A 144,179-nucleotide genomic window follows, 5' to 3' on the forward strand; every position below is an offset into this window, starting at 1 on the left:
TAAACTTCAGTATGTTGCAATAAAATGAAAGTATGTCTTATTCAACAGGAATGTGATTGCAAAAATATCCCCCAATTCTGGGTTCACATTTTGTATTCTGATTTCTGGGATGGCTCTTCCCACATTAGTAGGAATGTTCCTTGAATACACTTGTCTGGTATCGCATGAGCAGAAAAGGAGAAAAATTATATACACACACATATACACATGTGTGTACATGCATAAATGATCTCTGGAAGGATACCCAAGGAACAAACTAAGAGTAAGTACTCATGGAGTGAGAAGCTGAGCTTGCTGGGCATCAGGAACTCAAGAAAGGCTTTTAACTACTTTATGATTTGTGAACCACGTGAATGGACTACCTATTCAAAACATTAAGAAAGGAATACACAGCACTGAACAACCAAGTCAGAGTTCACTGTGGGCAAAGGCAGAGATGACCAAGGAAGAAAGGGGCCAGGTGAACCTGGGCCTCAGGGAAAGCCCCTACAGCTCAGGAGGCTTTTTGGCTGAGGTTCTATTCCTATCATGACAGCAGAGGAGCCCATGTGACCCAGATAATGTTATGTGGCATCAGCAGCCCCCATGACACCAGGCCTGCTGCCCACCAGGCTCTGGGCACCAGCTAACCCTCACAAGAGGTGCCAGGGGTGTTATTACAATACCTGGGTGGTAGATAAGGAAAAAGAGACTCAGAGGCTAACCTGCAGAAAGGCCTGAGGCTAGTGAGTGGCAAGAGGCAATTCCATCACTCTCAGCACTGCCTAGAGCTCTGGGGATACCGCCCAGAATGGATTTCATAATTCCCAAAAAGCCTCTCAGAAAAATAATTCCTACTTGTTCAAAGTAGCTTAGAGCAGGATCAGGCCATGGAGATGACATGATTTTGAAGTGGGGTTGTGAAAAGGACAAGGCCCAAGGCTATTCCTCTGATGGATCCAAGGGGCTTGGCACTGGGGAAAAGGATCTTCTTGTCAAGAACAGGGTATCCGGTAATGGTGGGAGGTCCCCTGCCCCTATTTGGCCATTTCTGTCCTGCCTTCCCTGGCTAGGCAAGCACAGGCTCCAAGGACCTTATCTGCCAGGGACAGTCCTAACCAAATCACAAGTGGCAAAGAAAAGCAGATGTCAACTTCCTAGTGTCTGATACCGACCCAACCAGGAATCAAGTCAGGCTGGTTTTGTTCCGTTTCTGAAGCCAGCTGAATTCAAATGTCTCCCAAGCAACTACTACTGATTCAGCCACCCATGGAGTCCAGTTGGGGCTGAGTTATGCTCCACTAACCCACAGCAGACCAGCAACATTCTATCTTTGAGCTGCTTAAGAAACACACAAAGGATACCAGCCAGTGGTCCAAGAGCAGACCAGAATCCCCACGCATCTACGCAGTAAGTAACAAGTCCCAGCAACTCCTGAAGATAGATGTGGAAAGGGTGACTTTACCATGGGGTTCGAGTGTTTAGCTAAGAGAGTATAAAGGGGTCCCTAACTCATTCTTTAAAAAAAAAAAAAAAAAGGATTGTCTTTCAAACAAAAAACCCTGCGATTTTAATCAGAATTAAAGGAGGATGTAAATTAAAAGGCCTTCTATTTGCATGTACAGCAATGCAGATGCACAGGCCCGCCCTGGTGGAGGACCCAGATGCAGGGAGCAAATATTCAGGTTATGTGGCTAAGAGTCGCAGCAACTACTGTTAGTGATACTAGGCTTGCTGCAGGAGGATGTCACGCTGAGAAAGGGAGGTGACTACGAGCAGAAAAAGTACTCTCACTGTTCCAGCTTCCAGCCCAGTCCCAGCAGAATGAATGCATTTTGAAATCACTCCACATTCACATGTGCTGAGAAGGTTGTTAGTGGTCCCTCATCCAGGCAAAGCAGACCCAAGATGGTGCCGAGTGCAGACTGCAGACATTCTTGTGCTTTCCTCTCACGGCTGGAACTATCTGGGCTTTGCGCCCTGGTCCAGTGCTACGTGTCAGCCCCCTCAACATGCCTGTGGCTCTGACACAGGGGGCTGAATTAACTTGCCTCTGTTCAAATACACGGACTTGCTGAGGCTGTCTTTTGTTAGTACTGATGCACAGGGACAGAAAAAGGCTGCAACTGAAAGACTAGAATCCTGCAAAAGCTGTGAGCAGCAATAATTTGCAGTACTGATCATAGGAAATTCCTCCTTTGGGGGAAAAAAATTCTCTTTCCTATTAGAGCAACATAACGGAGAAGTGACATCTGTCCCAAGGCCATTCCATGGAAAATGGTAGCTGCTGGTAATTAGTGAGGCTAGTCCAGAAGCAAGCCTCCTTCTGACATTGGTCACTGAAAACAGCTCACTATAAACGGGGTGTCTTGCAGCATTCAATTCTATCGTGCTACAAATAGAGAATGCAAAAATACGGTGAAAGTAGGAGTGCATACATAGTTCTTTTCATGGGTGCCAGACAGGCTAAGGCTTTCATATAAAAATATTCCTCACTTTCCTTGTCCTGTTTAGGAAGCAGTCCAGTTGGCATACCACGAATAGGTCACACATAGGAAATGGCCTATTTTGACCAACTGGATTTGTAATTTTCCAAACTGGATTCTGTCCAGCACTTTTCTAGACTAATGGAAATTTTCCTCCTCATCTGACCCCAGCCATCTGAGCCAAAGACAGGTTCCCTCTCCTAAGAGGACACAGGTTGGATTCCAGAAAAAAATCCTGGAGTCATGCCAAGAGCAGAGTAGCGAAGCTCCCTCCATCCATTCTCCATGTCACGCAGACTGTATTCCTAATGAAAAACTTCCCCTACTCACATCTATGGGATGGAGTGGAACAAAGCAGTTGATGAGGAATTGAGGCAGGCGCTCCTAAGATGGAGGGAGGTGGAGAGCAGGGCTGTGGAAAAGAATTTTCCATCTGACCTGCTGCTTTCCATAGCTAATTTATACAATATTCACAAATCCTAATGGACTCTGAGTCAGTTCTAGAAAAGTTGGACAGAAAGAGCTAAAGAGCAGCATGCGTTTCTCTCCTATAAAGACACTTTCACTTTCGCAAGTCCAAATACTGAGGCACACACCAACGGTGGACAGCCTGCAGGAGCTTCCTGAAATTATTTACAATTCCAAATGGATCACCAGCTGCAGAATTACACAGGGACCTTATTTGGGATAAAGTGTTAAAAAGTGAATGACAAGCATTTTTTTTTTTTTTTTTCCTGAAGTAGAAAGAGACAGAGGGCAAGAGACGGAAGAGATGGAAGGAGGAGTGGGAGAGGCCAAAGGGGTCGGCATCCCCTTCATCCAGCTTGGCCAGTAGTATGGGCCATTCTCAAAAAGCCACTGCTCTTTGGAGCCACTCAAGGGGTTCACAGTGGCTCCCTCCTGAGGCGGTGGCAGTGGGCCCACAGCAGCTACACTGGAACCACAGCGCACATGTGGGGATGTGGGCAGCCTCCTGGATCACTCAGGGACAGTGTGGACTCAGGGCCCACCCCCTGCTGGGGCTCTGGATGGGCCTCACTGGTGCATAGGAGAGGGAAATGATAAGAGGAAATGGCTTCTGACTAGGCCTTTCCAAGTGCATCTAATGTTTTCAGCTTAGATGATTTGATAGCAGGTGTTGTAATCCTGAGGGGGAAATGGGTGGTGAGGGACACTGCTACTCAAAGCCCTTGGGTTCCAAGATGGCCTTATCAAAGGAATATAATATGAGCCTTGTGGGCACTGCCTCACCGACCACTGGCGGCTGGTTGTGCTGGTTTTACTTGGCTCAAGGGCTGCTGGAAGGATTTGCTGCTACAAAGGCCTGCATGGCCCATATAGAAACCCATCCATCCGCAGGTGGGGGTGTGGCTTTAAAGACCTGCTCTTAGTTCCCTTCTTTACCCTCCTGCTTGACATGGAGATGAGACTCCAGGAGAGAGAGTGTAATGGAGTTAGTAAGAGACCCTCATGAAGTTTCTTGAGGCAAACCCGCAGGCTCATCCACTCCTCTTCTCTCGGCAGGGGGTAGTGTCAAAGTGCTTTGGTTGTCACAAGACCCAGACACCCAGGTTCCCAGCTTGGCTGGCCCAAGAGTTCTTCATGAGGCAAAAGAAGTGGCAGCTGGTGTCCTAGGTAGAGAGCAGCCAATACAGACACCGCTTGTGTTCCTCCTGGCTCCACACGGATGTCGTGTCCAGCAACAGTCTGATCCTTGTGGTAAGCTATACAATGTTCTCTGCCCCAGGAAGGGGCCCCTGAGGGGGTCCACGGTCCTGCTTACTATGCAATTGGGCCAGCTGTAGAACTGGCATGTTGCACAAGGGACATACTTTACGAACCTCCAGCCACTTAATAAGGCACCTGCAGAAGGAGACACCACAGGGGAAGACATCAGTCCTATGCTCATGGCACGGCTGTTTTGCTGAACATCTCCATATCTGTCACCCAGACAATGTCTACTGTATGGTCCAAGGAGCTCCCCTACTAGGTGGTGAATGGATGTCACCCCCTGGAGAGGGAGAAGAGACAGAGGGAAGGAGAGGGGAGAGGCCAAGGGGTCAGCAATCCCCTCCTCCTTCTAGAGCCTCCCATCTTCCACGTGTGAAGCCACAGATAGTATGTGATACCCTCAGTTGCCCATGACTCCTTACAAGAACAAAGTACACTGAGGAGGGACATAAGAAGTAGGAAAATAAAATTTTCTAACAGAAATACAAAACAAAAAGTTGTAAGAGAATGAGAAATATTAATATGTCTGCAGAAAGTGGGAGGAGAGGGCCCCACACTACCATTTATATCCAGACTTCATTTATTTTGATTTTAAATAACTATGGTTTTGATTTAAATAAGTTTTTAGGAGATGGAGGCTCTCACTGGAAAGTTCCAGCTAAATAGCTGTTTATTGCTTGGGCTCCAACTGTAGACCCATTTGGCTCTCTGCCCATAGTTCTGACGTGGTGGTCACGTTCCACCACTCTGCTGTCTCCTAATGTCACGCACACACACACACATTCCGCCTGTAGGGTGCTGTCAGCTTTCTGCATTACAGACCAATCATGAAGCCATCAAGCTTGTCTGGCACTGCCCTAAAACCCAAAAGAAGTTGGTCGATGTGCCTCAAACTCGGGTCCCATTAAACAATTCCATACCAATACTCACTTTCTGTGGAAGGCGTGCTTACATGGGCAAATCCCCAACTCATCTCGAGGCTTGAAGTCTTCTAGGCACACTGCACAGAGCTGAAAGACAAATGCACAAATGAAGCCAAGTGTCTGTTAAGTACCCTCCCAGGTACAAAGTAGAGTGCAGGCTCCTAAGACTCAACCATTTGAAGGGACTCATGAGACTCTTATCTTAAAAAAAAAAAAAAAAAAAAAAAGGAATGAATAAATGAATGAAAAGAAACAGGCCCAAATAGATGAGTCTCCTGCTCTTCCTGTCCCACATCTTCAAGGAGGTGGGCAGATGGGAGAAGACAGAAAGCAAGAGGCAGCTGCCTTTACTTCAGTGCATCAGAAGTGTGGGACTGAGGGAGGGTTACTCTCACATCTGCCAGCTTAACCTGCTGTCCCTTTCCTGGTGTGCCAAAGGACTGAGGCTCCCTGGGTTCTCCACCTTGTCAGCAGCACAGCCTGGCTCCCAAGCACTCACTGAAAGGGACTGCTCAAGGCCTGGCAATCTTTTCTCCTGTTTTTGTGGTACAGCTTGCAGTAACACGCTATTTATAGTTCCTGGGGCCTCCCACTTTGGCACTGTCCCTCTGTCAGTGTCTTTGTCATATAAAAAGTTACTGAAGACTCAGTTAACTCTTGAACATGTGCAGATGGGACCAGGACTGCTCTCAGGCGATGATTAGTCTCCATGGCTTGGAGAGAGGCCTTTGCCTTCGTACCCAGGGGCTGGGTTCCAACACTGTTTCCTGGGCATTCACCAGGGCCCGTGGATACCACGTGTCACCACACTGACCCATTTTACAGATGAGTAAACAGAAGCTCAGGAAAATAATGTTGCTTGAGGCCATTTAGTTGGAGAGTGGCCAGGCCTGGCTGGGGACCCAGCTCTGTTGCACTAATGTGCTACTGTGCCATTTCTTTCTCCTGCCCAGTGGTTGAACTCCTTCCTCCCTACTTGCTTCCCTGTCCATTCCCAAGGATCCCGGTTCAGGCCATCACCATTTCTAGCCTGGACTGTTGATGGCTTTGCTGTCACTAGTTTCTTAACCTATAACACGTAACCCAGTCTTCTTAGGTTATATAACATCATCTAGGCAGGACATGTGGCTCTTGGTGCCCAGTGAACAGTGCCATGTTGGTTTTTAAACATCCTTGCTGAGGTAGCTTTCAGGGCCTTGTGTGTACGACAGACAGGATCTTCACAGGAGGAGGAGAATGGATAACTGTGCTCTGTTGGACTCAGCATCCCTACCAAGATGGCAGGGGAGCAGGGAGGAGAGCAGGATAGGTGGCTGGCCTTGGCTCAGACACACTAGCTGTGTGGCCTCTGCCCTCAAGATTCCTCACAGAGCTCTGTTCCTTCATTTGTACAATAAGGACATGACCTGCCCCACCCCACACAGGGCTGTCATCAGCTCAGCTTGGAGGGCAGGGCTAAGGATACATACAGTAAGGCGGTCTACCAATGCCAGTTGTTTTTACTGATGTCTACATTTTATAATGGAAGTACTGTTTTCAAGCCCATTTTTGTTTTCTGAAGGGAGGTTGAGAATAAGCTGTGCTTTGGTAAAGGTAAGAATCCAGCAGTTTCAGCCTAGTGGTATCTTTTTGGGCCTCAGCTTCCCACCTGTAAAGAGGGAATGATGCTCCCATCTCCTAGACTGTGTGATTGGCCCTCTGGCCTTCAACAGCCAGTTTTCCTCTCAGCCCCACCTTCCGAAACAGGGTCAGGACTGTCCTCTGGAGATTTAGCACTGATCCTATTGACGCACAGGTTGGATGAGTTGCTTATTTTTATTCACTTATTTTTCCAGGACCCAAAATTAGATTAGTAGTCTTTCCAAAATGGAGTTTGTTTCTTTTTTTTTTTTTTCTTTTGGAAACGGAGTCTTGCTCTGTCGCCAGGCTGGAGTGCAGTGGTGTGATCTCAGCTCACTGCAACCTCCGCCTCCTGAGTTCAAGTGATTCTTCTGCCTCAGACTCCTGAGTAGCTGGGACTACAGGCGCACGCCAACCATACACAGCTAATTTTTTATATTTTTAGTAGAGACGGGGTTTCACCATGTTGGTCAGGATGGTCTTGATCTCTTGACCTTGTGATCTGCCTGCCTCAGCCTCCCAAAGTGCTGGGATTACCGTCATGAGCCACCGTGCCCAGCCCTAAAATGGAGTTACTATTAATGGTATAATGTGCTATTATGTTCTGAATAAACAAATCCTAAAACTATAGCCACCTGAGAAAAAACAAGATAAACTCCGACACGTTAAATGCTAAAGGTGGCCAAAGTCAATGGCAATCACAAAAAGAGAAAAGCCTCAGATGACTTCCTAGAAGTTCCCTGAGAGCCAAACTCATTTTACAACTTTCCTTTACAGATATTTTGCAAATAAACTTTCATTTCCAGTATTCAATGAGATTGTTTCTCCAGTGTGACTTCCCATCACCATTAAAAAATTGAGATACAATTAATGTACTATAATATTCACTCCTTTAAGTAATATTACAATTCGCAGGTTTTAGGTATAGATTTGTGCAGCCATCTTTACAATCTAATTCCAGAACATTTGCATCAAATGCCACCCCCACCCCCAAAAAAAGCCCATATTCATAGGCAGTCACTCCCCATTCTCCCCTTTCTCCAATCTCTGGCAACCAACCGCTAATCTACTTTCTTTATTGATGGATTTGTCTACTCTGGACATTTCATATAAATGGAACCATACAATATGTAATCTTTCGTGTCTGGCTTCTTTCCCTTAGCATAATGTCTTCAAGGTTCATCTACATTGTAACATATATCAGTACTTCATTGATTTTCGTGGCTGAATAATATTCCATTGTATGTATGTAATGCATTTTGTTTACCCATTTATTGGGTAAACAATAAAAAAAAAGTGTTGATTGCCACTTGGGTTGTTTCTACCTTTTGGCTATTGTGGACAATGCTGCTATAAACACTGGTGTATAACTATCTGGCTGAGTACTTGTTTACATTCTTTTGGGTATGTATCAAGAAGTGGAATTTGCTGGGTCATATAGTAACTCTATGTTTACCTTTTTGAGGAGCTACAAAACTGATTTCCAAAGTAGCTGTACCATTTCATTCCTATCAGCAGTACGTGTGGGTTGTAATTTCTCCATATCATCACCAATACTTATTCTTGTCTTTTTTTATTATAGTTATCTTAATGGGTGTAAATGGGTCATTTCCTTAATGACTAATGATGCCATGCTTATTGACCACCACATATCTTCGATGGAGAAATGCCTATTAAGTCCTTTGTCAATTTATTAGTTGGCTTATTTTTCTTTTTATTATTAAGTGGTAAGAGTTCTTTATATATTTTAGACTGAACTCCCGTATCAGAGAGCCAACTAATTTTGACAAAGGTGCAAAAAGCATTTCAATGGCAGAAAGAAAGCCTTTTCAACAAATGATGTTAGAGCACTGCACATTCATAGACATTAAAAACATAGGCAACCTAAGCAGAAACACAACCAAAGCACAACCTAAGCAAAGCAATCAAAGGAAAAAATGGATAAACTGGACTTGATCAAATTAAAAAACTTTCTTTCTGCAAAGGACCCGTTAGGATGAAAAGACTGGGAGAAAATATTTGCAGACCTTTTTATTTTGCAGGCTTATTACTGAGTTCTAAGAGTTCTTTATACATTTTAAATACCAGACCCTTATCAGATATAAGACTTGTGAATAGTTTCTCCCTGTGGGTTGCCTTCACTTTCAGGATAATGTCCTTTGAAGCACAAAAGTTTTTAATTTTTTTTTTTTGAGACAGTCTTGCTCTGTCACCCAGGCTGGAGTGCAGTGGTGCCATCATAGCTCACTGCAGCCTCAATCTCCTCATCTCAAGCAATCCTCCAGCTCCTCAAGCCTCAACCTCCCAAATAGCTGGGACTACAGGCACACACCACCACACCCAGATAATTTTTTTTTTTTTTTAAGTACAGACAAGGTCTCCTCACTATGTTGCCCAGGCTGGTCTCGAACTCCTGCACTCAAGCAATCTTCTCGTCTTGGCCTCCCAACATGTTGGGATTATAGGAGTGAGCCATGGCTGGCCTGATGAAGTTTAACTATTTTTTCTTAGCTTGCTTGTGCTTTAGATGTCATATCTAAGAACCACTGCCCAATCCACAGCTATGAAGATTTATACATCTATGTTTATTTCTTCTTTTTGTTTTTTAGAGACAGAGTCTTGCTATGTTGCCCAGGCTGGTCTCAAATTCCTGGACTCAAGGGAGCTTCCCCCTCAGCTGGGATTACAGGCATGTGCCATGACACTGGGCTCACCTATGTTTATGTCTGAGTGTTTTATAATATTAGCTGATACATTTAGTTCTTTAACTTTTGAGCAATCTTTGTATATAGTATAAAGTAGATGTCTAAATTTATTCTTTTGCATGTAGATATCCAGTTGTCCCAGCACCACTGATTGAAAAGACTATTTTTTTCCCACTGAATTGTCTTGGCACCCTTGTTGAAAATCAACTGACCATAAATGTTTGAATTTATTTTTGGACTTGCAGTTCTATTCCACTGATCTATATAGCTATCAATATACCTATGTCACGCTGTATTAAATACTGTAGCTTTGTATAGTAAGTTTTGAAATTGGGAGGTGTGAGTTCTCTAACTCTGTTCTTCTTTTTCAAGATTCTTTTGGCTATTCTGGATCTTTTACATTTCCATGTGAATTTTAGAATTCATATGCTTGTCAATTTGTGCTTAAAAAGGGCAGATGGGATTTTGAAAAAGATGATATTTGGTAAATACTTTGGATACTACTGCCAGCTTACCAATATTAAATTTTCTAACCAATGAACATGGGATGTCATCCCATTTATTTAGGTTTTATTGTGTTTTCAATGTTTTATAGTTTTCAGCATATAAATCTGGGCTTCTGTTGTTAAATTTATTCCTAGGTATCTTATTATTTTTGATGCTATTGCAAATGAATTTTTTTTTTTTTTGAGATGGAGTTTTGCTCGTTGCCCATGCTGGAGTGCAATGGTGTGATCCCAGCTCACCGCAACCTCTGCCTCCTGGGTTCAAGCGATTCTCCTGCCTCAGCCTCCTGAGTAGCTGGGATTACAGGCATGTACCACAATGCTGAGCTAATTTTGTATTTTTAGTAGAGACAGGGTTTCTCCATGTTGGTCAGGTTGGTCTCGAACTCCGGACCTCAGGTGATCCGCTCTCCTCGGCCTCCCAAAGTGCTGGGATTATAAGTGTGAGCCACCATGCCTGGCCATAAATGAAATTTTCTTAATTGCTAGTGTGTAGGTTTAACTAGTTTTTGTATATTGATCTTATATCTAGGAAACCTATTGAACTCATTATTAGCTCTCACAGTTTTTTTTTTGTTCTTTTCTTTTTTTTTTTTTTTTGAGACAGAGTCTCACTCAGTCACCCAGGCTGGAGTGCAATGGCATGATCTCTGCTCACTACAACCGCTGCCTCCTGGGTTCAAGCGATTCTCCCATCTCAGCCTCCTGAGTAGCTGGGATTACAGGCACCCACCATCATGCCTGGCTAATTTTTGTATTTTAGTAAAGTCGGGGTTTCACCACGTTGGCCAGGCTAGTCTTGAACTCTTGACCTCAGGTGATCTGCCCGCCTTGGCCTCCCAAAGTGCTGGGATTACAGGCATGAGCCACCGCACTCAGCCTCTCAGTTTTTTTTTTTTTATTTAGTATTCTATAATATTTATAAAGTCATGTCATCTGCAAATAGACAGTTTTACTTCTTTCCCATCTGAATGCCTTTTATTATTTTTTCTTAACTGCCCTGGCTAGACCCTTGAGTAACAAGTTGATAAAATTGATAAGAGCAGGAGTCCTGTCTTCTTCCTTGTCTAAGAAGGAAAACTTTGTCTTCAACCATTAAGTATAATATTAGCTGTGGGCTTTTTACAGATGCCCTTTATCAGGCTGAGGAAGTTCCCTCTATTTTTAGGTTTATTGAATTATTGAATGCTTTTATCGTGAAAGAAAGCTGGGTTTTGTCAAAGGCTTATACTGTATCTACTGAGATGACCATGTCTTTTCTTCCCCCATTTATTCTATTAATAAGGTGTATCACATTGACTGATCTACTTATGTTGAACCAACCTTGCATTCCTGGGATAAGTTCCATTTGATTATGGTATATAATCTTTTTTTATATACTGTAGGATTTGCTTTGCTAATATTCTGTTGAGGATTTTTACACTTATATTCATAAGAGATATTGGTTTGGCATTTTCTTTCTTTGTAATATCTTTGTCTGGGTTTGTTATCAGGGTAATACTAACCTCTTAAAAATGAGTTGGGAAGTGTTCCCCAACACTCTTGTCTTTTTTTTTTTTTTTTTTTTTTAAATAATCTCACTCTGTTGCCAAGGCTGGAGTACAGTGGTGCAATCATGGCTCACTGCAGCCATGACCTCCTCAGGCTCAGGTGATCCTCCCAGTTCAGCCTCCTGAATAGCTGGGATGACAGGCACTGCCATTCCTGGTTAATTTTTGTATTTTTTGTAGAGATGGGGTTTCACCATGTTACCAAGGCTGGTCTTGAACTCCTGGGCTCAGGCAATCTGCCCACTTTTGGCCTTCCAAAGTGCTGGGATTACAGGTGTGAGCCACTGTGCCCAGCCTATCTTGTCTTTTTTTTTTTTTTTTAAGTGAAAGAATGAGTCCTATGATAATGTCAGGCCTGTTGGAAGCTAGGCTAAGAACAGACATTTACTGATTGGTCAGTTTATAGATACTTGAGTTTGTTTTACATATTGAAAGTCAGAAAGGTACTTAATGGGATCTCCAGAAGGCAGAAGAAAGCTGGGTCAAGTCACTCAAAAGTAATTTTTTGCAACTTGGAGAACAGTAGAAGCTTCACATCTGTGGGGGCAGTAGAGGTATCCTGATGTAATGGTTCCAGATGCAAACATCCCCATTCTACACACAGAAGCTAGATGACTTGCCCATTCTATTCAACTTCTCTTTTTTTCTCTAAGTTTTTTTTTTTTTTTTTTTTTTTGAGACAGGTCTTGCTATGTTGCCGGGCTGGACTCCAGGGTGCAAGTGATCCTCCTGCTTCAGCCTACTGAATAACTAGGACTATAGGCACAAACCACTGTGCCTGGCTAGTAAACTTTCTTAAACCTCAATATCTGCAAATGCAAAATAGGGAATAATACTTACCTTGTCTAAATTTGTCAAAGTGTTAGTTCCCTTGCTCCTAATTATATGAAGAAGCAGACATCTTGATAATCTTGTCACCTTTTGTACATGATTCCATGTATATCACACTATTATACCCATAAATAAAACAAGTCCTAGGTAAAAATGACTTTAACTACAGCATGTGTGTTGGAAACAGGCACAATTTTCTAGTACTCACAGAGTGTATGATCTCTAAAATGCCCAAGTAGGAAGGATTTAATAACTTCCAAGTGGTTGACATAGTCTATAAATTTACCTCAGATACAGACTAAGAAGTGGAGAGTCAGGGTGAGAGGAAGACAGTGTCACACAATGAAAATGATCTATAGCTCAGGTGATTCAGCCAAAATGGTTCTTTTCCTTTTCTTTTTTTTCCCCTATTCATTCATTCATTCATTTATTGAGATGGAGTCTTGCTCTGTTGCCAGGCTGGAGTGCAGTGGCGCAATCTTGGCTCACTGAAACCTCTGCCTCCCAGGTTCAACCGATTCTCCTGCCTCAGCCTCCTGAGTAGCTGGGACTACAGGTACCCACCACCAAGCCCAGCTAATTTTTTGTATTTTTAGTAGAGACGGGGTTTCCCCATGTTGGCCAGGATGGTCTCAATCTCTTGACCTCGTGATCCGCCCACCTCAGCCTCCCAAAGTGCTGGGATTGTAGGTATGAGCCACCACACCCGGCCTTTTTTCATCCATCCATCCCATCTATCTATCTATCTATCTATCTATCTATCTATCTATCTATCTATCTTAGAGACAGGTTCTTATCTATCTATCTATCTATCTATCTATCTATCTATCTATCTATCTATCTATCTATCTATCTATCTATCTTAGAGACAGCCTCTCACACTGTTGCCCAGGCTGGAGTGCAGTGGCATGATCATGGCTCACTGAAACCTTGACCTCTGAGCTCAAGCGATCCTCCTGCCTCAGCCTCCTGAGTAGTTGGGACTACAGGCATGCACCACCACACCTGGCTAATTTTTAAAATTTTTTGTAGAGAAGAGGTCTCACTATGTTGCAGTCTGGTCTTGAACTCCTGGGCTCAAACGATCCTCCTGTCTGAGCCTCCTAAAGTGCTGGGATTACAGCTGTGAGGCCACTGCACACGTCCAGTTTTCTTTTTAGATAATCATTCTGTGACAGTGGTGGTGGGCATTCATTATTATACCTTTCCTTGAATACTTATAAGGATATCACATCGTCTGCAGAGGCAGCAATTCTGGTTCAGAGATGTCATTTAAGGCTAGAATCCTTGAGAGCTAGTATAGCAACTTAAAGATGGTTTTGCCACTCAGGATAAATTTGGCTTTCTTGTTCCAAACTGAAGTACAGCAGGCAGCTTCAGTGGCCCTTCTGTGCTCACGTGCTTGCCCCATTACTGACTGTACTTGTCTCACTGACTAATGACTTTCTCTCCTGTGGTATCTGTGCTCCTGGAGGGAAGGGAGGGACTATACTCTGACAAATCAATCTTGAGGGTCTGGCACACTGTTGGCTCCCTATAAATGCTTTGGATTTTTAAAAGATGTTTTAACAATTTTAATCTGTGACCAACTTCAGCTGAACTCCAGGTATTTGTATACTGATTCAAAAATAAATTTAGGAGCCAGGCATGGTGGTTCATGCCTATAATCCCAGCACTTTGGAAGGCTGAGGTGGGTGGATCGCCTGAGGTCAGGAGTTCGTGACCAGCCTGGCTAACATGGTGAAACCCTGTCTCCATTAAAAATATAAAAAATGAGCCAAGCATGGTGGTATATGCTTGTAATCCCAGCTACTTGGGAGGTTGAGGCAGGAGAATCGTTTGAACCCCGGAGGCGGAGGTTGCAGTAAGCCGAGATTGTGCCACTGCACTACAGCCTGGGTGACAGAGTAAGACCCTTGTCTCAAAATAAATAAATAAATGTAGGAATGTGATTTATAAGAAGACTGATCAATAATCCTAGAAAGACCAAGCGGATTGAATCTCCTATATAAGAAAGGGACAAAACAGAACTCACATAGCCAGAGCCACTTTCTCACTGCAGCAAAAGGAAGGGGATGAGCCTATGAGGAGGTGAGGAGAAAGAAGAATAAGGAAGCAATGTCTTTAATGCCACTCCACACAAGGGGCACTCCAATAGAGTTACTTTGTGTAGTCTTTTTCTACAGAAAGCAGGGCAGAGCAGGGCCACAGGGTGTTGCCACATGAATCATCTCCAATAATGAGATGACACATATGTCAGAATTATACAACAAAGGTCTTTTGTTTAAGGTCTTTATAACAATGCTCAAATGAGCAATCATGAATGCTCTTGAAATAAATGCTAAAACAGATATTATTAGCAAAGGTATAGAGGATATAAGGACAAAGTGAATGAAAATTTTATTTTATATGTATTTTTGAGACAGAGTCTTGCTCTGTCACCCTGGCTAGACTGCAGTGGCACAATCTTGGCTCATTACACCCTCGACTTCCCAGGCTCAAATGATCCTCCCATCTCATGAGTAGCTGAGACTACATGCGCACACCACCACACCTGGCTAATTTTTGTATTTTCTTTTGTAGAGATGGGGTTTCGCCATGTTGCCCAGGCTGGTCTTGAACTCCTGAGCTCATGCAATCCTTCCGCCTTGGTCTCCCAAAGTGTTAAGATTACAGCCGAGAGCCATCATGTGCAGCTAAATGAAAATTTTAGAACTAAAACAGAATAATCACAATAAAAAAACTTAAAGGATGGGCTCAACAGCAGAATGGAGGGGATAGAGGAAAGAATCAGTGAACTAGAAGACAGAACATTGGAAATTAGTCTAAACAACAGAGAAAAATTACTGAAAAGAAATTCTCAAGGACTTGTGTAACAACAACAAAGGGTCTAACATTTGTGTCACTGGAGTTCTGGGAGAGAGAAAGAGTGAAATGCAGAAAAAACATTTAAAGAAATAATAGCTGAAAACTTCCCATGCTTGGCAAAAGTCAAACCTATATATTCATGAAGCTGAGTAAACTGCAAATAGGATAAATCCAAATAAATCCATGCCCAGACATATCATAAATTGCTGAAAACTAAAGAAAAAGAAAAAAGTCTTAAAAGCAGCCAGAGAAAGTGATACATTACTGATAAGGGATGAATGATTCAAGTGACCTGATTTCTCATCAGAAATCATGGAGGGCCAGAAGGAAGAGGCATAAGAACTGTCAACCTGGAGTTCATATACAAGAATATTCTTCAGGAATGAAGGTGAAATAAAAACATTCTCAGATGAAGGCAAACTAACAAAATTCATAGCCAGAAGACCTGCTTTAAGAAAATTACTAAAGGAGGCCAGGCACGGTGGCTCATGCCTATAATCCCAGCATTTTGGGAGGTCAAGGCGGGTGGATCACAAGGTCAGGAATTCAAGACCAGCCTGGCCAATAAGGTGAAACCCCGTCTCTACTAAAAATACAAAAATTAGCTGGGCGTGGTGGTGGGTGCCTGTAATCCCAGCTACTCAGGAGGCTGAGGCAGGAGAACTGCTTGAACCCAGGAGGTGGAGGTTGCAGTGAGCCAAGATTGTACCACTGCACTCCAGCCTGGGCAGCAGAGTGAGACTCCATCTCAAAAAAGAAAAGAAAAAGGTGGAAATACACATACCATGCAAACAATCAAAAGGAAGCTGGAGTGGCTATATTAACATCAGAAAAATATTTCCGTTTTTTTTTTTTTTTTTTTTTTTTTTGAGGTAGGGTCTTGCTCTGTCACCCAGGCTGGAGTACAGTGGCACAATCTTGGCTCACTGCAGCCTAAACCTCTTGGGCTCAAGCAATCCTCCCACCTCAGCCTCCCAAGTAGCTGGGACTATACATGTGTGCCACCAGGCCCAGTTAATTTTTTTTTTTTCATAGAGATGAGATCTCACTGTGTTGCCCAGGCTGATACTGGACTCCTGGGCTCAAGCAATCCTCCCACCTCAGCCTCCCAAAGAGTTGGGATTACAAGTGTGAACCACCGTGTCCAGCCTGGACATATATATATATATGTGTGTGTGTGTGTGTATATATATATATATATATATATATATATTTGTTGTTGTTGTTGTTGTTTTTGAGACAGAGTCTTGCTCTGTTCCCCAGGCTGGAATGCAGTGGCGTGATGTTGGCTCACTGCAAGCTCCGCTTCCCGGGTTCACGCCATTCTCCTGCCTCAGCCTCCCGAGTAGCTGGGACTACAGGTGCCTGCCGCCACACCCGGCTAATTTTTTGTATTTTTAGTAGAGACGGGGTTTCACCATGTTAGCCAGGATGGTCTCGATCTCCTGACCTCATGATCTGCCTGCCTCGGCCTCCCAAAGTGCTGGGATTACAGGCGTGAGCCACTGCGCCTGGCCAATATATTTTTCGAGACAGAGTCTCACTCACTCTGTTGCCCAGGCTGGAGTGGAGTGACGCAATCTCAGCTCACTGCAAGCTCTGCCTCCCAGGTTCATGCCATTCTCCTGCCTCAGCCTCCCTAGCTGGGACTACAGGTGCCCGCCACCTTGCCTGGCTAATTTTTTTGTATTTTTAGTAGAGATGGGGTTTCACCATGTTAGCCAGGATGGTCTTGATCTCTTGACCTTGTGATCCACCTGCCTCGGCCTCCCAAAGTGCTGCGATTACAGGTGTGAGCCACCACGCCTGGCCTGGATAAATATTTCAAAGCAAAGGAATTTACCTGGGATGGAGATTTTTTTTTTTTTTCTTTTTTTTTTGAGCTGGAGTCTCACTCTGTCGCCCAGGCTGGAGTGCAGTGGTGTGATCTCAGCTCACTGCAAGCTCCACCTCCCAGGTTCACTCCATTCTTCTGCCTCAGCCTCCCGAGTAGCTGGGACTACAGGCACCCGCCACTATGCCTGGCTAATTTTTTTGTATTTTTTTTTAGTAGAGACAGGGTTTCACCATTTTAGCCAGGATGGTCTCAATCTCCTGACCTCGTGATCTGCCCGCCTCGGCCTCCCAAAGTGCTGGGATTACAGGCGTGAGCCACCGCGCCCAGCCGATCTTTTTTTTTTTTTTTTGAGACGGAGTTTTGTTCTTGTTGCCCAGGCTGGTGTGCAATGGCATGATCACAGCTCACTGCAACTTTCACCTCCAGGTTCAAGCGATTCTCCTACGTTAGCCTCCCGAGTAGCTGGGATTACAGATGTCTGTCACCATGCCTGGCTCATTTTTGTATTTTTGGTAGAGATGGGGTTTCACCATGTTGGACAGGCTGGTCTTGAATTCCTGACCATAGGTGATCCGTCTGCCTTGGCCTCCCAAAGTGCTGGGATTACAGGCATGAGCCACCCTGCCCAGCGAGAGACTTTGACAAAAGGGTCAGTTCACCAAGAAGATATTTAATGTGTATACACCTAACAACAGAGCTTCAAATGAATAAATAAATAAATAAATAGACATAATATATTCACAGGTCAAAATACTCACCATGGTAAAGGTCAGCTCTCTCCAAACACATTTATAGATTTAATGTAATATAAATCCCAGCAGGATTTTTTTTTTTTTTTTAAAGATACAGATGAGCTGATGCTACAATTTACATGGAAGGGTAAAGGAACCAGACTAGCTAAAACAATTTTGGAAAAGAATGAAGTTGGAAGAATCACACTACCTGATTTTAAGATTTACTATAAAGCTATTAATAATCAAGACAGTGTGGTACTGATGAAGAAACAGACACACACAAATCCAGAGAATATAATGGAGAATCCAGAAATACAGTCACAAAAAATATGGCTATTTGATTTTTGAAAAAGGTGCAAAAGAATTTCAATGGAGAAAGCAACTCACCATAACCAAAGCTGGGGATACTATGGTGAAAAAAATCCAAGACTATATACAAATGACCAGCAAAACAGGAATTGGTGGGTGTAGTTGGTTACTAACTCTGATACATACTGATGCAACACACAATGTACGTATTCAGGACAAAGTTTCTAAACTAATAGGTCAAACAAACAAGGAAGACTTGTTCTGGATTAACCTGTTAAAAATTTAATCTTTTCATTTATGGTCATCAAAAAGACTCCAAATGAGAAACAGACCACCTTCTATTACTTCATGTTAATTTTGGCCATGTGTCAAAATTAACTTCTGGGAAAAGTAAAAAATCAAACAGTGGCCAGGCCCCGAGGCTCACGCCTGTAATCCCAGCACTTTGGGAGGCCGAGGCGGTGGATTACTTGAAGTCAGGAGTTCAAGACCAGCCTGGCCAACATGGTGAAACCCCATCCCAACTAAAAATACAAAATTTAACTGGGTGCGGTGGCGCATGTCTATAATCCCAGCTACTCGGGAGGCTGAGGCAGGAGAACTGCTTGAGCCCAGGAGGTGGAGTTTGCAGTGAGCCAAGATTACGCCATTGCACTCCAGCCTGGACAACAGAGTGAGACCCTGTCTCAAAAAAAAAAAAAAAAAAAATCGAACAGTAATTAATGCTTCAGTTTAATCCAAAGTTAGGTCTAAAATGCTATTAAACAGAAATATATAAACTCTTTGATGAAAAATATGCAGAAAGAGCAAAGGACCAATAAATGATTTCAAATATTTAACAATAATATGATTATTTTTATTATTATTCAAATAACCTAACAAATTAACTTTCTTTGAAGAGACTGGCAATTTAGCTTCACCACAGTTAGGCTATATATGACACAGCTGTTGCAACGCACAGCTTTTCAAGTCCTTGCTTTAAATACCAATTAGAAAACCCAGAAAGGGAGAAGGAAAGGGTGACAAAAAATAAAAATTCTGAATATTTGTAGTCAGAGGCAATACAAGAAATAGAATTAAAAAGAATTCTTACAGGCTATGTATCTTAATGTATACAGCAGGATATACACACCCAAGTTTGTACTTAAGTTACAAAGCACCTATGACCCAACCATGCAACTGAATAGCTAAACAATCCCGAGAATTCGTATCTCTACATATGTGTTCTTCCCCTATTCCGTATGTCTTACCTTCTTAAATCCCTACCCCCATGAGATAATTGCTCCCTTTTTTTGTACCACTGGTAATAAAGAAATATTGGGAACATTTTCAGTGGGGAAATTAGTATATACTCATCTTGAGTAGAAAAACTAACATATCTGTTTCCTATTCATACAGCATGGCAGCAAGCAGCATCCCTACTGCTATGAAACTTTATAATGGTGTCATCACTATTAAAAGTATCAGTTATACTACTCTCGTAAAGCCTTCACACAATTGATTTTTATGTGACCTCATCCTGAAATATTCTATTACCCCAATCAAAATAAGCCTATTTTTTTCAACTACTGAAAATAAAAGTGTTTAAACATACCACAGCATACCACTGCTACTAGAAAATGGAACAAGATTTACTTATCATCAACTTACCTCATGTAAATTCAATTCTTTTACTTTCTCTTTTAATATAACCTGTAAGACAAAAAAGTATGTTCTTATGCCCATTTAAATCTGTAATTTTAAATAGTTTTCATATGCACACATATTTTTATTTTGTATATATGGCTCATTTCCCTCATACTCAATATTGGAGAGAATTTCTTTTACAGTTTGAGACAGATCATTTTAGCCCCATTTTTTTAACCTGAGCAATGATGCAATATTCTCCTAAAAAAGGAATTTTGGCCGAGCACAGTGGCTCACACCTGTAATCCTAGCACTTTGGGAGGCCGAGGCAGATAGATGGCCTGAGGTCAGGAGTTTGAGACCAGCCTGGTCAACATAGTGAAACCCTGTCTCTACTAAAAATACAAAAATTAGCTGGACGTGGTGGCGCCTGGCTGTAATCCCAGCTACTCGGCAGGCTAACGCAGGAGATTCACCTGAACCCGGGAGGCGGAAGTTGCAGTGAGCCAAGATTGCTCCATTGCACTTCAGCCTGGGCAACAAGAGTCAAACTCCGTCTCAAAAAAAAAAAAAAAAAAAAAAAAAAAAAAGTAAGTCAATCTTAATTTTGAAAGTTTTGACTCCATGGTGACCAGACAGTAGTTAAAATGAATGCCAAGTGATAAGAAGGAAGTTTGCTATTTAAGAAAAAACTCTGAGACTAAATATAGCTTATTAGAGTATATTTCATCTTAAAGTGAAGAAAATAGGCAAGTAAAATTTGAGGGGAAAACTTCTAAATGTTGGTGTCTTACATTCCTGAACTAAAAATGGATTTGAGGGTAAATCCTGTTTTCAGAAATCACACTAGAAGCTACTATCAGGTCTCATAGGGATATACTAAATTTCCTATCCAGTATATTTTAAAGATCAAATTTACTGTATGTCTTGTGACTTGACTAGTTTTATCAGTCAGTTTCACTTAAGTGACTGCAAAGGCCAATTTTACTTTCTAGTTAGCCTACATACAAATATCTTGTAAGTTGTCAAGATCATAATAGGTGGCCAGGCACAGTAGCTCACACCTGTAATCCCAGCACTTGGGGAGGATGAGGCGGGCGGATTGCTCGAGCCCAGGACTTTAAGACCAGTCTAGGCAACACAGCGAAACCCTGTCTCTACAAAAAATACAAAAATTAGCGAGGTGTGGTGGTGCACGCCTGTAATCCCTGCTACTTGGGAGGCTCACTTGAGCCCAGGAGGCAGAGGTTGCAGTGAGCTGAGATTACACCACTGCACTCCAGCCTGTGTGACAGAAGTGAGACCCTATCTCAAAACAAAACAAAACAAAACAGATTATGATAGAAGCCTGAGAAACATGGTGAGACCCCATCTCTACAAAAAGTACAAAAATTAGCCGGGGGTGGTGGTGTGCGCCTGTAGCCCCAACTATGCATGCCACCACACTCAGCTAAGGTGGGAGAATCACCTGAGCCCAGGGAGGTCAAGGCTGCAGTGGGCTGTGATCATGTCACTGCAGTCCAGTCTGGGTGACAGAGACCCTGTCTTAAAAAAAAGAAAAAAAAAAAAAAAAGATTATGATAGGACTGAGGCGAAAATATTCATTCATTTAGAAAACTAAAATACTCAACTCTGATTATGGATCCCACATGAGACCTATGAGAGTGTGGGGTTACCTAAGGACATCAGTATGTCCATCTAGGGAAGGTGCCAATGAGCTCAGATTTCAAAGATACAAGGACAAAAGATGAACAGAAAGATAAGCAGTCCTGGCTGGGCATGGTGGCTCACACCTGTAATCCCAGCACTTTGGGAGGCCAAGGCAGGCAGATCATGAGGTCAAGAGATCAAGACCATCCTGGCCAACATAGTGACATGGTGTCTCTACCAAAAATATAAAAATTAGCCGGGCGTGGTGGCAGGTGCCTGTCGTCCCAGCTACTTGGGAGGCTGAGGCAGGAGATCACTTGAACCCGGGAGGTGGGGGATGCATTGAGCTGGGATCTCGCCATTGCACTCCAGCCTGGCGACAGAGTGAGACTCCGTCTCAAAAACAAACAAAAACAAGACAGGCAGTTCTGAAGTGTTACAGTTCCATAACATCAGTGTCAGCAAGGTTAAAGACTCAAAGAAGGTGAAGCTCCCCTGTACCCAAGAAGAACGCTAAGAGTAACAAAAAATAAGATTTTCATGCTTAGAGCCCAAGGAAAGTCTAGGCCACCTGTTTGGTGTTAGTGGTAAAATATTAATGGAAGAAAAAAATAATTTTACTTGGCCTTGAAGAAAAGCTAAGTGTATTAACTTAAAGACAAAATCAGTGAAGGACTAGGTCATTAACAGCTATGATCCAAGTTTGCAGACTTCTAGTGGATAATATGAGTTAACATTTAAAGTACAAAAGGCAGTAGATGAGATCACTGTAACACAGCTGGTCACCTCCGAGGAACTATGTCTTCTAATAAAGAAGGAAGGAAAAATTTCACTTAATGGTATCTCAGAACTCCATTAAGTTGACAGTAACTTTAAGAATTACAAGCTATATAGCATTTCTCTTTAGCAAACTGTTGGCTCAAGTTTCCTGCTAAATTATATCATTTGAACTTTCCATAGCTTCAAGTAATGCTTATAAAATAAGAGAATACTTAAGAAAATGAAGTTGATATATTATACTGCAAATTGGCGGTGAGATGCTAAAATGAACACAAGTAAATTCAGTCCCAGTTTAAAGTATGAGTGGAAATCAGAGTTCTCAGTTTTTTTGGAGAAAAAAAACTCAAAGCCAAACTGAATTAAATTTCTCACCTGTTTGTAGGCATAAAATTCTTTGTGTGCTTGATGTCTTAGCCTAAAAGACAGAAATTAGCAATGCAATATTGAGATTTCAAACATAGTAACTTGAAGAAAAATAAAAAGCTGCTGGTTTTGGTATTAATTTATATCATTTATGGCTCAAATGATATAAATTAGAACCTTTACCCTGAAATGCACCCAAATGACGTATCTCTTAACATGTTACGTGAAAGTGACCAGGGAACCATGAAATGTTACCCAAACGTAAGATGACTCAATTCTTTTTATACTGACAGTCTACTTATTTCAATAATATTTATATTTTTTCTTAATTAGAAAAAATGTCAGTATAACATACATCCAATGAAGTATAAAAACCTTAAGTATACAGCTCAAAATCTTAAAAAATGTACATACCAGGATAACTATTGCTCATATCAAGACATGGTACATTTCCAGCACATCTGGGCCCTCTAAAATGACCCTTCCTAATCAATATCCATGCCCCAGAGGTAGCACTATCCTGATTTCTAATACTGTAGACTAATTATATCTGTTTTTGAACTTCATGTAAATGGATCATTTGGTATATACTCGTTTGTGTTTGGTTTCTTTCAGTCTACAATGCCTTGTGAGATTCTTCCATATGGTTGTAGTAATTGTCTTTCTGACTGACATACAGTATTCCATTGTATGAATATAGTATCATTTATTTATCCATTTTACTGCTGATGAATATTTAACTACTTCCTGTTTGAGGGTATTACTAATAAAGCTGATACACAAATTCTACATGTCTTTTAGTGGACATATACACTCATTTCTGTTAAGTATATACCCAGGAGTAGAACTGCTGGTTCAAAGTACCACACCAAGGCTGGGCACTGTGGCTCATGCCTGTAATCCTAGCACTTTGGGAGGCCGAGGCAGGCGGATGGCCTGAGGTCAGGAGTTCGAGACCAGACTGGCCAACATGGAGAAACCCCCAACTCTACTAAAAATACAAAAATTAGCCAGGCGTGGTGACATATGCCTGTAATCCCAGCTACTTGGGGGGCTGAGGCAGGAGAATCACTTGAACCCAGGACGTGAAGGTTGCAGTGAGCCGAGATCATGCCACTGCACTCCAGCCTGGGTGATACAGTGAGACTCTGTCTCAAAAAAAATCAAAGTACTCACCCCGGCTGGGCACAGTGGCTCCTGCCTATAATCACAGCACTTTGGGAGGTTGAGGCAGGAGGATCACTTGAGCCCAGGAATTCGAGACCAGCCTGGGCAACACAGCGAAACCTCACCTCTACAAAAAATACAATTATCTGGGCATGGTGGCGTGTGGCCTGTAGTCCCAGCTACTCAGGAGGCTGAGGCAGGAGGATTGCTTGAGCCTGGGAGGTGAAGGCTGCAGTGAGCTGGGACTGTGCCACCCCATTCCAGCCTGGGTGGACAGAGTGAGATCCTGTCTCAAAAAAAACAAAAAGAAAAAGAAAAAACAACCTCATAACAATTTTACTCCTATGGGTAGTTCACGAGAGTTCTAGGTGTTCACATCTTTGCAGGTTAAGTTTGAAAAATTTTAAATTTAAGTAAGTCTAATTTATCAACTTTTCCCAATTAGGTTAGTTCTTTTTGTGTCCCATTAAAGAAATCTTTGCCTATCCCAAGACTATGAAGATATTCTCCCATGTTGTGAAAACAATTTGTTGTTTTACCTATAGAATATAGGTCTATGATCCATCTGAAATTGGTCTTTATGTATGCTGTGAGGTAGGGGTCCAGATGCTTTTTATCCTCATGTAGATTTTCATTTGCCTCACCATCATTTATTGAAAAGATTCTCCCCTTTCCCCACTGCACTGCAGTGGCACATCTGTTGTAAATCAGATGTATCGAATATGTGAGTCTATTTCTAGAGCTGCTATTATTATGCTCCATTGGTCTATTTGCCTATCCTTGTATACTGACTGGGGTGAACGTGTCCCCCTCAGCTCCCAATTCATGTCAAACTGGAACCTCAGAATATAACCTTATTTGAAAATAGGGTATTTTCAGATTATTAGTTTGTTAAGATGAGGTCATACTGGATTAAGGTGAGCCCTAAATTCAATTTGACTGCTATCCTTAGAAGAAGAGGAGAGGATACGCAGAGACAGACGGAAAAGAAGGCCATGTGAAGACAGAGACAGAGACTGAAGTGAGGCAGCTACAAGCCAAGGAATGCCAAGGCTTTCTGGTACTCCCTGCAAGCTAGGAAAAGGCAAGAAAGACTCTCTCCTAGAGCCTCCAGAGGAAGCATGACTCTGCCAGCACTTTAAGTTTGAACTTTTCTAGCCTTCACGATTGTGAGAAATTACATTTCTGTTTTAAGTTGCCCAATTTGTGACACTTTGTTATATCAACACCAAGCAACCAATGTACCTTATGTCAATATCATGCTATTTTAAAAACTTTTATTTTGAAATAATTTTAGACGGAAAAGTTGCAAAAAATAGAATTCACATATACCTTTCTACCAGCTTTCACATTTATATAACCATAGTTGTATATACTATGTCCACATTTAATACAACCAGAGTACAATTGTCAAAACCATTAAATTAACATTGATATATTAGTATTGATGTAACGCTGATGTATTATGAACTAAACTACAGACCTTATTTGAATTTTACCAGTTTTTTCTCTCATGTCCTTTTCCTGTTCTATGATCCAATCCAGGATCCCACCTTGCATCTAGCTATGTCTCCTTAGCCACCTCTAATTTGTTTTTTTTGTTTTGGAGATAGTCTCACTCTGTCACCCAGGCTGGAGTGCAGTGGCATGATCTCAGCTCACTGCAAGCTCCGCCTCCTGGGTTCACAACAGTCTCCTGCCTCAGCCTCCTGAGTAGTTGGGACTACAGGTGCCCAGCAACACACCCGGCTAATTTTTTTTGTATTTTTAGTAGAGAGGGGGTTTCACCGTGTTAGCCAGGATGGTCTAGATCTCCTGACCTCGTGCTTCACCCGCCTCAGCCTCCCAAAATGCTGGGATTACAGGCGTGAGCCACCGTGCCTGGCCAGCCACCTCTAATTTGTTGAGAGTTCCTTAGTCTTTCCTTGTCTTTCAAGATTCTGACATATTAAGTATGATCACTTTTTCTTGGTGGAATTTGAAGATTTCAATTTAAGATTAAGACAGTGTCCACTGGGTTTCTCCACTGTAAAGTTGTTAATTTCTCCTCTGTAACTGATAAATATCTTGAGGGAGATATGCTGAAATTCTACACATCCTCTATTTTTTTCTCAAGCTTTTGCCCACCAATTTTAGCATGCACCTTGCTTGCAATAATTACTGTAGTGTTTGCCTAAATTCTAATGGTGGTTTTGTAGTTCTCTAATTCCTTGCACATTTGTTAACTGGAGTTCTTCTATAAGGAAGAGATGTGCTTCCTTATTTATTTGTGCAATTATTTATTTCTAGCAGTCTAGACTCATGGATATTGGTTTTAATCTATGGGAAGAGATGTGCTTCCTTGTTTATTTGTGCAATTATTTATTTCTATCAGTCTAGACTCATGGATATTGGTTTTAATCTATGGGAAGAGATGTGCTTTCCTCATTTATTTGTGCAATTATTTATTTCTATCAGTCTAGACTCATGGATATTGGTTTTAATCTATGGGTTACAGTTCAATATGATCACTACTTTTTGTTGCTCAAACTGATTGGCCTGAGTCCTTCAGGCTGATTCTTGTGTCCTTTCAACAAGCCCCCATCCTTTCCCATGTATTTCCTTATTTACTGGCACCAAAAGATGTTTCAGGCTCATTTTATATGTTCTGTGTTCCAGTCCCGGGGTTAGCCACTTCTTCCAAGGAACCCTAATTCCTTTTACTGGAGAAAAGTATTTAGAACTTCAGATATGGGTGCCTGGTAAATAGCACTTTCTCTTAATATTGTTGATTTAAAACAAGTTTTGGGGTCTGGTAGTAAAAGTCCTCAAGTTTTATTCTTTTTAATGACTGGCTTGGCTATTCTTGGTTCTCTGCATTTCCATATAGATTTCAATTGCCACCAGAAAGGAAAAAAAAAACCCTCTTGGGATTTTGGGTGAGAATGTATGAAATTTACAGATCAATTGAGGAAGAACCGACATTTTTGCAAGACTGAGTTTCTAACCTAAGAACATTATTTCTTTATTTACAGCTTTCAGGTCTCTCTCACACATTTCTCCTAGACATTTGGTAATTTTTGATGCTATTGTAAATAGTATTTTAAAAATCTTTTATTTTCTAATTATTTCTTGCTACTTATATGGAAAAAAGTAATTTTTGTATATTGATCCTGTATCTGGTGACTTGCTAATTCTAAATAGTTTTTCTGTAAAAACTTTTGGATTTTTTAATGTACATAATTATGTTGTCTGCATATAATCACAATTTAAATCCTGCCTTTATAATCTTTATATACTTCTTTTCTAAATACACTTTTCTTTTATTCTTTTTTTCCCTGTTTTTTTGCACTGACTAGCTAGACTCCAGTATGATGCTAAATAAAAGTGATAGTGAATGTCCCTACAAATACATCACTATTAAGTATGATGTTTTCTTTAGTTTTTTTTGTAGATACCCTTTCAAATTTTAGAAAGTTCTCTTGTAGTACTAGTTTATTTTACAAAAAAATCATGAATAGGTATTAAACTTTATCAATGCTTTATGATACTATACTATTAATGTGCTATATTGTATTGATTGATATTCAAATCATTCTTGGAACAAACTTCATTTGGTTGTAATATTCTACCTTTTTTGTAGATCCCTGGATTTGATTTATAATATTTTTCTGATGAAAAGATCGGTCTATAATTTCCTTTCTCATAATATCATTGTCAGGCTTTGAAATCAAAATTATGCTGGCCTCATGAAATGAGTTGAGAAGTATTTGTTCCACTTTTATTCTCCGGAAGTGTCATATAGTAGTGGTACTTTTTTCCTTAAATGTTTGGATCAGTTACTTGGCTTAAAATATCACTGTGGGAATGTTTTAAAAATACATTCAATTTCTTTTCTCTCTTTTTTTTTTTTTTTGAGACGGAGTCTTGCTCTGTCACCCAGGCTGGAGTGCAGTGGTGTGATCTTCGCTCACTGCAACCTCCACCTCCCGGGTTCAAGTGATTCTCCTGCCTCAGCCTCCTGAGTAGCTGGGGCTACAGGTATGCACCAACATGCCCAGCTAATTTTTGTATTTTTTAGTAGAGATGGGGTTTCCCCAAGTTGGCCAGGCTGGTCTCAAACTCCTGACCTCGTGATCTGCCTTGGCCTCTCAAAGTGCTGGGATTACATCATGAGCCACCGTACCTGGCCCAAAATACATTTTTTTTTTTTTGAGACAGAGTCTTGCTCTGTCGCCAGGCTGGAATGCCATGGCGTGATCTCAGCTCACCGCAGCCTCCACCTCCACCTCTTGGGTTCAAAGGATTTCCCTGCCTCAGCCTCCCAAGTAGCTGGAATTACAGGCACATGCCACCACGCCTGCCCGGCTAATTTTTGTGTTTTAGCAGGGATGGGGTTTCACCATGTTGTCCAAGATGGTCTCGATCTCCTGACCTCGTGATCTGCCTCATTTCTTATTATATATATAATTATTCATATTTTCAGTTTCTTGTATCTTTTTCTTTTTGAGACAGAGTCTTGCTTTGTCGTCCAGGCTGGAGTATAGTGGCACAATCTCGGTTCAATGCAACCTCCGCCTCCCGGGTTCAGACGATTCTCTTGTTTCAGCTTCCTGAGTAGCTGAGAATACAAGTGTGTGCCACCACATCCAGCTAATTTTTATATTTTTAGTAGAGATGGGGTTTCATCATGTTGGCCAGGCTGGTCTCGAACTCCTGACCTCAGGTGATCTGCCTGCCTTGGCCTCCCAAAGTGCTGGAATTACAGGCATGAGCCACCATGCCCAGCCCCAGTTTTTCCTTTTTAAAATTTTTATTCTTTGATTGTTATTCATATTACAACTAACCGCCTTAAAGTATACAATTCAGTGGTAAGTAGTGTACTCACAATGTTGTGCATCTACCAGCTATCTCTAGTTTGAAAACTTTTCATCACTCCAAAAACACCTAGTACCCATTCAGTGATCACTCCCCATTACCCCTTACTTCTATCCCCTGCAACCTCTAATCTGCTTTTTGACTCTATAGATTTGCCTATTATGGATATATTATATAAAAGGAACAATGCAATATACAGCCTTTTGTGTATGGCTTTTCACCTTAGCATGTTTTTGAAGTTCATCCTGGTTGTAGTATGTATCAGTACTTCACTCCTTTTTACGGCTGAATAATATTCCATTGTATGTACATACAATTATCCATTCATCTGTTGATGGACATTTGGGTTGTTTATAGCTTTTGGCTATTATGAAACATTTCTGTACACATTTCTGTGTGGACATATATTTTCATTTGTCTTGGGTGTATACCTAGGAATGAAAATCTGGGTCACATGGTTTAATATTTTGAAGAACCGGCCAGGTGCGGTGGCTCATGCCTGCAATCCCAGCACCTTGGGAGGCTGAGGCAGGTGGATCACAAGGTCAGGAGTTCAAGTCTGGCCAACATGGTGAAACCCCATCTCTACTAAAAATACAAAAAATTAGCTGGGTTTGGTGGTGGGAGCCTGTAATCCCAACTAAGTTGGGAGGCTGAGGCAGGAGAACTGCATAAACCCGGGAGGCAGAGGTTGCAGTGAGCTGAGATTGCGCCATTACACTCCAGCCTGGGCAACACTGCGAGACTCTGTTTCAAAAAAAAAAATAAAAGAAAAATTTTTTTTTAAGATCTACCAAATTCTTTTTCACAGCAGTTGCATCATTTTGCATTCCTACCAGCAATATATGCAGGTTCTTATTTCTCCACATTCTCATTAACACTTACTATTTTTCTGTTTTTGATTACAGCATCCTAGTAGGTGTGAAGTGGTATCTCATTGTGTTTTTAATTTGGAATTCCTTTTTTTTTTTTTTTTTTTGAGATGGAGTCTTGCTCTGTCGCCCAAGCTGGAGTGCAGTGGAGCGATCAAGGCTCACTGCAACCTCCACTTCCCAGGTTCACGCCATTCTCCTGCCTCAGCCTCCCGAGTAGCTGGCACTACAGGCGCCTGCCACCACGCCCGGCTAATTTTTTATATTTTTAGTAGAGACGGGGTTTTACCGTGTCAGCCAGGATGGTCTCGATCTCCTGACCTCATGATCCACCCGCCTCGGCCTCCCAAAGTGCTGGGATTACAGGCGTGAGCCACCGTGCCCGGCCTGGAATTCCTTAATGACCAATAATGTCAAACATCTTTTCGTGTGCTTTTTGGCCATCTGTGTATCTTCTTTGGAGAGCTGTCTAAATCTTTTGCCCATTTTTAAATTGGGTTGTCTTTTTGCTGTTAAATTGTAAGAGCTTTTAATATATTCTGGGTATTAAACCCTTATCAGATATGACTTGCAAATATTTTTCTCCCATTCTGTAGGTTGCCTTATCACTATCTTGATGTCCTTTGATGTACAAATGTTTCACATGTTAATATCCAGTTTCCCAGTACCAATGGTTGAAGAAACAATTCTTTCCCCATTGAATGATCTTGGCACCCTTGTTTGCATATTAATTTGGCATAGATGTTGGATTTATTTCTGGACTCTCAATTCTATTCTATTGGTTTATATGTCTATCTTTATACCAGTACCACAATTTTTTGATTACAGTAGCTTTTTGAAGTTCTGAAATCAGGAAGTGTGACTCCTTCTATTTTGTTTTTCTTCTTCAAAACTGCTTTGGCTATTTGGGGCCCCAGTTCCAAATGAATTTGAGGATTGCTTTTTCTATTTCTGTAAAAAAAGGCCATTGGAATTTTGATAGGGATTGCACTGAATCTATAGATTGCCTTGGAGAATATTGACACTAACTATATTATAAAGACTATATAAATCCATTAACATGGGGTGCCTTTACATTTATTTAGGTCTTCTTTAATTTCTTTCAGCAATGTTTTATAGTTTTCAGGGTATAAGTCTTTCACTTCCCTGGTTAACTTTATTCCTTAAAATTTTATTCTTTTGGATGCTATTGTAAATGGGATTGTTTCCTTTATTTCCTTTTCAGATTGTTCATTGTTGATGTACAGAAACACAACTGATTTTTGTGTGTTGATCTTGGACTCTGAAAGTTTGCTGAATTTATTTGCTCCAGTAGTGTGTGTGTGTGTGTATGTATCCTACGGGATTTTCTCTATATAGGATCGTATCATCTGCAAATGGAGATAGTTTTACTTCTTTCTAGTTAGATGCCTTCTACTTCTTCTTCTTGTCTAATTATTCTGGCTAGAACTTCCAGTACAATGCTGAACAGTAGTGATAAAGTGGGCATTCTTATTGTGTTCTGATCTTAGGGGAAAGCTTTCCATCTATTACCAGAAAGTACAATGTTAAGCTGTTTTGTTTTTTTTTTTTAAATATATGCCCTTTCTTGTGTCAGTTTTGATATACCTCTTTTGTTTTTTTTTTTTTTTTTTTTTTTTAAGGGATCTATGTAATTCACCCAAAACTTCAAGTTTATTGCCATAAATGCATAATATTCTTTGTGACCTTCTAATGTTTATAGGATTTGTAATAATATCCCTTTTTCATTAGTGATATTAGTAATTTATATTTTCTTTCCTCTTTTTCCTGATTAGTTTTTCTAGAGATTTATCAATTTTATTAATATTTCCAAAGAACCAGCTTTGGTTTCAATAATTTTTACTATTATACATTTATTTTCTATTTCATTGATATCATGCTTAGTTTTTTTACTTTCTTCCTTTTACTTTTTCTTGGGTTTAACTGGCCTTTTAGCTCCATGAAAATGCAGCTCATTGGTTTTTGTCTTTCTTGCCTAATATATGAATTTTTATGTAGTTCAAATAATCTATATCCTTACGGGGTTTTTGCTTGTTTTACATTTTATTTCTTTATGTGAAAACAGTAACATTTTCACGTAAAGAAACTATTTTCACCTAAAGAAATAATATGGACCAGACATGGTGGCTTATCCCTGTAATCCCAGCACTTTGGGAGGCTGAGGTGGGAGGATCACTCGAGCCCAAGAGCTCAAGACCAGCCTAAGGAACATAGTGGGACTCTGTCTCTACAAAAAATTTAAAAATTAACCGGGTTCGGTGGCTCATGCTTGTAATCCTAGCACTTTGGGAGGCCGAGGCTGGTGGATCATTTGAAGTCAGGAGTTCTAGACCAGCCTGGCCAACACGGTGAAACCCCATCTCTACTAAAAATATAAGAATTAGCCAAGCATGGTGGTACACGCTGTAATCCCAGCTACTTGGGAGACTGAGGCAGGAGAATTGCTTGAACCTGGGAGGCGGAGGTTGCAGTGAGCCAAGAATGTGCCACTGCACTCCAGCCTGGGTGACAGAGCGAGACTCTGTCTCAAAAAAAGAAAAAGAAAAAATTAGCCAGGCATGATGGTGTGTGCCTATAGTCTCAGCTACCTGAGAGGCTGAGGTAGGACTGCTTGAGGCTGGGAGGTTAAGGCTGCAGTAAGCTATGATCATGCCATTGTACTCCAGCCTGGGTGACAGGGTGAGACCCTGTCTCAAAAAAAATTAATAATAATAAAATAAATAATAAAAAAATAAATAAAATGAATTCCATTAGAAGTCATTAAAATTAGGCTTGATTCGTTAATTCATTTTGCTTATTTGAATATTTTAATTACATCTGCACGTTTTCCCAAAACTGAACTTGTTACTTCCAGCTACAACATGGATCAATTTGTGCTCACCTTTTTCTTCTATCTGTGGCTCAAAATTCATCCCTTCTAGAAAGTTTTCCCTTAAATTAACTTGATTCTATGAAGTTAATTTGATTCCTCCATTACTCTAACTCCCACTAAATATCAAATATTTTACACTGCACTATTTTATTTTGCATTGCTAAACAGATATCTAAAGAGTATTTAAGAAGGCATGATTAACAATGCTGAACAGTGCTAGAGAAATTATAAAACTGTGTAGCTTATGGCCACTGCAAATTTGTGGTCTCCAGTCTCAGCCTGATTCTCCACATTGCTCTCTAATCCTTCTATCTATTCATGCTCAGTATCCTAAGCTTTCATGCAGTGGTTCTTTCAAACCCTTGACACTCTCTTTAAGTGTTACCCTATCACTCCCTCCCCTATAATTTTCTTTTTTTTTTTGAGACGGAGTCTTGCTCTGTCACCCAGGTTGGTGTGCGGTGGCCCAGATCTCAGCTCACTGCAAGCTCCGCCTCCGGGTTCATGCCATTCTCCTGCCTCAGCCTCCCGAGTAGCTGGGACTACAGGTGCCCGCCACCACGCCCGGCTAATTTTTTGTATTTTTAGTAGAGACGGGGTTTCACCGTGTTCGCCAGGATGGTCTCAATCTCCTGACCTCGTGATCCACCCGCCTCGGCCTCCCAAAGTGCTGGGATTACAGGCGTGAGCCACTGCGTCCGGTCTATAATTTTCAACTGTCAATTTTTTAGTACACAGATAAATCAAGGGGGCTGTCATGTATGCAAGCTTTCTCACTCCCAGCTCCACATGGCTATGAGTGTTTTGTTTTCCATAGTTACCCTCATCTCCGTCTTAGGAAAAGGTGTTCTCCTAATTAGGAATAATATTGCTATCTCTCTTATGTGTGTGTCTTTTCACCTCTATGATTTATTCTTTCTCATAAATCTTCCACAATTGGCTCATTCTCCTTAATGTATGCATAAACATACCAAAATCTCTATCTTACAAAAAAACCCAGCACTAAAATACTTCCTTGATTCTACAGCAACTCCTTCTCCCCTCAACCTAATCTTTTCTCAGCCAAGGTTCTTCAAAGACAGCGTTATATTCCTTGTATCCACTTTCACCTACTAGCTAGGTCTTGCCCCATTATAGCCTCTACTATCCCTTACCCTATACTATGGAAATTTTTCTACCAAAGATTAAGGATGCAAACCTTATTGTCAAATGTAATACGAACTTTTCAATTCTTATCCTCTTCGTGAGCAGCTGACATAATTGACTCAATCCATTGAAACACTACTTGTGAGGCATCTTTCTCACAATATTCCCTGCCCCGGTTTTTTTTTTTTTTTTTTGGAGATGGAGTCTGCTCTGTTGCCCAGGCTGGAGTGCAGTGGCACAATCTCAGTTCAAGGCAACCTCCGCCTTCTGGGTTCAAGTGATTCTCCTGTCTCAGCCTCCTGAGTAGCTGGGATTACAGGCATGTGCCACCACGCCGGGCTAATTTTTATATTTTTAATAGAGACAGGGTTTCACCATGTTGGCCAGGCTGGTCTCAAACTCCTGACCTCAGGTGATCCACCCATCTTGGTCTCCCAAAGCGCTGGGATTATAGGCGTGAGCCACCATGCCCGGCCTCGATTTTCCTCTTATCTCCTGCTAGTCCTTCTCAGTCTCTTTTAAGGGCTCCTCTTAAATATCAATGTTTCCTTAGGATTCTGCCCTGGGCCCATTTTATTTTACTATACACATTCTCTCTAGGCAACACTCCTGGCTTCAGCTTCTACCTATTAATTACATGACCTCCTTTTTCCAGATCAGACTTCTCACAAGCTTTAGAGCTATACATCCAACTAAGTATTAAACATCTTGACAGTTACTCAGGGAACTCAGACCCCCATCTCTGAAATGGAATCTATCATCCTTTCACTGAAAACGTGCCATTTCATTTTCTATCTCTCTGAAGGGATTGCTATCTACCCAGCTGCCTAAGCCAGAAGTCCAAGATTCTAAACTTATCCCCTTTTCTGTCCTTAATGTTCAGTCATTAATTTCTGTTTATTTTCACCTCCCAAGTATTTCTTACAACCACAACATCTTTTCTAGAACTACTGTCATTATCTTGGTTCAAGACCTCATAATAAATGTAGCCCCAAAATTTCCCTGTATTCTTCAAAATTTATTTTTGATTATTATTAAAACATAATACATAATAATTGTACATATTTATGGGGTACATGTAATATTTTGATACAAGCATAATGTATAATGATCAAATCAGGGTAACTGGGATATGCATCACCCCTCTCTATTTTGTTTTTAATTTTATCCAAGTTACATATGTTGTCATATGTGGTTCTACAGGGTTAACAACAAAAAAATCAGCAGTCATCTGCCCTCTTCCCAAGAGATAACCCATTTTTTCCCCCTTTAGCTCACTATTTTGATCCTGACTTCCAAGTTTCTAAGTAACTTGCTTGTGTTGGTACTTCTTGATTTTTTAGTCTTAGGCATATCTAATGACTTCCTACTAGGGAACCATTCATTCATTTACCCAACAAATACTTATCAAGTGCTTAATATTGTGCCAGGTACAATTCTGGGTGTTTGAGATAAAACAAACAGAATAACCATCAGGGAAAAAAATGAACAAACATAAATTAGAATATAATTCATTATAAAATAGGATCTTTCTTTGCAAGGTAAGATGCCCTTCTTTTGTGTTCCAGCAGTGCCCTGTTCACAGCCCTATCATAGTCAGCACATTCTCTACTACAATCCTGTGTATGACTGTGGTTGGTGGTGACCGTCTTGTTTAGACCTAAGTTATATTCTTCCTATGGTTCTGATGAGTCCAGTGGTGGTGACTGGAAGGAGCTCTCTGCAGAACAGAAGAACCTCCTGGGAAGGTGCTGGAGAGCTTAGGTTATCATAAAAAACGAGCTAGGGTAGTTCTGGAGGAGCTGACTCCACGGATCTCTAGATTAACTGCAAAGACTTGTTAAATCCCAGTTTACTATTTGAAACATTAAAGGTAACAAATTAGGATCATCATAAAGGAAAGCTCCTTACGTCATGATTAAATTTTTAAAATTGGCTGGGCGCAGTGGCTCATGTCTGTAATCCCAGCACTCTGGGAGGCTGAGGTGGGTGGATCACAAGGTCAAGAGATCTAGAATATCCTGGCCAACATAGTGAAACCCTGTCTTGACTAAAAATACAAAATTTAGCTGGGCATGGTGGCGGGCACCTGTAGTCCCAGCTACTCGGGAGGCTGAGGCAGGAAAATGGCGTGAACCCAGGAGGCAGAGCTTGCAGTGAGCAGAGATTGTGCCACTGCACTCCAGCCTGGTGACAGAGCAAGACTCTGTCTCAAAAAAAAAAAAAAAAAAAAAAAAGATTTTACCAATGACTAGTAAATGAAGTTTAGAAATGTTTGAACATTTCTGATTAAACATGATAATTCAATTTTAGTGTAACAGATCCTAATTTCTTTGCCTTGCTAGCTTATTTTTTAATCTTTTAATTTTTTTTTTTTTTTTTTTTTTGAGACACAGTCTCACTCTGTTGCCCAGGGTAGAGTGCAGTGGCGCGATCTTGGCTCACTGCAACCTCTGCCTCCAGGGTTCAAGTGATTCTCATGCCTCAGCCTCCCAATTAGCTGGGACTACAGGCTTGTGCCACCACACCCAACTAATTTTTGTATTTTTAGTTAGAGATGGGGTTTCACTTGTTGGCCAGGCTGGTCTTGAACTCCTGACCTCAAGTGATCCTCCCACCTTGGCCTCCCAAAGTGCTGAAATTACAGGTGTGAGCCACTGCACCTGGCCTGTTAGGCTGATTATAAAAAAGGATAAGGCTGGGTGTGGTGGCTTATGCCTATAATTTCAGCATTTTGGGAGGCAGAGCTGGGAGGACTGCTTGAGCTCAGGAGTTCAAGACCAGTCTGGAAAACATAGTGAGACTTTGTCTCTACAAAAAATACAAACATTAGCTGGGTGTGGTGGTGTGTGTCTAGAGTCCCAGCTACTCAGGAAGCTGAGATGGGAGGATCACTTGTGCTAGAAGGTTGAGGCTTCAGTGAGCCTCATGTCACTATACTCCAGTCTGGACAACAGAGTGAGACACTATCTTGGAGGAAAAAAAAAAAAAAGATACAAAAGGATAAAATTAAGTACATATCATTATTTTTTCTTTATCACTTTACTTATTTGCTTATTAAAAGGAATACAATGAGGTAAAAGGGTGTTTCATAACTTACTTTTCAAAGAATTTACCCAGAATCACAAACTGGTACATTAGTGGGAGTTTTTTTGGTTTGTTTAAAGTTAAAGGCTTACTTAATTCTTTGACATAGTAATACAAAATATATTATGAGCTATATATTTTAGAATTAAATATTTTACATATAACTCTCCCTTAATAACATTTTCTTTTTTTACATTTTGTTATATTTTTATATTTTTTGCCTCTTTAAAAAATAATTTGGTTTTGAATATTAAATTTACATATTTCTGAGTTAAATCAACATTTGTAGAGGAATTATCAAAAAAACTAGTAAGTCTGAAAAAAAAAACCATATTTTTATATTCTGAGGTCCTATATATGCTATGGCTAATTCTCTAATTTTAAAAAATGCTGAATATTTATATAATGTTTATCAAACTATTATTAATTTATATTTGAGTGTTTTACTATATTGGAATTGCAGTAATATTAACATTTGTGTAAACACACAAAACCTTGCTCTTCTTGCTAGAAAGAGATGTAAAAATCTGAACTAGTCGAACAGTCTTAAAAGAACTCATTGTCTAGCCAGATGTGGTGGCTCACCCCTGTAATCCCAGCACTTTGGGAGGTTGAGGCGGGTAGATGGCTTGAACTCAGGAGTGTAATCCCAGCCTGGGAAACGTGGCAAAAGTCTGTCTCTACCAAAAATACAAACAAAATTAGCCAGGTGTGGTGGCAGGCGCCTGTAGTCTCAGCTACTTGGGATCCTGAGGTGGGAGGATCGCTTGAGCCTGAGAGGAAAGCTGTAGTGAGCAGAGACTGTGCCACTGCACTCCAACCTAGGTAACAGAGTGAGAAACATCTCAAAAAATAATAATAATAATAAAGAACTCATTGTCCATTGGTAATAATAAATGTGTTTACGATGCAAAAAAAAAGTGTAACACAAAAATATATTAAATGCTGCAGCAAGTATTTACATGTATGTACCTCATATTTTTTTTTTCTTTCCACTAAGGAAGGTGTTGTAATAGACAAACACAAATGCTTCGGTGTTTACAATTACAAATACCCCAAGTCTAGAACTTAAAAGTGGCAGTACTTTTTTTGGGACTTCTTCAGTTAACGGTTACTTTACACAGTGCTAAGCTTTTTACTCTTAATTACATTTTTGGATGATATTTATATCCCATTGTCCTAGAACACTGTGATCAAACTTTTTTTTTTTTTTTTTTGAGATGGAGTTTTGTTCTTGTTGTCCAGGCTGGACTGCAATGGCATGATCTTGGCTCACTGCAATCTCTCCCTCCCAGGTTCAAGGGATTCTCCTGCCAAGTAGCTGGGATTACAGGTGCCCACCACCACACCTAGCTAATTTTTGTATTTTTAGTAGAGACAAGATTTCACCATGTTGGCCAGGCTGGTCTCAAACTCCTGACCTCAGGTGATCCACCCACCTCAGCCTCCCAGTGTTGGGATTTTGGACGTGAGTCACTGCACCTGGCTGATCTAATTATTTAAGTAATAGTTTAATAGAAATGTTAGAAAAAGGAATTTCTGGAAATAAACAGGTTTTGTAAAGGTTTTTTCTGTAGATTACAATTATATTTGTCTCAAGTATTTAATTAATTTGAGGAAGAAATAAAAGTCATAAGCAGTCAACATATCTATGAGATATAAGGAGCATCCTTTATGTTTCTTTATTATTTTATTTTTTGAGACGGAGTCTTGCTCTGTCACCCAGGCTGGAGTACAATGGCACGATCTTGGTTCATTGCAACCTCCGCCTTCTGGGTTCTGGTGATTTTCCTGCCTCAGCCTCCTAGGCAGCTGGGATTACAGGCATGAGCCACCATGCCCAGCTAATTTTTGTATTTTTGGTAGATACGAGGTTCCACCATGTTGGCCAGGCTGGTCGAGAACTCCCGACTTTAGGTATCAGAAAAGTAGGGGAGGCCGGGCTCAGTGGCTCGTGCCTGTAATCCTAGCACTTTGGGAGGCCCAGGTGAGCGGATCACCTAAAGTCGGGACTTTAGCTAACAAGGAGGCCATACCTTCTTGAAAAGCAATTTTGAAATCTCTGTGAGAGTAGTTAAATCTTGGAGATAGACAATGACATATGTGTATTTGGTAAAAAGGCAGAAAGGCAGAAAAATGAATAAGGACAATTTTCTCCTACAGAGTAAAACATTTCATCAGTAGATAAGATTGAAGATTATATAAAGGTGTTTTACTGATTACTAATGCACAGATTAAAGTATTAAGCCATCTTAAGTTTTTAAAATTTTGCCAATTCTCATACTTCATTTTAAAAAAAAAATCTGAGGATAGAAACTTGATTATTGATTGTTTAACATATTTTGAAGTAACATAGAATGAAAATTGGTTACCTAATCAAGTAGCAACAGAAGAGTAAACTAAGGATGAAGACAAATATAGCAGTACCAAAAACCACAATATATATGTTGAGAGGCAGATTCTGGAATCCAATATTAGGCATCCTGAAGTTGTAATGTGGGAAATCCGAGCTCATGGATGAACTGTGGGGGAAGAAAAGAATGGAAAAAAAAATAGGTAAAGACTAAGAACAAAGACAGCATTATCATTGTGCACGTACAGAAGCACAATGACCCCATCTGAAACAAATATGGTAGACAAAGTGTTAATATTCTTGCCATTCATTCATTCACCATGCCAAATATTTACTACTATGTACCTGGCACTATTTCAGAGACTGGAGATTCTACATAAAAAGCTTTGCAAGTTGCATTTATTCACTAAAAGGCATTTCACTGAAATAATGCCAGTAATTAATAAACATGAAAATGTTCAACCTCAGAGAAGTGCAAAAAGAAAAAAAGTTTTAAGATTCTTCAAACTCTTTAGCCTTTAACCTAATAACCCTTGAAGTAGCAATATTTATAATGCTAAAATATTAGAAATAACTGAGATATCTCACAAGGAGATAATAATTAATTATATAGTCATATGTTACAGTATTAAAGGGTCATGAAAACATTTTAAAGTAATTTTTTTTTTCTTTTGAGACACGGTCTTACTCTGTCACCCCAGGCTAGAGTGCAATGGTGTGATCTCAGTTCACTGCAGCCTTAATCTCCCAGGCTCAAGTGATTCTCCCGCTTCAGCCCCCCAAATAGCTAGGACTACAGGCACGTGCCACCATACCTAGCTAATTTTTAAAAATTTTTTTGTAGAGATAGGGTCTCAGCATGTTGCCCAGGCTGGTCTTGAACTCGTGGGCTCAAGCAATCGTCCCCACTTGGCCTCCCAAAGTGCTGGTATTACAGGTGTGAGCCACCGTGCCCAGCCAATTTCTCCCCATTTTATATAGACAAGGAAACTGAAGCTTAGACAGTTCTGGTCCCACGGCCATGACTGACCAAGTATGTACACAGCCAGAGCCTCTCCAACTCCAAACTCAGCACTCTCAGTCCATATGCTCCACTGCCTTTCTCATGTGTTACTTTTATAATCAGAAACAGTAAGTGTTGTTTAAACATTAAAAAAAGGACTATTTCTGTCAGTTTGTTTGAGAATACTTACTGATCACTACAGTTAAAATTCCACAGATAAAAGTTGCCTCTCCTGTAAGTGATAAGCTGTAGTTTGTCATTTTGATTCCTTACAAAATAAAGAGCTCCTGCCAGGCCTGCTTATTAAGACCAAAGACTGATAATGGAATTATAATTATGAATACAACAAATCCAAACCCAAACAAAACTCTACCAAGCAAAGAAAACTTCTACTTTTATTTATGCATGGTAAATTAAAAATGTATTCACAGATTTTTAGTTTTCTTGTAGGTTCCCAGAAGAGTGTATTTATACTGTTGACACCACTGAGATGTTAACTGGCTATACCTGAAACCTAAATCTTATTATTAGTTTCTAGTATCTAGTAACATATATCAGGAAGTCAGTACCTGCAAAGAACAACTTCATCCCATGTAAATTCTTCTCTGAGAGCTTCCAAACATAAATAATGGGTAATATTTAATTTTGAACCTTTGGCCATTTTCTGGGTTGGCTCAGTTAGAGCAAGTGCTTTTACTCAAATACATATTTAATTTCCTTTTTCCTACATTCAGATCTTCTTAGAAAGGGAAGGAAGGATGTAGTTAAGGAGTGCTTTACCAAATATACATAGCACATACGCTGTGGAGCTATTAGAAAATTACAGGGCACAAAACTTAGCTCTTAACTTTTGTATTTCTGACAGGGCCTCACTTGATGACCCTTGTTATAGCCAAGACTGTCCTTTAATCCCTTACAAATATGCCTCCCCAGACAAGACTGGCTTGGTAAGATATCTCTCACCTTAGAAAATAAGGGATTAGGCCAGGTGCCGTGGCTCACACCTGTAATCCCAGCACTTTGGGAGGCTGAGGCGGGTGGATCACCTGAGGTCAGGAGTTTGAGACCAGCCTGGCCAACATGGCAAAAATGCACCTCTACTAAAGATGCAAAAATTAACCCGGTGTGGTGGCACGCACTTGCAATCCCAGCTACTCAGGGGGCTAATGCAGGGGAATCGCTCAAACCAGGGAGGTGGTAGTGAGCCAAGATTGCTCCACTGCACTCCACCCTGGGCAACAGAGTGAGACTCTATCTTAAAAAAAAAAAAAAAAGAAAATAAGAGATTAAATATCTGTACTGGGCAAGCTAAGAGAGAGGAAACAGGCAAGTGACAGAAAATGGTATGGTAGAAAGATAGAGAGGTTTGCAGTCAGCAAATCTGGATGCTTGCTCCCAGGATGTCACTGTCTAAATGTCAGAGCTTCATCTATACTTCAATTTTCTCATCTTTCAAATGGTATGACTGTCCTATCGATCAACTTTAAGGAATTCCTGAAAGGATAAAATGGGAGAGCAGATAACGAAGTGTCTGAAAACTCTAAGAGGACAAAACTATTAAGGCTTTAGTGTGTGTGTGTGGGGTGGGGGGGAAAGGGAATGACATTAAATCAAAGTAGTAAATAATGGCCAGGCGTGGTGGCTCACGCCTGTAATCCCAGCAGTTTGGGAGGCCAATGCGGGCGGATCACCTGAGGTCAGGAGTTCGAGACCAACCTGACCAACATGGAGAAATCCCGTCTCTACTAAAAATAAAAAAATTAGCCGGGCGCGGTGGCAGGCGCCTGTAATCCCAGCTACTCGGTAGGCTGAGACATGAGAATAGCTTGGCGTGGTGGCGGGCGCCGATAATCCCAGCTACTTGGGAGGCTGAGACATGAGAACAGCTTGAACCCGGGAGGGAGAAGTTGCAGTGAGCTGAGATCACGCCATTGCACTCCAGCCTGGACAAAAGAATGAGGCTCTGCCTCAAAAAAAAAAACAAAAAAACAAAAGAAAAGAAAGTGGCCGGGCGCGGTGGCTCAAGCCTGTAATCCCAGCACTTTGGGAGGCCGAGGCGGGTGGGTCACGAGGTCAGGAGATCCAGACCATCCTGGCTAACACGGTGAAACCCCGTCTCTACTAAAAATACAAAAAAATTAGCCAGCCGTGGTGGCGGGCGCCTGTAGTCCCAGCTGCTCGGGAGGCTGAGGCAGGAGAATGGCGTGAACCTGGGAAGCGGAGCTTGCAGTGAGCCGAGATCGCACTCCAGCCTGGGGGACAGAGCAAGACTCTGCCTCAAAATAAATAAATAAAGTAGTAAATAACATAAAAGAAGCCTTGACAAAAATAATGTCTCTGGAGAGGATTCCACCAAACCAAGTACCCCTTCCACAGGGAGCTCTTCTGCACTCACTGAGAAGCTTTCTATCAGGTGGCCTGCCAACCTGGCCTCCAGACGCAGGAACTAGAAACCTTGTCTGGCCAAAGGCAGCCAATAATACAGGCTGGGTAGGAGTGAGGCCAGCGGTGTGGGAATGTTGCTCTGCAAGAGGTCCTCGAAATTGGTACAATTCTTGTAGCATTCTGAACAAAGACTCAGACACACACAGCAGTTGAGGTAGCACTGTCATCAGAGGGAAGAGACATCTGCCTTGGTGCTGCTGGGGGCTGGATGTTGAGAATTTTGTGAGTCCTCACTACCCAGCAGGGCCTTTTAATAAACCCCAATTACCAGAGGGATCTAGGCTGGTAGAAGATACGTTGATGCAGCATATATTTTAGGAATTTTTCTCCCTTTGTTTTAGTAAATAAAATGGCTTTGCTACAATTGATATGTTGGACCAACAATTTAAGTAGATGGTAGATTATTCCAAGATGTTAATCCTGATCTAGTAATACATTAGTTTTTACAAAATTTTCATCATAATGTATTTTCAGCAGGAGTATTAATCTTTTAATTTATAAAAGGCTACATATTCATCATCTTAGTAATATGCATTCTTTGCTATTGAAGTCTTACACATGTAAGTTATTTAGTAATTGCTCCTCGTGGGAGTAAAGAGGAGAAATAGAACATACAGCACACTGTTGTATCTTACTTGGCATTTCCAACTTCATTCACGTGAAAACCTTTTTTTCCCCTTATGTAAATTCAGTTCTTGAAATCTCTAGCCTCAGCCTAAATTTCAAATCACCCAATCAGTTTATTAAAACCAAACCCAAACAAACAAACAAAAAAGACAAGAAGATTTGAGTATTTTATCAGCAATCTTAGAACAAAGAAGTTCTAAGAGGGACAGATTACTTGAGATTTGGATGCCTACAGGACCTGAGTTTAACACAATACACCACAGCTAAATGGGGCTGCAGTAGCATTCCTCAAAGCATGCTTGGTAGCCACATTTTTCTTAGATCAGTTCCTATTCCCTGGACAATACCATATCATCTTCCCAGGAGTCAGTATTCTAGTTTTGCTTCAAAAATTCTCAGAAGTGCCAGGCACGGTGGCTCACGCCTGTAATCCCAGCACTTTGGGAGGCTGAGGCGGGGAGATCACGAGGTCAGGAGATCAAGACCATCCTAGCCAATATGGTGAAACCCTGTCTCTATAAAAATACAAAAATTAGCTGGGCGTGGTGACGCATGCCTGTAATCTCAGCTACTCGGGAGGCTGAGGCAGGGGAATCCCTTGAACCATGGAGTCAGAGGTTGCAGTAAGCCAAGATCACGCCACTGCACTCCAGCCTGGCGACAAAAAAAAAAAAGAAAGAATACAAAATGTAACATGTGGCTGCGTGTGGTGGCTCACGCCTGTAACCACAGCACTTTGGGAGGCCCAGGCGGGTAGATCACGAGGTCAGGAGTTTGAGACCAGCCTGGCCAACATGGTGAAACCTATCTCTACTAAAAATACAAAAATTAGCCGGGCCTGGTGGCATGCGCCTGTAATCCCAGCTTCTCAGTAAACTGAGGCAGATTAGGTTCAACCCCAGAGGCGGAGGTTGCAGTGAGCTGAGATGGCGCCATTGCACTCCAGCCTGGGACACAGAGAGACTCCATCTCAAAGGAAAAAAAAATTGCTCAGAAAGGGGCCTGGGTGCAGTGGTATATGCCTGCAACCCCAGTACTTTGGGAGGCTGAGGGGGGAGGACTGCTCGAGGCCAGGGGTTTGAGACCAGCCTGGGAGACATAGGGAGACCCCACCTCTACAAATAAAAATAAAAATTAAAAAATTAGGTGGGCATGGTGGCACATGCCTGTAGTACTAGTTACTCTGGAGGCTAAGATGGGAGGATCACTTGAGCCCAGGAATTCAAGGTTACAGCGAGCTATGATACTGCCACTACGCTCCAGCCTGGGTGACAAAGTAAGACTATCTCTAAAAAAGAAAGCTTTTGGCATATTAGAAGTAACTTCTTTGTTCTTTATTGAGTATCTTTATGACCACATGAAACACCTTCTGCAAAATCTTTTTTTGAGTGGGTGGATGTGAGGAAAGATTAAAAATTTTAAAAACATGTCACTGATCAGTAGAAAGACCTAAGCTTTCTGATCTAATGGATATGCTGGGTTCTAGAGAGAATTATTTTAAAAATAAGACCTATATTTAGACAGATCCTAGTAAAATTTCTGAATTCTATGATAGAAAAACTGTGACAAGTTTAAAAAAAAAAAAAAAGTTGTTATAATGGAAAGCATATAGATTTGAGATTTATCTTAGGCCATGAGTATTAGAGTGGGCTTATGGAGTCAGAAAGCCAGGGGTTTAACCATGGATTTGCCAGTAATTTGGGGCTTGTTACTTATCTTTTCTGTCTCAGTTTCCTCATCTGATAAGACAGAATAATACTAGTAACTATTTCATAAAGTTTTAAAGGAATTAAATGACTCCACACACGAAAAGCACTTAGAACAGCACCTGGGCACATACTGGGTACTTGAGAAATGTTAGTTTTCATTATTAACTAAAATACAACAATAAAAGATAATGGAATCACTGTCTGCATCTACATTAAAAGACAGTCAGGTAGACTTCTGACTCCAGAAAGATGGCATACACATGCATTTCCCTATTTATCCAGCTAAATATAACTAAAAAACATGGACATTAAGTTGGATAGAAGGTAGCACACTAACTAGGGGCCTGGGGACCCAAGGAATAGCATGGTAATGAGTTCTCTGGGCTTTGTATTTGTCTCCTGTATCCCAGACTTAAGAGCTGGCAAAGTTGGCAAACCAGAATGCCAACAGGTGAAGACAGAAAAAAAAAAAGCCCCAATGAACCTGTTCTCTCTAGCCAAAGAATCACAAAAGGAGTAGTCTAACAAGACTGAAAGCTTTTAAACAAGAATTGCCCTACTTCAGCTAAACAACCCAGAAAAAACTATGGCCACACCCCTACGGACATGCCAGCAAAGGCTGAAGGCAGAGCCTAGATTTTCACTCTTGCCAGGATGTAACAAGATGCCCCCAGCCATTTTGCTGGGATAGTGTTAGAAAAGGTCAAGTAGGAAGCTGGATTTTTGTTGTTGTTGTTGTTTGTTTGTTTTCTTTTTGCTTGTTTGAGACGGAGTCTTGCTCTGTCGCCAGGCTGGAGTGCAGTGGTGTGATCTCGGCTCACTGCAACCTCCACCTCCCGGGTTCAAGCGATTCTCCTGCCTCAGCCTCCCGAGTAGCTGGGACTACAGGCGCCCACCCCCACGCTCAGCTAATTTTTATATTTTTAGTAGAGACCGAGTTTCACCATGTTGGCCAGCTGGAATTTTTACCCAACATGGTGAAAATGAGGCTCCACCTCAGTGATATCAGTGGAGACTACATGTGGACCCTGACTTCTACCCCTATCCAGCAGTAACAAAGTGTCCTCACTGGGGTGATGACAGAGGAGATCTAGTGAAGAATCAGGATTTTACCACCACCAACTGGCAACAAGCACTCCTACCTGTCCCAGCCAAAGAGGTATCAGTGAAAGCCTAGTTGAGAGCTGGAACTCCATTCCTGCCCTGTCCTTGCCCCCCATGTCAATAGAGGCTGAGTAGGGAACCTGGACTTCTACCTTTACCTGGCATTAATGAAGCAGCATTACAACCCACCGTTTCACTGACACCCACTGGTGTCAGAGGAAGCCAGTTAACACAGAAGGTTTAAATAAAATCCAGAGTCTCATAACATAATACACAAAATGTCCAGGTTCCAACTAAAAATTACTCATCATATCAACACTAGGAAGATCATAAATCAAATGAGAAATGACAATTAACAGATGTTAATGCCAATGACAAAAATGTTAAAATTATCTGATGAAGATTTTAAAGCAGCCATCATCAAAATGTTTAAGCAAGCATTTATGAACATGCTTGAAACAAGTGAAAACACTGAAAATCTCAGCAAAGAAACAGAAGATATAAAGAGGAACACAATAGAAATTATAGAACTGAAAAACACAACAATTGAAATAAAAAAACTAAAACTAAGCGATGGGCCCAACAGCAGAACGGAGAAGAAAGGGGAAAGCATAAGTGAACCAGGGCTGGGCACAGTGGCTGATGCCTGTAATCCCAGCACTTTGGGAGGCCAACGTGTGTGGATCACTTGAGGTCAGGAGTTTGAGACCAGCCTGGCAAACATGGTGAAACTCTGTCTCTACTAAAAATACAAAAATTATCCAGGCATGGTGGTGGGCACCTGTAATCCCAGCTACTCGGGAAGCTGAGGAATCTGTACATAAATGTACAGATTTAAGAAGCTGAACAAACTCCAAAGAGAATAAACCCAAAGAAATCTACAACAAGACACATCATAGTCAAACTTCTGAAAACTAACAACAACAACAACAAAATCTTTTTTTTTTCTTTGCAGAGGTAATTGAGTTAAAAGAACAATAAAAATCTTGAAAGCAACTAAGGAGATACCATTGGGGGAAATAATATGAAAGCAGAGATTTCTCATCAGAAACAATGGAGGCCAAAAGGAAGGAACACATTTTTCAAGTGCTGAAAGAAAAGAGCCTTCAACCCAAAATCCTACATCCAGCAAAAATACCCTTCAGGAATGAAACAGGAAATCAAGACAGCCTTGCATGAAGGAAAACAAAGGGAATTTGTTGCTAGCAGATCTACTCTTAAAGAGTGACTAAAGGAAGCTGTCTTAACAGAAAGGAAATAAGAAAAGGAACCTTGGAACATCAAGAAGGAAGAAAAAACATGGTAAACAAATATAAGGGTAAATACCATAAACTTCCTTCTCTTGAGTTTTCTAAATCACATTCAATGGTTGAAGAAAACTTATAATTCTCCAACCCGGTTCTAAATGTATTCAGAGGAAATATTTAAGATGAGCATATTAAAAATAAGGGAGGATAAAGGGACATAAAAAGAGGTAAGATTTCTAGCCTGAACTGGTAAAGTATACTAGTAGACTGCATATATAATATAATGCCTACAGCATTCAGTAAGAAAACTATACAAAGACATACACTCGAAACACTACAAAAAATCAAAAAGAACTTCAAAAAATTATTCAAGTAACAGAAATAAAAAACAATGAAAACAAACAGAAAACAAAGTTTAAAATGGCAAGCTTAAGTATAAATGGTTTAAATACGCCAATTAAAACACAGAGATTGACAGAATGAATTAAAAAACATCACCCAATAATACCCTGTCTACATGAAACTCACTTTAAAAATAATGATACATGCACATTGAAAAGGACAGAAAAAGATATGTAATGCAAGCATTAATCAAAAGAAAGCAGGAGTGGCTATATAAACATCAAAGCAGACTTCAGAGCAAATAAAATTACCAGAGAGAGAAAGAAACATTACATAATGATAAAATGGTCAACCCATGAAAAATACATAGCAATCCTAAATGTGCATGCACAAAACAACAGAGCTGCAAAACTTGTGAAGTAAAAACTGACTGAACTGAAAGGAGATATAAACAAATCTATAATTATACTCAAAGACTTCAAAACCATCTCTCAACAACTGATGAAACAACTAGAAAACCAGCAAGGATAAAGAAAAATTCAAAAACACAATTAGACAACAGGATCTAATCAAAATTTATAGAGCACTCTACCGAGCAACAGCAAAATATACATTATTTTCAAATACCCATGGCACCTACACCAGGACAGACCACATCCCTAGTCATAAAACAAATCTCAAACAAACTTTTCAAAAATCAAAGTCATATAGAGTGTGTAACTGGACATAGTTGAATCAAACTAGACATTTATAACAGAAAGGTAGCAAGAAAATATTCAAACACTTAGAAACTAATCAACACACTTTTAACTAATCTATAAGTTAAAAAGAGGTCTTAAAAGAAATTTTAAAAAATACACTGAATTGATTGAAAGTGAAAATACAGGCTGGGTGTGGTGGCTCACGCCTGTAATCCCAGCATTTTGGGAGGCCGAGGCAGGCAGATCACCTGAGGTCAGGAGTTCAAGACCAGACTGGCCAGGCCAGGCGCGGTGGCTCAAGCCTGTAATCCCAGCACTTTGGGAGGCCGAGACAGGCGGATCACAAGGTCAGGAGATCGAGACCATCCTGGTTAACACAGTGAAACCCTGTCTCTACTAAAAAATACAAAAAACTAGCCGGGCGAGGTGGCGCGCGCCTGTAGTCCCAGCTGCTCGGGAGGCTGAGGCAGGAGAATGGCATAAACCCAGGAGGTGGAGCTTGCAGTGAGCTGAGATTTGGCCACTGCACTCCAGCCTGGGCGACAGAGCAAGACTCCGTCTCAAAAAAAAAAAAAAAAAAAAAAAAAAAAAAAAAAAAAAAAAAACCAGACTGGCCAACATGGTGAAACCCCATCTCTACTAAAAATACAAAAAAATTAGCCGGGCGTGGTGGCACGCACCTGTAGTTCCAGTTACTCAGGAGGCTGAGGCATGAGGATCGCTTGAACCCTGGTGGCGGAGATTGCAGTGAGCCGACATTGCACTGCTGTACTCCAACCTGGACAACAGAGCAAGACTCCGTCTCAGTTAAAAAAAAGGGGGGGGGGCGGGGAGCCGGCACAATGGCTTACACCTGTAATCCCAGCACTTTGGGAGGTCGAGGCGGGTGGTTCACCTGAGGTCAGGAGTTTGAGAACAGCCTAGCCAACATGGTGAAACCCCGTCTCTACTAAAAACACAAAAATTAGCTAGGTGTGGTGGCAGGTGCCTGTAATCCCAGCTACTTGGAAGGCTGAGGCAGAGGAATTGATTGAACACTGGAGGTGGAGGTTGCAGTGAGCTGAGATCATGCCATGGCACTCCAGCCTGGGTGACATGCACAAAACTCCGTCTCAAAATAAAAAAAAAGAAAATGAAAATACAACACATCAAAATTTGAGAGACATAGGTAAAGCAGTGCTGAGTGGGTAATTCATAGCACTAAATGCACACATAAGAAAATAAGAAAATCTCAAATCAATAATCTAAACTCCTACATCAAGAATCTAGAAAAAGGGCAAGTTAATCAGGAAAAAAGAAATAGTAAATAACAGAAACCAATTAAATTGAGAAACAGGAAAACAACAGAGAAAAATCAATGAAACAAAAACCTGAGTCTGTTCTTTGAAATGATCAATAACACTGACAAATCTCTAGGAAGAATGACAAAAAAAAAAGAGAGAGAGAAGACACAAATTACCTATATCAACAATTAAATAGGAGAGATCACTATAGACACTGCAGACATCAAAAGGATAAGAAGGGTATACACACATATACAGACATAAATTTAGTAATATAAATAAAACAGACCAATTCCTCAAAAAACACAAACTACAAAAACTCACCCGATATAAGATAGATAATGTGAACAGTTTTATAACTATCAAAGAAACTGAATTAGTCATTTAAAAATTCACAAAAAAGAAAGCTCCAGGCCAAGATGCTTTTACCAGAGAATTCTACCAAAGGTTGAAGTAAGAATGAGCACAAATCCTTGACAATCTTTTGCAGAGAATGGGAGGGAACATTTCTCAAAGCATTTTTTGAAGCCAATGTGATCTTGATATCAAAACCAGATAAAGACAGTATCTGGCAAATACAGACACAAAAATTCTTAACAAAATATTAGCAAGTAGAATTTGGCAATATGTAAATAGTTTTACAACACCATGACCAAGTAAGGTTTATTCAAGAGATTCAGGGCTGGCTTAATATTAAAAAAAAAAAAAAAAAAACTCAAAGTAATCTACCCATATTAAATGGCTAAAGAAGAAAAATCACATGGTTATATTAACTGATTTAAAAAAAACACATTTCACAAACATCAGCAAACAGAAATGAAAAAACTCCCAGAAATAGAAATGGAAGAGAACTTCTTCAACATGTTAAAAACCATCTACAAAAAACAAACCAGCAAAAACCAACCAAACAATAACAACAAAAACTGTACAGCTAATATTATTCTTAATTGTGAAAGACTGAATACTTACCCCCCTAAGACCGGGAACAAGGCAGGATATCTGCTCTCACCACTCTTATTCAACATAGTGCTGGAAGTTCTAGCCAGTGCAATAAGGTAGAAAAGGGAATAAAAGGCATACACATCAGAAAGGAAGAAATTAAACCGCGCCTATTTGCCAACATCAACATCTACAACAACAAAATCCCAAAGAATCTTCAAAAAAATTTCTAAAACTAATAAATGAGTTCAGCAAGGTTGCAGGATACCAGATACACATATAAAAATCAACTGTATTTTTATAAATTAGCAATGAACATATGAACACTGAAATTATAAATACAATGACATTTACCATTGTTCAAAAAAAAATACAAGGAATTAAATTTAATAAGACATTAGATATGTACAGGACTTATATGCTAAAAATGACAAAACGCTGATTAAAGGAGTCAAGTAAGATCTAAATAAATGCAGAGACATACTGTGTTCATGGATCGAAGACTCAGCATAGGAAAGATATTCTCTCCAAATTGATATATAGGTTTAACATAATTCCTATCAAAATCCCAGCAATTTTTCTTGTAGACATAGACAAGTTTAACAAATGCAGACAGAAAGAAAGACAAGGAAATAAAATAGCTAAAGCAATTTTGAAAAAAGAAGACTAGGCCGGGCGCGGTGGCTCAAGCCTGTAATCCCAGCACTTTGGGAGGCCGAGACGGGCGGATCACGAGGTCAGGAGATCGAGACCATCCTGGCTAACACAGTGAAACCCCGTCTCTACTAAAAATACAAAAAAAACTTAGCCGGGCGAGGTGGCAGGCGCCTGTAGTCCCAGCTACTCGGGAGGCTGAGGCAGGAGAATGGCGTGAACCCGGGAGGCGGAGCTTGCAGTGAGCTGAGATCCGGCCACTGCACTCCAGCCTAGGTGACAGAGCGAAACTCCGTCTCAAAAAAAAAAAAAAAGAAGAAGACTAAAGGGAGAGGAATCAGTCTATTCAATATAAGGATTCATAGCCTAATAAAGACACTGATTGGTTTTGGCAAAAGGACAGACACATGGGTCAATGGAACAAAATGAAGAACCCAGAAATAGACCTACACAAATAAGCCCAAATGATTTTTGAGAAATGTGCAATCCTTTCTCAATAGAGAGACTATATAGTCTTTTCAACAATTAGTGCTGGAACAATGGGACATCCACAGGCAAAAAAAACTGAATCTTGATCTTAACCTCACACACAAAAAACAACTCAAAATAGATCCTGTACTTAAACTTAAAATGCAAAACAATGATATAGTTACAAAAAACCTAAGAGATTTGGAATCTAGGATTAGGCAAAAAGTTCCAGACTTGACACCAAAAGCAAAGAGTATAAAAGGAAAAATGGATACACTGGACTTCATTGAAATGAAAATTTTTTTTGCCTTGAAAGACTCTGTCAAGAGGATGAAGAAAGAAGCAAAAGACCAGGAAAAATATATTTGCAAACCATACACCTGACAAAGGGCTAATATCTAAACACAAAACTCAATAGTAAAAAACCAACCAATTATGGATTGAATTGTGTTCTCAAAAAGATATGGTGAAGGTGTAACTCCCAGTACCTTTGAATGTGACTTTATTTGAAAATAGGGGTGTTGAAGATGTAATTAAGAAGTTAAAGTTACACTAGAATAATCCAATATGATTGGTGTCTTTATAAGAAGAGGAAAAGAGACAGAGAGATATAGGAGGAGAGAATGCTGTGTGATATTATAAGAAGCAGAGACTGAAGGATTGCTGGCTGTCATCAGCAGTTTGAAGAAAGGCATGAACAAATCCTTTCTCAGAGCCCTCAGACAGAACAACCTTGCTATTTATTTATTTATTTATTTATTTATTTTTTGCAAGTGATTCTCCTGCCTCAGCCTCCCTAGTAGTTGGGACTACAGGAGCGCACCACTATGCTCTGTTAATTTTTGTATTTTTAGTAGAGACGGGGTTTCACCATGTTGGTCAGGCTGGTCTTGAACTTCTAGACTCAAGTGATCTGCCTACCTTGGCTTCCCAAAGTGTTGGGATCACAGGTGTGAGCCACTGTGCCCGGCCACCAACATCTTGATTTCAGACTTCTAAACCCCAGAATTGTGAGACAATAGATTTTCTGTAGTTTTAACCCACCCAGTTTATGGCACTTTGTTAAGGCAGCCCTAGGAAACAATTCAATTAGAAAATGGGCAAAAGAGATATTTCACCAAAAGGAATATACAGATGGTAAATAAGTACACAAACATATGTTCAAAATCATTAGCTATTCGGGAAATAGAATGTAAAGCCACAATGAGAAATTACTAAATTATACCTATCAGAATGGCTAAAGTAAAAAGTTGTAACACCACCAAATGCTGGCAAGAATGCAGAGAAACTAGAGCATTTTATCTTGGTGGTGGTAATATAATATGGTATAGCCACCCTGGAAAATAGTTTATCAGTTTCTTGTAAAATTAAACATGCAACTGCCATACAACTCAGCAGTTGCACTCCTGGGTATTTATTCCAGGAAAGTGAAGACCTATGTTCACATACAAACCTCAACACAAATGTTCATGGCAGCTCTATCTGTAATGGTCTAAAATTAGAAACAACCCAAATATCATTCAATGGGTGAATGATTAAACAAACTTGGGTATGCACATCATCAAATGCCACTCAGCAATAAAAAGAAACAAACTACGGATAGATGCAATAATCAGAATCACTTTCCAGATAATTATGGTGAATGAAAAAAGCCAATCCCAAAAGGTTACATACTGTATAAGTACACTTATCTTGATGTACTATAAGAAATCCCTGATGTGATGGAAACCTTCTGTATGTTGACTGTATCAAAATTAATATCCTGGTTATGATATTATACTATAGTTTTACAAGATGTTATCATTACAGGAAATTGTGAAAAGAGTACATAGGATCTTTCTGTACTGTTTATGATAGCTGTATGTGAGTCTACAGTTATCTCAAAATAAAAATTTTAATTAAAAAATATACAATGGAGCAACATCTATACAGGTCTGATGGAAAAGAACTATGATGCTAGAACTGTATATCCAACCAAACTATCTTTCATTTGTATAGAAAAAAAAAGAAAGAAAGAAGGAAAAAGACATTTTTAGACACATAAGTACACTTCTTTCTCTCTATATAGGTATGTAATCATTCCACTAATTAAAACCCCCCACAGTAATCTAGATTAAGGCTTCAGATTATGTCAGCAAAGCATGGAAGATGAATGGGGAGAAGAAAGTTAAGTTGTGCTAATAGTTTTATTTTGAAAAGTTATAACTACTTAATTTAAAAAGTTGTTACAGAAGTATAAATCTAAATATGTATTTTAAAATGTAGGGAGCCACAAATAGTACATGTAATTTTCATAACTAGCAGAGAGGAAAAAGCAGCAAAGAAATCTGGATAATTTCAGCAAAATATAGGGTAAAAAGGGGAAGAAGGGGAGTCATAAGAAAGCAAATGATAGAAATATAAAATAAAACGGTGGGAACAAAATGAAAACTCAATCATGAGAAAAATAAGTGGTTTAAATCCTCCTATTTAAAAAGGCTCTAGCTCCCACCATTTGGCACACACACAAAAACCCCAGAAAGACTCTAGGATGAAGAGAAGTCGGTTAATGGGTACAAAAATACAGTCAGGTACAAAGAATAAGTTCTAGTATTTTATAGTGCAATAGGGAAACTGTAGTTAATACTTTGTTGTATTCCAAACACTATGAAATGAATAAAACTAGATTTTTTTTTTTTTTGAGATGGAGTCTCACTCTCTCGCCCAGGCTAGAGTGCAGTGGTGCCATCTCGGCTCACTGCAACCTCAGCATCCTGAGTAGCTGGGATTACAGGTGTGCGCCACCACACCCAGCTAATTTTTGTATTTTATCTATATAGAGTGTGTGTGTATGTATAAATAACTTTGTGTCTTAACAAAGAAAACACCTTTTCAAATGAATCTGGAACATCTACATTTAGATAAATTATTTATTATGCCATAGGAACAGTCCAAAGAACAGAGCTCTTAGAGGCCACAATATGTGACTACAATGTGTAAAATTAACTCAATAAAAAGATAAACAAAAGGAAACTACTTATAAATTTAAAAAATAATCTTTAAAATGACTTTAGGCCGGGTGTGGTGGCTCATAGCTGTAATCTCAGTGCAGCACTTTGGGAGGCCAAGGTGGGCAGATCACCTGAGGTCAGGAGTTCGAGACCAGCATGGCCAACATGGTGAAACCCCGTCTCTACTAAAAATACAAAAATTAGGCCGGGCGCGGTGGCTCAAGCCTGTAATCCCAGCACTTTGGGAGGCCGAGACGGGCGGATCATGAGGTCAGGAGATCGAGACCATCCTGGCTAACACGGTGAAACCCCGTCTCTACTAAAAATACAAGAAAATTAGCCGGGCGAGGTGGCGGGCGCCTGTAGTCCCAGCTACTTGGGAGGCTGAGGCAGGAGAATGGCGTGAACCCGGGGGAGTGGAGCTTGCAGTGAGCCGAGATCGCGCCACTGCACTCCAGCCTGGGGCACAGAGCAAGACTCCGCGTCAAAAAAAAATACAAAAATTAGCCAGGTGTGGTGGTGGGTGCCTGTAATCCCAGCTACTCAGGAGGCTGAGACAGGAGAATCCCTTGAATCCAGGAAGCGGAGGTTGCAGTGAGCAGATTGTGCCATTGCACTCCAATCTAGGTGACAAGAGTGAAACTCCACCTCAAAAAAATAAAATAAAATAACTTCTGTCTAGTAAGTAACTAAAACAAATCACAGACCATTTGAAAGTTAATCACATTGTGGGAAAAAAGTCTCATACTGAGAGAAAAATCCATAACCTTCAACGTGGGAAAAGTATTCTTACAGGCTACTGTGTAGGTGTGGAAGTGTAACTGATTGTATTATCAATCTAAAAAATAATAATGAAAATAAATGGACACAAGAATTCAATTCTGGAAAGTAGAAAAAGAACAAATCAAACAAAATAAGCCAGAAGAAGGAATTAATAAAGGTCAAACAAAAATGTATGAATTAAAACAAAACAATGAAAGGAATTGAAATCAACTAACCAAAACACTAAGAATGAGACAGATAAAAAGTATTCTTATGCAGAGATTTAAAAACATCCATGAGATAATTTGAGTACTAGTTTTAAAATCTAGAATAGACTTTATAGGAATATAACCAAAACTGGCTCAAGAAGAAAACTTGAAAATATAGAAATATCTTCACAAAAAAGGCTTCAGACCCTAATGGCAATGAAGGTAGAACTCGCCAAACTTGCATAGATAAGCAGTCTGCTATGTACAGTAGTCCCTGCTTATCGACGGTGGATATGTTCAGAGACCCCCACTGGATGCCTGAAAACCTGGATAGTACTGAGCCCTATGTTTTTTTGAATTGATAACCAAGACCCTAATGGGCAGGTAGTGTACACAGCATGTAGACACTGGGCACAGGATGATCCACGTCCTAGATGAGATGCAGTGAGCACAACAGCTTGAGATTTCATTACACTATTCAGAATGGTGAACAATCTAAAACTTACAAATTGTTTTGGGAATTTTCCATTTAATATTTTCAGACTACAGTTGACCATGGGTAACTGAAACTGCAGAAAGCGAAACTGAAAATAAGGGGGAACTACTGTAAACTGATCCAGAGTATAGAAAAAAATGATGGAAAGCATCCCAACTCATTTAAAGGTGTAAGCATAATCTGGAAACTAAAACCACAACTTTACAGCACAGTTCATAAACCCAAGGCCCCTGGACTGAATCTGGCCTGAAAAAGTACTTTGGCCTATACAAAGTTTTAAAGATTAAGATAATTTAGATTTGGGAGATTTAACATAAAATTAGCAATTTCCAGCTCTATACAGAAAAAGGTCAGATCTAATAACCCTGGGCTCCATTCTTGCACCGCAAAAACAGCCTGGAGCTGAGTGGCCTCTGCTCCCAGGCTGCCATGTTGCGCAATGTGTGTGTGTGTGTGTGTGTGTGTGTGTGTGTGTGTGTGTGTGTGTTGCGGGGGTGTGCGGTGCTGAATGCTCATGGGTTACAGTGTAAGTGTGTGTGTGTGTGTGTGTGTGTGTGTTGCGGGGGTGTGCGGTGCTGAATGCTCATGGGTTACAGTGTAAGTGTGCCTGGCCCTATGTCAACAGAATCGCCATTTGTCACCATTTCTACCACTCCTTATCACTTCCTAATTCTGGACCAAATGCAGGTTGCCATTTGTGCTTAGGCTGTTATTTTCCTCAATGTAAATATTTCTACCTCTATCAAAAAAACAAAATAAAATAAATTGATGGATTCATGATTTTGCTTTCTACCAAGTGTATTTGGCTGATTCAATTTCTTGCCTGGCTTCTGTTGGCACTGAGTTTGTGCCCCTGCTTTACGATTTCTATCTTTGGTTTCCCCACATCAGATTACAGAAATACCCACTTATATTCTCTTTCATTTGCGTAGTTTTGTACCTTAAATTTAAATGTTTAATCCATCTTGAATTTATGGCATGGAAAAAAAACCTAAAATGGTTTTTCCAATTTAGTCAACTATTCCAACAGCATTTATAAAATTCTTTCTCCACTGTCTTAAAGTTCTACCTTTTTCAGAGTCACTTTTTTTTTTTTTTTTTTTTGAGACAGAGTCCTGCTCTGTCTTCAGGCTAGAGTGCAGTGGCGCCATCTCAGCTCACTGCAACCTCCACCTCCCGGGTTCAACTGATTCTTCTGCCCCAGCTTCCCCAGTAGCTGGGACTACAGGCATGTGCCACCACACCCAACTAATTTTTTTGTATTTTTACATACATACATTACATATAAATTAGCATACCACTAATTCATATATGCTAGGGCAATATTTTCATCATTATTCTTCCTCTTTAATATTTTCAAGGCTATTCTTATAAAATCTTTTTTTCAGCTAAACAAGTCTTTTTTTTTTTTTTTTTTTTTTGAGACGGAGTCTCGCTCTGTCACCCAGGCTGGAATGCAGCCGCCGGATCTCAGCTCACTGCAAGCTCCGCCTCCCGGGTTTACGCCATTCTCCTGCCTCAGCCTCCCGAGTAGCTGGGACTACAGGCGCCTGCCACCTCGCCCGGCTAAGTTTTTGTATTTTTAGTAGAGATGGGGTTTCACTGTGTTAGCCAGGATGGTCTCGATCTCCTGACCTCGTGATCCGCCCGTCTCGGCCTCCCAAAGTGCTGGGATTACAGGCTTGAGCCACCGCGCCCGGCCTAAACAAGTCTTTAAAATATTCTATTGGGCCGGGCACAGTAACTCATGCCTGTAATCCCAGCACTTGGGGAGGCAGAGGTGGGCAGATCACTTGAGCTCAGGCGTTCAAGATCAGCCCGGACGACAGGTAAAACCCCGTCTCTACGAAAAATATAAAAATTAGCTTGGCATGGTGGTGCATGTCTATGGTCCCAGCTACTTAGCGGGCTGAGGTGGGAGGATCAACTGAGCCCAGGAGCAGTGAGCCCTAATCGTACCACTGCACTCCAGCCTGGGCAACAGGGTGAGACCCTGTCAGTCTCTCTCTCTCTCTCAATCAATCAATCAATCAATCAATGTTATTGTGAAGCTAATTGAAAGTACATTAAATTTATTGCTTATTTTGGGGAGAATGGGTCTTGCTATAGTCTGAATATCTGTTCCCTCCCAAACTCATCTTGAAACCTAATAACCATTTTAACAGTATTAAGAGATAGAGGGCTGGGCGCGGTGGCTCACATCTGTAATCCCAGCACTTTGGGAGGCTGAGGCAGGTGGATCATGAGGTCAGGAGTTCGAGACCAGCCTGGCCAATGTGGTGAAACCCCGTCTCTACTAAAGATACAAAAAAATTAGCCACGCGTGGTGGTGCGTGCCTGTAATCCCAGCTATTCGGGGGCCTGAGGCAAGAGAATTGCTTGAACCCGGGAGGCAGAAGTTGCAGTAAGCCTAGATGGTGCCATTTTGCGCACCAGCCTGGGCCAACAGGGTGAGACTCCATCTCAAAAAAAAAAAAAAAGAGAGGTGGGAGCCTGCTGCAGTGGCTCACACCTATAATCCCAGCACTTTGGGAGGCCAAGGCAGAAGGATTCCTTGAGCCCAAGAGTCCCTGACTAGCCTGGGCAACATAGGGAGACCCTGTCTCTACAAAATTAAAAAAATCAGTAGCCAGGTGTGGCGGCACATGCCTGTGGTCCCAGCTACTTGGGATGTTGAGGTGGAAGGACTGCTTAGCCCCAGGAGGTCAAGGCTGCAGTGAGCTGTGATTGTGCCGATGTACTCCATCCAGCCTGCGTGACAGAGTGAGACCCTGTCTCTACAAACAAAGTGAGACCTTTAATAGGTGATTAGGCTACGAGGGATCTGCCTTCATGAATGAATTAATGCCATTACCAAGGGAGTGGGTTCCTTATAAAAGGAAGAGTTCGGACCCCTTTTGTGTTTGTTTCTCCCTGTCTTTCCCTTTCTCTCATCTCTGACCTTCTGCAATGTGATGCCTTCCACCATGCTATGATGCAGCAGGTACCTTGCCAGATGCCAGTATCTTGTTGATTGTGAACTTCTTGGCTTCTAGAACTCTAAGAAATAAATTCCTGTTCATTATAAATTTCTCAGTCTGTAGTATTCTGTTATGGCAGCACAAATGGACTAAGGGAGGTCTTTACATCCAGGCACATGACTTGTTTTTTCATTTATTCTAGTTTTATTTTACTACTTTCAGTAGATTTGTATAGCTTATTCATACAGGTTTTGGACTTTAGTTTATCCCTAGTTACCATATATACATTTGCCTATATGTATTATAAATGGAATCTTTTTTCCTTTATATTTTCTAAACTGGTTATTCCTAGCATTTAAAGAAGCTACTTCTTTGTATATTTATTTTGCAGCCTAACCTAGAAAAAATTTTAGTGCAAGTGCAACTAACTGCCATATAAGTAAATCTTAATAAAGTACCCACAGAATACCCAGCTTGGAGCAGTGAGCTCTCCAAGAAAAACTAGCTGCGAAATATACACCAAGACAACTAAACAGAGTGACTTTCTGTGTAATCTTTTTATTTATATATCACCTAAAATAATTATAAAAATACATATCAGCCAGGCGTGGTGACTCACACCTGTAATCCCAGCACTCTGGGAGGCCAAGGCGGGCAGATCACCTGAGGTCAGGTGTTTGAGACCAGCCTGGCCAACATGGTGAAACCCTATCTCTACTAAAAATACAAAAATTAGCTGGGCATGGTGATGTGCACCTGTAGTCCCAGACACTTGGGAGGCTGAGGCAGGAGAATCACTTGAACCCAGGAGGTGGAGGTTGCAGTGAGCCGAGATTGCGCCACTGTACTCCAGCCTGGGTGACAGAGGAAGACTTGGTCTCAAGGAAAAAAAAAAAAAAGTGAAAAAGCCTGGGCACAGTGGCTCATGCCAGTAATCCCAGTGTTTTGGGAGGCTGGGGTAGCAGGGTAGCAGGACAACTTGAGCCTGGGCGTTTGATACCAGTCTGAGCAATATAGCAAGACCCAGGCAAGGTGGGGTACACCTGTAGTCCTAGCTACTCAGGAGGCTAAGGTGGGAGGATTGCTTGAGCCCAGGAATTGGAGTCTGTGGTGAGCTATGACCAGATCATACCACTGTACTCCAGTCTTGGCAACAGGGCTAGACCCTATCTCTTCAAAAAAAAGAAAGAAAGCTTTTAGCAAATTAGAAATAACGCACTTCTTCATTGAGTACCTTTATGGCCTCTTGTGAGCTTTGGTTAGCAAGATTTTCCTGGGACCTAGTCATCCCTGGCAAGGCTGCATTTCTGGATATTTGAGGACCAGATACTGTAATGCAGCACCTCCAGTGGATATCCTGCATTGAGAGATTTTGAGCCTCAGCACCTAAGCTGGCCCTCCTGAATGATATCACTGCCTCACTTAAGGTGCTCCAGTCTCTACAACTCATATTTCAAAGGTCTCCCTCTGTATTCCCAGTCTTTTATGATCTTTTATAATCTGTAAACTTAATTATTTGAAACAGATATCGGGGTTCCACCTGGGAAAAAGAGATCAGGGTTCAAACATCTTTTATCTTCAAAAGGCAGACAGCTAGGCAAGAAATTGGCTGGCGTTCCATAAATATTTTTCTAAGAGTATCTTCTCTCTATTGTTTAAAGTTTGAGGTTATCCTTGTTTTTTCATTCTTCAGAGGATAACTCTTCTTTCTTTCAAGTTTTTTTTTCTTTCTTTTAAATCTCAGTATACACCAGAAGACTTCTTTCTAGTTTTAAGACACTGATAATTAGGTATCTGGGTATTCTGTCTTTAAGTACCAAATCTGGAAAGAAGTAACTCCGAAACCTCTCAGTCTTCAGGCAAAAGTCTATTTTTCTACAGTAACTTCTTTAATGTTTCCTTTTCTGGGGCTTCCTCTTATTTACACCCCTTCCCATTATTTAAAGGACAGTTGGGGGAACAACAACAAAAAACTATGTCTATTGGAATTGCCATAATCAATTTGTCTATTCCATCTATGTTTTAATCGGGATCTTTCCATTTAGCCTTAATTTTACTGACTACCTCATTATTTTGATTACTTTTTTATCAAAGGATGTTGTGATTTTAAAGTATGTTTCATTGCAGTGTTTTAGCTTTTTTTCACCTAATTCTAACCAGACGTATATATGTATGTATGTATGTATGTATGTATGTATATATTTGTTTGTTTGAGAAATGGTCTCACTATGTTGCTTTGGCTGGACTTGAACTCCTGGGCTCCAGCAATCCTCCTGCTTCAGTCTCCAGAGTAGCTGGGCCTACAGATGTGTGGCACCATGCCTGACCAGTTCCTTTAATTTACTTATTTTTTTTCCCTGATCAGTTCCTTTTAATAGCCTTTGTGTTTTTTTATCCTTTCCAGCCCTGTTATTGAAAATTCCAATTTCTTCACAGTTTGGATTTTTTCTGTTTCTTCTGCTACCATTGTTTTCTCTGGGTTTGTGCACAGCTTTTCTCTTTGCTGCTGTTCCACAGTTCTAAAATCAAGCCTGAGGTGCTATCTTTAATTTGTTTACCATAATTGAAGTTTGTCTACTTGAATATTTTTAAAAATTTCAGATGTTTGTTATTTTGGTGAGTCTATTTTTACTCTGCCATATTCCCAGTAATTTTTTTTTTTTTTTGAGACGCAGTTTCGGTCTTGTTGCCCAGGCTGGAGTGCAATGGCGCGATCTCGGCTCTCTTCAACCTCTGCCTCCCGGGTTCAAGCGAATTCCTGCCTCAGCCTCCTGAGTAGCTGAGATTACAGGCATGTGCCACCACAGCCAGCTAATTTTGTATTTTTAGTAGAGACGGGGTTTCTCCTAGTAGAGGTCTGGTTTCTCCTCGAAGAGAGTTTGAGACTGGTCTTGAACTTCCGACCTCAGGCCCTGGCCTCCCAAAGTGCTGGGATTACAGGCGTGAGCCACCATGCCCGGCCATTTTCTCCATTTTTATGTAATGATGAAATCTATTTTCAATGTAAATCATTCTATCAGATCTTTATGAGACTTCACTTTGAGGGCAAAGAAGACTTTAACGTCTCATGCTCCCTTTTTTTTTTTTTAACAATTAAAAAAAATTAAACAATTTTTTTTTAAATAATTAAATCCATACCTTTTCACAGGTATGGATTTAATTATTTTCTTTCTTCCTTCCCTTTCCTCCTTCCTTCTGTTTCCTCCTTGCCTCCTTCCTTCCTTCTTTACTCCTTCCCTCCTTGCTCTGTCGCTTGGATTGGGTGCAGTAGTGCAATCATACCTCACTGCAGCTTCGACCTCCTGAGCTCAAGGGATCCTCCTGCCTCAGCTTCCCGAGTGGCTGGGACTATGGGCACATGTCACCATACCCAGCTATTTTTTGAAATTATTTTTTGTAGAGGCGGGGTTTAACCATGTTGCCCAGGTTGGTCTTGAACTCCTGGCCTCAAGTGATCCTCCCTGCCTTGGCCTCCCAAAGTGTTGGGATCATAGGCATGAGCCACCATGCCAGCCCCTTTCTTCTTTTGTTTTTGTGCCATAGATTCAGTAGAACTCAAATTCCCTTCTGACATCTGTATCCCAGGCATGAGTGTGCATGCAGTGTAATTTTTTTTTTTTTTTTTTTTTTTTTGAGACAGAGTCTCGCTCTGTTGCCTAGGCTAGAGTGCAGTGGCACAATCTTGGCTCACTGCAGCCTCAGCCTCCCAGGTTCAAGCAAATTTTCCTGCCTTAGCCTCCCGAGTAGCTGGGACTACAGGCGCGTGCCACCATGCTCAGCTAATTTTTTGTATTTTTAGTAGAGATGGGGTTTCACTGTGTTAGCCAGGATGGTCTCGATCTCCTGACTTCGTGATCCATCCACCTTGGCCTTTTTTTTCTTTTTTTTAAAAGAGGCAGAGTCTTGCTCCATCACCCAGGCTGGAGTGCAGTAGCATGATCATAGCTAAGTGCAGCCTCAAACTCCTAGAGTCAAGGGATCCTTTTACCCCAGCGTTGGGATTACAGGCGTAAGCCACAACTCCCAGCCCTACACTTTTACAAAGAATCTGCTAATCAACATTTAACTATTGACTTCTACATGATTAATTGTTTTTTGATTAACTGATGGCAGCACTCTTAGGAATATGAGTTAGGGGGAAACAACACAGAGTAATGCAGACAGAAGGAGGATGAAATGGAAGACAAGTTATAAAGGAAGAAAATACTCTCAGGTTGAACTTTACATCTTAATTACACAAAGGCAGTGTGAAAAGAAATACGAAGCAATGAGCGGTTCCCATCTCAACATGAAATAAACTCTAGGGGTAATACCATAACTACTTAATTTTAGAAAAAAGCTGATTTCGTTCCCAAGAAAACAACATTTTTTTTTCTGCTGCGAGGAAAATCAAAATGCAACAGGAGAGCAATGCCTTATTTTGGCACTCAAAACTATCCTCTGATTATCTGCAGATGTTTACTTTTAAATCTCTCTCAAGTCTGATGAATGGGCCTGTGAGTCTCTTTACTCAGAGCCAATTTTTAGTCTACATTAAAGACTCATTAGCTCCTGGTTCTCATATAGGTCAGCATAACAGATATCTGCAGAGCACAAAACAAATATGATTCTTAAAAATTTGGTGTTTCCATGAAAAGAATCCCACAATAGAGGATTCAATGAGCCATGTGAACTGAGGTTCTGAGATTCTCATATTATTTAAACAGCTCAGCTTCTTCTGTGATTGTACTGGACTCTTGGAAGGGGATGAGTGGGGACATAATTTAAAGAGTTTTCACTGCCGGCAGTAATTTACAGTAAACTAGAGAGTATTCACTCTTAAGAGGCTAGCTAGATATACGAGAAAAATACAAGCAAGCATAGGTAGAGATGATGTAAATTAGGGAAATTAAACAAAAATTTTCCAGATGTATAGGTAACTAATCACATATGTAAGCATCTTTATCTTCAGCAGCAGCAGCAGCTTAAAATTAAAAAAAAATTTTTTTTTTTTTTGGTGTTTCAGGCTGGGCGTGGTGGCTCATGCCTATAATCCCAGCACTTTGGGAGGCCGAGGTGAGAGGATAGCTTAGGCCCAGGAGTTCAAGACCAGACTGGACAACATGGCAAGATCCCGTCTCTACAGAAAAATTTAAAAATTAGCCAAGTGTGATGGTATGCACCTGTGGTCCCAGCTACTCAGGAGGCTGAGGTGAGAAGGTTGCTTGAGCCCAGGAGGTCGATGCTGCAGTGAGCCGTGATCATGCCACTGCACTCCAGCCTGGGTGACAGAGAATGATCCTGTCTCAAAAAAAAAAAAATAATAATAATAATTGGTGTGTCCAGTAGCTGAAATAAACAGCAGTTATCATTAATGTTAACCTACTTATTCACTGGAATTAATATAGAGATGGATCATGAAAAGAAACTCTTTTTTGTTGTTTGTTTTTTTGAGACATGGTCTTGCTCTGTGGCCCAGGCTGGAATGCAGAGGTGCAATCACAGATCACTGCCACCTCAACCTCTTGGGTTCAAGCAACCTTTCTGCCTTAGCCTCCCCAGGAGCTGCAACTATAGGCATGCACCATGAAGCCCAGCTAATTTTTTTATTTTTATAGAGATGGGGTCTTGCTATTTTGCCCAGGTTGGTCTGGAATTCCTGAGCTTAAGGGATTCTCCTGCCATGACCTCAGAAAGTGCTGGGATTACAAGCGTGAGCCACTGCACCAGGCACATATGAAATTTTTTGAAAAATATTTTGGGTAATATATATTATTTGAAAATGGCTGTATCTTGTCTAATCCTTCAAGAAAACCAACCTGATTGCAAAGAAGAAATTAAAATGATTATTTGCAGGTGATGGTAAAATAAAGAATCTTACTAAAAGAACAAAAAGAATACTAATAAATACATGCAATCTGTATTAAGAAAATATAAAAGACACAAAAAAAGATGTGAGTAACTAAAATATCCTCTTCTTGGTTGTAAAGATTCTAAATATTATAAAGATGTCAATTTTCCTTAAATCCATCAATTTAATGCAGATACAATTTTAAAAAACTGACAGGGTTTGTCTTTTCTGAGAGGATAAGAGTGGTGGGAGAAGCTAATTCTAGTTTAAAAGTAAAAATGAAAATGAAAGCATAGCCAGAAATATTCTAAAAAAGAAAAACCTGTGCTGCTGACACTTGAATTGACGGATGAACAGGACAGAATAGAGATAGGATAGTTGCTGTTTACCAAATATTTTCAGCTTTCCATCTTCCTTCTGTACACATGTATGACTGTACTTCCTGGCTGTCTTGTTGTGGGTAGGGTCATGTGACTAAAACTTGTCAGCAAGCTGTGAAGGGAACTGATGTATGTCTCTTTCAGGCTGAACATCTTATTGATGGTGTGAGATTCTCCAGGCCCCTCTTTCCCTTAATCAGGACAGCTGGTAATGTTCAAGATGGTGGCAACTCCATTAGTTTCTGAGTGAGAAGACATGGAGTACAGCTCTCAGCCAACTCTTGATGAACACGTACCAAAAGGAAGGAAAATTCTTGTTGTAAGCCATTAAGATTTTGAGGTTGTTTGTTACCACAACATAACCTAGCTTATGCTAGTGGATACAAGAAAGTTAAAGAATAGCCCAAATTAATATAGGAATCATAAAGCTGACATTTCCCATTAGTGAGAGAGAGAGATGGATTATTCACAAATGATATTGGGACAATTAGGTAGCCAGTTGAGAAAAGGAATTAAGATAGCCTTATTCTTTGTATTAAAATATATCTGAGCTGTACCAAAGGTTTAAATATAAAAAATGAAATTATGAAAATATTAAAAGATATCAAAGAATTTAAAAAATAATCTCAAAATGCAGAAGGCCTTTCTAAGTAAAACCCAGAAGCACCCCCTAAAAAAATCCACAGAAACTTTCTGCTTAGGAGAAAAAAGTACTCTCACACATTATTAGTGGCACTGTGAGTAGAATTATTGGCTTCCACAAAAGCAACTCAGCAAAATTATACATGCACTTACCTATTGACCCAGCAACTCCACATTTAGGAATTTATCTTTCAGATGTAGTTGCACGCATACGCAAAGACACGTTTGTACCAGGCTCTTCACACAGCCTTGTTTATAAAAGCAAAAGGTTGGCGGCAACCTGAATATGTAATTGGTTACGTCATGGAATATCACTATAATCTAATATTTTGCAGTTGTTAAAGAATGATACCAGGACAGCCATGGTGGCTCACGCCTGTAATCTCAGCACTTTGGGAGGCCATGGTGGGAGGACTGCTTGAGGCCAGGAGTTAGAGACCAGCCTGGGTCAACACAATTAAAAATATATACATTATTATTTTTAATTAGCTGGGCATGGTGGCACATGCTTGTAGTCCTAGCTACTCAGAAGGCTGAGGTTAGAGGATCATCTGTGACCTAAGGTTCGAGACTACAGCAAGCTATGATCAAATCACTGCATTCCAGCCAAGATGACAGAGCAAGATCCTGTCTCTAAAAATTAAAAAAAAAAAAAAATGTAGATTTGGCACAGTTCCATAACATTGCTAAATAAAAAACAAAACAAAATAACATACAGACCGTGCATGTGGCATACTACCACTGATATAAAAAGAAAAGAGAAGCTAGCTTTGTATATGTCTAAAAAGGTCTCTAGAAAAATATATAAAAACTGGTATCAGTGATTGAGGCTCTGACAGGGCTAGAAGGACAATGACTTCACTGAATACCTGTTTATAATATCTTTAGTATTTTGTTGCTAGTATATGTTAATGTTACTTATTGAAGAGAATAAAAAATTTAATTGTTAATGGAATTGGAAGAAGCTACTTTTATTTTTATTTACTTTTTTTTTTTTTTTTTTTGAGACGGAGTCTCGCTCTGTCGCCCAGGCTGGAGTGCAGTGGCCAGATCTCAGCTCACTGCAAGCTCCGCCTCCCGGGTTCCTGCCATTCTCCTGCCTCAGCCTCCCGAGTCGCTGGGACCACAGGCGCCGCCACCTCGCCCGGCTAATTTTTTTGTGTTTTTAGTAGAGACGGGGTTTCGCCGTGTTAGCCAGGATAGTCTCGATCTCCTGACCTTGTGATCCGCCCGTCTCGGCCTCCCAAAGTGCTGGGATTACAGGCTTGAGCCACCGCGCCCGGCCCATTTTTATTTACTTTTTAAGCAGCTTTTTTTTTTTTTTTTTTTTTTGAGATGGAGTCTCACTCTGTTGCCCAGGCTGGAATGCAGTGGTGCCATCTTGGCTCACTGCAACCTTCGCCTACCAGATTCAAGTGATTCTCCTGCCTCAGTCTCCCGAGTAGCTGGGACTACAGGCATGTGCCACCACGCCCGGCTAATTTTTTGTACTTTTAGTAGAGATGGGGTTTCACCGTGTTAGCCAGGATGATCTTGATCTCCTGACCTTGTGATCCGCCCGCCTCGGCCTCCCAAAGTACTGGGATTACAGGCGTGAGCCACTGCTTCAGGCCTTAAGAAGCTATTTTTAAAGAAAATTGTCCCAGTTGTTTGTAAACATTCATAGAAATTTAAAAATCTTGATTCTTATTTAAAAGACTTAGTTGAAAATCCTGGCTTTTTCTGGATAAATGTAATGAGGAAAAATTATCACAAGGATAATCAGACACTTCACAAATATCCTATAGCTATCTGTTTTAAATCAGCATTTCCTTAGATAAGGTAATCACTTAATGATCATTTTAATTATTCCTTTATAATTATATATAAATTGTTTCTTCTCAGTTGTCTAATATCTCTAGAACGACAGTAAAAGTAACATGAATAATGCACATTCTTGTCTTAATCTAATGAGATTGCTGTTTCATGAATAGAATATGTGTGGCTACACACACACACACACACACACAGAATTTCCATCTATACCTGCTAACACACTACTTTTTACTGAGTTGGAAAATGTACTCCTTGAGCCCAGAATTTCATTGATTGTAATCCTGTAATACTACATTGTTTACATCCAGTGTAGCAATACAATACTCCTTGAGGGTAACAGAGATCTTACTCATTACTTTACCCACTCAATAACAGTTAGCTTTTTAAAGTATTTCTCTTTACTCAAAGGTAAGCACTAATGATGAGCAGCTCTGACTTCACTAGGAAATCTTCCATTTCTTTGATCTCTTTTGGTTTTGGCATTAGATTGAAATTTTTGGAGAAAATCCTGATTGAGTTATGTGAGGCTGCTTTAGTAAAGCAGCTAAATCAACATACAGGAAGAAGAATAATTAGAATCTGGTTGAAACCACACTGCAGCACTTTACCAGGTAGAATCAGAGCATGAAGCCACATGAACTACGGACTTAGAATAAACTTTAGATCCCTCGGATGTAAAATAGGAAACATAAAATTTCATCACAGCTACCCGGTAGCACTTCAGTATTTTGTCTTTTTTGTTGTTGTTGTTGTTCTTTTGTACACTTCAGTATTTTGAATAAGCTCCTTGTTTTCAATTAGTTATAGAATAATTTACTTTTGCAAACAAACTACAATGTTGTAAGTCTCATACAATTGTTAGACTGGATATTGTATCTCTCTAGGGTCTCCCTTGAAAATAGCTCCATGGATTCCATTAATGACTTTGGCTTTAAATTTCATAGAAACTGACAGATTTGAGATTTTAATATTTGAAATTCTCTTCCTAGTGTCATAATTTCCAAAGCAAAAAGGCTAGACATTGGCTTAAATAAGTCAAAATAATAATGCAAGTAAATCTTTGTATTAAATAGACTACAGTGTTCAGCTTACTACTTTGTTTCTCTGCCATCCTGGTTTATGTTCAAATGGACTGTTAATAATAAAAATGCTATAAGCACAACTGTAAATATATCATCTATGGATTTTGATTACATCCAATGTAGCAATACAATTAATCTAGGAAAAATTAAAAGAGCTAGCCTGATATATATATAATCCCTGAAACTGAAGAACCTTTTTTTTCCAAGTGATTAATTCAGATATTAATCAAAATGAACATTTTACATTGTGCTTTAGAGTTTGTGACTAGGATGTATATATATTATTTAATCCTTATAATCACTATGGGATACATACTATGCTCCCTAGTATTCAGATGAAAAACTGAGACTCAGAAAAGCCAAGCTGGCTGCCCAAACTGAAACCACTAGTGAGTGGTAGAAGAAACAAACTCACATCTTTTTTTTTTTTTTTTGAGGCGGAGTCTCACTCTACTACCCAGGCTGGAGTGCAGTAGCCTGATCTCGGCTCACTGCAACTTCCACCTCCCACATTCAAGTGATTCTCCTGCCTCAGCCTCCCAAGTAGCTGGATTACAGGAGCCCGTCACCACACCCAGCTAATTTTTGTATTTTTAGTAGAGACGGAGTTTCACCATGTTGGCCAGGCTGGTCTCAAACTCCTGACCTCAAGTGATCCGCCCAACTCAGTCTCCCAAAGTGCTGGAATTACAGGCGCGAACCACCACGCCTGGCCACATATCTGAATTCGAATCTCTTACTCTTCCCATGAGAACCTGCTGCCTTCCATGGACCTTGATAAGCCTGGACTGCAGTAGTAGGGTTAGAATGGATACACAAGTAAAAACAATTTCCTTGGTTGGTTCCTGTGGGCAGTTAGTATGCTGATGCATCTTGGATCATCTTCATTGCCTTAGAGGGCCTCCAGAAAGACCAACACCATAATTCCTAAATAAATGGCAACAAAGTATATATTTTTAAACTTTTTATTTTGAAATAATTTTCGATTTATAGGAAAGTTGCAAGAGTTCCCAAATACCCTTCGCCTAGCTTCCCCAAATGTTAAAATCTTACATAAGGATAGTAGAAAGACAGGAAATCAACAGATATAATCCTATTAATTAAAATACAGACTTTATGCAATTTTCCCCAGTTTTCCCATTAATATTCTTTTTCTGTTCTAGGATACCACATTGCATTTAGTTCTATCTTTTTTTTGAGACGGAGTCTCACTTTGTTCCCCAGGTTGGAGTGCAGTGGCGTGATCTCTGCTCACTGCAAGCTCTGCCTCCTGGGTTCATGCCATTCTCCTGCCTCAGCCTCCCAAGTAGCTGGGACTACAGGCGTCTGCCACCACGCCCAGCTAATTTTTTTGTATTTTTAGAGACGGGCTTTCACCATGTTAGCCGGGATGGTCCCATCCTGACCTCGTGATCTGCCCGCCTCGACCTCCCAAAGTGCTGGGATTACAGGCATGAGCCACTGCGCCCAACTGTTGCATTTAGTTATACCTCTTTAGTCTCCTCCAATCTGTGACAAAGAACTGTGTCTTTTAAATTAAAATTAATCAATGTTCATTTCATTCTGAAAATGTCATGACACTTCTCGAAACAGCACTGAATATTAAAAACCTGCTTTGGGAATTGCTAGGTCTATGTGATAATCAAGAAAAATCAAGAAAACATCCTGAAATAAAGAGCCAGAGTGGCCCTAAAGATAGAAAAAAGAAAGCCACTCTTTAAACGCAGGAATTGGCTGTGACAATCTGAATGTATCAGTTGTATTTGAGACACCTGTCCATCAACAGTCAGTTATAACTCCCTGGAAAAGCACAGGGTTACAACATCTACCTCTGGAGTATAACAGATATAAATCAATACAACTCTGTTTAATGGAGCAGTCATTAAAGAGTTATTTAGTTTGTTTTAAATTAAAGGAGTTGAGTTTGTTCAGTCTACAGACAGGGTAAATTAATAACTAAATTCAAGTATACAAAGGTGATTAGAAGGCACTAAATTTTCTCTACATAGTGACCTCCTTTTCTAATTGGTAGCATAAAAGTTGCTGAGCTGTCAGTGATCCTAATTCAAACCCAAACCCCTGTGAAAGGTGAAGAGTCTTTGGACCCTATTGAAGCTACTCTGGGAGAAGTGTCAACAGGGTTCTCTATAAACCTTGATAGCTCACTTCTTATTCTTGAGGATTCTAGATTGAGCACATTAATTCCAGGACTTTAATGGTGAATTCTTAGTTACCCGAAAAGGTACCAGAATTCCCACAGGAGTTTAGAATCCCTGAAGACAAAAGACTAGAAAGCATAAACTGTATGCACTAAAAGTGAAATAAAGAAGTTTAGTAAACCACAAGCACTTCTAGAGTGGGAAAACAGCAACAAGCTAACAAATGAAAAATGGAAGATTCTTTCATTGTAGAGCCTTAAAAGTGAGAGAAGATAATGTCACTGATAGTTTAGCAATTCATAGCCAGGAACTCAGAGCAAATTAGAGAAAGCTGGATGGCAGTAAGTGGGTTCCGTGAAAGATGGCATAGCAGAGGCATTAACCTTGCAGAGTTGAGTTTAGCCACACCCCACCACTACGACTGTAGGCAAGTCTCAATGTCCCATCTATAAAATAGGGAGAGTTACCCACATCCACCTCTGGGGTGTGCCTGGCATATAGTGAGTCCTCATCATTACCATCAGGTCTCTTTTTGTTCTCTGGTGTGAGGCTGGCATTGGGGTTAAGAATCATTTGGGCCTGAGCACATCTCCCTGGGCCACTCTGGGTTAGATCTACATCTTTGAGCCTGAACCACAAGGGGACTCCTTTCTGAAGTGACAGGGACAGGGTACAGAATACTGAGAAACAGACATCAGTTTAGCTACCTTTCTTCAACAACAATTTCCAGATAGCCAACCTGTTTAAATTAAAAGCCTATCTGTTTTTAGATCTAAATTCTGTAGAAGGAGAATTCTATAGCCACAAAACAGCATCTAAGATGTTCATGACAAATTCAGCATTCTTCAAATGGTTATGAATCCAGCAAAGTGTGCAGGCTGCCTGGTAGGTTGACACTGGTGATAATTACCTTGCATTTCTAGATATTATACTCCTAAGCACTGCTTGAAAGTCTCCCCTTTGTCTACTAGGATCACCTCATTCTTTTAAGAAAGATAGTGAAGACTTCATCTTTAAAATGATTTTAGGCAGGCAATGGAACAACTGAGACAACGGGGCAGATCAAATGCTATTCCAATATTTAGGGGGTGAATTTGGTTCTGCTGATTTTATTTTTTTCAAAAATGCTGAAAATCACAATCATTTCAGAACAGCGAATAATCCTCTAAATGAGTCTTAAAGAATCAAGACTTGCAATTTCATTAGCCCTGAAAGCTCTCTTTCCTTTATAAAAATGTTTTACAAGACTACTACTAATCTTCATCACACAAAGTGCTATTATTCTGGTTTTATAGATGGATATATTAAAGACTATCTAAGTTTGTAATTTTTCTCTTCCTTCAAGATCAGGAATGCATGATGAGCGCCTCAGGTCATATGAAGCTGTACAAGATATATGCTCCCAGTAAGGTCACAGTATGTCAAGGGTTGGGTCTATTCTCTGCTTCATCATTTTCCCCAGGGGCTCACAGACTCACTGGAAAAATTTACACTTAACCAAACTCACAAGAGGTTGGCTTATAAACCATAATATCAACTCCAAAATTCAAACCAGAAAATATATTTAGCAGGTTTCTTTTGGAAGATTCTCTGCACTAACACAACTACAGAAAAGAGAAAGACATTTTAAAAATACATATATATATATATATATTTTGTAGAGATCAGGTCTTGTATATTAGTATATTCTCTGAATGGACATTTCCATTGAGAGAATTCACATCAGCTATGAGAAACAGAAGCCTCCTTATCTAGAGGAAGAGACATAATGGTAGCTGCTCTTTGGTTTTTCCCTTTGTTTATCATTAACGAGTTTGTAGCAGAGACTGATGGTTTTCTGTCCTACCCCACCCTCAATATCTGTTCTCCCTTTCTTCCACTTAATTATAATTTTTGGCTGAGCATGTGACTACACTTCCTAGCCTTCCTTGCAGCTGTACATGGCCATATGTCTCAGTTCTGGCCAATGTAACTGATGCATATGAAGTTTTCTGGGAATCATGCTTAACAGAACACTGACAGGTGCCTTCTATCTTCTGCTTCATCCCTTTCTCCATCCTGTACCTGCAATGGGTGCTACCATCTTGCTCAATAAAAATGAGGTTTACACCCAAGAAGAGGGTAGAGTGGTAAGAGAGAACTAGGAGTAAGTGGTAAAATGTCCCTGATGCCATGAAGCTCCATTCCAGATCTGTACCAACTTTTACATGAATAAGAAATACATTTTAATCTTATTTTAAGCCACTTGTTTCAGGTTTTCTGTCACTCACAGCTGAACCCTTCTAATATACTGATGTTCTAGGTAGGTCAGTACTGTTTTATTTTGTATTCACAGACCATTTAGAATAACAGATCATGGATTCTAATTCTAGTTCAGAAAAATACAGGATTTTTTTTTTTTTTTTTTTTTTTTTTTTTTTTGAGGCAGGGTTTCATTCTGTTGCCCAGGTTGGAGTGTAATGGTGTGATCATGGCTTACTGTAGCCTCAAACTCCCACGCCCAAACAATCCTCCCTCCTCAGCCTCCAGAGTAGCTTGAACCACAGACATGTGCCACCATGCCCAGCCAATTAATTTTTTTTCCCACAGATGGGGTCTCCCTATGTTTCCCAGGCTGCTCTCAAACCTCTGGGCTCAAGTGATCTTCCTGCTTTGGCATCCCAAAGTGTTGGGGTTACAGATGTAAGCCACTGCACATGGACAGAAAAATACGCTTTTGCTAAGGCTACAGATACTTATGACACTACATGAAGCAACTAATTAGAATATAGGAAATCTAACATTACAATGTAATCTTTTTGATATGATGCAAGAAGTAATGGGGACCATCAGCAATACATTTGCCAATTATTTTCACAGAACTATATTCAGCACTAATTAAGTATCGCAGTCCAAATGCTCCACTTCTCAGAGGAAGAAATTGAGGCACAGAGAGGCTGGGTTTTCAAAGTTAAAAGGCTGGCTTTTATTTATTAAACCACATGCAAAAATCTGAGGGGGAATATGCTCTAAGGGTTGCACTTCTATGTATCCTGTCTCCAACATCTCATTTATACTAATATGCAATAATTGGGTATCCCGAAATAAAATACTTAACATTCAGCCCATCAGGCTCACATAAGAATAAAAAATGTGGCCAGGCATGGTGGCTCACACTTGTAATCCCAGCACTTTGGGAGGCCGAGGCGGGCAGATTACAAGGTCAGGAGTTCGAGACCAGACTGACCAACATAGTGAAACCCTCGACTCCACTAAAAATACAAAAATTAGGCCAGGTGTCGTGGCTCACGCCTGTAATCCCAGCACTTTGGGAAGCCGAGGTGGGTGGATCACCTGAGATCAGGAGTTCGAGACCAGCCTAACCAGTATGGTAAAACCCCGTCTCTACTGAAAATACAAAAATTAGCCAGGCATGATGGGACATGCCTGTAGTCCCAGCTACTCGGGAGCCTGAGGCTGGAGAATCGCTTGAACCCGAGAGGCAGAGGTTGCAGTGAGCTGAGATTGTGCCACTGCACTCCAGCCTGGGTGACTGAGGGAGACTCCATCTCAAAAAGAAAAAAAAAATTAGCCAGGCCTGGTGGCATGTGCCTGTAATCCCAGCTACTCAGGAGGCTGAGGCAGGAGAATTGTTTGAACCCAGGAGGCAGTGGTTGTAGTGAGCCGAGATCACGCCATTGTACTCTAGCCTGGGTGACAGAGTGAGACTCCGTCTCAAAAAATAAAATAAAACAAAAATAAATAAAAAATGTAACAAGTGGCTGGATGTGGTGGCTCATGCCTATAATCCCAGGACTTTGGGGGTCAGGGTGGATGGATCACCTGAGGTCAGGAGGTCGAGACCAGCATGGTCATCATGGTGAAACTCCATCTCTACTAAAAATACAAAAATTAACCAGTTGTGGTGGCGTGCACCTGTAATCCCAGCTACTCAGGAGGCTGAGGCAGAAGAATCATTTGAACCCGCAAGGTGGGGGTTGTAGTGAGCCGAGATCAGGCCACTGCACTCAGGCCTGGGTGACAGAGCAAGACTCTGTCTCAAAAACCAAAACAAAACAAAAAACAAAAATGTAGCATGTAACCATATATATTATATAAGAATGTCTCCGTTATGCAGGATAGTCAGCTGGAAAATTAATTATAAGAGAATAACTCTTATAAATAAAGAGAATAAAAATAAATAAATAAATAAAATAAAATAAAGAGAATAACCCTTATAAATAAAAATAACTTTTATAAATAAAAGTGAGAGTGTTACAACAGTTTTAGTTACAATAGTCCCATAGAGTTGCACGTTATTATCTTTTGTACTGAAAGATTCACTAACAACCATGACATTATTCATGTATACAAATGCAGATAAAATGATGGGACATGAACCTTTTCCACATGCTACACTAGAACACCATTCTTAGGTCTATAGCTACAGTAACTGTTTATAGGGCTTTTCTCGTCATTTGTGACTGAAGACTCATGAAACACTAGTTAATTTTCTTTGTTTAAAAAAAGTCACGGCTGGGCATGGTGGCTCATGCCTATAATTCCAGCACTTTGGGAGGCCGAGACGGGCGGATCACCTGAAGTCAGGAGTTCAAGACGAGCCTGGCCAACATGGAGAAACTCCGTCTCTACTAAAAACACAAAATTAGCTGGGCGTGGTGGCGCATGCCTGTAATCCCAGCTACTAGGGAGGCTGAGGCAGGAGAATCACTTGAACCCAGGAGGCAGAGGTTGCAGTGAGCCAAGATCGTGCCATTGTACTCCAGCCTGGGCAACAAGAGGCGAAACTCTGTTTCAAAAAAAAAAAGTCACTTCATCTCTTCTTTCTTTGGGATAAGTCAGTATACCTCTAAGAACCTTAAGATAAAAAAGAACATGGATGAACTTTGAAAACATCATATTAAAAAAAAGAAAAAAGAAACAAAACATCATATTAAGTGAAAAAAGCCAGTCATAAAGGATATATTTTTAAAATTCCATTTATATAAGAGGCCCAGAATAGGCAAATCTATAGAAAGTAGATTGGTAGTTGCTTAGAGTGAGGGAAGGGGGAGGAGTGGGGAGAATGAGGGGACTGAGGAGCAAAGGCCATTCTTCTTGGAATAATGATAATGAAAATGTTCTAAAATTGATTGTGGTGATAGATAGACAACTCTGAATATTCTAAAAGCCACTGAATTGTACACTTTGAGCGAACTATATGGGATATAAATTATGTCTCAATAAAGCTGTTTAAAAAAGGCAAAAGAGAATTGCCTAAAACAATCATCAAAAATGATATTTTAATGGCCAGGCACGGTGGCTAAAGCCTGTAATCCTGGCACTTTGGGAGGCCGAGGTGGGTGGATCACCTGAGGTCAGGAGTTCGAAACCAGCCTGGCCAACATGGTGAAACTCCGTCTCTACTAAAAATACAAAAAATTAGCCGGGTGTGGTGGCACAAGCCTGTAATCCCAGCTACTTGGCAGGCTGAGGCAGGAGAATTGCTTAAACCTGGGAGGCAGAAGCTGCAGTGAGCTGAGATGGAACCACTGCACTCCAGCCTGGGCAACAAGAGGGAAACTCTGTCTCAAAAAAAAAAAGGATATTAATGCATATACAATCTCCTTAAAAGTTAAGAAGTATGTAGCGCAGTTAAGTAGTTACAATTTTTACATCATCTGACATCCACCAAAATGGAACTTCTGACCAGCCACAGTTCAACAGCCAGGCTAAGCTGGCAGCATAACTGATCTCATATTTATAAAAAGAGGAGAACTGAGATGTAGCAAAAATTGTTTGTTGTTATACCTTGCTTAGTAACAATAATCATTAGGAGAGCATTTCATTAAAGGAGACAAACTACACTGACAATAACTAGAATATTCAATGATAATTACCCCCATTGGAGGCTAAATAGTGATTCACGAAGGCGAAATACGTAACAAATAATAGGGTCAAAAATCCCACAAGCTTTTCTGTATATCACCCTGCTTCTTTTTTACCTTTATGGAAATTTACTTGGAACTTACCGTGCAAAAATATACATGGCCAGGCACAGTGGCTCATGCCTGTAATCACAGCACTTTGGGGGGCCGAGGCAGGCGGGTTACCTGAGCTCAGGAGTTTGAGACCAGCCTGGGCAACACAATGAAACCCCATCTCCACTAAAATACAAAAAATTAGCCAGGCATGGTGGCGTGCGCCTGTAGTCCCAGCTATTTGGGAGACTTGAGGAAGGATAATTGCTTGAACCCGGGAGGCAGAGGTTGCAGTGAGCTGAGATCACGCCACTGCTCTCCAGCCCAGGTGATAGAGCGAGACTCCTTCTCAAAAAAAAAAACCTCATGAAGAGCCAGTTTTTTTCAAATTACAGGAACTTTTAAGTCAGATCATATGTAAAATGTCTGAAAAAATAATAAAATGATGTCAGATCTAATAAACTCAGAAGTGAACTAAAACAATAAAATGTAGTGGGGTTATTCATCAAGTGTTTCTCACCACAAATGTAGATTTCTGTAAATTCACGCTGAACACGGGGCACATAAAAGATACTCAATAAATAGTTACTGACATGAATAAAGGTAAGATTGTAAATCCAAAACGCATATTAGATGAAATGATTGAAATATTACTTAAAAGACAAAAATCACCCTTATTTCTGGTACAGGAAAGAAAGGAGAATGTGTAAGATTTGTAGTCACCAAAGAGCAAAGTTTCAGGCCAGCATGGTGGATCATGCCCGTAAGCCCAGCAGTTTGGGAGGCCAAGGTGGGAGGATCACTTGAACCTAGGAGTTCAAGACCAGCCTGGGCAAGAGAGTAAGACCTCGTCTCTATAAGAATTCAAAAAAAAAAATAAATAGCTGGGCATGGTGGCATGCGCCTGTAGTCCCAGCTACTCAGAAGGCTGAGGTGGAGAGATTGCTTGAGCATGGAAGTTGAGGTTGTGGTAAGCTAAGATTGCACCACTGCACTCTAGCTTGGGTGACAGTGAGACCCTGTCTCTTAAAAACAAAAAAAGAAGAGGGCCGGGCATGGTGGCTCACACCTGTAATCCCACCACTTTGGGAGGCCGAGGCAGGCAGATCATGAGGTCAGGAGATCGAGACCATCCTGGCTAACACAATGAAACCTCGTCTCTACTAAAAATACAAAAATTAGCCAGGCGTGGTGGCAGGCGCCTGTAGCCCCAGCTACTCGGGAGGCTGAGGCAGGAGAATGGCAAGAACCTGGAGGCGGAGCTAGCAGTGAGCCGAGACTGCGCCACTGCACTCCAGCCTGGGCGACAGAGAGAGACTCCGTCTCAAAAAAAAAAAAAAAAAAAAAAAAAAAAAGGACAAGCTGTGCTCTACCACTTTCTAGTTCCCACATCTCCACATACTTAACAAACAAGAAAACAGGACAAAGGCTGATGGTGGGGCCCAAGTGCAGTGAGGTTCTGGTTGTATTAAATGTTGCCAGGAAGCAACAGAGTTGAAACAAAATTTCCTAGAAGAGATCTTTGAAGAGAGGAAGTTTGTCTTTTTCATCAGAATGGTGAAATCAATCCTACTGCTCAGCACCTAGCACAAAGACGTGCACATAGTAGGTGTTCTACAAGCATCTGTTTAATTCAACAGGTAGAAAAATGTAATTTTCAGCACTAAAACAATTTTAGAGCCTTGAAGAATAATCAACATTCGTGCTTAGCTCAACTGATTAAAAATTATACTGGTATTGTCTACGGTCTTTTTACGCATCCCTTTATAATGGCATTCTTTTTTTTTTTTTTTTGGAGACGGAGTTTTGCTTTTATTGCCCAGGCTAGAGTGCAATGGTGTGATCTCAGCTCACTGCAACCTCTGCCTCCCGGGTTCAAGCAATTCTCTTGCCTCAGCCTCCCAAGTAGCTGGGATTACAGGCACCCACCAACACGCCCGGCTAATTTTTTGTAATTTTAGTAGAGACAGAGTTTCACCATGTTGGCCAGGCTGGTCTTGAACTACTAACCTCAGGTGCTCTACCCATCTCAGCCTCCCAAAGTGCAGGGATTACAGACATGAGCCACTGGGCCTGGCCTATAATGGCGTTATTTACCTTTCAGAGAAGACCCGCAGTGATATCATTTTTAAGTAAACAACATAATCAGTAAACATAGCAAGGGTTCCCTTATAGAGAAATCACAGTAGCACATACTTTTTTTTTTTTTTTTTTTTTTTGAGACAGAGTTTTGTTCTTGTTGCCCAGGCTGGAGTGCAATGGCGCGATCTCGGCTCACCACAACCTCCATCTCCCAGGTTCAAGCTATTCTCCTGTCTCAGCCTCCTGAGTAGCCGGGATTACAGGGCACCACCAAGCTGGGCTAATTTTGTATTTTTAGTAGAGACGGGGTTTCTCCATGTTGGTCAGGCTGGTCTTGAACTCCTGACCTCAGGTGATCTGCCCATCTTGGCCTCTCAAAGTGCTGGGATTACAGGTGTGAGCCACCACGCCCGACTGGTAGCACATACTTTTAATGGCCTTCTCAAATAATATGATTAGAGGTTGTCTAGAGATGGTTACTAGGCCAAGAATACCAACTTGTTTACTTTTCATCTGACACTAAGATAACTTTCCCCAGGATATATGAGTTCAGGAGATGAATAAAAACAAACTGACTTAAGGAAAAATGCAGCGGGATTTTAATAATAAGGCTTTACTCAGCATTTCATACTCAGTAATTTAACGGCATAGGAATGTGAAGACATGAAGTTAAACAAAAGGTATTATCAGAAATGGTGATCAAGGAACAATCCCCCATAAAGTACAACTGAAATAAAGACTGATATTCAATGAAGAATTCTCTCTGCCTTTAAAAATACTTAGGCATTAATTATACAATATACAACTTTCATTTATTTAGTCTACATGCAATTTCACAATAACATTGAAAATATTTTAGAGATATACACACGTGAAAAACCCAGTAATTGCTGGAGAGAAATAATTATATTAGAAAACATAAACAAGGCAAAGCATGTCCTGCGGTTTTCATTTCTGCCTGTTCAGATGATATGTGCACCACAGATCTGACTGGTCAAGCTCCTTCTGCTCAAAAGATTTAAAGCCAAATTAAAATGCGTGAAAGAAACAAAGAGAAACTAAAGGATCTGATTGTATTCAAATTAGCCGCCCTCAATAGTATAAGTCCTAGGGTAATTACGAATTTGGAATCACTAAGTGATATCTCTGACAAATTATAAAAAATGGGCAAATAAGGTTCTTGACTATTATAAAAAAACAAATTCTCCTAATTTCAGTCAAGTGGAGGGGGGTTAGCAGAGACAGGATAAGGAGGGGAACAGTATTCTTTGTATACTAAATAGCTCTAGATCAAAGGTTTAGCTCTCTAAAAATATTATTTTAAGCAAACAGGTCTAGAAAAGATCATTACTATTTTCCTTTGCATCTTATTAACGAAATAAAGTTAAAAATAATGTATGTTTGCAGTGTCTCTTTATCATTTGTCTTTGATTCCAGATGCAGAACCTATCTCCAGGAACTTAGTAGCATTTATCCTTCCAGAGACACTAGTTTATGAAGAATTAATGGATTAAACATTCGGTTGCATTTATGGAATGGGGGGTAGGCCCAGGCAATCCTGGTAATCCCCTGACTTTTTATGCTAATCTAGTACTCTTTCCTCTCCGCTGCTTGACTCTAGTCTATAAAAGTCTTCCATATATCCCTACTGTTAATTTTCAGAGGTACTGGAGTACATATCTCAGTTATAACAGAAGAGCAATCTTTTCCATTTTGCTACAGTACTCAGAATTTCATTGTAACCCTCATTAAAACAAAATATAAATCCTCAATTCAATTAACTCAATTCCTTTTACTCTGATTAAAATAATTATCTTATGAAATATACAATAGTATAATATTACTCATCAGTCTCTCATACAAACTGTATTTCAGAGTAACCCCAAACAGTCCTAGTTGATATGTGCAAGAGATAACAGAATAAGAAAATCAACATTTTGCCACCACAGAAGAAATAACTTACATTGACATAACCATCAGTGGAGTCTTTTAGCAACACTAGAAACGGAGTAGCCAGACACCATGGACCTTTGGATGTGATGCAATATTACGCACCTAGTAACTTATTCTTGCCAAAAACCTTAAATTTGATTTTAATCAAGTCTCTAGAACTAATTTCCATTTATGGGAAACACACAGAACAGAGCAACAAACTGACACCATGATGAAGCAGACAAATCCCAAATGTGAGAAATTCCACAGAATAACTGACCCAGTTCCTACAATGAGTCTATTACACAAAACAAAACAAAATGGGGAGGAGGAATTGCCACAGACGTAAGAGACAAAATGACCAAATGTGATCTGTGGATTCTGAATCCCAGGATGAACAAAACCGTCTCTATAAAAGATATTCTTGAGACAATCTGGCAAGCTGAACAAAGTCTAGCTATTAGATGAAACCAAGAAGCAACTTGATTTTATTAGGTGTGAGAATGGCATTCTGGTTCTCTAAGACAATGTCCTTATTTTTTAGAGGTCCATATAGAAGTACGCCAGGGTGGCCGGGCGCAGTGGCTCACGCCTGTAATCCCAGCACTTTGGGAGGCCAAGGCGGGCGGATCACGAGGTCAGGAGATCGAGACCATCCTGGCTAACATGGTGAAACTCTGTCTCTACAAAAAATACAAAAAAATTAGCCAGGTGTGGTGGCGAGCGCCTGTAGGCCCAGCTACTCGGGAGGCTGAGGCAGGTGAATGGTGTGAACTCGGGAGGCAGGGCTTACAGTGAGCTGAGATCACAGCAGCCTGGGCAACAGAGCAAGACTGCCGTCTCAAAAAAAAAGAAAAAGCGAAACAAAAAACAAAACCTCAGCAAAGAAAGGTAAAAGATGAAAGGATAAATGAAACAAATGTGGCAAAATCTTGTTAATTGTTGAATACCACTGATAGGCATAGGGGAGTATGTTGTAGTATCTACTTTTGGATGTGTTTACAATTTTTCCATAATAAAAAAATTTAAAAGAAGAACCTCACTAGCAGAAAAGTCTGAAAAAAAAGTATAGGTAAGCCTATTAAATAATATTAATCTCAGGTAGAAAACAAAAGGACCAATGAAAAAAAGTCATGGCAGTTGATTATTTAGAATCAGAATAAGTTATATGGAAAATATTATTTTTTCCTCAAATATGACAACTATATAATATAAATACTGTTTCCTGAAGTAGGTTATTTCACTGGAAATCAACAGTAGATAAAAAAGGTTTTATATAATACATTAAAAAAAAAAAACTTTAGGAATGTAGTTGTCCATTTACTCCCCTTAGAACTGGGTCATGCTTTTATATAATTCTGGAGTTCTAAATGGATGGTGGTAATGAACTGAAATAGAGAAAATGAAGACACAGAAAACAGAAGTCACAGCTGCATTCTGAACTGAATGCTGTGAATTTTTATTTTTCTTTACTTTTTTTTTTTTTCTTTTTGAGACAGAGTCTTACTCTGTCACCTAAGCTGGGGTGCAGTGGCATGATCTCAGCTCACTGCAACCTCTGCCGCTCGGGTTTAAGTGATTCTCCTGCCTCAGCCTCCCGAGTAACTGGGATTACAGGTGCCTGCTGCTGCGCCCAGCTAATTTTTGTAGAGACGGGTTTTCACCATCTTGGACAGGCTGGTCTTGAACTCCTGACCTCATGATCTACCCACCTCGGCCTCCCAAAGTGCTGGGATTACAGGCATGAGCCACCACGTCCGGCCCAGAATTTTTCTTTTTGTGTAATCATTTTCTAAGAATCCAGGGCCTCCTTCACATCCCTTCTGAAATAGTATTTTAACTTTTAATATACAAAATTTACAATATATTCCACAGACAGCGCTAAGTTTCTTTGGAGGTCAATTTTCAAATTATCTTCCAAGCAATTCAAAGTAAACAGAAGAGAAAATCAATAGTTTTCCAGAAACATCTTCAAAGCATAAAACATTTCATTTTAAATTAGAGCAGTAGTTCTTAACCTTTTCTTAGGGTTATGGAATCTTCTGAAAAATCTATTTTGAAACAAAATCTACATATTTATTTCAAAGGGTTTTATCATTGTTTTGAGGGCCCCTGTTAGAAACTTTTTTTTTCTGAGACAGAGTCTCGCTCTGTTGCCCAGGCTGGAGTGCAATGGCGCGATCTCGGCTCACTGCAACCTCTGCCTCCTGAGTTCAAGAGATTCTCCTGACTCAGCCTCCCAAATAGCTGGGATTACAGGGATGTGCCACCACACCTGGCTAATTTTTGTAATTTTTAGTAGAGTCAGGGTTTCGCCATGTTGGACAGGCTGGTCTCAAACTCCTGATCGAGGTGATCTGCCCACCTCGGCCTTCCAAAGTGTTGGGATTCCAGGCGTGAGCCACCAAGCCTGGCCAGAAACTCTTACAATATAGCATTCTTACGGATAAGCAACTCTAAACCAAGTACAAATTCACCAGCTCAATGCTAAAGGCCTCCCATGAATTGGCCCGAACTTTTCATCCTCATTCCCCACTATTTCTCTAAATACCAGACTTCAGTCAAATGCATTAGTTATGGTTCCCTGAAGATGACTCCCTATCTTTGTTCTTGATACTTCCACTATCTGCACATCCCAGGCTATCCCCAACTACCTGATAAAATTTTGTCCATCCTTCATAATGTACCTCAAGCAATACAACCTCCATGAAAGCTGCCTTGATCCCATAAACCTTCCCCTGAACTTCAATCTTCTGTCTTTCTATACTGCCAGTATCTTTCCACACTTTGTATCATGGTCTGCTGAATACTTGTCTAATCTTGGATTCTATGTGACACAGTAATCAAAGTAAAAATTATTACCAAGGAAAAATCTTACTCTCTTTAGTGGATTGAAAGGTGGCCCTCAAAAAGATATTTCCATTTCTTAACACAAGGAATCTGTGAACGTGACTTTATTTGAACTGACTTCATTTATGAAAAAAAAAAGGGGGATCTTTGCAGATATAATTTAAGGATCTGGAGATGAGAGCATTTTGGATTATTTGGATGGATTCTAGATCCAATGGCAAGTGTCTTTGTAAGAGACAAAGAGAAGACCATGTGAAGACAGAAGCAGAGATTGGAATGTGTGGAATCACCAAAACCTGAAGGAGGCAAAGAAGGATTCCCCTCTAGAGTCTTTGGAGGGAGCACAGCATCCCTGCTGACACCTTGATTTTGGACTTCTACCTCCAGAACTGTGAAAGAACAACTTTCTGTTGTTTTAAGCCACTAAGTTCATAGTAATTGTGTTACAGCAATGTTAGGAAACTAATAAACCCCCTTTGCTTCATCTGATTCTGACAAGTCATTTTTATTTACTGCAGTAGTTCTTCAGGAGCATCAGAAGAGATTTAAAAAATATAGATTCCCCCCCAAATCTCTTCTTATTCTCCAGCTATTCTCTGCAAAGATCTCTGCACTTCCCTTATCAATAGCCCTCCAGAGGTGCCAGTACAGGATAACATCTGAACAGTAAAGAGACTGTATTCTTGTGAAAAGTTGGTAACATCAACTGTGACAGGCTCTAGAAGATGAAGGCCTAGGTTCAAAACTGGACCCTGAACTTGTAAACCTGAACAGGTTACTTCTTTGATCTGTAGTTTGTCATCCATAAACAACTCTTTGAGGATTGCTGTAAGCAGTAAATAGGCAATATATTTAAAGCTACTGGCATAGAAGCTTTTTAGTATAGGTTAACCAATATGAAAGATGATTTTCTAAGTATAATATTGCCCCTGGCTATTGATATTCTGTTCTGTGATTTAAGGAAAAAAAAAAAAAAATCTTACTACCCCAAAAATTCCATCTGTCCTGTTTACAGAGATAATCGACAAGTTTGAGCTAAAGCCTTTATTTAATTATAGCCATGCATGAGATGTCCAACACATTTCTGAAGTTTTGTTTCATGCTAAAGAAAATGAATGAAAGCCTACACCTTTGATTTCCCTTCCCACCCATTTCCCACAAACTACATTAGCTCATAATTTGATGTTTCATTATCTGTCAACTTTTTTCATTCAGTCCAAGATAAAGAGACTATTTAGATATAATATCTAGGTTCTATTTCAAATTTATATCACTGAGCATAATTTCACATGCTTAGATTTGGGAAGGAACAATAAAGAGATACAGGTAGCTATAATTTTTTTTGGTTTGCTGAGATGAACTTAATAAACTTAACAGATACTGCAGCACCATTCAATCTCCAAATGTGAAAAAAAAAAAAATTAAGGCAACATAAAGCATACTGATACAGTGAAGCTATTAATTTTAAGAATTCAATAAACACTCATCAAATGAACAGAATGCTCATTATTCTTGCCGTATGATATCTGCACTTCTTCTGTTGTCAGTTAAACAATTATGATATTAAATTTGCTAAAGGAAGTGAAAAACTATCTGATACAAGCACCTGTCTAATTGGGAAAATGTAAGTACCATCAAAATGAGAGACGAGCTAAGACTACATACATAATTAACCTTCTATAGAAGTCTGTGGTTTATGGCCAGGTGTAGTGGCTCACACTTGTAATCCCCACACTCTAGGAGGCCGAGGAGGGTAGATCACTTGAGGTCAGGAGTTCAAGACAGGTTGGCCAACATGGTGAAACCCTGTCTCTACTAAAATACAAAAATTAGCTGAGTGTGGTGGCGCATGCCTGTAATTCTAGCTACCCAGGAGGCTGAGGCAGGAGAATCGCTTGAACCCAGGAGGCAGAGGTTGCAGTGAGCAGAAAGAGCACCACTGCACTCCAGCCTGGGCAACAGAGCAAGACTCCAAAGACTCCGTCTCAAAAAAAAAAAAAAAAAAAAAAAAAAAAAAAAATCTATGGTTTATACAGGAGCAAGCTTTACGACAAGATGGAAAAATTTTCCTAATTCAAATGACTAAAACTTTAGAAGATGACAAGAAAAGGAACAGACAAACCTCACTTTAAGAAAAGTCGACAAATAAAAACTGGAACTTTGAAAGCAGGTAACCTGGAAGTTACTTACAATATAAAAACATTCACTACAGTTCATTGCAACTTTAATACACCTAACAGTAGTGAATCCATAAAAATTCAAATTACATTAAACTTTTCTAGAGTAAATTTGTAACACGAGGTTCACTTGTAACGTTATCTAAAAAGCAGTTTCCTTTCTCTTGCTACTGCAAGCTTCCTCCAACTCCCTGGGGTACTATGGAGGGCTAGAGCAACTCTCTGGTATCAGACTGTCCTTAGGGCACATGGAGGGCCCAGGCCAGCTTTCCCAAGAGTGGCCAGCCAAAAGCCAGGCCACTGGCCAGCTACTCCTGGGCCAGCTGGCATGGAACAAAGTGTCTGGTTCCTACCTTCAGAGCAGAGAAGGCTCTGCCAACTGACTTTCAAAGGACTACACTAGCTGGAATGCTCACAGTTCCTTTCAAACCATCTGGCATTCTTTTAGAACTCTCAATTTACCCAACACTACATTCTGAGGTCTGAATTGCTCAGATAATTGAAGGAGTCCCCACTACCTACCTAGATAAGAAAAGAAAGAGGCAGAGCAAATGCTAAGTCAATTACTTCAAGAAACAGTTTCTACATCTAAAAATTGCTCTCAATTTTAACTTATATATTTTGTATTTTTAAATCTGAAATATTCCCATGATTATTAAGCAAACTTTCAAAATAAAAACCAAGACAAAGAATAAGAGAATAAGCTAAAACAGACTACTTAACATGCAGAAAAGCTGCAGGAATCCCTTAGGGTTAGAAGTACCTGACTCTCCCCAGTCTGAACTCCTACAGAGCCTATCTGTACTTTTTATGTGGTCCTCAGAACATACTTTGTACTGCTACATATATTTACCTTCCCAGCTAGCTAGTAGGCAAAAAGAACACTTATAGTTACTTCAAAAAAAAAAAAAAGTCTGTTGATGATATATTGGGTGTTTTTAAAGCTTCATTTCCAGAAATAAGAAAACTTAACGTGGAATAACATGAAGAAAGAACCTCACCTCTGAGAAAACCAAATAAACAAAGAACAGGACTTGGCTTGAAATACAAATATTTTATCAGCTGATCAAAATGATTTATTGGCTGGGCACGGTGGCTCCCGCCTGTAATCCCAGCACTTTGGGAGGTGCTGGGAGGGTCACTTGAGCCCAGGAGTTTGAGACCAGCCTGGGCAACATAGTAAGACCCTGTCTCTACAAAAAAACAAACAAAAAAATTAGTCTGGCATGCTGGTGTGTGCCTGTGGTTGCCGCTACTTGGGAGGTTGAGGTGGGAGGACTGCTTGAGCCCCAGAGGTTAAGGCTGCAGTGAGTTGGAGATCATACCACTGCACTCCAGCCTGGATGACAGAATGAGATTCTCTCTCTTAAAAACCACACACACACACACACACACACACACACACACACACACACCCCACACACAAAACCAAGAACAGCTGAATCATCATACTGATAGCCCATATACCCGAGGAGATACAGTATTTTGAACAAAAATACTAGAGACCAAGTCAGAGTCAAATATTATAAACTGCAGGAGGCTATAATTACTATTATTTTTCATTGAGTTTACTCCCAAGACAAGTACTGAGTTTAGCATTTTACGTATTATCTCATTTGGAACACAAAACAAACACATGAGGTAGGAACTATTATTATCCACATTACAAATGAAGAAAGAGAGAGGTTAGGAAACCTGCTGGAGGTCACATACCAAAAAGTGAAAGAGCTGGAATTCAACTCCAAGCAGTCTGATGCCAGAGTCCAGGTGCAAGACTGCATACATATATATATATATATATATATATATATATATTTTTTTTTTTTTTTTTGAGACAGAGTCTTGCTCTGTTGCCCAGGTTGGAGTGCAATGGCACGATCTTGGCTCACTGCAACCTCCGCCTCCCGGGTTCAAGCAATTCTGTGTCTCAGCCTCCCGAGTAACTGGGATTACAGGCACCCGCCACCATGCCCAGTTAATTTTTTGTATTTTTAGTAAGATGGGGTTTCACCATCTTGGCCAGGCTGGTCTTGAACTCCTGACCTCATGATCCACCCACCTCTGCCTCCCAAAGTGCTCGGATTACAGGCATGAGCCACCGCGCCCGGTCCAAGACTGCCAATATTAAGTCATACTTATGAAAGAATGAAATGTAACACAGGGCAAAATTCGATCATTAATACACTCTTCATAATTTTTTCAACTCTTAAGTGTAGCAAAAAATGGTGAGTAATTAAAAAAACATGGATTCTCTTGTTAGAAATTTTAAAAAATCAAAAGCTATTTTACCAGGTCAGTTGTGCCTCTTTTGCCCATATATTGAGTAGATACTTGTGCCACCTGCTGTCCTAGGGGACAGAGTGGTGAACAGGACAGACGAGGTCCTTGCCTTCCTGGAGCTGACCTTCTATTGAGGGTAAGTCACACAAAAATTACTAACCAACAGAATTTCAGAGGGTAGTACATACTATAGAGGAGGTAGGGAAGAAACGTAACCTTCTCTTTTGAGAGACTTAACCATGTAGGTAAACAGAAAGGGATAGAGGAGGGTCAGGGAAAAGTTTTTTGCTGAAGCTTACTATTCTGATTTTAAAGATGGGTAACATCACAGCATGTGTGTATGCTGACATGGATAGCCCCCTGGAGAGTTGCTGATGATGCAAGAGAGAGGGCACAAATGCAGAAGCTGTGAGATATGAGGGAGCATGAGGTATAGAAGATGTGAGGAGGGAAACAGCAGAGAGGGGAACTTGCCTCCCATAGGAGACAGAAAACATGGGTCTAAGGAAGGCAGACTTCTAGATTTGGTTGGGGGCAAGATGAGTGGTTTCTGTCCGATATCTCCTAAACCCTCAATGAATTATGAGGTCAGCTCATCTGAGTAGGAGGGGTAGGTTGCTGATGAGTTTAAGGAGTGGAGAGAAGTTATGAAATAGTGATAGGCAAAAAGATCTTATTAGGAATCAATGGTAGCTTTGTCGGGCAGTGCTGAGTGCCTACTTCAGATTTTTGGTCATGAATCTGAAGTTCTCTTGTAATATCCAGCCACTTGGGTGGTGTCATTGAAAAGCCAAGTGAATGATAAAGCAGCTACAAATAGAGAAAAAGGATTTTTAATTTTAAAATTTTTAAAGTGTAAACAAAGGATGTTTTAAAAATATGTATCCAAATTAGCCAGGCATGGTGGCAGGCACCTGTAATCCCAGCAACTGGGGAGGCTGAGGCAGGAGAATCGCTTGAACCTGGGAGGCAGAGGTTGGAGTGAGCCAAGATCATGCCACTGTACTCCAGCCTGGGTGACAGAGTAAGACCCTGTCTCAAACAAACAAACAAAAAAGGCCAGATATGGTGGCTCACGCCTGTAATCCCAGCACTTTGGGAGGCCGGGGTGGGTGGATCACGAGGTCAGGAGTTCAAGACCAGCCTGACCAACAGAGTGAAACCCTGTTTCTACTAGAAATACAAAAATTAGCTGGACATGGTGGCACACGCCTGTAGTCCCAGCTACTCTGGAGGCTGAGGCAGGAGAATCGCTTGAACCTGGGAGGCGGAGGTTGTAGTGAGCCGAGATTGAGCCACTGTACTCCAGCCTAGGCAACAGCATGAGTCTCTATCTCAAAATAATAATAATAATAATAATAAGCATCCATGAGATAAACACAAAAATACTGACAATGTTCTATCAAGCTGTGATCTATGCAGCTCCTTTTGCTTCCATGTTCTCATCACAGAAATTCTTGCAAACAATATTATTTGTTACATTTAGTAATGACATATTTAATCATGAAGCTCAAGATAGTTTCTTTTTTGGTCTTGAATAGCTCTGTCATTTCCTAAGGTGGATTTTTAAAAACTGCACCTGACAGCCTTAATGTTCGTTCATTTCACTGCTTGAAAGAAACTCTCTCTGATGTCAACTGATATTTTCACTGATGATTTCATTTAAAAGTAAAAAAAACTTAATCCCCTCTCTCAATGAATACATACACATCTACAGCGCTTAACCTCAATGCCTGAACAGTGGTCACAAGGCAAATGGGAGCAGAGATGCTGGCCTGATGGCTCTGGGCACCTAGCAGTGCCAGGTGCATGCTCTTGATCTTGCAACTGTGCTCTTAAAACACAAAGCTCAAGACCCAAAACGTTCGGGGGAGAATTCATGTTTGCACAGGTTTAAGAGGAGGAAACAAAGACCCCACTGTTTGATGGAGGCATGAACAACAACACAAATAATAGCATATTGGGTGAGATGGGGGGGAGTGTGCATACACATACATGTACAGCCATTTTTGGAAAATACAATCTACCCCACAAGCAAAAGGAAAGAAAAATAACTATTCCAAAGTACATCATGAAATGTCAGGAACACCAGGGATAAACTGAAGATCCTAAAATCTTCCAGAGTGGGAAGAAAAAGGGAATGGGGATTAAAATGACATTGGACTTCTCAATAATGACACTGGAAGCTAATGGAACAATGTCTTCAAAACAGTGACATTAATTTTCAATCCAGATTTTAACACCAAGCTAAACTACCATTCAAGTATGAAGGTAAAATGAAGGCATTTCCAGACATGTAACTTCTGAATTCAGGAAGGAATTTCAGATTTTGTATGTACCCTTTCTCAGGAAGCTACTCAAGAACAAGGAAGACACAGGGTCCAGGAAATAGAAGACCTAACAGGAGGAAGGCAAAGGGAATTCCCAAGATGATGACAAAGGGAAGTCCCAGGATGATGGCTATGCAGTAGTCCAGGGAGCAAACCAGTCCAGACTGGAATAGGAGAGAGGGGGCTCCAGCAGGACCATCTCCTGGGGAAAAGAAATGAAAGTGAGTGGTTACCTGAGAATATTCAAAGATAAACAGTTTTGTCATAGAGTTTGGATGAATTAGTGACCGATACAAAGAAAACTCAGCAAATGAAAACCAAACAAGCAAAAGAGGCAATTATTTAATTTAGGAGCAACAAAAGTTGTTCATGAAGAAAACACAGTAATAGTACCCTACGTGGCTCATCTGTGAATAATAGGTACACTGTCAGTCATAGAAATACTGAATACCGACCTAACTGTCAAGTATGAGTGGGAAATGGAAGGACAGTTGTGTGAGACAGTTAAGTCTTCAACTTCCAAAATAGAAGTCCACAGATAATATCCAAAAGTGAAAAGCTAAGAAATAGCAGTATAAACATTAAAAATGAAATAAGTATAAAGGTAAATACCAAAAGAAACCGGTAAGAGTTGAGAGTGGTTGAACTATGTAAGACTGCTGATTTTGAATTTTTCTCAGTCTAAAACATGGCAATTTCGTATGATTCAAGCTAACACATTGTAATAACGTTATTACTGATCTTAGAATAAACTCCCATTTAAAACAATAAACAATTATTGGCCAGGCGTGGTGGCTCACACCTATAATCATAGCACTTTGGGAGGCCAAGGCAGGCAGATGGTTTGAGGCCAGGAGCTCAAGACCAGTCTGGCCAACATGACAAAACTCCGCCTCCACCAAAAATAAAAAAAAAAATTAGCCAGGTATGGTGGCAGGTGCCTGTAATCCCAGCAACTGGGGAGGCTGAGGCAGGAGAATCGCTTGAACCTGGGAGACAGAGGTTGCAGTGAGCCGAGATCACACCACTGCACTGCAGCCTGGGGAACAGGGCAAGACTCCATCTCAAAAAATAAAAATAAAAACTCCCAAAAAACAAAAAAGCAATTATTGATAGAGAATGCTCAATGGAAAAAGAAATTACTTTTTATGATGAGACATTATTGGGAAGATAATAGATCCTAGTTAACAAAGTGTTACCATATATGCTCTTACCATCACCAACATATTACTATTCTAATGAAAAAACATTTACTACTAAAACAGCATTTAACATTATTGTATCTATTTTAATCATCTAAAAGTTTGTTTAGAATTTTTCTTCAATCATCATACTACAGAATGCTAAACTATGGGTTGGCAAATATTTTGATTAACAGAATGCTGAATAACAAGGCCAGGCTGTGTTTAGGTTCCTTTGTTGATATTAAAAATAGCTAAGTCACTCTTGCAAAATTAAGCTTCCATGAAATTGCGATACTGTGCAAGCCTATTTCAGTGATAATTCCGGTTATACTACTCTGTTTATCTAAGACTTCCCCTTATGGTTTGTTTTAAGGAGACTCCTAGAAAATGTCTTATGCAGTCAAGACAGGCAGTTTATAAATGCATTGGGTTGCTTCTTTAGTTAATAAAGCTCTTGCTTTTTTCTCCTGCTTCATTTTTCCTTCATAAAAGCTCTTGTTTTAAATTAACTTATCTGAATTAAATTAATTTATATTGAGATTTTATTTAAATCATGCATCATAAAACCAAAACTTCCCCAAATGAAAAATCAACTTTCATTAATTTTTTTTTCACTCTTACAAAAAAAGAATTTGAACGTGGTAAGAATTTTACTAAGAATAATGTATCCTGATCCAACCATGGAAAATTTCCCCTTCAAATTAAAAGCAAATGTTTTAAACAGAGGGAATATACATAAACAGATGCTGTGGAAGACTGCTTAGTTTACATTTCATTTTCACTGAAAACTACTAGGAATTAAAATACATGTGATTTTTAAAAATATTAAAGAGACTCTTAAAGAAAACAGAACTCATACAATTATTCATATTATCGAATATAAGCGCCTCTTAATTTTTTAAAACCGCTATTTTGAATCCAAAGATCATAATAAAAATATCTTTTTCTTTCTTTCTTTCTTTCTTTTTTTTTTTTCAGACGGAGTTTCGCTCTTGTCGCCCAGGCTGGAATGCAATGGTGCGATCTAGGCTCACTGCAACCTCCGCCTCCCGGGGTTCAAGCGATTCTCCTTCCTCGGCCTCCGGAGTAGCTGGAATTACAGGGGCCTGCCACCACGCCCAGCTAATTTTTTGTATTTTTTTAGTAGAGATAGGGTTTCACCATGTTGGCCAGGCTGGTCTTAAACTTCTGACCTCTGGTGATCCACCCACCTCGGCCTCCCAAAGTGCTGGGATGACAGGTGTGAGCCACTGCATTTGGCCCATAATAAAAATATCTTGGAGGTGTATTTCTTGTAACTGAGTTTGGCTAATTTTCCAACACCCTGTAAAAGCATATGGGTAAAAAAGAAACTGAAAATCATCATGCAACCAGAGTTAACAACTATCTTGCAAAATTCATATAATTTGTTTTAAAAACAAAATAGCAAGGAAGAGCTGGTGCTATCCCAATAGCCTCTTTTTAACTGGTCTACATCAACTGCAACTCTTCATAACTTAACCAACACAACAAAGTCAGGCAGGGAGTCTGACAGAGTCAACGTTTGTGGGAACCTACAGAGCTTCCTTCTCTCTCTGAGGATGAGGACAATGAAAAAAGGTGTTCTGTTTTCCAGTAGTCCTGTAAGAGGAGCCATTGAGCTGGGCTGTACAACCAGACAACAGAACACAGGAAAATTCACATCAAAGCAAGGGCGCATGCCAGGGTAATATGCAATAAAACCCTCTGCCAGAGCATTAAGAAAAAAAAAAAAAAAGCAAGGAGGTAGAGAGAACCTGCTGGACCACCTTCTTATTAACACAGACAGGCAGAAAGAAACAAAATCTGCCTGTATTCAGGAGCGGAGAAAACGGTGTCCTAGATATATTGGAGTATTCCTATAGACATGGTTACAAGCATTCTGACAAATTATCAATGAACTAAACCCAGAAAGCAGTGTCCTATACGTTGGAGTATTCCTATGTAGACAGACATGAGAATCTTACCATTAACTAAGCTCAAAAAGGCAAAGTATTCTAGAAACACAGATATATGAGAATTCAGATGCACATTTCCAATGAATAAAACCCGCTGGTTTTACAGTGAGAAAAAACTGAAACAACATCAGAGAATTGGGTAAAGGTGTGATGAAGTTATATCCCCTCCCCTTTTCCTCATACCCTTTTTGACAATCTGATTCTCTCATTTCATAGATGTCCCTTTCACTTGCATGCGCACACACAAACACACACACACACCATTAGGTCTCCAGAAACAAAGGAGGGTCCTTAATTTTCCGGCCTGTGGAAGCACACAGGCCCCCTGTCCACAGATGGTGACTTTCATTAATGAGTAAGCCGAGGGGAGAGGTCTCCACCCCGACCACTGCCATGCACACTGTGACAACGGGGCACGAGACAAGCGCCACAAAGAAAGGGGAGGAGTGGACGGGGACCAGGAAAACACTGCCACGCCGCACCCCCCAAGGCACGCACCCACCACCAACGCGGAGACAGCGTCCTCGCCATCCTCCTCTTCGCCTCCCAGCTCATCCCAGCCGCCTCCCACGCCCGGGGATCCGATGCCAGGGCTTCGGCGAACAGGACGTGCGGGGGCCCGCGCACCTTCCCTCCGTGACCTCCCGGTGACAGCCCCGCTCCGCCCTTTGTGCGGGACTCACCCTCCGGTCCCGGGGCCGCGCCGGACCCTCCTCCGCGTCCCTCCTCAGCCTGGAGCCACCGCCTCACCCCTGCGCACCGCGCCCGGCCCGCCCAGACGCCCCGAGAGTGTGTGTGTGGGAGAGGGGCGCGGGCCCGCTGTCTCCTCAGCATCCCGAACCCGGACCGGCTCAGTCCCCCAAACCCCAGCCCGGGGGCGGCGGCCCGCGGCGCCCCCGCCCTCGCTCGCTCACTTACTCGGGTGCGCCGGCTGCAGCGGCAGACTTGCGGGACCGTCAGCGCCCTGCGGCGGGCGGCAGGTTGCGGGTGGCGGGCTGCAGGCGGCGGGCGGCGGGCTGCAGGCGGCGAGTGTCTGTCCGGACACAGCGCGGCTGAGGTGGCAGCGGCTGACTGAGCGCTGCGGCCCCTCGTGAGGGGCGGGCCCGGCGGGGGAGGGGCGGGCGCCGCGCCTCTCATTCATGCAGCGGGGGCGGGGTGAGGGACCCGGATGCCCGGGCAGCGCCGCCCCCCCCCCCCCCCGCCCACCCCGCGGAGTGTTCGGTGACTTCAGAGTCTGCAGTGCGCAGGCGCGGCGCCCCCTGGCCAGGCCTGGTGCGGCACCGCCCGCTGGCGCTGTTCCCGGTTAGAACTACGCCAGACAGACCTTGTCCATCGACCGTTTAGTGTTTTTGCGTGCCCTACAAGCATTTTTAAAAGTGAAAGCTTGGGGCCGGGCGCAGTGGCTCAGGCCTGTAATCCCAACACTTTGGGAGGCCGAGTCGGGTGGATCACCTGAGGTCAGGAGTTCCAGACCAGCCTGACCAACATGGAGAAACCCCCGTCTCTACTAAAAATACAAAATTAGCTGGGCGTGGTGGCGCATGCCTGTAATCCCAGCTACTCGGGAGGCTGAGGCAGGAGAATCACTTGAACCCGGGGGGCGGAGGTTGCAGTGAGCCGAGATCACACCACTGCACTCCAGCCTGGGCGACAGAGCAAGACTCCGTCTCAAAAACAAAACAAAACAAAACAAGTGAAAGCTTGGAACGCCACCTCCTGTCAAGCATGCAGCTTGACAGCCCCCGGGGACACAAGAAAGGTCACGGGGTGGGGGGTGCCCATTAGTTTGATGGGGAGATGGTATGCATCACACCCTCCTCCATCTGCCCCTCCTGCTGCAGCCTCTCAGCTGAGTGCTAGAACCTTGGTGATGGATGAGACCTAGACCCTGCCCAGATAGTGGAGAGAGGTGTGTGCAAGAAACAGTGGATTCCTTTATTAACATCCACTCCTCAACTTCCGGCTCCCATTCTACAGGGCGGGCAATAAATTGACCTCCGATTTTGGGAGGCTAAGCTCTTCCTGCAATACCAAGGCCTAGGGTCTAATGCAAGGATCTGGGGAGTCCTCTCGTCTTTAGTAGGCAGTGTATTCTGCAGATACTCTCTTGTTCCCATCGCCTTGTCTCTGCCACTCTGGGGCACGGAAGTTTCGGAAGTTTCTGGAGAGGCTAGGAGCCTGCAGAGGGAATGGCTGTGAAGCTCCACAACTGAGAGTGTGTGTGTACACTGCAGCTCAGGGCTTGCAGAAATGATTGCCCCCTCTTCCTCAGTCTCTATGTGTCTCCCAGAAGTTCTCCTTCCTTCTCCTAATCTCTCAGGCCCCATCATATAAACTATAAAGAGTTCAGTAGCTTAACTTTTGGAAGCAAAAGTCATCCAGGCAAGCGCCTACAGGCACGTTCCTTCTGCTTTGGCAAACCATTAACCACCAAGGCAGGGAGGAAGTAAAGAGGGAAACATTAGTGAATTTCTCAAGAAGTCACCTGCCACTCAATGGTCACAGTCCCCCAAAGTGAGAGAAGGATGGAGGCATGTGCTAGGGAGACTGTGGCAAAAGGAAGAGAGTGGAAGACCCATGCTTCCTCTAGAGCTGCCTGTGCCAGGGCTGTGCTGGGGGAACCCTGCCCTCCTAGCTGTCAATCGTAGCAGTTACCTGGAGGGTCTTTTCAATTTTGCTTTGCTCAAACCTCTCACTGTGTCTAAATCAGCCCCCTCATCTCTCCCCTGGGCTGTTGCAGAAGTCTCAATCCATTCTCATGCAAATCGAATCTCACAGTATTCAAATCTACCTGTGTTTCCGTCTTTTTCTTTTTCCCTGCCCCATCTGGCTCCTTGAGCCTTATTTTCCAGCCATTTACAGAACAGCACCATGGTGTTTCACCTCGGTAGTCACCAAGGTGAGTCCTGTTTCCTGCTGTTCCCCTACTAGGAAAGCAATACTTACCTAGTGTGTAAAAGTCGCTCTTTTCTCTAAAAACCCACAGATGCTTTTTAGGGCAGTGAAAATACTCGGTATGATACCATAATGATTGATACATGTCATGACACATTTGTCTAAATGCATAGAATGTATAATACCGGCAGCAAACTCTAATGTAAATATGGATTTTAGGTGATAATGATGTGTCAGTGTACGTCCAACAGTGGTAATAAATGTTCCCGTGGGAGAATGTTTATAATGGGGGAGGCTAGGTACGTGTAGGGGGAAGAGCTAGATGGGAACTCTACACATTCCTCTCACTTTTGTGGCAAACCTGAAACTGCTCTAAAAAAAAGATAAAGTATTTACAAAGTTATTTTTTAATAAAGTCTTTTTTTTCTGCCCCCACTTATTGACAGACTTTCCTTGGGAATCCCCACCTGTGCCCTGTACCCACTTCCCTCTCAGCACCCTTCAAGGTCCCTGCTTGTTTGCATACTTTTTGTATCCCACCAGCATGTGAGTCCTTCATCAGCAGGATCAGTATCTCCCAGGACCAAATATGTGACTGGCACACAGTGGGTCTGCTGTGGTTATTGGTGGAGGTGATGTTCCCTGGTGGGCTGGGGAGGCTCCACAGGAGAAGGAAGGGCTGAGCTCTTTTCTTTCTTCTTCCTTATTTTGGCTTCCTTCCTCTGCCCTGTGTTTGGAAACCTGTTTTGTTTGTTTGTTTAGAAAGCTTGGCTAGTAATTCACTAGCCAAATCAGGCTGTAGGGTAGAGGATGGAGTGCCTCATTTCATGTATTTTGTTCTTGAAAAAATTAGGGGTGAGAGGGAAAGAGAATGCGAGAATGAACATAAGGAGGAGTTGCTGTTTTCAGGGAGACTCATTAAAATTTTGCTGAGTCATCAGCTGGCCCAACTGGTTTTTAGGGTCAAGGAGAAAGTTTTCCTTTGGGACTGGACACGTGGAATCTGGCCTCACAGTTTCCACAACATATGGCAGGATCCTGCTCTTTTGTCCCCTGTAGCGGGTTGACCCATGTCCCCCTTGCCGAAGAAATCACAGTTTTTGTCTTCCTAGTGCTTCCGGCTGGAGGTTCACCTGTTAGTCCCTGATCCTCTTTGCTTAGTGATGCACATGAGTCTACTCATTCCCCCCACCACTCCCACCCCTACTACTTTAGGCAAAATGCAAATAATGGGAGAGTGTGGGTGGGCAGTTCTTTCTCTGGAGGGTTCAGGTGGGCACCTCAAAACAGCAGGCAGCTAGGACTTGAAGTGGTGGCTTCGCAGCTAACACATTCCTTGTTCCACATGATGGTTAGGGGTAGGGTAGGGAAGTCTTCACGGTTTGGGGTTTCAGAGGATGCCCCTCTTTCTCTCTCTCTCTCCTCCCCACAGTCCCCTCCCATCTCTTTCCTTATACCATTTTTTTTTTTTTTTTTTTTTTTTTGAGGCAGAGTTTCGCTCTTGTTGCCCAGGCTGGAGTGCAGTGGTGTGATCTAGGCTCACTGCAACCTCCACCTCCCAGGTTCAAGCGATTTTCCTGCCTCAGCCTCCTGAGTAGCTGGGATTACAGGCATGCGCTACCACGCCCAGCTAATTTTGCATTTTTGGTAGAGATGGGGTTTCTCCATGTTGGTCAGGCTGGTCTCAAACTCCTGACCTCAGGTGATCCGCCCACCTCGGCCTCCCAAAGTGCTGGGATTACAGGCGTGAGCCACTGCACCCAGCCCTTATACCTCCTTTTAAGCAATGTCCTCACCCCAAATCCATCTCAGAAAACTGTCCCTACCCATATGGTCAGAAGTCCTTCAAGACTCTCCTGGAAAAGAAATCACATCTACTTTTAAATCAAATGTCTGACTAATTTTGGAACGGTGAGAGCAGGGGCTGGTTTTAGTCATCTTTGGATGAGGTGCCCAATACGAGTTTGTTGAATGAATGCCTGACTGGTCAAGACAAAACCAGTCTTTCAAACAGAAGCCAGAAATCAAAGGTTGCCTATAGCCCCATCCCTCTGTCCATCCGCCCCATCTGTTGAGATGGCATGATTTCAGAAAAACATCCCTCCCACTGGTCAATCCTTTGAAAGCTTAATTATTCAGAGTTCTAAATGGCCCTTTTAAGGGTTGACCATATAATGCCTTGGCCCGTTGGACTGTGCCAGTAGAGGAGGAGGTGTTCTGTGTTCCCTGAGCCTCTTCATCCAAGAATTCCAAAGAGACTCCTCCTGCCTAGTTCCCTCCCCATGGCCCTCTCCTCCTCATAGCCCATGGGGACCTCTTGCTGGGGCATGACCCTGCCCACGGAGGGGTGGAATTGCTTCTTCTTTTTTTTTTTTTTTTTTTGAGACGAAGTCTTTTTCTGTCGCCCAGGCTAGAGTGCAATGGTGCGATCTTGGCTCACTGTAACCTCCGCTGGGTTCAAGTGATTCTCTTGCCTCAGCCTCCCGAGTAGCTGGGATTACAGGCACCTGCCACTGTGCCCGGCTAATTTTTGTATTTTTGGTAGAGACAGGGTTTGCCATCTTGGCCAGGTTGGTCTCGAACTCCTGACCTGATGATCCACCCGCCTCATCCTCCCAAAGTGCTGGGATTACAGGCATGAGCCACCAGAATTGCTTCTTAAAGAAGAATGTGTGTGTACGACTGTGAAACAGCAAGCGTCAGGGAGAAAGCATAGGTTTCTGTGTGCATGGTACCTTTAGGCCTGGCTCTGTGTCCACCCACAAGCCAGCGAAGGAGGTGGGAACCTGGGATTCTGTTTACCCAGCCACCAACAAGCCACGTTGCCTTTCTGGCACACGCAGGCTCAATCACCCAGAACTCCTGAAAATATAAATGTTCTCAGGATCTCGTGTGGGAGCTTTTTAGCTGAGACCAGCCACACATGCAGGAGGATGGAAGCATGATTTCCCAGGGGTAGAACAACCTGCTCAGACTCACTTTTGGATTGGAGGATACCCATGCCAGTGTAGATTCTCCTAAGAGCAGATCTTAAGACAAGGGCTTGGATGTAGGTAATTTACTTGGGAGGTGATTCCAGGAAATAGGAGTGAAGAAATTGGGAAAGCAAGCTGTGAAAGGGAGAGAAGCCAACAGTAAGGTATGTTGATGGGCCAGTTACTGCCATGGGGAACTGAGGCTCGGTCTGGCTGGGTGTCCACTGAGAAATCTTGTAGAACAGCCCTCAGCATTGTCCGCCTGGATGACCAGGAGGCTAGAGTATTTCTCCACTGACTTCAGTGTCTCGGTTGCTTCGTTTCTCTTCTCTTCTCTTCTCTTCTCTTCTCTTCTCTTCTCTTCTCTTCTCTTCTATTTTTTTGAGACAGAGTCTCACTCTTGTTGCCCAGACTGGAGCGCAGTGGCGTGATCTAGACTCATTGCAACCTCTGCCTCCTGGTTGTTCAAACGATTCTTGTGCCTCAGCCTCCTGAGTAGCTGGGGTTACAGGCGTGTGCCACCATGCCCAGCTAAATTTTGTATTCTCTTATTTTATTTTATTTTATTTTATTTTATTTTATTTTATTTTATTTTTTGAGAAGAAGTCTCGCTCTTGTCCCCCAGGCTGGAGTGCAATGGCGCGATCTCGGCTCACTGCAACCTCCGCTTCCTGGATTCAAGTGATTCTCTTGCTTCAGCCTCCCGAGTAACTGGGATTACAGGCGCCTGCCACCATACCCGGCTAATTTTTTTGTATTTTTAGTAGAGACGGGGTTTCACCATGTTGGCCAGGCTGGTCTTGAACTCCTGACCTCAGTAATCCGCCCGCCTCAGCCTCCTAAAGTGCTGGGATCACAGGCGTGAGCCACCGCGCCCGGCAATTTTGTATTCTTAGTAGATACAGGGTTTTGCCATGTTGGCCAGGCTGGTCTCGAAATCCTGGCCTCAAGTGACCTGCCCAGCTCAGCCTCCCAGAGGGTACTTTCAAGTTACATCTATGGAACAAAGCAAGGCATTCTGCTAAGCAACTCCAGTTATTGATTACACAACCCCCACAGCTGTGACCACCATTTGGCTACCACCATCATCACAGCTTCTGCCCCTCCAATTTCCCCCAGCCAATTATATCACTGCCTTTTCTCTCTGCTGGGTTCTGTTAGGCCTGAGCTTGAAAGAGAAAGGAATAAAGTGGAATGATGTATCTTTGCCCATAACTCATTCTAGGAGAAAGGAACTATGCTGGTTTTCTTTTTCCTCAATTTCAACATATCCAATCTACCCAAATAGCTCTCAGTCATATCACTTCATCCCAAAGCAACAGATAGGAAAGAGGAACAGGGCAAGAAAGCAGGCAGGCTTTCTGGAGTGACTTTTGTCACCACAGAGTCATAGATGCAGAGTTGGAAGAGATGAATTCTCTCATTTGGGAGATAAGGACATCATGCAGATAAAGAGACTCAGTATCTTCTGCTTTTCCTGCTGCTGCAGCACTTCCTCCAGGCAGGCTTCCCTTGGTTTTTCTTGGCTTTGTACCCTTCCAGCCTACACCATCATAATCTGGACTCAGCCCTTCATTCCCTCAAAGGCTGACTCAGGCCATGACTGAGGGAAGAAGCTTGGACTCTGTAGGGGAACAGCATTGTCCATGGGGAGACACGGCTTCCATCCCAGGCCTTTGGTTCCGTTACTTAGAGTTTCTCATTTGCCTGTCTGTCATCCAAAGGGGCTCACAAGGAGGGGAATGCGGGGAGGAGATATCTCCCTAATACCACTGGAGTTTTTTTTCCAAGTTAAGATGGGGCATTGAATCCACCCATCTACTTTTGCTCCTCCCAAAACTCACTAAAACTATTATAAAAGGATTTTTTTTTTTTTAAAGACACAAACTCGTGAGGACAGAGAGAACAGAATAGACAATAGTGGGGGGAAAAATAAGTTGGAAGATAGAAAACAGATGGATGAGTGGTAATTGACTTAGCAGCCCCAAGAAAGCTGAAACCCAGGGAAAGTTAAGAGTAGCCCTATTTTCATGGCAAAATCCAAGGGGGAGAAAAAAAGAAAAGACAGAAAAAGAAAAAGGAAAAAAAGGAATTGGCAGTCCTAGATATCTCTGGTACTGAGCAAGCCAAAGAATCAGAATAACTGGGTGAAAGGTGATTGGGAAGTAGTTAAAGTCTTAGTTCCCCTCTTCCACTGTCCAAGCAGCAGGTTTCTCTCTCTCATCAGGCAGAGGGCTGGAGATTTCATCTCCAGAGAGAGTAAAAAGGAGGGTCTCTGTGCTGGGGCACCAGGCACAGCTGAGGACAAAGGTGGCGTGTGGAGAACAGGGGCGTTAAGTAACTATTTCCTCACTGCGTGCTGAGAACCTCAGCTTTCTTCTCTGCTCACTTCCCAAATCACTGGCAGCTACTCCCCACCTCTCTTCTCTGAGAACTCTGACCAGCCAAAAGGGAAAGAATGAAGGATACTGGCATTCAGGTTTCCAGTAAACAACCATCCATGTCTCCCTACAGTGAATCAGAGTTGACAAGCCCAGTTCCTGCACTCAGGGTTTTTCACAGTCCTTTACTCTTAATCAAGAGCAGGCAGCAAAAGATTATGTCTTAGGTTCCCTAGAAACAGAGGCTGTGATGCAGATTCAGATGCATGCGATTTATGGCGGGCAGGTTCTCAGAAGAAGCTCCTTTTTCCACCCCCAGAAAGAGCATGGAAAGGACTGAGCAAGGATTGGTCTTGGCTGGAGTCTAGCCTCAGTCTGACCCACAGGGAGCCCTGGAGCATGAATTGCACCACAGGGTTGATTTCACCTTGAAGCAAGAGGGCCAGCTTTTGTATCCATATATTGATCAATCACTGGCTATGGGCTGCCAGGGAGGAAGCCATGAATTCCCAGGCAAGGTAGTTCCTGACCGAGGACAATTCTTTAGAGAAAGTGGCAGCTCTGGTCTATTAATGAACGAGACTTATAGCAGCTGAAGGTATGGGCAGAACACTGATAACATCTACTATAGATTACCAGAATACCAAATATCTGAGGAAAGCTGCTAACATGGAAGATAGAGAATAAATAACAATAAAAACACGTCAAAACAAGCAAGCAAACTAATAATTAAAATAAACAGAAAAAGTCAAGTTGGAGGAAACCAAGACTTATTTTTAAGAATAAGAAGTGACACTATACCCATGAAACAAGGATAAGATGCTATTTTGAGACAAGAAACAAAAAATAAGCTTTAAAATAAACACACACACACACACATACACACACACGATAGCAGAAATGAAAAACTCAATAGATGGTTTGAGAAAAATGTCTAGAATATCTCACAGAAAATAGATCTGAAAGACAGAACAATGAAAAACAGGAAAGAAAAGATGAGGAATGTAGGGGGAATAGTCCAAAAGGTTTAACATCTGAATAACAAGCGTTTCAGAAAAGGAGGGAAGGAAATCATTAATGAGATAATCCAAGAAAAATTTTCCAAATTGAAAAACATAAATTGCCAGGTCAAAAGGGCTCACTGTTTGCCTAGTTCAACCAAGGTACATAATTGTGAAATTTCACAGCCCTGAGGATAAAGAGAAGATTCCACAAGCTTGAATAAATAAAAGAATAAGTCATACACTAAGTCTTAAGAATCAGAATGGCTCCAGACTTCTCTTCACTGGAATTGTTCCAGCAACACTGGAAGGTAGAATACTAGAGTAATATCTTCAAAATTCTGAAGAAAAATTGTTTCCAATCTAGAATTCTATATACAGTGAAATAATCAAGAAATGAGTGGAATGAAGACAATTTCAGATATGCACATCCCATGTTTCCTTTTCTGGGAAGTAATTTAAGGATGTGCTCCACCAAACCAAGGGAGTAACCCAAAGAAAAAGACACAAGATGTGGGAAATGGGGGATCCAACACAGGGGAGAGGGATGAGGAATCCCTATGAGGCTGAGATGATGAACCTCAGAGGATTGGAGCAGAGAGAGTCAAGAGATAGATATGTTAAAGACTGTCATCACCAAAGTGACTACTGTCATCTTTATAGCCACTTTTCGTTAGAAGCACAGACTTTTGAGGTAAATTAGGTAAAAGACAGAGACCCCACTTATTGTTGGAAAGAGGACTGGCCTAATACTATTGAGGCATGGATTCTAGTCCTGGCTTAGTCTCGAAGTAGGTATAAGTTCTGGGTATGTCATTTTTCCTCCCTGGATCTCAGGATTATCCTCTATAAATGTCAAGGATAGGCTAAGTGAATTCCATGTATTTGTAAGGCGATTGTACCTTGGTGACATGTATTCTCCATGGTACTGTATATAGTTATATGGTTTTTGAAAAATGCAGAGTCATGTAACTACCTCCACAGTCATGCTACAGAACAGTTGCATCACCCCCCAAAAATCTCTCATGCTCCCCTTTGCAGTCAGCCTCTTGCCTCCCTCTTAACCCTGTCAACCACTGGCCTTTTCTCCCTCCCTATAGTCTTACCTTTTCTAGAATGTTAGATAAATGCAGTCATACAGTATGAAGCCGTTCAGATCTGGTTTCTTTCATTTAACACAGTGCATTTAGTTTGATGTACTAACCAGCAATTACCACTGATCTTGTTTTCAGTTCTCCCCCAAAGCAGATGCTAAGACAAGAATTCAAGTGCAAGTAGTTTATGTGGGAGGTGATCTCAGGAAGCACCAGTTAGTGGAGTGAGACAGGGAAGGGAAAGAAGTCAATACAGGGTATGTCAGCAAGCAAGCTACCACTGTGGGAAACAAACTCACCCCGCTGGAGACTCTGGGATCTAGTGTGGAGCATACATCTCAGCTCTATCCAGCCCAAGGAGTGAAAAAGCTGGGATATTTATCTACTAACTCCCTGTCCATCAGTGGTTGAGTGCTACTTCTTAGGGCCTTCACTCTCCAGTACTTATGGCTTGCCCTGTACACAGACCAAGCATGTTCCTTTGGCTAGAAATAAAAGCCCCCAGGCAGAAAGCAACAGGTGTTCACATTAAGCAGCTTTCCATGTGCAGGGGTGGATGCCAAGGGTGATGTGTAAGACACTGGCAGCATCAGCTGCTTCCAACCCAACCCAAATATTTTTATTGTTGTATGTGAAGGGAAACAAATATATACTATAAATTCTTAAATTCATTCTGCTGGATAAAGAGAGAAAAGCCTTGGATTTCTTCTCAATAGACCAATTTTAAAGGCTACTTTTCATATATAGGCTGGGCAAAGCACTTTTAGAAACATTTATCTTAGATTTTCACTGTATTTATGGTTTACAAGGGTGCTTTGCATGTAAAACTTAATGTTTAAGTAGCACAAGCTCCATATTCAATCCCTCGATTATTAACACAAATCTCAATTCAAGCAAAGACAAAGGATATAACAGAAGCTAAACCCAACTTGTGAATAATGAAAATAATTGATTTGTTTAGGTTCTGTTATTCAGAACATTATGTCTTTTTTTTTTTTTTTTTTTTTTTTTGAGGCAGAGTCTTGCCCTATAGCCCAAGTTGGAGTGCAGTGGCACAATTACGGCTCACTGCAGCCTTGACCTCCAGGGCTCAAGAAATCCCTGTGTAGCTGGGACCAGAGGCACACGCCACCATGCCTGGCTAATTTTGATATTTTTTTTTGTAGCGATGGGGTTTTGTCACGTTGCCCAAGCTGGTCTCAAACTCCTGGGTTCACACAATCCACCTACCAAAGTGTTGGGATTACATGCGTGAGCCACTGCACCCAGCCAGAATGTTATGTTTTAAATTTATCTGTGTAATCAGTTGGGTCTCTTTGCTTTTTTAAAGAAAATTTAATACTTAAATTAACTTTTTTTTTTTTTGAGACGGAGTCTTGCTCTGTTACCCAGGCTGGAGTGCAGTGGTGTGATCTTGGCTCACTGCCACCTTCGCTTCCCGGGTTCAAGCAATTCTCCTGCCTCAGCCTCCTGAGTAGCTGGATTACAGGCATATACCACCATGCTTGGCTAATTTTTGTATTTTCAGAAGAGACGGGGTTGCGCCATCTTGGCCAGGCTGGTCTCGAACTCCTGATCTCAGGTGATCCGCCTGCCTCGGCTTCCCAAAGTGTTGGGATTACAGGCATGAGCCGCTGCACCCAGCAATTAACTTATTTTTTATACATTTAAAATGTTCAAGTGCAGTTTTGTTACATGGATATATTGCATAGCGGTAAAGCTTTTCGTTTACCATTGAGATGTATTCTTTGTATCTTGTCTTTGGCAGTCAGTTCACACAAATCCTCGCTGGCTCCACCCACATCCTGGATTGTGTGATTCCTTGGGGGCTGGCTGCCACTCCTGTGTACCTCTTGATGCCCAGTGTATTCTAAGGTCCTATGCTAGGCCAAGGGAACTTAGTAGATTATCTAAGGCACTTATTTATTTTTGGGTTATTCTTAGGTGTGCACAACTCATTCTTTTACTTCCACATTTTGCTGATTCTTGGCAGCCCTGGCAAGGCTGTCTCAGCTTGCCTCATGTGCACCCAGCTATCTCTATTTGGGGGTCTAACTGCCACCCTAAGCTCTACCCAAGGTTCTCTCTGTACTTACATTCCCCCAAACCTGAATGGGTTTCTTTCCTTCCTCCCTTCCTTCCCTCCTTCCTTCCTTCCTTCCTTCCTTCCTTCCTTCCTTCCTTCCTTCCTTCCTTCCTTCCTTCCTTCCTTCTCCCTCTCTCTCCTTCTCTCTCTCATCTCTCTCTCTTTCTCTCTCCTTTCTTTTCCTTCCTTCCTTCCTTCCTTCCTTCCTTCTCCCTCTCTCTCTCATCTCTCTCTTTCCTCTCTTTCCCTTCCTCCCTCCCTTCCCCCCCCTCCCTCCCTCCCTTCCTTCGTTCCTCCTTCCCTCCCTGCCTCCCTCCCTTCCTTCTTTTCAAGACAGAGTTGCCCAGGCTGGAGTGCAGTAGCACAATCTTGACTAACTGCAACCTCTGCCTCCCAGGTTCAAGCAATTCTCCTGCCTCAGCCTCCTGAGTAGCTGGGATTACAGGTGCCCACTACCACGCCTGGCTACTTTTTGTATTTTTTCGTAGAGACGGGGATTTCACCATGTTAGTCAGGCTGGTCTTGAACTCCTGACCTCAAGTGATCTGCCCACCTCGGCCTCCCAAAGTGCTGCTGGGATTACAGGCATGAGCCACCACACCCAGCCAGAGCTGTTTTCTTTCAGATATCAACCATCATGTAACTCTCCTTGCTACTGAGTTTGGGGATTTATTCTGTATATGTGGGTGAGTGCTTGCTCTCAAATGCATTCTCTCAAATCTGTTATATTGTCTACACCTATATTCCTCTAGGTTTCTTTCTAATGAACTTTCTTTAAAATTTACTTTTAATTTTGAGATGATGGTAGATTCACATGAAGTTTTAAGAAATAACACAGAACAGTTCTGTATACCTTTCACCCAGTTCCCCCAACGGTAACATCTTGCGTAACTATACCATGGTATCATAGCCAGGAGATTGATATTGATACGTCAATCTTATTCCATTTTCACTAGTTTTATAGGACTTGTGTGTATGCATGTATTTTATTCTAGGCAATTATCATATGTGTAGATTCATGTAATCACCACCATAGTTGAGATAAAAAAAAAATAGTTCGATCACCACAAGGATCTTTTGTGCTGTCTTTTTATATTTATTTATTTATTTATCTGAGACAGAGTCTAGCTCTGTCGCCCAGGCTGGGGTGCAGAGGCATGGTCTTGGCTCACTGCAACCTCTGCCTCCCGGGTTCAAGTGATTCTCCTGCCTTGGTCCCCCAAGTATCTGGGACTACAGGCACGGGCCACCACAGCCCGCTAATTTTTTGTATGTTTAGTAGAGACGGGGTTTTGCCATGTTGGCCAGGCTGGTCTCAAACCCCTGACCTCGTGATCTGCCCACCTCAGCCTCCCAAAATGCTGGGATTATAGGCGTGAGCCAACGCGCCCAGCCTTGCCCTTTTATAATCACACCTGCATCCTCCCTCCCGACCTGCCTTTTCACTAACTGGCAACTATGAATGAGGGTTCTCCATCCGTACAATTTTGTCTTTTCAAAATATTATATAAATGAAATAATGTTGTATGCAACCTTTGAGAATTGGCTTTGTTTACTCAGCATACTTCCCTGGAGAGTCATCCAAATTGTTGCATGAGTCAGTAGTTTGTTCCTTTTTATTGCGGAGTAGTATCACAGGGTATGGATGTTCCACAGTTTGTTTAGCCATTCATCTTTTGAAGGATATCTGGATCGTGTCCAGTTTTAAAAGTTACAAATAGTCAACACAATAAGATAGTGATGAATGTTTGTATATGGGTTTTTGTATGAATATAATTTCTCTGGGATAAATGTCCAGGAGAGCAATTGCTAAGTCACATGGCAGTTGCATGTTTAGTTTTGTAAGAAACTGCCAAATTGTTTGTCAGAGTGGCTGTGCCATTTTACATTGCCACCAGCAATATATGAGTGATCTGGTTTCTCCGCATTTTCACCAGCATTTGGTATTGTCATAACTTTTTACTTTAGCTATTCTGATAGGTGTGTAGTAATAACTCATTATAGTTTTACTTTGCATTTCTCACATAATTACTGATGTTCAATGTTTTTTTTTCTTATCTCTATTTGCCATCTGTATATTCTATTTGGTGAAATGGCTGGTCATATCTTTTGCCTATTTTCTAAGTGGATTATTTGTGGGATTTTTTTTTCCCTTGAGTTTTGAGAGCTCTGTATGTATTCTAGATAATAGTCCTTTGTTAGACACGTGGTTTGCAAATATTTTCTTTCAGTCTGTGGCTTGTCTTTTCATCAGCTTAAAGGGTCTTTCACAGAGTAAAAGTTTTGATGAAGTTTAAATTATCCAATTTTCCTTTTGTGGATTGCACTTTTGGTGTTAATCCTAAGAACTCTTTGCTTAGCCCTAGATCTTGAAGATTTTCCCCTAAGTTGTTCTCTAAAATGTTTGCATTTATATTTAAGTTTGTGCTTCATTTTGAGTTAAGTTTTGTATAAGATGTCACATTTTGGTTGGAGTTCATTGTTTTGTTTTGCCCTTGGATGTCCAATTGTTACAGTACCATTTGTTGAAAAGGCTATCTTTCCTTCACTGGATTGCTTTTGCACCTTTGTCAAAAATCCACTGGCACTGGGCAGGGGGCTCATACCTGTAATTCAAGCACTTTGGGAGGTCAAGGCATGAAGATCTCTTGAGCTCAGGGGTTTGAGGCCAGCCTGTGTAACACAATGGACCTCATCTCTATAAAAAATAAACAAAATTAGCCGGATGTGGTGGTGTGTACCTGTAGTCCCAGCTACTCAGGAGGCTGAGGTGGGAAGATTGCTTAAGCCAAGCAGGTCAAGGATACGGTGAGCCGTGATCATGCCACTACACTCCAGACTGGGCAACAGAGTTAGGCCCTGTCTCACTGCTGGAGTGCAGTGGCGCGATCTTGGCTCACTGCAGCCTCCGCCTCACAGGTTAAAAGATTCTCCTGCCTCAGCCTCCCCAGTAGCTGGGATTATAGGCGAGTGCCACCACACCCAGCTAATTTTTGTATTTTTAGTAGAGACGGGATTTCACTCTGTTGGCCAGACTGGTCTCAAACTCCTGACCTAGTGATCTGCCCTCCTGAGCCTCCCAAAGTGCTGGGATTACAGGCGTGAGCCACCGCGCCCGGCCCCTTCCTACACTCTTACATAGCCTCAGCCAATGACTGGGGGAAGTAAGTGCATAACAGCCCAGTTCCCTTTCCCCTCTGGTGGGGTAATGCTGAGGCATGTTTCACACTGGCTCTCAGAGTTCCTCTGTGGGACTGAGCTCTAGTTGCCCACAGTGGTGACTTGTAAATAACACACCCTTTATTGGCTGACTTCTCTTCCCTTCTCTGTCTCACTTCCCCACTCTCCTACCAGTGTTTCCTGGTGTTACCTCTCAATTAAACTACTTGTATCCAATTCCTTGTATCAAAGTATATTTCTTGGGGAGCCTAAACCAAGACAACCCCTGAAGGAAATCATAGACAAATTGAAACTGGCAAAGGCATCTAGGCATCTATGCATGGGTGTCTGGGGGAAGGAGGTGGAGGAAGCCAGATGATGGCGACAGCATTAAACAGGGCTGCCATGAATAGCTGCCCAGGCTGTGCACTGTGCAACTAGTAGGGTTGTATCAATTGGTGCCTGTTGGAGTTTCCTATTGCTGCTGTAACAAATTAGCTTTAAACAATATAAATCTGTTATCTTACACCCCTGGAGCTCAGAAATCCAAAATGAATTTCACTGAGCTAGACTTCCAAGGAGTTGGCAGGTCTGTGTTCCTTCTGGAGGCTCTAGGAGGCAAACTCTTTCCTTGCCTATTCCAGCTTCTTAATTCTTACATTCTTTAGCTTGTGGCCTCTTCCACCACCTTCAAAGCCAACAGTGTAACATCTGCAACTCCCCCCACACCCACATACATACAAATATGTCATCACATCTTCTCTGACTCTCTTGTCCCCTCTTTCCTTTATAAGGACCCTTGTGATTACATTGAACCAACCTGGGGAATTCAGGATAATCTCTCCTTCTCAAGATTCTCATTTTTTTTCTTTTTGAGATGGAGTCTCACTCTGCTGCCCAGGCTGGAGTTCTGTGGCATGATCTCGGTTCACTATAACCTCCACCTCCCGGGTTCAAGTGATTCTCCCGCCTCAGCCTCCGGAGTAGCTGGTACTACAGGCATGTGCCACCACACCTGGCTAATTTTTGTATTTTTAGTAGAGACAGGGTTTCACTATGTTGGTCAGGCTGGTCTCAATCTCCTGATCTCATGATCCACCTGCCTCAGCCTCCCAAAGTGCTGGGATTACAGGCGTGAGCCATGCACTGCACCCGGCCTTTTTTGTTGTGTGTTTTTGAGACAGCGTCTTGCTCTGTCACCCAGGCTGGAGTGCAGTGGCATGATCTTGGCTCACTGCAACCTCCGCCTCCCAGGTTCAAGCTATTCTCCTGCCTCAGCCTCCTGGCGACTACAGGCATGTGCCACAATGCCCGACTAATTTTTGTATTTTTTGGCGGATACTGGGTTTCACCATGTTGCCCAGGTTGGTCTCGAACTGACCTCAAGTGATCTGCCCACCTTGGCTGGTATTACAGGCTCTCAAGATTTTTTTTTTTTTTTTTTTTTTTTTTTTTAGACAGAGTCTTGCATTGTCCCCCAGGCTGGAGTGCAGTGGCGCGATCTCGGCTCACTGCAAGCTCCGCCTCCCGGGTTCACGCCATTCTCCTGCCTCAGCCTCCCGAGTAGCTGGGACTACAGGTGCCCGCCACTGCACCCGGTTATCTTTTGTATTTTTTTTAGTAGAGACGGGGTGTCACCGTGGTCTCAATCTCCTGACCTTGTGATCCACCCGCCTCGGCCTCCCAAAGTGCTGGGATTACAGGCTTGAGCCACCACGCCCGGCCAAGATTCTTAAACACATCATATCATAAAGTCCCTTGTGCCATGTAAGGTGCCATGTAAGGAACCTACTCACAGGTTCTGGAGATTAGGATGTGGGCATCTTGAAAGGCATCATTATTCTGTCCACCACATGCCCCTGGTCCAGGGTTCAGAATAAAGGGGACTCTGAGTTGGCAACTTCTGCCCAGAGGAAGCCAGTGCTGTGAGAAGGGGAAGGTGGTATAAGGGGCTATAAACTAAAATGCAGAAATACGAGGAAGACATATTTCAGTGGTTACATAGCATGTGGTGTGTGTATGTGTGTATGTGTTTGTGTGCATGTGCGTGTGTGTCTGGGGGAAGGAGGTGGAGGAAGTGAGATGATGGTGACAGTGACAGCAGCTTGGAGAAGACAGGGGGGTGGGTCTACTTCTGAGGAAGTCCTTGGCTGAGGTGGGGCCGCAGAGAGGCAGGGTGAGGGTGGAATCTGTGGTTTCACAGAGAGGAGTTTTAATGGCTGCCAAGAATGTGCACATGAAGCCAAGAGGGAGTGCGGCCTGGAGCTGCAGTCAGCCCAGAGGCGGGGCGGGGGCGGGGGTGGTGGAGCCTGTCCCAGGGCAGTAGGATCATCCCAGAGAACAACAGGAGCGAGCAGGTCTCTGTGAGCAGGGAGAGGAAAAAGAAAGAGAAACTAGGTTTGTGATGGGAAATGGGCTGTGGTTTCATAATTAGAAGTGTCTGTGGGCAATGAGTATAAATGGAGGCTTTGGTAACACTTGGGGAAAGGTTATTAATTTGGAACTTCTATAAAGCCTTTTGTCTCCTATTAAAAATCCTGTGTGTACCAAGTGAATTTCATCACTTAATTCACTCAATAAACAATGAACTGCTACTTTGCATGGGACAACATTCTCTGGAGATACATACAGTGAACAAACAAGGTGAATGAATGGACTCAGGGAATTAGGTGTCACAGGAATAGAAAGGCAAGGAGATGAAGGAGTAAGTGGGCAAGAGGATGATGGAGGCAGAATCGGCTTTCCCCGGCAGGGGATGACATAGGGTTTTTGATATCACCTGCGCAGGGAGGCTTGCCCATTTCCCCTCTCCAGCCTATCTGCCCAGGGCAGTGGCTTCGAAGCATATATTCCCTACTTCCCTCCTCCTTGGAGCCATTTCTTCATTTCTTCCTTCTTCCTCTTCCTCTCCCCTTGTCTTCCTTTGCCTTGGAGCTTGGGAGGCTCCAGGTAAGAAGAGAGGGAATGTGGCTTCTTTCTCTTGCTTCCCTCTTTTCTTTCTACCCTTTGGATCCAATTCGAAACAGATAAATAGAGGTCTACTGTGGGCCTGGAATCATGCAGGGGTTACAAGATGGGGGACTCCCATGACCAAGGGCAATTATCCAGCAAGGGGATTTCTGGGAGCCATTAGCAGCTGACACACGCAGCAGCTGGGCCAGGGGTAGACCAGCCTGTTAAGGGGATCTGTGTGGGGCACCAGTATCCTCCACTATAGCAACAATGTGGAGTAGCAGATAATCGCACACCCTGCTGTAGATTGGAATAAAACTTTGGAAAGCAATCTTCTAATATTGTGTAGAGTGGAAGACACACATGGCCTGTGACCCAGCAATTCTACTTCCAGCCATATACCCTAGAGAAACTTTGCATGTGCATGAAGAGACAAGGAATGTTCATTGCAGCATAATTTGAAAAAACAAAAGCTGGAAATAAATGAAATGTGCCTCTTATAGGAAGTTGGATATATTCACATAATGGAATACAGCAGGTAAAATAAACAAGAGTTATGGGCATCATCAGACATAACTCTAAAAGCATGATGTTGAGTGAAAAAAGCATGCTACCAAATGATATATATATATATATAATGTTGCCATTTATTTACGTATTATTTATTTATTTATTTTTGAGACTGAGTCTTGCTCAGTCTTGCCCAGGCTGGAGTGCAGTGGCATGATCTCGGCTCACTGCAAACTTTGCCTCCCAGGTTCAAGCGATTATCCTGCCTCAGCCTCCCAAGTAGCTAGGATTACAGGCATGCACCACCATGCCTGGCTAATTTTTGTATTTTTAGTAGAGACAGGGTTTCACCATGTTGGCCAGGCTGGTCTCAAACTCCTGACCTCGAGTGATCAGCCCGCCTTGGCCTCCTAAGGTGCTGGATTACAAGCATGAGCCACCAAGCTGGGCCTAATGTTGCCATTTATATAAAGTTTAAAGACACGCAAAACAATATGTTTACATGTATATGTGTATGTATATATGCATTTATATATGTATATATCTGTGTATATATAGTAAACATATACGTATATAACATATATATTAAGCATATATACACACATACTCAAACACACACATACATAGTAAAAGCGTAAGAGCATGCTTGGGAATGCTAATATTCAATATAGAGTAGTGGGACTTGCAGCCAGATTGCTTGGATTTGCGTCCTAGTTCCATCTCTTACTAGTTGTATAATCTTGGAAAAGTTATTTAACCTCTGCAGGTCTCAGCTTGCTTATGTGTTAAATGGGAAATGCCAATTGTATCAGTCAGCTATTGCTGCCCTAATGCTGTGTAACAAACAACCCCTAAGCTAATTGGCTTTCAACCACAAGCAGTTATTTTCCATCCACAAGCCTGTGGGCTGGCTGTGGCTCTGTTGGACTGGCCTCCAGGAAGCAACTTAGGTTCATGTCTGCTCCACGTGTCTCCACCAGCAACTATCCAGGGCTTGTTCTTTTCAGGGCAGAGGTCACATGCATGAGTGGCTGCTGGAAGCACATGATGCCTTCTTGAGTCTTTGGCCCAGAACTGGCATATTGCTTCCACCCACATTCCAGTGGGGTAGGGAAAGTATACACCACCCACAGTGATCCAGAGCAAGGGCAGCGGGAGAAGGAGGTACTGGGAGCAAATAATGGTGCAATAGTGCCCACCTGCTTTGTCTGAAGCATTAAATGAGTTAATGCATGTGAAGTGCCTGGCACATAGTAGGTGCTATATTTTTACTAATCAGAAGAATGATGAACTCTGGGAGAAAGAGGAAATTGAACTTATCTATTAAATTTCTTTTTTAAAAAACAAAGATCATAAAAAGAAAAAGAGGGAAAATATTTGTTTTCAGAAGAGAGAGCGAGAGTGAAAGAAAGAGGACAGGAATGCTGCAGACTGAACCACAGGGAGCATTGGCATTCAGGAAGAAGACGAAAATGGAAGACTTAATTGTAGACTCCAGGAGGCAAGGAGTGTGTGGCCTCACTCATTTCTGTGTCCCCAGCACCATGTCTGACACATGGTAAATGCTCCTAAGGAGCACAGGGAAAGAAGAAACGATGATAGAGGCAGAGGTTGGAGAGAATCCGAGAAAAATGAGAAGCTCTCACCCTAAAAGCCAGAGGAGATCGTTAAATAGGGCTGGACAGCTGCCTGGTGGACTGGTCAGCAGTGGCCCTCATCCCAAGCTGGACCCAGGCTCTCTATTGGGTCTGGTGTTCCAGGACACAGGGGACAGACTTGCTATTTCATTTGGTGAGTTTTGTCTCAGACCAAGCTTCTGAGTAGTAGGAGGTGAAGGGCCCAGTCCTCTCCTGTTGATCTCTTAATTTCAGCATCCTCTTCTCTCTCTTTTCCTGTTGGCCATCCGTGATTCTTCCTTTCAAGTCTGCTTCCAGCCTCCCCCTCCTGAGGTCCCCACTGCATGGAGGAATATGCAGAGGACAAGACGGGAAGGAGGCTGGGCACAGAGGCTCACACCTGTAATCCCAGCACTTTGGGAGGCCAAGGCAGGCAGATCATTTGAGCCCAGGAGTTCAAGACCAGCCTGCGCAACATGGCAAAACCCTGTCTCTACTAAAAATATAAAAACTAACTAGTGTGGTGGCACGTGCCTGTACTTGGGAGGCTGGCTTGAGCCCCGGAGGTGAGGCTGCAGTAAGCTGTGATCGCACCACTGCACTCTAGTCTGGGAGGGAGTGTTGGGGGCTCTCAGAGACCAGGAGGGGGGCCAGAATACAGCCTCTCTTCTTTGCTTTTCTACTTTGGCCTGAAGAGTTCCACTGAGCCTTCGTGAAGGGCAGGCAGCCAAAGGCTAGGGAGAAGGTGGACTCATTTCCTTGTAAATTACGTGGTTATGAGGGCGGGAGTTTCACATGTGGCTTTTTGCATAATCAGGTTATCAGGTAGTTGGCCCATTCCTGGGCTCATAAAGTCTCTGGTTGCTCTGACTCATACCGTGGAGCAGGAGTCAAGCCAGCAGGGATGGGGCTCAGAGGAGGTGCCCGCCAGCTGTCTGCTTGGGTGGTGTCAGGTGGGGATCTTTTTTCAGAGCCCAAGTGTCATAAACATCTGGGCTTGAGAATCAGTCTGCTTGAGTTCAAGTATTGGCCTCACTGCTTGCCGGCTGTGTGACCCTGGGCAAGTTCCTAACCCTCCCTAATCCTTTATTTCCACATTAGGGCGATGGTGGTGGTTTAGAGAAGGATTTGCCTGGGAAAGAGAAGGTGGCTGCTTAGGCAGATCTCCAGAAGGGTAGTATGTGGGGGTGGCCACCAACCTTCTGAATCCAATCCTCAGATTTCCCTCAAAAATGTAGTGGTTGGCGCTCTGGCAAACCGTTGGGCGATATCTAATAAACTCACTGCATTAATTTTCTAGGTCTGCCATGACAAAGTACCATACACTGGGTGCACAGAAACAACAGATATTTATCCTCCCGCAGTTCTGGAAGCTGTAAGTGTGAGATCAAGGTGTTGGTAGACCCAGGCTCCCTCCAAGGCTCTAAGAGACAATCTATTCCATTCTTTTTTTTTTTTTTTTTTTTTTTTTTTTGGAGACAGAATCTTGCTCTATAGCCCAGGTTGGAGTGCAATGGCACGATCTCGGCTCACTGCAACCTCCACCTCCTAGGTTCAAGCTGTTCTCTTGCCTCAGGCTCCCGAGTAGCTGGGATTACAGGCACCCGTCACCACACCCAGCTAGGTTTTTTTTTGTATTTTTAGTAGAGGCAGGATTTCATCACGTTGGCCAGGCTGGTCTCAAACTCCTGAACTCAGGTGATCTGTCTGCCTCAGCCTCCCAAAGTGCTGGGATTACAGGTGTGAGCCACTGCACCTGGCCTATTCTGTGCTTTTCTCTGACTTTCTGGAGTGGCAGTCCTTGGCTTGCGGCAGCATCACTCCAAGCTCTGCCTCTGTTGTCACGTGGTGTGCTCCTTGCATGTCTCTGTCTTACATGGCTCTCTCCTCTGTGTGCGTCTGTGTCCAATTTCCTTCTTATAAGGACCCCAATCATATTGGATTACAGCCCACCCTAATGACCTTCTCTTCATTTGATCACATCTGTGAAGACCCTGTTTCCAAGAAAAGTCATGTATGTAGGTATCAGGGATTAAGTCTGTAACATATCTTTCTGGGGGACATCATTCAACTCATCTCACCCACTTTACCTACGAACAATAGGACTGAAAGGCCCAGTCCCCTCCTGTCCATCTCACAATTCCATCAACTCCTCTCCTAGGAATATAACTTAAAGAAATTAGTGGTTTGTCCACTGAAAGCTTAAAGGCATGTGCTAGAATGTTTCTAGCAACTTTATTTTTAATAGTCCCAAACTGGACACAACTCTAAGATCCATCCACAGGAGAATTGAAAAACAGATTAGAGTACATTCACACAATGGAATACTACTCGGCAATAGAAAGGACAAATTGCTGATATAAGCAATAGTATGAATGAAAGACTACCTTTGCTTGGCCCTGGCTATTTGTAGTCCTACTATGTGACTCTGTTTCATGAAATTCAAGAAAAAGCAAAACTAGTCTGATAGATGTCAGACTAGTGGGGAAGGTATTGAGTGGGAAGGAGCAGGAGGGAAACTTCATGTGGTACAGTTGGGAATGTTCCATATCTTTAAAGGAGTTTGGATTGCATATGCATACTAATACATAAATAAAAATTTATTGAGCTATACACTTAAGCTATGTAAATTATATCTCAATTTAAGAAGTTTAAAAATCAAAAAACTGTAGTCCTTGGCATGCCCAGAAGTCAATGACTTACTTCCAGGGCTTGACTCCCATTTGCCAAAGTCCTAGGAGCTTGATGTATAAACTGGAAAGTTGACAAGGTAAGTTCTAATGAGAACTCTAATGAGCCAGGGGCCCAGTGCCTGTGTCACCTGGATAGTGGCAGAGACAAACTGTCCAGTGAGATACTCAGGACACCCTCTTCTGAGGTGTTGCTGGTTGATTATGCCCCTTCTTTGGACTGGATGCCACATAATGAGCTGGGTTCTGACTTCACCAGTGAAGTGTCCTGTGTCTTTGTGGAAATGACTCAGCCACCTGTGATCTAGCTTCCTCATCTCTAAAATGCGTATACCTACCCTCCCTCCCAGGGTGGTTGTGAGAAGCATTTGACAAAACACCGTATTTAAAGTCCCATATATAGGAGGTAGGTACTCAGCTAATGTGGTTTCCCTTTCCTTTCACAGAGCTGGGATGCAGCTACTGGCTCAGACATTTTTCTTTGGATCCTTTTGGGTGCAGAGCCTTTTGCTGGTAGCCAAAAGAGGTGACAAAACACTCCTGAGAACTTCCTTGTTTCTCAGGTCACGCAGATAACAGATAATAACTTATATCTGCAGAGCTATTTAAAAAGATACTGGGAAGCTCACAGCCTAAGAATAAATCCTCCACCAGCCAGCTACCTGGAGTCCCCTCTAAGTGTGTCTTCCTGTGGGGTCACTATTGTCCTCTGTCTAGTGTGCTGACTTTGTGAGTGCCGGGGTGGGGCATAGTGGTGCATTTGTTAGTCCTGGTGGTGGATGGAAGGGTTGGGAGCCCTCACTGCAGGAAAAAAAGACAGAATATTACGGAGCCTGAGCTCATTGAGGGGGAGATATCTGAGGGTCCTCACATCCCCCCGTCCCCCTGAGATGGCCCTGAGTCCCTAGCACCCTGGTGAGATTACCAGGAGTAGGTAGGAGTGGTGAGCTCTGGCAACTGCTGCCCTTTTGGGTCTCCCCTTCATCCCCGGGACTCACCCTTCCATGTCCCTACCACCTTAGGCTAGGACAGGAACGCTGCAGAGCGGTAGGGCTGGTGGGGACTGGTGAGCAGTGCCCGGGTACAAGGTACATTCCTGAAGAGGCTACTTGGAGAGCAAACTCCCCAGGTAAATGCCAGGCTACATTGAGAGAGTGGGAATCTGTTTTGATTCCCAAGAATTCAGCTTTAGAACAAGTAGTGAATGAGGGGATCACGAACTTCCTATAAGCATAGTTGTGTGGTGCGCAGGAACATGGCCTTGGGCCAATGTCATGAGCCCTGGGCTACTGGTGTTATTTCCCTCTGTATTAGATTTCCCCAGAGAAGCAGAACCAATAGAATAAATACATAATGAGAGAGAGAGATTAATTTTAAGGAATTGGTTCATGCAACTATGGAGGCCAGCAAGTCCAAAATCTGCAGAGTAGACTGGCAAGCTGGAGACCCAGGGAAGAGCCAATGTTGCAGATCCAGTCTGAAAAACCCTCTGTGGGTAGAACTCTGTCTTGCTCAGGGTGGGGATGGGGGGGTAGGTCAGCCTTGCTCTTTTCAGGCCTTCAACTGATTGGATGAGGCCCACCCACATTATGGAGGGCAATTTGCCTTACTCAAATTCTACTGATTTAAATGCTAATCTCATCAAAACAGCCTCAGAGAAAAATCCAGAATAATGTTTGATCAAATATCTGAGCTCTGTGGCCCAGCCAAGCTGATACGTAAAACTAACCTCCTTATTAAAATGACTTCGCCAAGCAATACGAATGGTAGCTCCCAGTTCCTGAGGCCCTGCCTTGTGTTGGGGGCATTGTGCTTTGCACTGCAATGGCCTGATTCAAGTGGACCTTCCCAACACGCCTGTATGGTAAGTGTCATGCTCGTTTTACAGATGGGTCAACTGAATCATGACCGATGTGACAGGTGATGTTGGTACCCTATCTGGATCCCTTTTCCCAGTTAGTGTCCCCCTCCCCAGCTGGTGATGGTGCAGTGGCTAACAACTTATGTCTGAGACCTTTCATGGAGGATTCCCCTGGCAGTGGGATTGTCCTTGTCCAGGACCTAGGGACTCACGTTCCCTTCTCCTATCCTCCAGGGGTGGACAATGACTGACAACATTAGGGTACAAAAGCCTGTCCTGCTTATCTCAGGGGACAATTCTGTGGACACCCCAGAGCTCCCTGTGGATCGGGCTGAGGCCAGGCTGGGCTGAGGCCACGCCCTTGCTAAACATCTTCCTCTGCTACATCCTGCTTCCCTCCATCCCTTTCTCCTGAGATCATTTCCTCCATAAATCATAGGGATTCCACAAATCCTCATCCCGGGCTCTGAGTGTAAAGAATGGGACCTAAGACACCTGTGAGTGAGGAATGTAAGCCCAGGTCTAGCTGCCTTCAAAGGTGGCCCGCAGGATCTTCACATTGTCTATAGCTGACAGCGGTGAGGATCTCCCTGGGGAAGAGTTCCTGGTTGCAAAGAGGGAAGACTCCCCCCCTTTCGGAAGGTCTCTTGGGTTTGTCCCCTTCCTCCCTTGCTTGCCCACTTCTTTCTTGCCTCATTTCGCAGAACAGCACCAGCCGCAGGCTAGGAGCCTCTACCCAGGGAAGGCAAGCGGAGGTTGAGGGCTATACTTGTGGATGGGAAAGGCTGAGTCTGTGAGTCCCATCCCCAAGGCTTCTTAGAGCAGGGAGTTGCTGCTTTCTGGGGCAGGGGTGCAGATTCGCAGCAATGGGAATGTGCTCGAAGGCCTGAGCTGCTCCTTGGGAGACAGCATGAGCCAAATCCTGGTGGGCAGGCCGCCTGGTCAGCGGGCTCCAGGCCTAGGCTGTGCTCCGAGGCCTCCATTTGCAGCCTCTGCCTGTGTGAGTGCTGCGTCACCACCCTGGGAAGGCCTCTGCTGGGTTTTTCCAGAATGTGGAGGTTTATAAGTGTCCCGGTCTTGGCTGTTCTAGTTAGAATTTCGCTTCCAGCTTTCCAAGGGGACCTCCAGCCCTCTCTGAGACACAGCTGCTCAAGGACAGTGAATGAATGAGAGCAAGGGGCCCCCTGTGGGGATGAGAGAGTTTGCAGCAGAGAGGGTGGCACCTGGGCCTGGCAGAGAAAGTGCTGGGGGCAGCTGCGTGATGGGGCAAGGCTCCTCATTGGCCCCCAAAGAGCCTTCCATCCCACCTGGCTGGAGAAGACAATGAAGGATGGTGGAGGAGGGGAGGTTGCGCCAGTCAGCAGAAGGCTGCTTCTCTTAACAAAAAAGAGGAGTGTCGAGCTGTTCCGTTTGGTTACAGACCTCTACTACTGCCTTCTCTATGAAAAGATATAGTTTGGGGGCTTTGGTGTCACATAGATCTGATTCAGAAACGTCTGTTTTATTCTTATAAATTCTGTGATGCTGTGAAGGCCACTTAACATCTCAGAGCCTCAGTTTTCTCATCCATAAAATGGATGGCCATGCTCACTGCATAGGCTTGCTGTCTGGGAAGGGGCAAGTAGATGAAGGAAGTAGCTCAGCAAGAGCCAGAGATAGCTTTGCAATCTCTGGAATGTGAATGAAAAATTGAGCCAACTTCACCATGAAGGAACTCATTTGCTTCTAGAGCCATGGTGATGGGGGCAGACATAAGGCCACTGCTCACCCATTCCAGTGTTCAAGGCAGACATTACTAATTATATCTGCACACCCCAAGCCTGGGTAGAGAAGCCAGGTAGCTTCTCTTAATTGATCAGAGGTGGCACTTAAAATGGAACTTATGTGTCATCTCTGCCCTCTGTCAAGAGGCCTTGACAGCCACCCTGGAGGAGTCCCTAGGTGGGTGAGGGAAGATTTAAGGGAAAGTAAGTTTGCTTTTTAGGTCTTCTAGTTTGAGTGCCTGGGAATAGAGATGGTTTCTGATTGAGCAGCCCAAAGGCTCTATCATTTTCTGGCAGCTTAAGCTACTGAGAAGAGGCCAGGCTTAGAGTGGGCCTTCCGGATGACCACTCACTTGGCAGGACTGGCCTCACTAAAGGTGGACTCTTATCTGCCTCTCACCAGGAGCAGATCCTGAGACAAGGATTCGAGTGCAAGTAGCTTATTTGTGAAGTGAACCTAGGATCTCCAGTAGGTGAGTGAGGAAGTGAGACTGGGAAAAGAAAGCAGTGAGGGAGCTGGGGTATTTATATACCAATTCCCATTGATTGTTAGTTGAGGACTTCTGGGGTAGGATGTTAAGTCCTGGTTACAGATGGACAGAACAGGGTCAGGTGGTCAGAGAAAGCTCTTTGACAAAAATAATCCCAGGTACTAGTAGTTGGAAGTGGTAAGAGCCCAAAGCAGTATCTGCTACACATGTAGTCCCACAAATCCTGAGCAACTCAAGTGAGTTTGTCCATTGAAAATCAGAGCGGCTTAACCTTTCCCAATGTAGCGCTCTCCTTAAAATGTAGGCAGCCTCACCTTACCCTACTCTGCCTCTCTCAGGGGGAGGCCTAGTCCTTACCCAGCATGGCTGCTATCACTGCCTTCTCCTACAACCATGAGGACAGTGCTCATTGATCACAAGACTCTTTCAGACAAGAACTCATAACCCCCTCTCAAGAGAGTGAGTGCTCTAGTCAGCCCCTGTAATGTAAAAGAAATAATCCCAGAATAATCTCTGATGGGCATTTAGCATGAGACCTGACACACAGTAGGTGCCCAATAAATGGAAGCTATTGGTAGCACTGCTGTTGCTATTTAGAGATAAAACCTATTGGCCAAACCTATCCTGACCCCAAGAGAGATGGAATTTGTCAGATTCATTCCTCTCTGGCAGCTACTAGAGAGCAGGAGTGGAGGGAGAGAGCTGGGAAAAGCCGGAAGAAGTTGGAGTAATCTGGGAGGAGAGTGGATTTGGAGCATGGAGTCCTGCCAGGAAGGAGCCCTGGGCAATGTGAGTCAGGGGGGTTGATGAGAGCTTGGTGTCCAGGAGGAGGTGGCAAGGGAGGAGAGATGAGAGGTACTAAAATTGTGCCCCATTTTTCATTCTCTCCTGGTGAGTCCCTGTCATTAGAAAGGGCATGTTTGGTCTCATCTTCCCTTCTGGTTCCCACTCAGAGATGAGGACTGGCCTCCAGGGTTCCCAGTGGCTTATTCCCATGGTCTAGACTCAAGGAGGGAGGGGTCTCTCTCTCTCTTTCTTTCTTTTCTTTTTTCTTTTTTTCTAATTTAGAGACAGAGTCTGGCTCTGTCACTTGGGCTGGAATGTAGTGGTGCAATCATAGCTCACTATAGCCTCAACCTCCTAAGCTCAAGTGATCCTCCCACCTCAGCATCCCGAGTAGCTGGGACTATAGGTGTACATCGCCATGTTGGGCTAATTATTTTTTATTTTTGCACCATGTTTAGCTAGTACCCAAATGTTCATACCCAAGCTATGAACATTCATGTACAAGTCCTTCTGCAATCAAGGATCGCTTTTTATACAGGGTTTTGATTTGCTGTCCTGCTCCACTGGAAAACTTCCCTGCCAAGTTAGCGATAGACCTCAGCTAGCAAGACGGATGAGTTGAGTTTCTCCATGAAGCTACAATTCAAATCTCAAACTGAAATTCTCATCTATGTCCCTGTATTAGCTCGTTTTCACACTGCTGATAAAGACATACCTGAGACTGGGAAGAAAAAGAGGTTTAATTGGACTTACAGTTCCACATGGCTGGAGAGGCCTCAGAATCATGGTGGGAGGCAAAAGGCACTTCTTACATGGTGGTGGCAAGGGAAATGAGGAAAAAGCAAAAGTGGAAACCCCTGATAAACCTGTCAGATCTCCTGAGACTTATTCACTATCATGAGAATAGAATGGGAAAGACCAGCTCCCATGATTCAGTTGCCTCCCCCAGGCCCCTCCCACAACATGGGGGAATTCTAGGAGATACAATTCATGTTGAGATTTGGGTGGGGACACAGCCAAACCATGTCAATCCCTAAACTCACTCCTTCCACAGTCTCTGTTTCACTGTGTTTCTGGACTCGTTGCTCAGGCTAGAAACCTGGACTCCTCTCTGCTCATATTCTTCCACCAAACGATCAGCAATCCGATCCTAAGTGCTTTCAAAACACCTGAACTTTTATCCCCTCCTCTGCTACCAGTCTGGTCTGGGCCACTATCGCTTGTCACCTGGATTACTGCAGTATCCTCTCCAGCTTCTATCCTTGTTTATCTTGCCACTCACTCTGCTCCTGATGTAATTCTCAACACAACATCCAGATTAATCCTTTAGAGGCTGAGACCATGTTCCTCCTCTGCTGGAAACCCTCCAATGTTGCAATAGCTCTCAGCCCACTGTAAGTATAAGCCACAGTCCTTACAATGTCTGTGAGGCCCTAGGTGATCTCCCCCATCATACCTCCCTCCTATCATCCCCCTACTTTCTCCTCTTTGGTCACTCTGTGCATGTGCCTTTAATATGCTAAAGTTGCCCTTGCCTCTCAGCCTTTGCACTGGCTATCACCCTGAATGGAAAGTTCTTCCCTTTGATATACATATGGCTCCCTCCTTTACTTTCCTTCAGGCTTGTCAACTTCACCAGCTCTATCTGTCTCTATAGTACTTACCACCGTCTGACACATTCTATTTACTGGTTTACATGTTGTCATCTGTCTGTCTGTTTGCCTTGCTTATCAGCATGTCAAGCACACAGTTCAGAGACTTTGCTTAGTGTGCACTTATATTCCTAGTGCCCAGAACAGCAGGGGCCTTGTCATAGGCACTCAAATAAGAGACACGGTGGGGCCTAGGAGCACCTAAAAGGGAGAACCAAATCTGGCAGCTTCCAGCTTTAGCTCACTAGTTGGGTGCTGTGTGTATTAAGAGGCTGCTAAGAGATCCTCTGGGGATCTCAGTCTGCTCAGAGATTTAGGTGCCTGCTATGATTTGAATACCTCCTTCAAAACTCATGTTGAAACTTAATCCTCTGCCGGGCATGGTGGCTCACGCCTGTAATCCCAGCACTTTGGGAGGCTGAGGTGGGTGAATCACGAGGTCAAGAGATTGAGGCCATCCTGGCCAACATGGTGAAACCCCGTTTCTACTAAAAATACAAAAATTAGCTGGGCATGGTGGTGTGCTCCTTTAGTCTCAGCTACTTGGGAGGTTGAGACAGGAGAATCGCTTGAACCCCACAGGTGGAGGTTGCAGTGAGCCGAGATCGCGCCACTGCACTCCAACCTGGCAACAGAGCAAGACTCTGTCTCAAAAAAAAAAAAAAAAAAAAAAAAAAGGAAAGAAACTTAATCCTCAAAGTGGCAGTATTAAGAGGTGGGACCTCTAGGATTAGGTCATGAGGGATCTGCTCTCATGAATGGATTAATCCATTTAAGGATTAATGGCTTAATGGATTAATGAGTAATCATGGGAGTGGAACTGGTGGCTTTACAAGAAGAGGAAGGGAGACCGGAGAAAGCGCATTCAACGCCCCCAACCATGTAATGCCTTGTGCCACCTTGAGATTCTGCAGAGTCCCACCAGCAAGAAGGCCCTCACCATATGAATCCCCTCGACTTTGGATTCTCAGCCTCCATAACTGTAAAAAATAAATTTATCTCCCTTATAAATGACCCACTTTCAAGTATTCTAAGTAACAGAAAACAGACTTAAGCCTGTAACATTAGGCCAAGCCCCCAAAAGCTCCTAGTCTCATAGCCTGTGTGAGTTCAGTGCAGGCTTGGGAATTGGAGAAGCCTTCAGGAAATGATGAAATCAAGCTAGGCCCGGGAGCGTAGGTGGAGTTTGGGTAGGCAGGGGACAGAGGAACAGTGTGGGCTAGCTTAGGGTAGTGCTGCTTCGATGAGTTACGAGGCACAGGCACCTCGAACAGAGTGTCTGAAGGGCTGCACCCAGCAGTGACACCATCACCTCTCTCCTGTCCTGACTGGGCTGGGTTCTGGGGGAGAGGTCCCAGCACTACCCACCTCTTCTTGTTCTCCCAATATCTGTCATCAGCTCCAGTTTGCATTTCAGTTATTTTTAGATTGTTTTTTCCTTAGCAGTGAAGCAAGCCTGTGGAGGGAAACATATTCCTTCTAAAGCAAGCCTGCAGTTTTTCTGGACAGGCAAGAGTGAGGCCGCCCTGCCTGAACAAAGAGAGATCTGACAGCTGCTAAGGTGCTCTGGGACTCAGTGGGTCCACCCCTGTCTTCAGTCTCGGACCTGGCCACACCCAGACCATTTCAAGCCTAAGACAATGACACATCTTGCTGGGTTTTGAAATCTGCCAGAGGAGCTTCCTAACCTCCTTGGCTGTCCCCATTACAGCTGCCGCCACTCCCAAGACCCTGCGCTCAGTGTTTTTGGCAGGGAAGTTCTTCCTTAAGTCCAAACTGTGGCTCCAAAGATTTTGTTACTGAGGGAGAGAGGGAGAGGCTGCCACTGTTGTGCAGTGCCCAAATTGGACTGGGTGGCTTGCTTGGGATGAGTCTGGGAGAAACTGTCACAGGGGTCATGGGAATGATGACAGCTGCAACACAGGGTGGCTCAGAGGCTTCTCAACACCTGGTAGGTAGGATGATAGGTATAGGCAGGCAGCTGGCTGCAGAGGCCTCTATACTCACCCCATATTCTGCCCTGCCTGGGGTCTGGGCTCTCCTGAGCCTCAAGGTCTCTGCCCTTTCTTTAGAGAAGAGCTGGGTCCCAACTCACAGGGCTTCCTCTAAACCCTCCTTGACCTCTTCCAAAGTCCTCTCTGGGTCACTCAAAGGAAGGTCCTCACTGGGGACGACAAGCTGTCTCAGGGTTTGGCTTCTCAGTCTTCTCCCAGACCAGGACTGTTGTCCCAGGATATGTGGGGTTGGGCTGGGCTGAGTACCCCTGTCTCTTCCCATAACTTTGTTCAGGTTGTGGACTCCTTTAGCAAGCTGGTGAAGTCCATGGAACTCTTCAGAATAATGCTCTTAAATGCATAAGGTAAAATACACCGGATAACAAAGGAAACCAATTACACTAAAATGCAGATATTAACATATTTTAATATTTATAAGATCCAGCAATCCCACTACTGGGTATATATCCAAAGGAAATGAAATCAGTGTTGAAGAGATAGTTGCACTTCCATGTTTATTGCAGTACTACTCACAATATCCAAGCTATGAAACCAACGTAAGTGTCCATCGACGAATGAATGGATAAAAGAAATGTGGTTTATATACAAAATGCAATATTATTCAGTCATAAAAAGAAGGAAATTCTGTCATTTGTGACAACATGCATGAACCTGGAGGACATTATGCTAAGCAAAATGAACCAGACACAGAAAGACAAATACCACATGATCTCACTAATGTGGAATTTTTGAAAAAGTTGATATCATGGAAGCAGAGAGTAGAACAGTGGTTACCAGAGACCTGAGAAAGGAGGAGAGACGGGAGGATGGGGAGAGGTTGGTCAATGGGTATACAGTGACAGTTAGAATGGAGGAATAAGTTCTGGTGTTTTATTGCATTTTGGGGTGATGATGGTTAACAGTAAGGTATTGTATGTTACTAAATAGCTAGAAGAGAGGTTTCTGAGTATTCTCACCACAGAGAAATGATAAACACCTGAGGTGATGAATATGCTAAATATCCTGATTGGGTCATATATTGAAACATCAAATTGTATCCCATAAATATGAGTAATCACAAGATGTCATGAGGTGGTGTATTTGTTAATTAGCTACATTTAACCATTCCACAATATATATACTTCAAAACATCATGTTGCACGTGATAAATACATATGAAGTCATCTGTCAATTAAAAAAAACAAATTTAACCTACCTAGGCAACATAGTGAGACCCTGTCTCTACAAAAAATAAAAAAAATTAGCTGGGTGTGGCCAAGCGTGGTGGCTCACGCCTGTAATCATAAGACTTTGGGAGGCCGAGGTGGGTGGATCACCTGAGGTTGGGAGTTCAAGACTAGCCTGACTAACATGGAGAAACCCTGCCTCTACTAAAAACACAAAATTAGCTGGGCGTGGTGGTGCATGCCTGTAATCCCAGCTACTCAGAGGCTGAGGCAGGAGACCTGCTTGAACCTGGGAGGCAGATGTTATGGTGAGCCGAGATCGTGCCATTGCACTCCAGCCTGGGCAATAAGAGTGAAACTCCATTCCCCTAAGAAAAAAGAAAAAAAAATTAGGTGGGAGAGGTGGCATGTGCCTGTACTCCCAGCTGCTTGGGAGGCTGAGGCAGGAGAAGTGCCTGAGCCTGGGAGATTGAGGCTGCAGTGAGCCATGCTCACTCAATGCACTCCAGCTTGGGAGACAGAAAGACTGTCTTAAAAAAATATTTTTTTAAAAAGTGATATATACTAATGTATTTTTTAACACATTAAAAAAGAAAATCTAGCAGATCTTTTTAACACATTAAAGAAGAAAATCTAGCAGTGGATCTGCTATGGTTTAAATGTGCCCCCCATAATCATGTGTTGGAAATTTCATCTCCATTGCAATATCGTTGAAAGGTGGGATCTTTAAGAAGGTGGGACCTTAGGCAAAAACCTCATGAATGGATTAATGCCATTATATCATAGAGTGGGTTGTTACAAAAGTGAGTTTAGGCCAGGTGCAGTGGCTCATGCCTGTAATCCCGGCACTTTGGGAAGTCGAGGCAGGCAGATGATTTAAGATCAGAAGTTCAAGACCAGCCTGGCCAACATGGTGAAACTCTGTCTTTACTAAAAATACAAACATTAGCTGGGCATGGTGGCGGGCATCTGTAATCCCAGCTACTTGGGAGGCTGTGGCAGGAGAATCACTTGAGCCTGGGAGGCAGGGGTTGCAGTGAGCCAAGATGGCGCCACTGCACTTCAGCCTGGGCGATAGAGCAAGACTCCCGTCTCAAAAAAAAAAAAAAAAAAAAAGTGAGTTTGGCCCCTCTTGCTTTCTTGCCCCCTCTTGCCTTTCTGCCTTTTGCCACAAGATGACACAGCATGAAGCCCTCGCCAGACACTGGTGCCATGCTCTTGAACTTTGTGGTCTACAGGACTGTGAGCCAAATAAATTCTGTTCATGACAAATTACCCAGTCTCAGGCATTCTGTTATAGCAGCAGCAAACAGATTAAGACAGGATCTAATATCTATCATAATTTCATAATATCATAAATGATATTTTAAGATATCTGCAATATCTGTAATATGTTAGGGAAATAGCTGTGATTTTTGTTGGTGACAACTTTGCAGACACTGCTAAATACTACTGTCTTCTGTTACCTACATTCATAATGCAAGGAAATACCATATTTCAGTTAGAGGCAGTGAAAATAACGGGGACACTTTTTTTTCTCACCCAAGTTTATTGACATCAGGATAAGAATTCTGCCTTTGGGCCTGACGCAGTGCCTCATGCCTGTAATCCCAGCACTTTAGGAGGCCGAGGCGGGCAGATCACTTGAGGTCAGGAGTTTGAGACCAGCCTGGCCAACATGGTGAAACCACGTTTCTACTAAAAATACAAAAATTAGGCAGGTGTGGTGATGGACGCCTGTAATCCCAGCTACTCGGGAGGCTGAGGCAGGAGAATCGCTTTAACCTGGGAGGCAGAGGCTGCAGTGAGCCGAGATCATGCCACTGCCCTCCAGCCTGGGCAACAGAGTGAGACTCTGTCTCAGAAAAAAAACAAAAACAAAAACAAAAAAACCAGAATTCTGCCTTTGACCTTCTCTTACCTTTATTGTCTTTTGGGGCTAGATTGAGTACCTGGTGGGGCTGGAGGGGGCACCAGGCTTGGATTTCTTATTTGTAAAATATACTTATTTTATTTTTACTTAAAAAAATGTTTTTTTTTAATTTTTTTGAGACAGAGTCTTGCTCTGTCACCCAGCCAATATACTCATTTTAAATTAAACAAGAAGTAATTGGTGTTTGTAAGAAATTCAGGCAATATAGATAAAGACAGCTCTCATTTATCCCCTAAACCCTCTTCCCTCTTCAGTGGTAGTCCCTGTTAATCTGTGTGCTATATATAGTTTCAAATTACAAATATAATATTTGAAAATATTTGCCTTGGAAAAAATCAGATTTTTTTTCTTTTTTTTGAGACAGAGTCTCGCTCCAGCCCAGGCTGGAGTGCAGTGGCACTATCTCGACTCACTGCAAGCTCTGCCTCCTGGGTTCACGCCATTCTCCTGCCTCAGCCTCCTGAGTAGCTGGGACTACAGGCACCCGCCACCACGGCTGGCTAATTTTTTTGTATTTTTGGTAGAGACGGGGTTTTACTGTGCTGACCAGGATGGTCTCGATCTCCTGACCTTGTGATCTGCCCGCTGTAGCCTTCTAAAGTGCTGGGATTACAGGCGTGAGCCACCGCGCCCGGCCTACTTTTTTCTAAATTAAAAAAAATACCAGATCTTTGGCTGGTATGTGTGTAGTCTTTTCTCAAATGCAAATAGGAGCATACCGTACATGCTCTCTTGAAACTTGCTCTTTTCCTGTACAATGTGACAGGGAGGTCTTTCCATGTTAGCGCGTATGGACTTGCCTTCTTTTTTACTGCTGCTTAGTATGTTACGTAAGTGCTGGGTCAAAGGGGGAACCACATTTTGAATTTTACTCAATAGAATTCAGCAGCCTCTCCCATGCCCAGGATGTGGGCCAGGCATCAGTCACCCAAGCTAGAATTTAAGGCACTAATTTCCCTCTACTCCACTCTTTTTGCCCAACCTATCAGCAAGCCTCCCGAGTATCTGCTAGCATTGGCTCCAGTTCTCCAACCCCACTGTCACTTCCTTCATTCATCATCTATTTCTCCTGTCGGGATGAATGCATTAGCTTACCCCTCCCACCTCTCATCCCTAGTCTTCGTTGTCCGATCTGCTGTGTGGCCCATGTTATTCTGTAGTCAGGTTTATCTTTCTTGATCTCGAATCCAATCATGTCCTCCCTGATCTTAACTCTTCCATGGCTTCCCATTACCTTAGGATCATTTCCAAGTCTTTCACCTTGGCCTATTCCCATCATTCCAGCTGTGCCAACCTCCCTGGCAGCATCATTCCTCTCGGGGATCTCACTGCACACCCTAGATGTCAGCGATGCAGACAGTCAGGACCCTTAGCATGTCATGCTGCCCGCACTCCATGCCTTGCTCAGTTTCTCTGACTGTAATGCAGTTTCTACTTCCTTCTCTCTTTTCTCCTCCCTTTCACCTGGTGAACACCCAGCCATCTTTTGGGGGCTCCTCTTACCAGTCACTCATTCTGGAAATTCTTTTATATCCCCTAAAAGACAAGTGAGCGTTTTCCTTTGCGCTCCTGCTGACGTTGTTCAGGCCTTTGGCATAGTTTTGTCACAATTTACTGCCCAATTTGTTTCCCTGCCCTTCTCCCTTCTAGGCTGTGAACTTTTGAGGAGGCTGAATGAACAGTGATGACATGCCATCTACAGGGAATGGATATGCAAAAAGTACACACATCACAAGTGTGCAGCTTCCTAGCACTCTGTAAACTGAACCTACTAATGTCACCAGCACCCAGATCGACAGAATATTACTAGCACCCCAGAAGTCCCCACCAAAATCCACTTTCTCTTCCTTAAAGAAAATGGTCCACGATATCCTTGTTGAGTTTTAGTTGTTTGTTTTGAAACAGGGTCTTGCTCTGTTGCCCAGGCTGGAGTGCAGTGGGGCTCACTGCAGCCTCAACCTCCTGAACTCAAGTGATCCTCCCACCTCAGCCTCTTGAGTAACTGGGACCACAGGTGCATGTTACCATGACTGGCTATTAAACACTTTTTTTTTTTTTTTGTAGAGACAGGGGTCTTCCTATGTTGCTTAGGCTGGTCTCGAACTCCTGGCTTCAAGCGATCCTCCTGCCTTGGCCTCCCAAAGTGCTGGGATTACAGGCATGAGCCACTGTGCCTGACCTAAGTTGTTTTTGCTTTCTGGTTTTAGTTCTTTTGCTTTCAGTTTTTCTTGTGTTTGTATTTTGTATAAATGGATTCAAACAGTATGTTCTCTTTTGTGTCTAGTTTCTTTGGCTCAGCATCATATTTGTGAAGTTTATCAAAATTATATGTGTAGTTATAGTTTGTTCATTCTAGCAGCTGTGTATTATTCCATTGAGTGTGTATACCACAATTTATGTATCCATTCTACTGTTGTCGAGTGTTTCCAAGACAAACTGGCAAATGAAAATGTTGCAGAATGCATTTAGAATACATAAACATATACATGCAAAACAATCCCAAGCATGTCTGTAAATGCATTGAGAAGTGGTTGCCTGGGAGGAACTGGAGATCGGGGAGGAAACAGCTAAAGGGACTGTAAACTTATCCATAATGTTTTACATTTTCTACATGGAAACTATATTCCAGTATAACTTAGATAATTAAAAATTAAATGTAATTTTTTTACACAAACTCATGCTCTGTGCATTTGGGTCCTCAGGGCTATGTTGGTAGAAATATCAGTCAGTCAACCAAGCAAGCAATATTAAATGTATATTTATGGCCAGGCGCGGTGGCTCATGCTTGTAATTCCAGCACTTTGGGAGGCCCAGGCGGGCGAATCAAGAGGGTCAGGAGATCCAGACCGTCCCAGCTACTTGGGAGGCTGAGGCAGGAGAATGGCGTGAACCAGCAAGGCGGGGCTTACAGTGAGCCGGCGCGGCGGAGCTTACAGTGAGCCGGCGCGGCGGAGCTTACAGTGAGCCGGCGCGGCGGAGCTTACAGTGAGCCGGCGCGGCGGAGCTTACAGTGAGCCGCAGCTTGCCGAGATCACGCCGCTGCACTTGAGCCTGGGCGACAGCGAGACTCTGCCTCAAAAAAAAAAAAAAAAAAAAAAAGAAAAAGAAAAAAGAAAAAGAAAATAGTGCATGTATTTATTTACTTGTAAATTATTTTATTTCTTCATTGATGACTTAGAGGGACTATCTTCAAACCAGTACAAATCTTTCATACATAATACCTGGCCATTTTCTAACCAATTGAGTAATTTGTTGTACAATAAACTACTTCATGCCTTTCAGCAATAAATACATTAAATTTGAATAGTAAAGACATTACATAATGAATTAGGAAACAATTAAAATTTGCTTTAAATATTTCTTTGGGGGAGAGGACACCACACCTCTACTCAATGAAGAGAAACATTTTTACAGTCCAGAGGTCTTTTATTTTTTTAACACCTATTATGCCATGAATTCACAGGAAGAGGTTCCAGCAGCTCAGGCTCCTTCCCAGTGGTTCTCACAAAGTGTACTTCTCTGGGTGGAGCAGGCTGGCGCTTTAGTTGAACCCAGGTACTTTTCTCTTTGACTTCTTTCTTTTTCTGATCATTTTCCTTCATGCGTTTCAGGAAGCCATCTCGGCTCTTAGAGTGTGCTTAATGTGCTCAATATGCACATTAATTCTCTTGGCAAGAATCTTGCCCTTGTTTGTTTACAACAATGCCAACAGCGTGTTGGGGAACATTGTAGACTCTTCCAGTTTTGCCATGGTAACACCTGTGGGGCATTCCATTTTGAACAGTTCCTATTCCCTTGATGTTTACAATATCACCTTTCTTATAGATTTGCATATATGTGGCCAAAGGAACAGTTCCATGTTTTCTTTTTTTTTTTTTTTTCTTTTTTTTTTTTTTGAGACAGAGTCTCGCTCTGCCGCCCAGGCTGGAGTGCAGTGGCTCGATCTCTGATCACTGCAAGCTCCGCCTCCCGGGTTCACGCCATTCTCCTGCCTCAGCCTCCTGAGTGGCTGGGACTACAGGCGCCCGCCACCAAGCCCGGCAAATTTTTTGTATTTTTAGTAGAGACGGGGTTTCACCATGTTAGCCAGGATGGTCTTGATCTTCTGACCTTGTGATCCGCCCGCCTTGGCCTCCCAAAGTGCTGGGATTACAGGCGTGAGACACCGCGCCGGGCCCAACTCCATGGTTTCTTTCTTTCTTTCTTTCTTTTTTTTTGAGACGAAGTTTTGCTCTTGTTGCCCAGGCTGGAGTGCAGTGGCACGATCTCAGCTCACCACAACCTCTGCCTCCCAGGTTCAAGTGATTCTCCTGCCTCAGCCTCCTGAGTAGCTGGGATTACAGGCTTGTGCCACCACGCCCGGCTAATTTTGTATTTTTAGTAGAGACAGTGCTTCTCCATGTTGGTCAGGCAGGTCTTGAACTCCCGACCTCAGGTGATCTGCCCGCCTTGGCCTCCCAAAGGGCTGGGATTACAGGCGTGAGCCACCGCGCCCGGCCAACTCCATGGTTTCTAAAAGGCCTAGAGAACATATATCGGGTGCCTCTCCTCTTTCCCTTTGTGTTCGTCATCTTGGCGAATTATTGGAAGATGGCGGTTCCAGTCGAAAAATAAATGAGTATTTATTATTTGATCAAATATATCAGATCAAATAGATCACACTTACAAGCCATGTGGCCTTGAGCAAGCGACTTCACTTCTTTGATCCTTAGTTCCCTGTTGTCTTAGCTTGGGTCCTCGCCCCACCCCTCCTGCTGCCTGCCAGGAGAACCTGAGACAAAAACCTGTGAACAGGCAGTTTATTTAAGAATGTGATCTTAGGGAGCAGGAGGGAGGGACAGGGATATTGAATCAAGAAATGAGGGAGAGCCAATACAAGATGTAAGGCCAAGTTAGCCAGTGCTATCTATGGGTGTCTGGAGGCGGGAGCCATCACAGCCTTTCATGGAGCCTTCTGAAATGTCTCAGAACTCCCTGCTGGGGGACAAAGGCAGAAGCGTTATACACTGGTTCTCACCCCTGTTGGTCAAGGGACATCCCACAGCTTCTTTTTTGTTTTTTTTTTTTTTTTTTTTTTGGAGACGGAGTCTCGCTCTGTCGCCCAGGCTGGAGTGCAGTGGCCGGATCTCAGCTCACTGCAAGCTCCGCTTCCCGGGTCTACGCCATTCTCCTGCCTCAGCCTCCCGAGTAGCTGGGACTACAGGCGCCCGCCACCTCGCCCGGCTAGTTTTTTGTATTTTTTAGTAGAGACGGGGTTTCACTGTGTTAGCCAGGATGGTCTCCATCTCCTGACCTCGTGATCCGCCCGTCTCGGCCTCCCAAAGTGCTGGGATTACAGGCTTGAGCCACCGCGCCCGGCCATCCCACAGCTTCTTAGTTCCTCCCACATTGCTGGGCTGCTCGTGCATGAGGGCCACACACGTTCCCTTGGGTGTCCCACCCAGCTATAGTGGAGAAGCTCCAGGTCAGCTCAGCACTGGCTGGAGGAAGAGATCTGTCCAAGAGGTTTTTGAGGTGGTGTCCCAAGTGTGTCTAACACATTCATCTTTAACATGAGGAGGGTGTCTCCACTTCAAAGGGACACTGCAAGGATTGGGCTGAATTCCATACCTAGGTAACAAGGCACCCAGGGTTGGTGTTCTGAGGCCTTGAGAAGGATAGGGGGTGGAGGAGACCTGGCCGCCCTACTCCAGTGTGGGGCTAAAGGAGAGGGAAGCTGGAAAGGGAGCTGAGCTGGCAGAGGCTCAGCCATGTTGCTTCTCCAGGCCTGGGCAGAGGCCCAAGGAAGACAGTGGGAAGGACAGCAGGTTCCAGGACACAGGGAGGAAGAGGGCCTGGAGGGATTTCCCTGGGCTTGGAATGCGGGGATGAGGTTCCTAATAGGTGCCTGTGGCCTTGTTCCTGTGAGAGGAAGGAAACTGATGAGGCCACCGAATGGAGCAGAAAAGGTGCAATGAAAATCCCTACCGCCTCCTGCCCTGCAGGCTCTGCATAGTCACAGCAGTGACTATTTTGTATCACCCCTGCTCATCCACTGTGGTCCAGCCTTGATCCCTCTCAAGGTTATAAAATAATCCTTGCTTTTCAAGTATACTACAGGCTAGACTAGTAGACTAGGAGTTCTTTTTTTTTTTTTTTTTTTTTTTTTTGATGGAGTCTCGCTCTGTTACCCAGGCTGGAGTGCAGTGGCACGATCTCTGCTCACTGCAAGCTCTGCCTCCCGGGTTCACGCCATTCTCTTGCCTCAGCCTCCCGAGTAGCTGGGACTACAGGTACCCGCCACCACAGCTGACTAATTTTTTTGTATGTTTGGTAGAGACGGGGTTTTACTGTGCTGACCAGGATGGTCTTGATCTCCTGACCTCGTGATCCGCCCACCTCGGCCTCCCAAAGTGCTGGGATTACAGGCGTGAGCCACTGCGTCCGGTCTAGGGGTTCTTAATTTAGGGTCCTGCAGATACAGTGTAAAGGGGTCAATAAAACATAGTTGAAAAAAATGGCATCTATATTTTGCTCTAAATTAAATTGAGCACTACCTTCAGTTATGGATTTAGGCAACAAACCACACAGCTGAGTCTTTGTCACCAGTAGAAGCCACAGATATTTTCACATCACAAGACAGTTATAGATATTTTGAAAGCTCATTTATACTTCAAGATTGCAGTAGCTATTAGGCCCTCTGCTAGATATCTTGGTATGTAGTGTATTAAGGAAGAAGCACATAAATAAAATCTTTTTTTTTTTTGAGACTGAGTTTTACTCTGTCATCCAGGCTGGAGCACAATGGCGCTATCTAGGATTTTCCTGCCTCAGTCTCCCGAGTAGCTGGGATTACAGGTGCCTGCTACCTTGCCCGCCTAATTTTTGTATTTTTAGTAGAGACGAGGTTTCACCATGTTGGTCAGGCTGGTCTTGAACTCCTAACCTCAGGTGATCCACCTGCCTTGGCCTCCCAAAGTGTTGGGATTACAGACGTGAGCCACCGCACCTGGCCTGAAGCATATATATTCTTATATTACACATTTTAAAATATTTTGATAACATTATTTCAATATAATTGGTTTCCTTTGTAATCTGATATATTTTATTTTATGCATTTAAAAATATTCTTAGAAGGAGTCTATAAGGTTAACAATACAAAAAGTGCAAGAATCCCTGCACTAGATCAGGAATGGCCAGTATTGACCTGCCTGTGCTTATGGCAGACATTATGAATCAATCATGGCAGCCTTTCTAGCAGATGCCAGATGCTCTTTAGGCATTTTCTACTAATTTGTCTGTGGAGACATATGAGGTCAAACTTAGTTGCCCTTCCTGGTCTATAATGAACCAATGCAGGACAAAACAAGGCAGGATAAAGATAAGATTAAGTGCTTCCTTGGCAAGCATAGCAAATTAGAGCAAACTTTGAGACTAAGTGTGCCAAAGGAGTTGGAACAAGAAACCCTTCAGAGTAAAGCAGACCCACAGTCAGGGATTAAAAAGACACGATTTTGAGAGGTGGAGAAAGGAGGGTGATGGTATTCAGGGTAGGGGCAGGGGCAATGAAAGGAGGAAAGACTTACATAAGCAAAGGGTTTGAGGATGGAAAGAACAAGAAATTTCAGGGGACACTGTGGCGACCAGGTTTTGGAGAAGTTGTGGGAAATGAAACGGAGAAAACAACTTCATTAGGAAGGCTTGTATATGAAGAATTTTGCCTCAGAAGTCCTTTAGAGGACTTCTGTGTAAAGGACTTCTGTGAATAGAGGACAGAGGGTGTACCAGTTTGCTTTTACTGTGTAACAAGCCCCCTCAAAATCTAGTGATTCAACACCACAACCGTTTATTATTTCTTACTCATCTATGGGCTTGCTGGGTGGTCCTTCTGGTCTGGGCTGGCTTAGCTGATCATGGAATTTCCTCATGCATCTGCTGTCAGCTGATTGGCAGGGGGTGGAGGGGGCTGGTGGATTCAGGAGAGCCTCATCTTATGATTGGTTTGGCTGGCTATTGGCTGGGCCAATGGGGGGGCCTGGGCCACATGGTTTCTCATCCTCCAGAAAGCTAGCCTGGGCTTACTCACATGGTGGCAAGACAGATTTCCAAGAGAAGAGGAAATGCAGATGGCATCTTGAAGCCTAGGCTCAGAATGGGCAATTCTACCACTTCACTTCTACCATATTTGAATTACCAAAGCAATTCATGAGGCCTGCCTAGATTCAAGAAGTAGGAGAATAGACTGTGCCTTTTCAAGGGAGAAGATACAAAGTCACACTGGCAAAGGGTGTGGATACAAGAAGAGGAATCATTATGGCCCCCCTCCATTTTTTTTAAGAAATAAGGTCTCACTCTGTCACCCAGGCTGAAGCGCAGTGGCGTAATCATAGCTCACTGCAGCCTCAAACTTCTGGGCTCAAGTGATCCTCCCACTTCAGCCTCCTGAGTAGCTGGGACTATAGGCACGCCACCACGCCCCAGCTAACTTTTTAATTTTTATTTTTGTAGAGTGGGGTCTTGCCATGTTGCCCAGGCTGGTCTTGAACTCCGGGGACTGGGGCCACTTTTGTAATTAGTCTATCCTGGAGGGTTTGAGGGCAGCTGTGGAACATAAAATACTAGGAGAAAAGCCCCAGGGACAGGGGGGCTGGTTGGGAAACAATGACAGTAGTGTTTGGGAAGATAGGGATAGGATGTTTGCCCAGACTCTAAGATGGGGTAGGCCTGAGGTGGGGAGCAACAGAGGGGATGGGGAGGAAATAGGTCTCTGAATTTGGGGCCTGTGAGCCAGGCAAGGAACGTAACCATTCGTAGAACTGGAGATGTCAGCAGGCAGCTGATGGGATCAAGGCCCGCCTGATGTGGAGTCCTACACTGAGAAGGCCTTGAGGCCTTGGCAGATGGCAGCCCAGGTGTGCAGCTGAGTCCTGAGGCCTCTGCTACCTACAGGCGGAGAGGTCTTGTGAAGCCCATTGGCATTTCCTGCACTCGTTGAGTGTTCTGCTATGTAGAGTAGTGGCAGGAATGCGAACCTTGCAGGGCCAGGAGGGAGTGAGATATGGCTCACTGTGTAGAAGCATTTTGTAAACTATTTTAGACTGTACACTTTTTAGTGGTTTTACGGTTTTGTTTTAAATTGAAGAGACATTAGCCACACAGATGAGGGACCTAGGAGGAAATGTGAAGGGAGAAGAGGAGGACCTGGGGTTCTGTTTGGGGGAGGGGCTGCAACTGTCAGGAGGCCATGGGACTAGAAGGATCCAGAAACAGAGAGGGATTGGCTTGTACAGAGTTCCTCCAGCTTGAGGTATGGGGAGCTCAGGACAGCAGCAGTGGGGGGGGGCATTCAGTCATGAGTGGCTCTGTGCTTGCCCAATCCTTGGGGTCAGACAGTTGGGAGTCGGGTGGTGGGAAAATTAGTCTCCCTGCCTAGTCTTCCAATTGCAAAGTCCTGGGTGGTCTGGACCGACGTCAGTGCAGCTCCCCACTCCTCCCTCCCTCCTCCTCCTTGCTGCTCTGAAAAGTCCAGCAGAGTCACTGCTTCCAGATGTGGCCTCCAGATGCAGCCTGGAGTTTTTCCAGAGGCAGCAGCCAAGCTCCTGGCTTTTCTTCCTCCCTCCTTCTCCAATGGGACTTGCCCATTGCTACCCCTCCTCTGACTTCTCTTTCACCACTAGGTTAGTACCAGGTACCCAGGGGTCCTGGCAGATGGATAGATAAATACCATTTCTAAATAAACCTGAGCCAGACACATGTGTCTTTATTCGTTTTGGAAAGAGTTTACATCTGGGGGAGTGGAGAACTCTCCAATGTTTCCGTTCTGAGCAGTCCCAGCGGCTCCAGAAGGAGGAAGTGAGCTGTCTCCTCGGCTGGGGACCCGCCAGGGCACTGGGCTTCAGGCCAGCCAGGGCCTGGGAGGAGCTGCTGGAAACCTCCCTCTTAATGGGAACAGCCTGGGCCCTGATGTCTCACCGGGATAGAGCCCCAGTTAGGGGGAAAAGGCAGCTGTTTTATTAGTAGCAGACCATGGAAACCAGCTGGGGCTGCTAAAAGTTAGTTCTCTGGTTGCCTGAATCAATGTGTCACAATTAGTAACACCTGTACTAATTCCCTGGGGCTCTTGTTAAAAATGCAGATTTTGACTCAGTTTATCTTGAGTAGGGCCTGGGTTCTGCATTTCTACCTAGTTTTCAGGTGATTCTGATGCTGCTGATCTATGGACCACATTTTCAGTTGGAAAGTTCTAGACTGGACATCAAAAACATGTCTCTATTTTTTTGTGTGTATACGTTTCTGTATTTTTTTGTATGCATTTTGTATTTTCTGTAGCTTTTCCGTTTTTTTCCCCCCTGTGTGTTTTTAATTCAAAAAGTACCAAAGGGTAGGTAGTGAAAAGTCTCATATCCCTGCCCCCAGCAACCCAGCCATCGCTTCCCATGGCCAGCCAGTGTTGTTGATTTTTGTGTACATCCTTTAGAGATATTTTATGAATATACAGGCAAATATATATTTCCTCTTCTGTCTCCCTGCCCTGTTTTGGTTATTATATGATATGTACTAGTACACATCTTACTTTATTATGCAACGTACCTTGGAGATTGCACTAGCTCCTTCTTCTTCTTTTTTTTTTAAATTTTCAGATATTTTTCAGTGATGGATTTCTTTTTTAAAGTTGCACAGTTTTATTATATACCACAACTTACCAAGCAGATTCTTCGTTGATGGATACTTGGTTGTGTCCAACCTTTTGCTCTTGTGTAGTACATACATTACTTACTTTGCCCAGGCTTGAGTCTATTTAGAAAACAAAGGCCTACAAGTGGAAATGCAGGGTCAAAGGGTGCGTGCATTTGTAATTTTGATGAATATTGCCAAACTGACCTCTCCAGAGAGGTTGTGCTAACAATGTGTGAGAAAGAGCCTGTTTCCTGTACTCTCCCAACACCGCGTGTTAACAAACTGTTTGATCTTTGTCAGTCTCATGTGTGAAAAACGGTAAACTGCTGTTTCTGAAATTCTCTCTTCCTTCACCTTCCAAGGCTCTCTTCAACAGTATATTTGTCAGAGGGTCACTGCATTCATCTTCTCTGGGCCAGCCAACTTATCAGCGCTGGGGTTCCGAAGAAGACCAACACTAATAATCCTTGCTCTTGCCTCTGGAAAGGAAGACAAAACAATTCATTTGTCAATGATGACCAATGAACGGGATGAGAGCTATGATAAGGGGGTGACTCCTTAAGGCAGCACTTTTCACACCTCAATGTGCACACACATCAACTGAGGACCTTGTAAAAATGCAGACTCAGAATCAGCAGGTCTCATTGAGGGTCTGAGATTCTATGGTTCCAACAAGCTCCCAGGTGAAGACGTTGCTGCTGGTCCCAGGACTGCATTTTGGGTACCTAAAACAAGGGCTGGCAAACTTTTCTGAAAAGGACCAGAGAGTGGATATTTTAGGCGTGGGTCTCTGGTGCTGTTATTCAACTCTGCCTTTGAAAGCAACCATACAATATGTAAATGAATGGGTGTGGTTGTGTTCCAATATAATTTTATTTACAAAATAGCTGGCTGTGTTTGCTGACCCTTGGCTATAGGCATCCAATAAATAACCTATTGAAGCAATGAGTGAAAGGATATCATTGGGAAGTAGTAGGGGCCTGAGCTAATCTAGGGGTCGGGGATACCTGAAAAAAATGTGTATTTGTCAGAGTCCTACTGGGAAACAAAAGCCAAAAGTCAATGTTTAAAGAGGGGTAATTACATGCAGGGAATGGTTTAAACGGGTAATGGAAGAGCTGAGAAGTCACTTAGGTGCAATCCAGAGACTAGCAACAGCAGGAAGCTGTTATCACCCTGGGTAGGATGAGGAGGGAGGTGAGGAGCTCTCAGATTACCACCCACTAGGATGGGAACCATGGTGGGTGTACCTACTGGGAGCTTGGAGCCCTGGACAGACCCAGCTAGGGTCAGAGACTCTTGGAAGAATCTCATTTCTTTCTGCTCTTTCTTCTTCCACCTGTCGTTCAAAATCAGCTGTGATCCGGTCTATACAGGAACCTGCCGGGGCCAGCCTCTGCCCTATAGCTTAGAGCAGGGTAAGTCAAAGCACGGTGTGAGGCCAATAAGCCTAGGCCTAAGGGATATTTAGAGTAAGTGTGAAAGTGTAGGTAGTTGACCAGGCATACCAGGGAAGGAGAGAGGGTGTATCAGACACAGAGGACAGGCTTAGGGTGTGCAGGGGTGAACGGTGTGGGATGAGGCTGGTAGGGAGGCCACTCCTTTAAGCAGGATGAGATTTATGCTTTAGAACAGAGGTTGGCAACCATCTCTGTCACATAGTTTTCTTTGTTTTGTTTAAAAACAAATGTAAAAAATGTAAAAACCATTCATGGCACACAGGCTATGCAAAAACAGGCCACAGGCAGCTTTTGGTTCATGGGCTGTAGTTTGCCAGCATGGTTTTGAAAGATCCACTTCAGAGGGATGGATTGGAACAGACAAGAGGCTGAGAGAGGAGTCAGAAGGGCTGGAAAGGAGAATGCTGGAGCTTCCAGGTGGGAGACGATGAGAGCCCAATGGGTGGTCATCATAATGAACAGAAGAGAGGGACTTAGAATTGTAGAATGCATGGGACATAGAATTAGCTGGTCTCAATAGAAGGTCTAAGCCTGGTCTGGAGGGATGTGCAATCGGGCACATTGACTATTCCTCTGATTAGCTTGGAACCCCTTCATCCCTTGCTTCAGGGAGACAGAGGGAAATCCTGTCATCCTGGAGAATGAAATTCCCTATGGCCCACCTTCCCACTGCCCAGTCCTCTCTTTGGGTGGAACTTGTGGAAGAGCAGGTTGCACTGCCTCTCACTAAAGGAGGAGTTGGGCACTCTGCTGTTCTTGACTCACTTGTTGCTCATTCTAGAACATGGGTCCCAAGCATTTCCTGTCCTCAGTTTCAGGCCTTGGCTGCCATTCCAGGACAACAGAGGAAGTCCCACCAACATCGTCTGACACTTTCTTGTGGAGTTTCCTGTGGGTCCAGAGTAGAGATGAGGGCTGGGAAGACCCTCACCGAGCCCTGGGCTCAAACACCTGCTGGTAGCCTCTGCCATCATCTTGATCACACACAGGTTAATGGTATCGCAGACAGGCCTGGGATGATGTCTTAGTTTGGACTCCCCTGGAGGCAGACCCTGAGACAAGGCTTTGAATGCAAGTATTTCTGTGAAATGGGGAAGGAAGGCAGCCCACAGGGGGTGTATTATCACGTGAGTTACCATTGTGGGCAACTGGAGCTTCATCTTGCGGAGGAAATCTGGGTATCAGAGTAGAACATGTGCCCCAGAGTTATCCTGCCTGAGAAGCGAGGGAGCTGGGGTATTTATCCATCAACTCCTGTGAGTTATAGCTAGAAGAAGGGCTCCTCCAAGGGATATTAATTCCCTGGCACTTCCAGTCTGTTACCTGGCCTTCTGCAGTTTAGGAAAGAAAGCTCTCAGGTGCAGACATGCAGATTCATAGGTGGAGGGCAGTGGGAGCTCCCTAAAGCAGTGAGGCCTCAAGGAGTGAGCAGGATGCCTGTAGGATCCGCTATCAACGGTTATCATCTCCACTTGACAGATGGGGAAACTGCGAAGCAAAGTGACAGTCCCAAATCACACTGCAGTTTTGTGACAATGAGGGGCTGGAGCTCAGAGCATGTGGGTCCAGTGTCTTCCACTATTTTTTATGCCATTGTTATGAATCTTCTGGGCATGAGAGGACCTGCCCTTGCTATTACATAGGCTGATTCTGGTTGCCCTACCTGTCTGCCTGCTGCATTGTCTCCCCTGATGACCCCCACTTCCTGGGTCTACCCAGAGACCAGAGCCCAAAGCCATACCTGAAGGAAGGGAAGCCTGCAGGACATGCACATGTGGCAAGGCTTGGCTTCTTACCAAGTGTCTATGTAAGACTCGCAAAGCCTGGGTAGGAGGGTAAGCAGGAGACAGGGTAGGGTGGGGACCCGGGAGGTGGCCAACTTGTCAAGCTGTGTGGGGGGAAGGCGCGCTGAGCAGAGGTAGATGGAACAGGACCGAGTCAGCACGGAGGGCAGTCCAGAGGACCGAAAGGCGGGCTGGGCAAGTCTGAGCCCCCTGCGCCTTGCCTGGTTAGTTGGGACATGGGACTGTTTGCATACCTGGGAGCAGATGTCTCAGGCCTCAGCACTGAAGGCTGTGTGTGTTCATCTAGGAATTACTTATGGGGGCCCAGTATGTCCCAGCTAGAGTGCCAACAATCTTTCGGGACACGTGGGAGAATCAGACATTTGGTTGCTCTCAGAACCTGTTGGGTCCTATAGGGGGAATAGGACGCTTCCTCCAGTCTGTAGGGATTTTTGTTTCTGCCCAGAGATAAGGTCTTGTTCTGTCACCCAGGCTGGAGTGCAGTGGCATGATCCTATCTCACTGCAGCCTTCAGTTCCGGGGCTCAGGTGAGCCTCCTGACACAGCCTCCTGAGTAGCTGGCACTACAGGCATGCACCACCACATCTAGCCAACTTTTAAATTTTTTTGTAGAGACTGGGAGTCTCACTATGTTGCTCACGCTGGTCTCAAACTCCTGGCCTCAAGTGATCCTCCCACCTCAGCCTTCCAAAATGCTGGGATTAAAGGTTCTGGAGCCACCATGCCCAGCCTCCATTCTACATTGAGTCCTGTGTTGGATGGTAGAAAACAGCACAGCCTCAGGAAGCCCCTAGTTTGAGGGCAAGTACATACTCCCAAATCTAGTTGTGAGGTTCCCTGCTTTCTGTTCACAGAGGCTTGGAAACAGTTTTCTTCCCAGTCTTTGATATCCAAAAGGAGGTGGAAATGACTGGGAATTCCACTTGGCTGGCCCAGCAGAAGCTCAATGCTCGAAGGTGGACATCAAGAGCTGCAGGATACCCTGCCCACCCCCACTCATTCCTAAAGCCAGCCTGTGGTTGCTCATGAGCAGAGGTGACTGTATTAGTCCCCTCCTTGTGCCCTCATCCTTTGCAATGTGACTTTGCCATTCCTCCCATCAGGAAGTGGAATGTGTCCCCCACCCCTTGAATCTGGGCTGGTGTATTAGTCAGTGTTCTCCAGAGAAACAGAACTAACAGGATGTGTGTATATATAGAAGGACATTTATTTTAAGGAATTGGCCCATGTAATCATGGAGGCTTGGTAAGTCCAAAATTTGCAGAGTAGGCCGGCAGGCTGGAGATTCAAGGAAGAGTTGCCATTTCAGTCCGAAGGCATTCGGCTGGAGAATTCCTTCTTGTTGGGGGGAGATCAGTCTTTGTTCTCTGCAGGCCGTCGACTGATTGAATGAGGCCCAACCACCTAATAGAGGGTCATCTACTTTACTCAAAGGTCCCCAAATGAACTGTTAACTGCATTAAAAAATATAAATAAAGAAAAACCACCTTCACAGAAATATCCAGAATAATGTTTGATCAAATACCTGGGCACTATGGCCCAGCCAAGATAACAACATTAACCATTATGGCTAGCCTGTCACTTGCTTTGGGCCACAGAATGTGCTGACAGTAAAGCTGTTGAGTCCTGCACCTAGGCCTCAAGAGGCCTTGCTCAAGTCCAAGTCCATTCGCTTTCATGGAATTCTGCCAAGTCATCAGGCAGACAATCTTGATTTGAAGGATGGGAGACACTGTGGAAC

At 42.7% G+C, this 144,179-nt stretch overlaps 2 protein-coding genes across 4 annotated transcripts; both read right to left on the bottom strand.

Moving 5' to 3' along the window:
- Positions 1 to 1,525: 1,525 nt before the first annotated feature.
- RNF24 (ring finger protein 24) lies at positions 1,526 to 94,550 on the bottom strand. Of its 3 annotated transcripts, XM_050745262.1 has the most exons (7): positions 94,410 to 94,550; positions 50,304 to 50,372; positions 38,893 to 39,042; positions 22,508 to 22,550; positions 19,730 to 19,771; positions 5,127 to 5,206; positions 1,526 to 4,328 (listed from the first exon to the last, which is right to left on the bottom strand). In XM_050745262.1, exons 2-7 carry the CDS (start codon positions 50,357 to 50,359, stop codon positions 4,190 to 4,192), a joined length of 510 nt encoding a protein of 169 aa, XP_050601219.1. In that variant the 5' UTR covers positions 50,360 to 50,372; positions 94,410 to 94,550; the 3' UTR covers positions 1,526 to 4,189. The 3 variants fall into 3 exon arrangements, with proteins under 3 accessions (XP_050601219.1, XP_050601220.1, XP_050601221.1); XM_050745263.1 differs by lacking the exon at positions 50,304 to 50,372; XM_050745264.1 differs by lacking the exons at positions 50,304 to 50,372; positions 94,410 to 94,550 and adding an exon at positions 93,990 to 94,055.
- Positions 5,330 to 18,781, bottom strand: LOC126929138 (uncharacterized). The gene is made up of 2 exons (XM_050745268.1): positions 17,696 to 18,781; positions 5,330 to 14,059 (listed from the first exon to the last, which is right to left on the bottom strand). The coding sequence occupies exons 1-2, from the start codon at positions 17,795 to 17,797 to the stop codon at positions 13,760 to 13,762; spliced, it is 402 nt and encodes a 133-aa protein (XP_050601225.1). The 5' UTR covers positions 17,798 to 18,781; the 3' UTR covers positions 5,330 to 13,759.
- Positions 94,551 to 144,179: the final 49,629 nt, after the last annotated feature.

This window comes from Macaca thibetana, chromosome 10 (genome assembly GCF_024542745.1).
Source record: "Macaca thibetana thibetana isolate TM-01 chromosome 10, ASM2454274v1, whole genome shotgun sequence".
NCBI classification, from domain to species: domain Eukaryota; kingdom Metazoa; phylum Chordata; class Mammalia; order Primates; family Cercopithecidae; genus Macaca; species Macaca thibetana.

Coding starts and splice junctions, on each gene's coding strand:
- LOC126929138 (XM_050745268.1), bottom strand. CDS start 17,797: ATGGTGAGTATTTTGACCTGTGAATATATTATGTCTATTTATTTATTT. Junction 14,060..17,695: donor ACACATTAAATATCTTCTTG/GTGAACTGACCC, acceptor CATGTTAGCCAG/GCTGGTCACGAACTCCTGAC.
- RNF24 (XM_050745262.1), bottom strand. CDS start 50,359: ATGTTGAATAAGAGTGGTGAGAGCAGATATCCTGCCTTGTTCCCGGTC. Junction 39,043..50,303: donor TTGTTCCCGGTCTTAGGGGG/GTAAGTATTCAG, acceptor CTTCCCCCACAG/TTCATCCATGAGCTCGGATT. Junction 22,551..38,892: donor TTCTGTTGCTACTTGATTAG/GTAACCAATTTT, acceptor TCTGTCTTTTAG/GCTAAGACATCAAGCACACA.